This window comes from Schistocerca nitens, chromosome 4 (assembly GCF_023898315.1).
Source record: "Schistocerca nitens isolate TAMUIC-IGC-003100 chromosome 4, iqSchNite1.1, whole genome shotgun sequence".
NCBI lineage: Eukaryota > Metazoa > Arthropoda > Insecta > Orthoptera > Acrididae > Schistocerca > Schistocerca nitens.
In genome coordinates, this window is record NC_064617.1 from 42,752,088 (window position 1) to 42,896,266 (window position 144,179).

Consider the following 144,179-nt stretch of genomic DNA (forward strand, 5'->3'; position numbering starts at 1 on the left):
ATGTGTGGACGTAATTTCTACACAGGTGTATATATAGCGTTTATTTTCTAATCTAGGTGAAGGTGGACTGGAAGGGGCTGCAGAAAGCCTCATTACCAACATGCACCGTCAGTAGATGTAATTTCAGTACAACTGTATACATCCACTTTATTTCCTAATCTAGGGGAAGGAAAACTGGAAGGGGGTGCAGAAAGCATCCTCAGCAACATTCACCATCTGTAGATGGAATTCCTACACAGCCGTATATATTCCCTTTGTTTCCTAACCTATTGTGAAGGAGGACTGCAAGGGGCTGCACAAAGCGTCCTTAGCATCATTCAGCATCTGTAGATGTAATTTCTACACAGCTGTACATATACCCTTTATTTTCTAACATAGGTGAAGGAGGAATGGAAGGATCTGCAGAAAGCCTCCTTCCTAACATTCACCTTCTGTAGCTGTATTTAATGCACATCTGCATATATCACCTTTATTTTCTAACCGAGGTGAAGTAGGATTGGAAGGGGCTGCAGAAAGCCCCCTTACCAACCATCACTATCTGTAGATGTAGTTTCTGCACAGCTGTATATATCTCCTATATATTCTAACCTAGCCGTACAACGACTGGAGTATCTGCAAGAAGCCTCCTTACCAACAATAACTATTTGCAGATGTAAATCCCTCACCGCTGTATGTATCACCTTTATAATCTAACCTAGGAGAAGGGGGACTGGATGGGGCTGCAGAAAGCCACATTACCAACATTCACCATCTGTGGATGTAATTTATACACAGCTGTATATATACCCTTTATTTTCTAATCTAGGTGAAGGTGGACTGGAAGGGGCTGCAGAAAGCCTCATTACCAACATTCACAATCTGTGGATGTAATTTCTACACAGCTGTATATATACCCTTTATTTTCTAATTTAGGTGAAGGTGGACTGGAAGGGGCTGCAGAAAGCCTCATTACCAACATTCACCTTCTTTGGATGTAATTTCTACACAGCTGTATATATACCCTCTATTTTCCAACCTATGTGTACGTGGACTGGAAGTGGCTGCAGAAAGCCTCATTACCAACATTCACCATCTGTGGGTGTAATTTCTACACAGCTGTGTATATAATCTTTAGTTTCTAACCTAAGTGAACGTGGACTGGAAGGGGCTGCTGAAAGCTTCCTTACCAACACTCTCCGTCTGTAAATGTAATTTCTATACAGCTGTATATATATCCATTATTTTCTAATTTAGGTGAAGGTGGACTGGAAGGGGCTGCAGAAATCCTCATTACCAACATTCGCCATCTGTGGATGTAATTTCTAGACAGCTGTGTAAATACCCTTCATTTTCTACTCCAGGTGAAGGTGGACTGGAAGGGGCCTGCAGAAAGCCTCATTACCAACATTCACCTTTTATGGATGTAATTTCTACACAGCTGTATATATACACTTTATTTTCTAACGTAAGTGAACGTAGACTGGAAGGGGCTACAGAAAGCCTCCTTACCAACATTCACCATCTGTGGATGTAATTTCTACACAGCTGTGTATATACCCTTTATTTTCTAACCTATGTGAACGTGGAATGGAAGGGGCTGCAGAAAGCCTCCTTAACAACATTCACCATCTGTGTATGTAATTTCTATACTGCTATATATATATACCTTATATTTTCTAATCAAGGTGAAGGTGGACTGGAAGGTGCTGCAGAAAGCCTCCTTACCAACATTCACCTTCTGTAGATTGAATTCCTACACAGCTGTATACATTCCCTTTATTTCCTAACCTATGTGAAGGAGGACAGAAAGGGGCTGCATCAAGCCTCCCTACCAAGAATCGTGATCGGCAGATGTATATCCTGCAAAGCTGTGTATTTCTTCATTATCTTCTAACCTATGTGAAGGTAGACTGGAAGGGACTGCAGAAAGCCTACTTATTGATAATCACCATCTGTAGATGTAGTTTCCGCACAGCTGTATATGTCTCCTTTATTTTCTAATCTAGGTGAAGGTGGACTGGAAATGGCTGCAGAAAGCCTCATTACCAACATTCACCATCTGAGGATGTAATTTCTACACAGCTGTATATATATCTTTTATTTTCTAACCTATGTGAACGTGGACTTGATGGTGCTGCAGAAAGCCTCCTAACCAACAATCACCATCTGTGTATGTAAATTCTACACAGCAGTATATATACCCTTTATTTTCTAATCAAGCTGAAGGTGGACTGGAAGGGGCAGCAGAAAGATTCATTACCAACATTCATCATCTGTGGATGTAATTTCTACACAGCTGTATATATACCCGTTATTGTCAAACCTATGTGAACGTGGTCTGGCAGGGGCTGCAGAAAGCCTCCTTACCAACATTCACCATCTGTGGATATTTATTTCTACACACCTGTTAATATAACCTTCCTTTTTTAATCTGGGTGAAAGTGGACTGGAAGGGGCTGCAGAGAACCTCATTACCAGCATTCACCATCTGTGGATGTAATTTCTACACAGCTGTATAGATATCGTATACTTTCTAACCTATGTGAACGTGGGCTGGATGGGGCTGCAGAAAGCCTCCTTACCAACATTCACCATCTTAGGATGTAATTTCTACACAGCTGTATATATATACTCGGTATTTTCTAACCTATATGAACGTGGACTGGATGCGGCTGCAGAAAACCTCATTACCAACATTCACCATCTCTGGATGTAATTTCTACACAGCTGTATATATACACTTCATTTTCTAACCTATGTGAACCTGGACTGGAAGGGGCTGCAGAAAGCCTCGTTACAAACAATCACTATCTGTTGATGTAATTTCGTCACAGCTGTATATATATCCTTTATTTTCTAATCTAGGTGAATGTGGACTGGAAGGGGCTGCAGAAAGCCTCATTACCAACATTCACCATCTGTGAATGTAATATCTACACAGCTGCATATATAGCCTTTCTTTTTTAATCTAGGTGGAGGAGGACTGGAAGGGGCAGCAGGAAACCTCATTACCAACATTCACCATCTGTGGATGTAATTTTTACACAGCTGTATATATACCCATTATTTTCTAATCTAGGTGAAGGTAGACTGAAGGGGCTGCAGAAAGCCCCCTTACCAACATTCAATATCTGTGGGTGTAATTTCTACACAGCTGGATATATAACCTTTATTTTCTAATCTAGGTGAAGGTGGGCTGGAAGGGGCTGCAGAAAGCCTCCTTGTTAACATTCACCATCTGTAGATGTAGTTTCCGCACAGCTGTATATGTCTCCTTTATTTTCTAATCAAGGTGAAGGTGGACTGGAAGGGGCTGCAGAAAGCCTCCTTACCAACATTCACCATCTGTAGATGTAGTTTCTATACAGCTGTATATATACGAATTATTTTCTAATCTAGGTGAAGGTGGACTGGAAAGGGCTGCAGAAAGCCTCCTTACCAACATCCACCATCTGTGGATGAAATTTCTACAAAAGTGTATATATACTCATTATTTTCTAATCTAGGGGAAGGAGAACTGGAAGGGGCTGCAGAAAGCCTCCTTAGCTTCATTCATCATCTGTAGATGGAATTCCTTTACATCTGTATATATTCACTTTATTTCTTAACCTACGTGGAGGCGGACTGGAGGGGGCTGCAGTAATCCTCCCTACCAACAATCGTGATCGGCACATGTATTTCCTGCACAGCTGTATATTTCTCCTTTATCTTCTAACCTAGGTGACGGTGGACTGGAAGGGGCAGCAGAAAGCCTCTTTGCCAACATTCACCAACTGTGGATGTAATTTCTACACAGCTGTATATATACCGTTTATTTTGTAATCTAGGTGAAGGTGGACTGGTAGTGGCTGCAGAATGCCTCCTTACAAACACTCACCATCTTTGGATGTAATTTCTACACAGCTGTATATACACCCTGTATTTTCTAACCTATGTGAACGTGGACTGGAAGTGGCTGCAGAAAGCCTCCATACCAACAATCGCGATCGGCAGATGTATTTCCTGCACAGCTGTGTATTTCTTCATTATCTTCTAACCTAGGTTAAGGTGGACTTGAAGGGGCTGAAGAAAGCCTCCATATTAACAATCACCATCTGTAGATGTAGTTTCCCCACAGCTGTATATGTCTCCTTTATTTTCTAATCTTGGTGAAGGTGGACTGGAAGCGGCTGCAGAAAGCCTCATTACCAACTTTCACCATGTGTGGACGTAATTTCTACACAGGTGTATATATAGCGTTTATTTTCTAATCTAGGTGAAGGTGGACTGGAAGGGGCTGCAGAAAGCCTCATTACCAACATGCACCATCAGTAGATGTAATTTCAGTATAGCTGTATACATCCACTTTATTTCCTAATCTAGGGGAAGGAAAACTGGAAGGGGGTGCAGAAAGCCTCCTCAGCAACATTCACAATCTGTAGATGGAATTCCTACACAGCCGTATATATTCCCTTTGTTTCCTAACCTATTGTGAAGGAGGACTGCAAGGGGCTGCACAAAGCGTCCTTAGCATCATTCAGCATCTGTAGATGTAATTTCTACACAGCTATACATATACCCTTTATTTTCTAACATAGGTGAAGGAGGAATGGAAGGATCTGCAGAAAGCCTCCTTCCTAACATTCACCTTCTGTAGCTGTATTTAATGCACATCTGCATATATCACCTTTATTTTCTAACCATGGTGAAGGAGGACTGTAAGGGGCTGAAAGCCTCCTTCCAAACTTTCACCATCTGTAGATGTAATTCCTGCACACCTGTAGATTTCATTTTCATTTTCTATCCTTGGTGAAGGGGGACTGGAAGGAGCTGAAAGTCTTCTTCCCAACATTCACCATTTGTAGATGTCATTCCTGCACAGCTGTATTTATGTCCTTTATTTTCTAACCGAGGTGAAGTAGGATTGGAAGGGGCTGCAGAAAGCCTCCTTACCAACCATCACTATCTGTAGATGTAGTTTCTGCACAGCTGTATATATCTCCTATATATTCTAACCTAGCCGTACGACGACTGGAGTATCTGCAAGAAGCCTCCTTACCAACAATAATTATTTGTAGATGTAAATCCCTCACCGCTGTATGTATCACCTTTATAATCTAACCTAGGTGAAGGGGGACTGGATGGGGCTGCAGAAAGCCTCATTACCAACATTCACCATCTGTGGGTGTAATTTCTACACAGCTGTGTATATAATCTTTAGTTTCTAACCAAAGTGAACGTGGACTGGAAGGGGCTGCTGAAAGCTTCCTTACCAACACTCTCCGTCCTTGGATGTAATTTCTATACAGCTGTATATATATCCATTATTTTCTAATTTAGGTGAAGGTGGACAGGAAGGGGCTGCAGAAATCCTCATTACCAACATTCGGCATCTGTGGAAGTAATTTCTACACAGCTGTGTAAATACCCTTCATTTTCTACTCCAGGTGAAGGTGGACTGGAAGGGGCTGCAGAAAGCCTCATTACCAACATTCACCATTTATGGATGTAATTTCTACACAGCTGTATATATACCCTTTATTTTCTAACATAAGTGAACGTGGACTAGAAGGGGCTACAGAAAGCCTCCTTAATGACATTCACATTCTGTGGATGTAATTTCTTCACAGCTGTATATATACACTTTATTTTCTAATCTAGGTGAAGGTGGACTGGAAGGGGCTGCAGAAAGCCTCGTTACCAACATTCACCGTCTGTGGATGTAATTTCTACACAGCTGTGTATATACCCTTTATTTTCTAACCTATGTGAACGTGGAATGGAAGGGGCTGCAGAAAGCCTCCTTAACAACATCCACCATCTGTGTATGTAATTTCTATACTGCTGTATATATACCTTTTATTTTCTAATCAAGGTGAAGGTGGACTGGAAGGGGCTGCAGAAAGCCTCCTTACCAACATTCACCATCTGTGTATGTAATTTCTATACTGCTATATATATATACCTTATATTTTCTAATCTAGGTGAAGGTGGACTGGAAGGGGCTGCAGAAAGCCTCATTACCAACATTCACCATCTGAGGATGTAATTTCTACACAGCTGTATATATACCTTTTATTTTCTAACCTATGTGAACGTGGACTTGATGGTGCTGCAGAAAGCCTCCTAACCAACAATCACCATCTGTGTATGTAAATTCTACACAGCAGTATATATACCCTTTATTTTCTAATCAAGCTGAAGGTGGACTGGAAGGGGCCGCAGAAAGATTCATTACCAACATTCATCATCTGTGGATGTAATTTCTACACAGCTGTATATATACCCGTTATTTTCAAACTTATGTGAACGTGGTCTGGCAGGGGCTGCAGAAAGCCTCATTACCAACATTCACCATCTCTGGATACTTATTTCTACACACCTGTTAATATAACCTTCCTTTTTTAATCTGGGTGAAGGTGGACTGGAAGGGGCTGCAGAGAACCTCATTACCAGCATTCACCATCTGTGGATGTAATTTCTACACAGCTGTATATATATCGTATACTTTCTAACCTATGTGAACGTGTGCTTGAAGGGGCTGCGGAAAGCCTCATTACCAACATTCACCATGTGTGGATGTAATTTCTACACAGCTGTATATATACCCTTCATTTTCTAATCTAAGTGAAAGTGGACTGGAAGGGGCTGCAGAAAGCCTCATTATCAACATTCACCATCTGTGGTAGTAATTTCTACACAGCTGTGTATATACCCTTTATTTTCTAACCTATGTGAACGTGGACTAGAAGTAACTGCAGAAAGCCTTCTTACCAACATTCACCATCTGTGGGTGTTATTTCTACACAGCTGTATATAGACCCTTTATTTCCTAACCTATGTGAAAGTGGACTGGAAGGGGCTGCAGAAAGCCTCCTTACCAACATTCAACTTCTGTAGATTGAATCCCTACACAGCTGTATACATTCCCTTTATTTCCTAACCTATGTGAAGGAGGACAGAAAGGGGCTGCATAAAGCCTCCTTTATCTTCTAACCTATGTGAAGGTAGACTGGAACGGGCTGCAGAAAGCCTCCTTACCAACATTCACCATCTGTGGATATAAATTCTACACCGCTGTTTATGTACCTTTTATTTTCTATCCTATGTGAACGTGGACTGGATGGGGCTGCAAAAAGCCTCCTTACCAGCAATCACCATCTGTAGATGTAATTTCTACACACACACACACACACACACACACACACACACACACACACACACACACACACACACACACACACATATATATATATATAGTTGAAGGTGGACTGGAAGGGGCTGCAGAAAGCCTCCTTACCAACAGTCGCCATCTGTGGATATAAATTCTACACCGCTGTTTATATACCCTTTGTGATCTATTCTAGGTGAAGGTGGACTGGAAGTGGCTGCAGAAAGCCTCATTACCAACATTCACCATCTGTGGCTGTAATTTCTACGCAGCTGTGTATATACCCTTTAATTTCTAATCTAGGTTAAGGTGGTCTGGCAGGGGCTGCAGAAAGCCTCCTTACCAACATTCACCATCTGTGGATATTTATTTCTACACACCTGTATATATACACTTCCTTTTCTAATCTGGGTGAAGGTAGCCTGGATGGGGTGCAGAAAGCCTCCTTATTAACAATCACTCTCTGTAGATGTAGTTTCAGCACAGCTGTATATGTCTCGTTTATATTCTAATCTAGGTGAAGACGGTCTGGCAGGGGCTGCAGAAAGCCTCCTTACCAACATTCACCATCTGTGGATATTTATTTCTACACACCTGTATATATACCCTTCCTTTTCTAATCTGGGTGAAGGTGGACTGGAAGGGGCTGCAGAAAGCCTCATTACCAACATTCAACATCTGTGGATGTAATTTCAAAACAGCTGTATATATACCCTTTATGCTTTAATCTAGGTGAAGGTGGACTGGAAGGGGCTACAGAAAGCCTCATTACCAACATTCACCATCTGTGGATGTAATTTATACACAGCTGTGTATATACCCTTTAATTTCTAATCTAGGTGAAGGTGGACTGGAAGGGGCTGCAGAAAGCCTCATTACCAACATTCACCATCTGTGGATGTAATTTCTACACAGCTTTATATATACCCTTCATTTTCTAATCTAGGTGAAGGTGGACTGGAAGGGGCTGCAGAAAGCCTCATTACCAACATTCACCATCTGTGGATGTAATTTCTACACAGCTGTGTATATACCCTTTATTTTCTAATCTAGGTGAAGGTGCACTGGAAGGGGCTGCAGAAAGCCTCATTACCAACATTCACCATCTGTGGATGTAATTTATACACAGCTGTGTATATACCCTTTATTTTCTTATCTAGGTGAAGGTGGACTGGAAGGGGCTGCAGAAAGCCTCATTACCAACATTCACCATCTGTGGATGTAATTTCTACACAGCTGTATGTATACCGTTTATTTTCTAATCTAAGTGAAGGTGGACTGGAAGGGGCTGCAGAAAGTCTCATCACCAACATGCGCGATCTGTAGATGTAATTTCAGTACTGCTGTATACATCAACCTTATTTCCTAATCTAGGGGAAGGAGAATTGTAAGGGGCTGCAGAAAGCCTCCTTAGCATCATTCATCATCTGTAGATGGAATTCGTACACAGCTGTATATATTCCCTTTATTTCGTACCCTATGTTAAGGAGGAACGTAAGGGGCTGCATAATGCCTCTCTACCAATAATCGCGATCGGCAGATGTATTTTCCTGCACAGATGTATGTTTCTCCTTTATCTTCTAACCCAGGTGAAGGTGGACTGGAAGGGGCTGCAGAAAGCCTCCTTACCAACATTCACCATCTGTGTATGTAATTTCTACACAGCTGTATATATATCCTTTATTTTCTAATCTAGGTGAAGGTGAACTGCAAGGGGCTGCAGAAAGCCTCCTTATTTGTAGTGTCGGCAGACTTACCAACACTACGCACACTAATTGACAGAGGTGGCCAAGATGCACGCGCTAACTCCGAAGGATGGAGTGAGGTCTGAAACAGGAGATGTTATGACTGCTATAAAGAAAATACGTAACTTTGGAGTATACCTAACATTTAATCACTCCTTGTGATACATCTCTCTTGACTATACAAATGAGACTCTTAAGATACATGCAATGATACAATTGGCACCTTGCTAGGTCTTAGCCATGGACTTAGCTGAAGGCTATTCTAACTGTCTCTCGGCAAATGGGAGCAAAGGCTTGGTCAGTGTAGTCGCTAGCAACGTCGTCGTAAAACTGGGGCGAGTGCTAGTACGTCTCTCGAGACCTGCCGTGTGGTGGCGCTCGGTCTGCAATCCTGAGAGTGGCGACACGCGGGTCCGACATGTACTAATGGAACGGCGGCCGATTTAAGCTACCACCTAGCAAATGTGGTGTCTAGCGGTGCCACCACTTTATGAACAATCACCATCTGTAGATGTAGTTTCTGCACAGCTGTATATGTCTCCTTTATTTTCTAATCTAGGTGAAGGTGGACTGGAAGGGGCTGCAGAAAGCCTCATTACCAACATTCACCATCTGTGGATGTAATTTCTACACAACTGTATATATACCCTTTATTTTCTAATCTATGTGAACGTGGACTGGAAGGGGCTGCAGAAAGCCTCATTACCAACATGCAACATCAGTAGATGTAATTTCAGTACTGCTGTATACATCAATTTTATTTCCTAATCTGGGGGAAGGAGAACTGGAAGGGGCAGCAGAAAGCCTCCTTAGCATCATTCACCATCTGTAGATTGTATTCCTACACAGTTGTATATATTCCCTTTATTTCCTAACATATGTGAAGGAGGACAGGAAGCGGCTGCATAAGGCCTCCCTACCAAAAAACGCGATCGGCAGATGTATTTTCTTGCACAGATGTATGTTTCTCCTTTATCTTCTAACCTATGTGAAGGTAGACTGGAAGGGGCTGCAGAAAGCCTCCTTATTAACAATCACCATCTGTAGATGTAATTTCTACACAGCTGTATATATACCATTTATTTTCTAACTTATGTGAACGTGGACTGGAAGGGGCTGCAGGAAGCCTCCTTACCAACAATCTCCATCTGTAAATGTAATTTGGACACTGCTGTATATATATCCTTTATTTTCTAATCTAGGTGAAGGTGGACTGGAAGGGGCTGCAGAAAGCCTCCTTACCAACATTCACCATCTGTGGATGTAGTTTCTATACAGCTGTATATATACGAATTATTTTCTAATCTAGGTGAAGGTGGACTGGAAGGGGCTGCAGAATGCCTCCTTACAAACAATCTCCATTTGTAGATGTAATTTGGACACTGCTGTATATATATCCTTTATTTTCTAATCTAGGCGAAGGTGGACTGGAAGGGGCTGCTGAAAGCTACATTAGCAACATTCACCATCTGTGGATGTAATTTATACACAGCTATGTATATACCCTTTATTTTCTAATCTAGGTGAAGGTGGACTGGAAGGGGCTGCAGAAAGCCTCCTTACCAACATTCAACATCTGTGTATGTAATTTCAACACAGCTGTATATATACCCTTTATTTTCTAATCAAGGTGAAGGTGGACTGGAAGAGGCTGCAGAAAGCCTCATTACCAACATTCACCATCTGTGGATGTAATTTCTGCACAGCTGTGTATATACCCTTTATTTTCTAACCTATGTGAACGTGGACTAGAAGGGGCTGCAGAAAGCCTCCTTACCAACATGCACCTTCTGTAGATGTAATTTCTACACAGCTGTACATATATCCTTTATTTTCTAATCAAGGTGAAGGTGGACTGGAAGGGGGTGCAGAAAGCCTCATTACCAACATGCACCATCAGTAGATGTAATTTCAGTACTGCTGTATACATCAATTTTATTTCCAAATCTATGGGAAGGAGAACTGGAAGGGGCTGCAGAAAGCCTCCTTAGCATCATTTACCATCTGTAGATTGAATTCCTACACAGCTGTATACATTCCCTTTATTTCCTAACCTGTGTGAAGGAGGACTGGAAGGGACTGCATAAAGCCTCATTACCAACATTTTACATGTGTGGTAGTAATTTCTACACAGTGGTATATATACCCTTTATTTTCTAACATATGTGAACGTGGACTGGAAGGGGCTGCAGGAAGCGTCATTACCAACATTCACCATATGTGAATGTCATTTCTACACAGCTGTATATATACCCATTATTTTCTAATATAGGTGAAGGTGGACTGGAAGGGGCTGCAAAAAGCCTCCTTACCAACATTCACCATCTTAGGATGTAATTTCTACACAGCTGTATATATATACTCTGTATTTTCTAACCTATATGAACGTGGACTGGATGCGGCTGCAGAAAACCTCATTACCAACATTCATCATCTGTGGATGTAATTTCTACACAGCTGTATATATACACTTCATTTTCTAACCTATGTGAACGTGGACTGGATGCGGCTGCACAAAACCTCATTACCAACATTCGCCATCTGTGGAAGTAATTTCTACACAGCTGTATATATACCCATTACTTTCAAGTCTAGGTGAAACTGGACTGTAAGGGGCTGCAGAAAGCCTCCCAACAAACGTTCACCATCTGTGGATGTAATTTCTAAACAGCTGTATATATACCACTTATTTTCTAACCTATGTGAACCTGGACTGGAAGGGGCTGCAGAAAGCCTCGTTACCAACAATCACTATCTGTTGATGTAATTTCGACACAGCTGTATATATATCTTTTATTTTTTAATCTAGGTGGAGGAGGACTGGAAGGGGCTGCAGGAAGCCTCATTACCAACATTCACCATCTGTGAATGTAATATCTACACAGCTGCATATATAGCCTTTCTTTTTTAATCTAGGTGAAGGAGGACTGGAAGGGGCTGCAGGAATCCTCATTACCAACATTCACCATCTGTGGATGTAATTTTTACACAGCTGTGTATATACCCATTATTTTCTAATCTAGGTGAAGGTAGACTGAAGGGGCTGCAGAAAGCCCCCTTACCAACATTCAATATCTGTGGGTGTAATTTCTACACAGCTGGATATATAACCTTTATTTTCTAATCTAGATGAAGGTGGACTGGAAGGGGCTGCAGAAAGCCTCCTTGTTAACATTCACCATCTGTAGATGTAGTTTCCGCACAGCTGTATATGTCTCCTTTATTTTCTAATCAAGGTGAAGGTGGACTGGAAGGGGCTGCAGAAAGCCTCCTTACCAACATTCACCATCTGTAGATGTAGTTTCTATACAGCTGTATATATACGAATTATTTTCTAATCTAGGTGAAGGTGGACTGGAAGGGGCTGCAGAAAGCCTCCTTACCAACATCCACCATCTGTGGATGAAATTTCCACAAAAGTGTGTATATACTCATTATTTTCTAATCTAGGGGAAGGAGAACTGGAAGGGGCTGCAGAATGCCTCCTTACAAACACTCACCATCTTTGGATGTAATTTCTACACTGCTGTATATATACCCTGTATTTTCTAACCTATCTGAACGTGGACTGGAAGAGGCTGCAGAAAACCTCATTACCAACATTCACCGTCTGTGGATGTAATTTCTACACAGCTGTATATATATCCTGTATTTTCTAACCTATGTGGACGTGGACTGGAAGTGGCTGCAGAAAACCTCATTACCAACATTCACCATCTGTAGATGTAATTTAAGTACTGCTGTATACATCAACTTTATTTCCTATTCTAGGGGAAGGAGAACTGGAAGGGGTGCAGAAAGCCTCCTCAGCAACATTCACCATCTGTAGATGGAATTCCTACACAGCTGTATGTATTTCCTTTATTTCCTAACCTATGTGAAGGAGGACTGGAAGGGGCTGCAGAAAGCCTTCCTACCAACAATCGCGATCGGCAGATGTATTTCCTGCTCAGCTGTATATTTCTCCTTTATCTTCTAACCTAGGAGAAGGTGGACTGGAAGGGGCTGCACAAAGCCTCATTATTAACAGTCACCATCTGTAGATGTAGTTTCCGCCCAGCTGTATATGTCTCCTTTATTTTCTAATCTTGGCGAAGGTGGACTGGAAGCGGCTGCAGAAAGCCTCATTACAAACATTCACCATGTGTCGATGTAATTTCTACACAGCTGTATATATACCCTTTATTTCCGAACCTATTGTGAAGGAGGACTGCAAGGGGCTGGACAAAGCGTCCTTAGCATCATTCACCATCAGTAGATGTAATTTCTACACAGCTTTATACATACCCTTTACTTAATAACCTGGGTGAACGAGGACTGGAAGGGACTGATGAACTCCCCCTTACCTACAGTCACCATCTGTAAATGTAATTCCTGCACAGCTGTATATATCACCTTTATTGCCTAACATTGGTGAAGGGGGACTGGTAGCTGCTGAAAGCCTACTTCCCAACATTCACTATCTGAAGATGTAATTTTTGGACAGCTGTATGTATCTCCTTTATTTTCTAACTTAGGTGAAGGAGGACTGGAGTGGGCTACAGAAAGCCTCCTCACCAACTATCACCATCTGTAGATGTAGTTGCTGCACATCTTGATATATCTCCTATATTTTCTAACCTAGCCGTACGACCCGTGGAAATGGCTGCAGGAAGCCTCATTACCAACATTTACCATTTGTAGATGAAATTTGCGCACAGCTGTATACATTACATTTATTTTCTAACCTTGGTGAAGGGGGAGTGGAAGGGGCTAAAAGCCTCATTCCCAACATTCACCATCTGTAGATGGAAATCCTACACAGCTGTATATATTCCCTTTATTCCTTAACCTATGTGAAGGAGGACTGGAAGGGGCTGCAGAAAGCCTCCATACCAACAATCGCGATCGGCAGATGTATTTCCTGCACAGCTGTGTATTTCTTCATTATCTTCTAACCTAGGTTAAGGTGGACTGGAAGGGGCTGAAGAAAGGATCCATATTAACAATCACCATCTGTAGATGTAGTTTCCCCACAGCTGTATATGTCTCCTTTATTTTCTAATCTTGGTGAAGGTGGACTGGAAGCGGCTGCAGAAAGCCTCATTACAAACATTCACCATGTGTGGATGTAATTTCTACACAGCTGTATATATACCCTTTATTTTCTCATCTAGGTAAACGTGGACTGAAAGGGGCTGCAGAAAGCCTCATTACCAACTTTCACCATGTGTGGACGTAATTTCTACACAGCTGTATATATACCCTCTATTTTCTAACCTATGTGAACGTGGACTGGAAGGGGCTGCAGAAAGCCTCCTTACCAACATCCACCATCTGTATGTAATTTCAACACAGCTGTATATATATCCATTATTTTCTAATTTAGGTGAAGGTGGACTGGAAGGGGCTGCCGAATGCCTCATTACCCACATTCACCATCTGTGGATATAATTTCTACACAGGTGTATATATAGCGTTTATTTTCTAATCTAGGTGAAGGTGGACTGGAAGGGGCTGCAGAAAGCCTCATTACCAACATGCACCGTCAGTAGATGTAATTTCAGTACAGCTGTATACATCCACTTTATTTCCTAATCTAGGGGAAGGAAAACTGGAAGGGGGTGCAGAAAGCCTCCTCAGCAACATTCACCATCTGTAGATGGAATTCCTACACAGCCGTATATATTCCCTTTGTTTCGTAACATATTGTGAAGGAGGACTGCAAGGGGCTGCACAAAGCGTCCTTAGCATTATTCAGCATCTGTAGACGTAATTTCTACACAGCTGTACATATACCCTTTATTTTCTAACATAGGTGAAGGAGGATTGGAAGGATCTGCAGAAAGCCTCCTTCCTAACATTCACCTTCTGTAGCTGTATTTAATGCACATCTGCATATATCACCTTTATTTTCTAACCATGGTGAAGGAGGACTGTAAGGGGCTGAAAGCCTCCTTCCAAACTTTCACCATCTGTAGATGTAATTCCTGCACACCTGTAGATTTCATTTTCATTTTCTATAATTGGTGAAGGGGGACTGGAAGGAGCTGAAAGTCTTCTTCCCAACATTCACCATTTGTAGATGTCATTCCTGCACAGCTGTATTTATGACCTTTATTTTCTAACCGAGGTGAAGTAGGATTGGAAGGGGCTGCAGAAAGCCTCCTTACCAACCATCACTATCTGTAGATGTAGTTTCTGCACAGCTGTATATATCTCCTATATATTCTAACCTAGCCGTACGACGACTGGAGTATCTGCAAGAAGCCTCCTTACCAACAATAACTATTTGTAGATGTAAATCCCTCACCACTGTATGTATCACCTTTATAATCTAACCTAGGTGAAGGGGGACTGGATGGGGCTGCAGAAAGCCTCATTACCAACATTCACCATCTGTGGATGTAATTAATACACAGCTGTATATATACCCTTTATTTTCTAATCTAGGTGAAGGTGGACTGGAAGGGGCTGCAGAAAGCCTCATTACCAACATTCACCATCTGTGGATGTAATTTCTACACAGCTGTATATATACCGTTTATTTTCTAATTTAGGTGAAGGTGGACTGGAAGGGGCTGCAGAAAGCCTCCTTACCAACATTCACCATCTGTGTATGTAATTTCTATACTGCTATATATATATACCTTATATTTTCTAATCAAGGTGAAGGTGGACTGGAAGGTGCTGCAGAAAGCCTCCTTACCAACATTCACCTTCTGTAGATTGAATTCCTACACAGCTGTATACATTCCCTTTATTTCCTAACCTATGTGAAGGAGGACAGAAAGGGGCTGCATCAAGCCTCCCTACCAAGAATCGTGATCGGCAGATGTATATCCTGCAAGCTGTGTATTTCTTCATTATCTTCTAACCTATGTGAAGGTAGACTGGAAGGGACTGCAGAAAGCCTACTTATTGATAATCGCCATCTGTAGATGTAGTTTCCGCACAGCTGTATATGTCTCCTTTATTTTCTAATCTAGGTGAAGGTGGACTGGAAGTGGCTGCAGAAAGCCTCCTTACCAACATTCACCATCTGTGGATGTAAATTCTACACAGCAGTATATATACCCTTTATTTTCTAATCAAGCTGAAGGTGGACTGGAAGGGGCCGCAGAAAGATTCATTACCAACATTCATCATCTGTGGATGTAATTTCTACACAGCTGTATATATATACTCGGTATTTTCTAACCTATATGAACGTGGACTGGATGCGGCTGCAGAAAACCTCATTACCAACATTCACCATCTGTGGATGTAATTTCTACACAGCTGTATATATACACTTCATTTTCTAACCTATGTGAACGTGGACTGGATGCGGCTGCAGAAAAACTCATTACCAACATTCGCCATCTGTGCAAGTAATTTCTACACAGCTGTATATATACCCATTACTTTCTAGTCTAGGTGAAGCTGGACTGTAAGGGGCTGCAGAAAGCCTCCCAACAAACATTCACCATCTGTGGTTGTAATTTCTAAACAGCTCTATATATACCACTTATTTTCTAACCTATGTGAACCTGGACTGGAAGGGGCTGCAGAAAGCCTAGTTACCAACAATCACTATCTGTTGATGTAATTTCGACACAGCTGTATATATATCTTTTATTTTTTAATCTAGGTGGAGGAGGACTGGAAGGGGCTGCAGGAAGCCTCATTACCAACATTCACCATCTGTGGATGTAATTTTTACACAGCTGTATATATACCCATTATATTCTAATCTAGGTGAAGGTAGACTGAAGGGGCTGCAGAAAGCCCCCTTACCAACATTCAATATCTGTGGGTGTAATTTCTACACAGCTGGATATATAACCTTTATTTTCTAATCTAGGTGAAGGTGGGCTGGAAGGGGCTGCAGAAAGCCTCCTTGTTAACATTCACCATCTGTAGATGTAGTTTCCGCACAGCTGTATATGTCTCCTTTATTTTCTAATCAAGGTGAAGGTGGACTGGAAGGGGCTGCAGAAAGCCTCCTTAGCTTCATTCACCATCTGTAGATGGAATTCCTACACATCTGTATATATTCACTTTATTTCTTAACCTACGTGGAGACGGACTGGAGGGGGCTGCAGAAATCCTCCCTACCAACAATCGTGATCGGCACATGTATTTCCTGCACAGCTGTATATTTCTCCTTTATCTTCTAACCTAGGTGACGGTGGACTGGAAGGGGCAGCAGAGAGCCTCTTTGCCAACATTCACCAACTGTGTATGTAATTTCTATACTGCTATATATATATACCTTATATTTTCTAATCTACGTGAAGGTGGACTGGAAGGGGCTGCAGAAAGCCTCATTACCAACATTCACCATCTGAGGATGTAATTTCTACACAGCTGTATATATACCTTTTATTTTCTAACCTATGTGAACGTGGACTTGATGGTGCTGCAGAAAGCCTCCTAACCAACAATCACCATCTGTGTATGTAAATTCTACACAGCAGTATATATACCCTTTATTTTCTAATCAAGCTGAAGGTGGACTGGAAGGGGCCGCAGAAAGATTCATTACCAACATTCATCATCTGTGGATGTAATTTCTACACAGCTGTATATATACCCGTTATTTTCAAACCTATGTGAACGTGGTCTGGCAGGGGCTGCAGAAAGCCTCCTTACCAACATTCACCATCTGTGGATACTTATTTCTACACACCTGTTAATATAACCTTACTTTTTTAATCTGGGTGAAGGTGGACTGGAAGGGGCTGCAGAGAACCTCATTACCAGCATTCACCATCTGTGGATGTAATTTCTACACAGCTGTATATATATATCGTATACTTTCTAACCTATGTGAACGTGGGCTGGAAGGGGCTGCGGAAAGCCTCATTACCAACATTCACCATCTGTGGATGTAATTTCTACACAGCTGTACATATACCCTTTATTTTCTAATCTAACTGAAGGTGGACTGGAAGGGGCTGCAGAAAACCTCATTACCAACATTCACCATCTGTAGATGGAATTCCTACACAGCTGTATATATTCCCTTTTTTCCTTAAGCTATGTGAAGGAGGACTGGAGGGGGCTGCAGAAAGCCTCCCTACCAACAATCGCGATAAGCAGATGTATTTCCTGCACAGCTGTGGATTTCTCCATTACCTTCTAACCCAGTTGAAGGTGGACTGGAAAGGCTGCAGAAAGCCTCCTTATCAACATTGACCATCTGTGCATGTAATTTCTACACAGCTGTATATATACCCTTTATTTTCTAATCTAGTTGAAGGTGGACTGGAAGGGGCTGCAGAAAGCCTCCTTACCAACATTCACCATCTGTGGATATAAATTCTACACCACTGTTTATATACCTTTTATTTTCTATCCTATGTGAACGTGGACTGGATGGGGCTGCAAAAAGCCTCCTTACCAGCAATCACCATCTGTAGATGTAATTACTACACAGCTGTATATATATATCCTTTATTATCTAATCTAGTTGAAGGTGGACTGGAAGGGGCTGCAGATAGCCTCCTTACCAACATTCGCCATCTGTGGATATAAATTCTACACCGCTGTTTATATACCCTTTGTGATCTTCTAGCTGAAGGTGGACTGGAAGTGGCTGCAGAAAGCCTCATTACAAACATTCACCATCTGTGGCTGTAATTTCTACGCAGCTGTGTATATACCCTTTATTTTCTAATCTAGGTTAAGGTGGTCTGGCAGGGGCTGCAGAAAGCCTCCTTACCAACATTCACCATCTGTGGATATTTATTTCTACACACCTGTATATATACACTTCCTTTTCTAATCTGGGTGAAGGTAGCCTGGATGGGGTGCAGAAAGCCTCCTTATTAACAATCACTCTCTGTAGATGTAGTTTCAGCACAGCTGTATATGTCTCCTTTATTTTCTAATCTAGGTGAAGGTGGTCTGGCAGGGGCTGCAGAAAGCCTCCTTAACAACATTCACCATCTGTGGATATTTATTTCTACACACCTGTATATATACCCTTCCTTTTCTAATCTGGGTGAAGGTGGACTGGAAGGGACTGCAGAAAGCCTCCTTTTTAACAATCACCATCTGTAGATGTAGTTTCCGCAAAGCTATATATGTCTCCTTTATTTTCTATTCTACATGAAGGTGGACTGGAAGGGGCTGCAGAAAACCTCCCTACCAACAATCGGTATCAGCAGATGTATATCCTGCACAGCTGTATATTTCTCCTTTATCATCTAACCTAGGAGAAGGTGGACTGGAAGGGGCTGCAGGACGCCTCCCTATTAATCACAATCTGATTATGTAATTTCTACACAGCTGTATATATTCGCTTTATTTTCTAACCTATGTGAATGTGGAGTGGAAGGGCCTGCAGAAAGCCTCCTTACCAACATTCACCATCTGTAGATGTAATTTCTACACAGCTTTATATACACCCTTTATTTTCTAATCTAGGTGAAGGTGGACTGGAAGGGTCTGCAGAAAGCCTCCTTACCAACATTCACCATCTGTGGATGTAATTTCTACACAGCTGTATATATACACTTTATTTTCTAAACTAGGTGAAGGTGGGCTGGAAGGGACTGCAGAAAGCCTCATTACCAACATTCACCATCTGTCGATTTAATTTCTTCACGGCAGTATATATACCATTTATTTTATAACCTATGTGAACGTGGACTGGAAAGGGCTGCAGAAAGCCTCCCTACCAACAATCGCGATTGGCAGATGTATTTCCTGCACAGCTGTGTATTTCTCCATTATCTTCTAACCTAGGTGAAGGTGGACTGGAAGGGGCTGCAGAGAACCTCATTACCAGCATTCACCATCTGTGGATGTAAATTCTACACAGCTGTATATATATCCGATACTTTTTAACCTATGTGGACGTGGACTGGAAGGGGCTGTGGAAGGCCTCATTACCAACATTCACCATCTGTGGATGTAATTTTTACACAGCTGTATATATACCCTTTATTTTCTAACCTATGTGAATGTGGACTGGAAGGTGCTGCAGAAAGCTTCATTATCAACATTCACCATTTGTGGATGTTATTTCTACACAGCTGTATATATATCCAATACTTTCTAACCTATGTGGACGTGGACCGGAAGGGGCTGCAGAAAGCCTCATTACCAACATTCACCATCTGTAGATGGAATTCCTACACAGCTGTATATATTCCCTTTATTCCTTAAGCTATGTGAAGGAGGACTGGAGGGGGCTGCAGAAAGCCTCCCTACCAACTATCGCGATAAGCAGATGTATTTCCTGCACAGCTGTGGATTTCTCCATTATCTTCTAACCCAGGTGAAGGTGGACCAGAAGGGGCTGCAGAAAGCCTCCTTACCAACATTGACCATCTGTGCATGTAATTTCTACACAGCTGTATATATATATATATATATATATATATATATATATATATATATATATATACCCATTATTTTTTAATCCAGGTTAAGGTGGACTGGAATAGGCTGCAGAAAGCCTCCATATTAACAATCACCATCTGTAGATGTAGTTTCCGCACCATTGTATATGTCTCCTTTATTTTCTAATATAGGTGAAGGTGGACTGGAAGGGGCTGCAGAAAGCCTTTTTACCAACATTCGCCATCTATGGATGTAATTACTGCACAGCTGTATGCATCACCTTTATTTCCTAAGCTTGGTGAAGGTGGAGTGGAAGGGGCTGCAGAAAGCCTCCTTATTAACAACCACCATCTGTAGATTTGGTTTCCGCACAGCTGTATATATCTCCTTTATTTTCTAACCTAGGTGAACGTGGACTGGGAGGGGCTGCAGAAAGCCTCATTACCAACTTTCACAATCTGTAGATGTAATTTCTGTACTGCTGTAGACATCAAATTTATTTTCTAATCTAGGGGAAGGAGAACTGTTAGGGGCTGCAGAAAGCCTCCTTAGCCACATTCACCATCTGTAGATGTAATTTCTACACAGGTGTATATATACCATTTATTTTCTAACCTAGGTGAAGGAGGACTGGAAGAGTCTGCAGAAAGCCTCCGTAGCAACAATCACCATCTGTAGATGTAATTCCTACACAGCTATATATTTCTCCTTTATTTTCTAACCTAGGTGAACGTGGACTGGAAGGGTTTGCAGAAAGCCTCATTACCAACATCCACCATCTGTAGATGTAATTTCAATACTGCTGTATACACCAACTTTATTTTCTAATCTATGGCAAGCAGATTTGTAAGGGGCTGCAGAAAGCCTCCTTAGCATCATTCACCATCTGTAGATGGAATTTCTACACAGCTGTATATATACCCTTTATTTCCTAACCTAGGTGAAAGAGGACTGGAAGGGGCTGCAGAAAGCCTCCCTACCAGTAATGATGATCTGTAGATGTATTTCCTGCACAGCTGTATATTTCTCCTTCATCTTCTAACTTAGGAGAAGGAGAACTGGAAGGGGCCGCAGAAAGCCTCCTTACTAACAATCACCATCTGTAGGTGTGGTTTCTGCACAGCTGTATATTTCTCATTTATTTTGTATCCTAGGTGAAGGTGGACTGGAAGGGTCTGCAGAAAGCTTCCGTACCATCATTCACCATCTGTAGATGTAATTCCTGCACAGCTGTATATTTCTCCTTTATTTTCCAACCTAGGTGAAGTTGAACTGGAAGGGGCTGCAGAAAGCCTCCTTACCAACCTTCACCATCTGTACATGTAAATTCTGCACAGTTGTACAAATTTACTTTATTTTCTAATCCAAGTGAAAGAGCACCAAAAGGGCTGGAGAAATTCTCCTTACCATCATTCGTCACCTGTAGATGTAATTTCTGCACAGATGTATGTGTCTCCTTTATGTTGTAACCTAGGTGAAGTAGAGGGGGAAGGCTCTTCTGATGAGCCCTTATGATCATTCACTGTCTATAGATATAGTTACTGCAGAACTATATATATGTACTTAAATGTCTACCCTAAGAGAGAAAATACTGGAAGGAGCTGTAGAAAGCTTCCTTACCAACATTCACAATCTAGATATAGTTATTGCACAGCTGTATGTAAGACCTAGATTATCTATCTCGTTTAACAAGTTATGGAAGAAGCTGCAGAAAGCTTCCATACCAACATTCACCACATGCAGAATCAATTACTTCACCACTGTACATTCCGTGATGATTTTCTACCCCGTGTGATGTTGTTTTGGAAGAAGCTGGAAATAGTTTCTTTACCGACATCCACCGTATGTAGATATAGTTACTGCACAGCTGTACATACCAGATTCACTTTCCACCCCAGGTCAAGAAGTTTTGGTAGAAGCTGCAGAAAGCCTTCTTACCAACATTCACAATATCCAGACACAGTAACAGCACAGCTGCACGTATTGTCCGATACTCTTCCCTACGCCCAAAGCCTATAGGAGGAGCGAGAGGAAGCTTTCTAGCAACATTCACAATGCGTAGATATAGTTATTGCCGAGCTGTAGATATCACAGTGAGTTTCTACCCTACGTGAACGAGTTATGGAAGAAGCCGTTGAAAGCTTCCTTACTATCGGACTCCCTCTGTAACCGTAGTTACTGCGTAGCTGCAACTTTGAAACTAGTTCGTAACTTTACGTGAAAATTTGTGGGAGTTTCTTAAGTATCTTCTTACACATTTGCGACTGTCTGTAGATGTAGTTACTGCACAGCTGTACACATCACCTATTACTCTTATCCTTATTCAAAAAGTTTATTGAAGATGCTACAGAAAACTTCTCTACCTGCATGGTCTCTCTGTAGGCTTAATTACTGTTGGGTTGTATTGTTGGCATTGAATCTCAACATATGGTGAAAAATCATGAATGAAGCTCCAGAAAGCTTCTCACCCTTTAGTGACACCTTGTAGATGGAGTTGCAGCACAGAGTTTTTTCCTAAACCTAGGTGACAAATTCTTAAAGGAAGCTGCAGAAAGCTTCTCAGCTGCGAGTCAACTTCTGTAGATGTAACCGTGGCAAAGCTAGACATATCACCCTTGTTTGTTGTCCCTAGGTGAAAAATGTATCAAAGGAGCCGTAGAAAGCTTCTCAACCTGTAGTGACATCTTGTAGACAGAGTTGCTGCACAGAGTTGGTTCCTAACCCGTGGTGACAAATTTCTGAAAGAAGCTGCAGAAAGCTTCTCACCCACTAGTGACTTTGTAGATTTAGTATCTACAAATCCATACTCAATGTACTAAATTATTACCTCTTTCTTAGTAACACGTAGGCCCCTATGCATTGCAGCAGGATATTTGCAAATCTCTAATTTGACAGGTCCTAAGTAATTTTGTAAATGAATGTTGCATCAGATGTCTGCAGACAGGTCAGACAATTCCATAAATTAAAGTTCTGTCATTCATAGGTGTAGATCTGATACCTGAAAGCACCAGAGAGATATTCAATCCGTTTCCGATAGTGCAAATTTGATGGCCAATATGTCAGTGTCAATCCACCACCCTGCTCCAAAATTTCACACTGCAGCCCAAGCCTGGTCTCTCTACATAGGCAAAACTCCTGCTGACAATGTTCCTAAAAGCACAGTCACTCCCTGACGGCAACAAGAGGTGTATGTCTCGAGAAGAATCTCACCCAAAGATGGCATAACCCAACACGGCTATCCACCCCCTGTAGTGAGAGATTGGGTTTTTCTGACCAGGCAACTAGTATACGTCAATCCAGGGTCACATCTCAACACTCCTGTATCCACTCGAGATCGTTATCCAAATGTTTTCAGTTCAACATGGGAACTTTTAGAGCTGAGGACATGTCACATCTCGCATCTTACTTTAGGTTTCAGTCTCTCTCTCTCTCTCACTCACACACACACACACACACTCACTCAGCCACACACACACACACTCACTCAGCCACACACACACACACTCACTCAGACACACACACACACACACACACACACACACACACGCACACACACACACACACACGCACTCAGCCACACACAGCCACACACACACACTCACTCAGCCACACACAGCCACACACACACACTCACTCAGCCACACACAGCCACACACACACACTCACTCAGCCACACACACTCACACACACACACACACACACACACACACACACACACACACACACACACACACATTCACTCAGCCACACACACACACACACACACACACACACACACACACACACACACACACACACAGCCACACACACACACACACACACACACACACACTCAGCCCCCCCCCCCCACACACACACACACACACTCTCAGCCCCCCCCCCCCACACACACACACTCACTCAGCCCCCCCCCCACACACACACACACGCACACACACACAGCCCCCCCCCACACACACACACACACTCAGCCCCCCGCCCCCCCCACACCCACCCACACACACACACACACACACACACACACACACACACACACACACACACACACACACACACACACACACACACACTCCCCATTCAGCTCTGCTCTGCTCATACACTTCCCTCACCACAATACTACTAGGTGACATTCAGTCTAATTTTGCACAATAATAGTTTCATTTAGGCTAATGTGTGTAGAGATACAGGTTTACTGACAACTCTTGTGAAACTTAATTTTCACTGAAACAATAAACAGTGCAAGCATGTAAATGTTAGCTAGCAGATGCCACTGTACTCTGTATGTCTACATACTCTTCAATGAAACTCTAACATTAGTTCTAATTACTGGGCAGCTACTCACCATCTGTGTTAGCTATTTCTAGATTAGTTTGATTTGGTCAGTCCTCTACCAGATCAGTTCTCTCTCCTCAGGATGCACAGCTGACTGTCTTTGCCTCCTGCTGCGTGGAGGCCAGCTCAGCCAAATAGTGACCAGATTGTGCTCTGTGCCAGCAGCCAGTGCTGTAACTAAACACGTGTCACTCTGTAATCTTATGGCATGTACTGAATAAAAAAGGCACTGTTTTAACTTCTCTTATTGAATCCTCAATGTACCAAAATTTCAACATAGTATGCTACACGCTAAAATATGTGTAATACCAGATTAATAATGAACTTGGAAATAGCAGCCCAATCTAAAGTGATACAGCTGTATACAGGCAAGGAGAGAAATAACATTCTCCACACACCAAAATTACATCGAGGAACTGAAAAATTATAAGATGACACTGTTTATGATCATTCAGTGAAAGCAACATGTGGTTCTGGTGAACATTATACTTTTTTTGGCTACACAATTGCTCAACAATTCAGACACATTAATTAATCACTCTAAGAACATAACACAGCAGGCAACAAAGGATGCTGTTTGAATACAAGTGAAATAATGTAGGCCTCTACTCACAAATTTGTGAGCACAGACAAACATGTAAATGTTAGCTAGCAGATGACACTGTACTCTGTATGTCTACATACTCTTCAATGAAACTCTAACATTAGTTCTAATTACTGGGCACTGAGTGTCCTCTGCACACAATTAGAGCCACAGGAAATGTTAACAGAGAAACAATATGGTACAACAATGTCAGTGTACTATCACATACCACAGTAACAATATTATGAAAAGCATAGTTGTCACTCACCATATATCAGAGATGCTGCATCACAGATAAGAACAACAAAAAGGTGGTCACAAAATAAGCTTCCTGTCAACACTACCTCTATAAAGCATCTCCACTATTTAGTGAGTAATAAGTATCCTTTGCATAATATTGTTACATTCCATCCTAGATTTTCCATTTATTGACTTTCTATATTAAGCTACCATTGGTAGGAACCAGAAACAAACGAGTATCATTCTGACATCACATACGTCCTGTTCACCATAAACCACTGTGTCAAGAGCGTTCTCAGAGACTGTTATTACCAAGTACTTGGCAGAAGCTGCTAGGTGACACTTTCAGTCAATATGTCTATCCTACACACTCTAAAACCCGCATCATTTAGAGAAGCTGTTATTCCTAATTCTCTTGTGATGTTCACAGATCCATATGTGTTGCAACAAATTACAGGTTGTCCCACTCAAATCACTCTGATTTCAAGGACCCAGGAGAGAAAAACCACAGTAAATATGACTATGAGAAATACACCACACTTTAGAGCATCTCAAAGAATTTATATTCCTTCTCAGAAGTGCTAAGTATCAATGCCAGAGTGCAGCATGGTCACAGTCACATGAAGTGAAAATGGCAACTACACAGCAATGCGCAAGCAGTAGTATGGCTTTCAGAAACAAAATCGCCTATTAGTGTGCACAGAAATTACTGTGGAGTGTATGAATGTTATCCACCTGATGTGAAAACAATTGGGAAACGGTATAGGAAGTTTCTGGCAACAGGATAGTGTTTTGAAACATACCGGTGGTGCATGTTATGGATTTTCAGAAGAGACAGTGCAGGACAACTGACAAATGTTTCTCAGAATCCCACGTAAGTCAATTCCTCAATCATCTAGGCAACTTGATATATTTCAGTCAACATTGCACCATGTAGTTCGCCAGCATCTACATATGTATGATTACAAAGTGCAAACTCTGCAACATCTGACAACGAATGCCAAACCACACTAACGACAATTTGCTGCAGATATGCTACAGCATATTGATATGGATACCAGTTTTATAGGAACATGATTATAATCAGATGGGGCAATCATTCCTCTGTCAGGATGTGTTAACAGCCATAATGTTGGGATTTGAGGTTATCTTAATCTGCACACTGTCGTTCAACATGTTTGTGACAGCGCTAAACTAAACATCTGGTGTGGGCTAATGCATGAGAGGATTGTTGAGTCATTTGTCTTTGTTGAACAAAAAGTGAATGGGTCAGTGTTTCTGGACATTTTGGAGCAGTTTGTTTAGTTTCAGATACTAGACTTGTAACCAAACATCATTTTTCAACAAGACGGAGCTCCACCTCATTTGTCAATGGCTGTTCACAAGTTCCTAGGAAGGAAATATCCCAGTCATTGGATCGGACATAGAACTCATTGTCTGGCCACCACTTTCACCTGACATTATGCTGCTTGATTTCTTCATGTGGGGATTTGTGAAAGAGCACATGTGTGTGACTGAAGTTGTCACATTTCTACATTGCGACATCATATCACTAATTCAATTGAAACAGTAACAGAGGAAACGTTACAAAGAACTTAGTACAAAAATGCATATTGACTCTATATTCTTCAGGCTGCAAATGGTTCACATGTAGAGGTGTGCTAATGATAAATAAATAAATCTTCCAAGATGCTCTACAATCTGGTGCATTTTTCATTGTAGTATCTACTGTAGTTTTTTCCCCTGGGCCTTTGAAATCAGGGAGGTGTGAGTGGGACACCCTGTAATTGGCTGTTCAGAGGATAAACTGGCTGTTTGAAATTTTGTGAAATGATTTTTACCACAGTGACAATTTTCTTTTTTCAATGATTCCCATCTGAAATTGCTAATCTTAACTGTGACACTTTCTCAACTGATTCCAGGTAATGCATAATGAGCTACCCTTCTTTGAACTCTGTGTGTCATTTGTCAGTGCTCTCTGGTAATGAACCAAAACCACTCAAGAATGCTCTAGAACAGCATGAACTAGTACAGTGGGACTAGTTTTACTAGTGGATTTGTTATGCTCACTGAATCTTCTGTCAGTAGAACACCATCTTTAGCACTCTTTCCATACAACCATTTTTATATCATTATTCTAAAGTAACCTTCTGTTTACTCTAAACACAATATATTTAGTTGAATCAACAAACCTGAACTTTTTGCCATTTATCATATTGTATTACAAAGAGATCTAGAAACATCAAATAAGAAGAAAAATTCTGAGGAGGAAACCTATATTGCTAGAAGCAGAGAGAGAGAGAGAGAGAGAGAGAGAGAGAGAGAGAGAGAGAGAGAGAGAGAGAGAGATATTGTACTTTCACCTGTAGTATCATAATGCCAATGAGCTGCATTCCCAAACTTCCATTCAACTGGACATTGCACATATTGTACTCTATCTAGGGCTTGGTCTCCCAACTCCATTTGATACTGCTGCATTTCATGGTCAGATTTCAGTTCCTCTCTATTTGCCTCCACTTTGTCTCACAGTTGCAAAAATTCGTGATGCAACTGTATAAAAATATACACGTTCAGTTAGTACAGATTACTGTTATTTTTGACTCAGATGACAAGCATACAACAGAATCGCATTCACTTCCAACAAATCATACAAGTCAGAAAACTAACATAATGTCAATGATCTGCTAACAGTAAATTCTTTACTGGTTTTCACTGTAAATATTAGGATGTAAACTATAAACTGCAGTAATGTGAAAAATGTTATTACAGTTTTGACAGAGAACTGAAAACCAAATAAAAAAAGTGTTTTAAGTAAAGTAAAGTGTACATGAGAAGTGTCCTTGTTCAAGACAGACTCTTTGCTTAGTACAAAAATGTGTCATATATAAAATGAAATTAATCATTTTTGGAAGACTAAACATAGTTATATCTAAATCTTTATTGGCAGCACATAAATCATTAGAGCTATTTCTCAACATAATTGCCACTAGAACTGACACACTTATTACATCACAGGACCAAATTTTGTATTCTTGTGTTGTACAATGCTGAACACTGTGAATGGAACCAGAATATAAGACTTGTTCAGCTCTTTTTCAATGTGAAAATGCTGACCGAAGGACAGGAACTTCTTGAGATGCAAGAAGACGAAAAGTGCTGGGAGTAACATCAAGACTGCGTGTAGGACGGTAAACCAACTACCTGTCTAACTACTCCAGAACAGCTGTTGATCTGCAACAGTGCTCAGTGATGTACAATGTGGCACACAACATCATACTAGCACTGAGCGTCTTCCCTCTCAGTTTTCAAGGCTCATTAAAATATACATTGTTTCACAATAATGGCCAGCATTACCTGTTTCACTTCTGGGCATCAAGTCAGTGTGCACAATGCTCTTCTTAGCCCAGAACACTGAGCACACCTACACCAACTGCTAGAACTTTGTCCTGACCAAAATTTGACTGATGGCTATTAACTCACTGTAATGAGAGATGTGATTTTTCTGATATGGCAACAAGTTTACATCAATCCATGGTCCCATCTCATCAATCCTGTACCCATTGGAAATCGTTATCCAAATATTATCAGTTTGAAACAGGAACTTTTTGAGGTGGTTTGCTACAAATCACCACTTTTGACAATGTATGCCAAAATGAGTGCTCTGAAAAACTTGTCCCTGTGCCAGTGAGGTACTATCTGACAGATCACCTTCAGACCTCCACCTCCTCTTCTCTATATGGTGGGAAAGTCCTGACCCCACATTCTATGCCGATGTGAGGACTTGCGACACCTCGCAACCTACTTGAGGTTTCACAGTCCTTCCCCCACTTTTCACAGACACACAAAAAAGGTAACACTCACAGCAGATGAGGTTTACCATTTCTGAGAACTCATCGCAAGAGCCAGACAGAATAATTTCTATCAAAGTCACTTTCATCAGACAGTTTCCTCATTTGTGACCTGTATCATTGCTTCAAATATTACCCATTCATCTCTGCTCTGCTCATATACTTACTTCACCACACAAAGTGCCAGTAACACTACCAGGTGACATTCAGTCTTATTTTGCACAATGATTGTTACATTTTGGCTAATCTGTGTAGAGATACAGGTGTACTGGTAACTCTTGAGAAACTTAATTTTGACAAACAATATACAGTGCACGACAGAGATTGCTGCAGCTACTCACCATCTGTGTCAGCTATTTCTAAATGAGTTTGATCTGGTCAGTCCTCTACCAGATCAGTTCTTTCTCCTCGGGATGCACAGCTCTGACTGTCTCGGCCTCCAGCTGCATGGAGTCCAGCTCAGCCCAAATAGTGACCAGCTCGTGCTCTGTGCCAGCAGCCAATGCTGCAATGAGACACGTGTCACTCTGTAATCTTATGGCATGTACTGAATAAAAGAGTCACTGTTTTAACTTCTCTTATTGAATCCTCAATGTACCAAAATTTAACATAGTATGCTCCACACTAAAATATGTTGAATATCAAAATTTATAATAAACTTGGAAATAGGAGCCCAATCTAAAGTGATACAGCTGTATAATGGCAAGGAGAGAAATAGAAATCTCAGCACACCAAAATTACATCGAGGATCTTTAAAAATTAAAAGATGACACTGTTTATGATCATCCAGTGAAAGCAAGATGTGGTTCTGGTGAACATTATACTTTTTATGGCTAAACAATTGCTCTACAATTCAGACACTATAATTAATCACTATAAGAACACAGCACAGTGGATGACAAAAGAAGCTGTTTGAATACAAGGCAAATAATGTAGGCCTCTGTACACATATTTGTGAGTGCAGACAAATGGGTACATGTTAGCTAGCAGATGACACTGTACTATGTATGTCTACATACTCCTAAATGAAACTGTAACTTTAGTTCTAATTACGGGGCACTGGGTGCCCTCTGCAAACAATTAGATTCGCAGGACAATGTTAACACAGAAGCAATATGGTACAACAGTGTCAGTGTACTATCACATACCACGGTAACAATATTACGAAAATGATAGTTTTCACTCACCATATAGCAGATATGCTTCATCACATATAGGAACAACAAGAAAGTGGTCACAAAATAATCTTCCCGTCAAGACCATCTTTGTTAATGCATCTCCACTATGTAGTGAGTAGCAGCTATCCTCTTCATAATATTGTTACATTCTATCCTAGATTTTATATTTATTGACATACTATGTTAAGCTACCATTGGTAGGAACCAGAAACAAATGAGTATCATTCTGACATCACATATGTCTACAGATATCTGATCCTGTCCATCATAAGCCACAGTGTCAAGAGTGTTCTCAGAGAGTGTAATTACTGAGTACTTGGCAGAGGCTGCTAGGTTACACTGTCAGTCAATACTTCTATCCTACACACTCTAAGACCCAAATCATTTAGACAAACTGTTATTCCTTATTCTCTTGTGATGTTCACAGATACATATGTGATGCAACAAAATACAGTTTGTCCCACTCAAACTTCCCCGATTTCGAGGACCCAGGAGAGAAAAACCACAGTAGATATGACTATGAAAAATGCACCACATTGTAGAGCATCTCAAAGAATTTATATTCCCTTTTCAGAAGTGCCAAGTATCATTGCCTGAGTGCAGCATTATCACAGTCACATGAAGTGAAAATGGCAATTCCACAGAAACGCACAAGTAGGAGAATGGGTTTCAGAAACAAAATCGCCTATTACTGTGAAAACAAAATAACCGTGGTGTGTATGAATGTGACTCACTTGATGTTAAAACAATTGGGAAATGGTATAGGAAGTTTCTGGCAATGGGATAGTGTTCTGAAACATACTGGTGGTGTACGTTATGGATTTTCAGTAGAGACAGTGCTGGACAACAGACAAACGTTTCTCAGAAACCCATGTAAGTCAATTCCTCAAGCATCTAGGCAACTTGATGTATGTCAGTCAACATTGCATCGTGTAGTTCACCAGCATCTACATACGTGTGCTTACGAAGTGCTAATTCTGTAACATCTGACACTGAGTGACAAACCACACAGACAACAATTTGCTGCAGGTATAGTTCAGCATATTGATATAGTTGCCAGTTTCCTGGAAACATGTTTATAAACAGATGAGGCAATCTTTCATCTGTCACGAAGGGTTAACAGTCATAATGTTCAGATTTGGGGTTCGCAAGATGCGCACATTGTCATTGAACATCTGGTGTGGGCTAATGCATGACAGGATTGTTGGACCATTCTTATTTGTGGAACAAGAAGTGAATGGATCAGTGTATCCGGACATTTTGGAGCAGTGTGTTTAGCCTCAGATACAAGACTTTTAACCCAACATCATTTTAAATTACATCATTAATTGAATTAACAAAACTGAATTTTTTGCCATTTATCCTATTGTACGACAAAAAGACCTAGAAACTTCAAATAAGAAGAAAATTTCCATGCAGGAAAACCTATATATATATATATATATTTTACTTTCACCTGTAGCATCATAATGCCAATGAGCTCCATCCCCAAACTGCCATTCGACTGGACACTGCATGTATTGTATTCAATCTAGGGCATGGTCTCCCATCATCATTTGATACTGCTGCATTTCATGGTCAGATTTCAGTTCCTCTCTATTTGCCTCCACTTTGTCTCACAGTTCCAAAAATTCGTGATGCAACTGTACAAAAATATACACGTTCAGTTAGTACAGATTACTGTTATTTTTGACTGAGATGACAAGCATACAATAGAATCACATTCATTTCCAACAAACCATCCAAGTCAGAAACTCACAATGTCAATGATTTGCTAACAGTAAATTCTTTACAGCTTTTCACTGTAAATATTAGGATGTGAACTATAAACTGCAGTAATGTGAAAAATGTTATTACAGTTTTGACAGAGAACTGAAAACCAAATAAAAAAAGTGTTGTAAGTAAAGTAAAGTGTTCATGAGAAGTGTCCTTGTTCAAGACAGACTCGTTGCTTAGTACAAAAGTGTGTCATATAAAAAATGAAATTAATCATTTTTGGAAGACTAAACATAGCTATATCTAAATCTTTATTGGCAGCACATAAATCATTAGAGCTATTTCTCAACATAATTGCCACTAGAACTGACACACTTATTACATCACAGGACCAAATTTTGTATTCTTGTGTTGTACAATGCTGAACACTGTGAATGGAACCAGATTATCAGACTTGTTCAGCTCTTTTTCAATGTGAAAATGCTGACCGAAGGACAGGAACTTCTTGAGATGCTAGAAAAGACGAAAAGTGCTGGGAGTAACATCAAGACTGCGTGTAGGACGGTAAACCAACTACCTGTCTAACTACTCCAGAACAGCTGTTGATCTGCAACAATGCTCAGTGATGTACAATGTGGCACACAACATCATACTAGCACTGAGCGTCTTCCCTCTCAGTTTTCAAGGCTCATTGAAATATACATTGTTTCACAATAATGGCCAGCATTACCTGTTTCACTTCTGGGCATCAAATCAGTGTGCACAATGCCCTTCTTAGCCCAGAACACTGAGCACACCTACACCAACTGCTAGAACTTTGTCCTGATCGTAGATCAACTGTGACACCAACACATTGATTGCTTCCCAGTTTCTCGGATGCAGTGAGCAACTCACATTATATCTCCTGTTAAGATCTTATTGAGAAACTTATTGCCACCATCACAGTACATCTTTCAAAGTGTCGGTGGTGATCCAATGTCATTATGATGTATTTTGGTACCTGCCTGATGCACACTTCTTTCAAGAGCAATTGCTCAGTACCAATTTCATACAAGAAGGATCGCATTATCAGGGGAGGATAGCTGCCAAGCTCCGTAGTTGTCGAGTGATGGTTCTCCATAATGCATCATCCCACCGCCTCCACAAGACCGTCACAATGGACAGTCACTCGCAACCTCCCTCAATGTGGAGACTATGGTGAATGTATGCTATTTACACAGCATATTTTTACATTTTTTGTGAAATTATATGGTTACTTCGTATCAGTACTACAGTGTTTTGCAACATGTGCCCCTTAGGCACTTCCAATGTTTAAATTGCATCTATTTAGTCATCGTCATATCATTAGTTTTTGGTTTATACAGTGATGTCCAACTCTGAGTATGGAAACTTTTATCTGAATGTTAACCACCTGAAGACGAGCAGAAGCTGGAGGCCAGTCTTGTGTTAAATAATATCACCTTTTATAGTGACTGCTAACAGTTATTATTCTGTTCCCTACTTCTGTTGCCAGTGTGATGGTATGGCACTATACCATCATTTCTGGAGGGTCCCAAAAAACCGTAATAAACACAGACATTATTCTCAGAGCATATATTATACTCAATAGCCACTGATGACCACCTTCCTCAACCCATGCACATCCTACTTGACATACTGTACACAGCAGTAAGATACACGTTGATGTTAGTCATAACAATTGAGATGATTTTTTTTATCATACATAAGCATCAACAAAAGTTTCTCTCATCATTTTACGTACTGTGTATCTCCTCTTCTTCCCTACACGCAAAATCTAATCATTTAACTTATAACTGTATCAATACTAAATGTAAGCTTTCCACTTGCTTCAGTAGGCATATGTCACTCACCTTCTCAGTTATCCATAGGCCTACACTGTCAGACTCACTAAGCAGTTTGTGGAGGGACAGTGCTTGAACATGTGCTGCTTCCTCAGTTTAGTAAACTTGAAGAGTTCTTAATAGTAGTTGTAGTAGTAGTAGTAGTAGTAGTAGTAGTCTGTAATGGCCAGCCATTTGACAACCTGTGGAAAATTTTCAAGCTACTATGAGGGTGAGATCACAGTCTAATTTAGTCATTTAGGTTAATCAACATTTTATACAAATAACTGTTAAAAGATGTTGCAAAATGATGCTTGCCTGTGGAGTTTGACAGTCCTCCTCTCCCAGCTGGGTCATCTGCGATTGCAGGGCTTCTGTAGCTCCCACACAGTTCTTCAGCATGTCTGTCACATCTTCGTGCTTCTTCTGCAGCTACAGCTTGTCGGCTTCTATGTGGCCAACACCTTCACTCAAAATGAGCCTCAGTCCATCTGACATTCAAATGGAGACATTGTCTGCATCTGCAAAGAATTGGAAAAAGATACATACACACACTAAATTTCTGTGGGGTTTCCAAAAATCATAAACATTATCAACACAATGAAATTACATGTGTCAAACAAAAGTTAATTTTACAGACCATCTTTCATTCTCCACAAGCTACAGATAGCATAATTGAACAAAAGGAAGGTCTCTCCACAGGAATTAATAGTGCAAGCTCTAAATGTTGGTCTAAGTTCCTGTGGTAGCTGAGAAGGGGAAGTGACACTGGTAGTGACAAGAGAAGACACACAACAAGGGAGCTGCTCAACTTGTAGACTTGCCTCGTCGAACATACATCATACATCTGAAGACCATACTCCCAATTTCATATGCTTGAGTACTGAGCACTCTCCACAAGCCAACTGGGACAGCAACACCACTCTACATAGGGTTGACTTAGCAGTCTGATGATCTAAGTTCATTGATCAACTACCTGCCCACAGGAAACCTAAGGGGAAGGGGGCGGGGGTACCTTGGATCAGAGAGGTAAGCATACCCATTGTGAAGAACTAAAATGCAAATGCTTTGTGTTGGCCACCTAATCTGGCTCCGGCTTGTCATGAGATTGGTTAATGACACTCTTTCATTATTTAAGAATGTGATATACTGCGTTCATGAACCATTTAATTCTGTAATATTTCACAAATAGCATGTTCTACATCTGTATTTACAACTGTGATATTATTTTCATTACATTCACGTATGTGTTAGTGCAGAAGCACTATAAAAACCATTTGTTCACAGATGTTGATATTTCAAAGTTGCCATGTAGGATTTGTGTGGTTACTTCTGTAACTGGCAAAACTGGAATTTAATTACAATTGTTTTAGCAGTATTAATATTGATGATTAAAGATTTTGGAAAAAGTAAATTGAAAATAGGTTTTAATTGGGAACTGTTCCTGTTAAAATGTTAATATTGAAACCACTGGAGTGGCTTTATAATGTAATACCTTTTAACAGATTTTGTTCATGTTCAGGAACATTATTATGTTTAACCTCTTGATGGTTTGTATGGAAAATGTTGATAAAATTTGGAAAGGGCCATATCATTGCACACAGTAGTTCATTTAAATGACATGGATCAATAGTCATAAAACCTGGAAAAAACTTTTCGGCCAGGAATATCACATATCTAAGATGCAAACTGTAGCGATTCGAGAATTTCCACGTAAATTGTAGAACCACTTGTCCCACCACTGTGAACACACGATATTTTAAAAATAAGTGAGAGAGAATGTACATACTGTGTGACACGTTTTTGTGTGCAGGCTAGAAAAGAGTCACGAGTACGAGGTTGACGTGACGGTGGAATGGTATCGACAAGTGTTTGCCGCTCACACCACGGAAGCTTTATTGGAAGAACAAGGAATGTTTATGTATCTCATGGTGTTTTATATCATTGACTATTGTAGCAAGAAAAAAAGAAGAACAGTTGAAACATTTTTAATTAAACTTCACGTATTGGACTAGCTAGAGGCAAGACAGGTACATATTTTATGTGGTTGTAGAACCAAATATGTTGCAGATGTTTTTAATCAAGTCTAATGCAGGACGAGTCAGTTGACTTGCAAGTATTCTAATACTTTGTTACTTGTGGAAGTTAAAATATATCAAGACTGAAGTAAAAGTATTCTGTGACTATCCACTTATTTCATGAGCGGCAGGGGGGGGGGGGGGGGAGGGAGGGAGAGGAGAGGAGAGGAGAGGAGAGAGAGAGAGAGAGAGAGAGAGAGAGAGAGAGAGAGAGAGAAATTCTGTTAACCAGCAGTGCTCTTCAGAGAAAAAGGTTTTGAGATTGACAGAGCCAGCTATCCAGAGAAGAAGATTGGCTGTGCAGATCAAGAAAGTCAACTAAAGTGAGAGAGTTGTATAAATTGCATGCAATTCAATTTCACACCACACTCCAGGTTGTCTAAAGCATTAAAATGTGGCGACCAGTGAAAAGGACTTGAAAAAACAGGAATGTTGAGATGAAAACCAAGCAGAAGATATGATGTGTTACCATAGCGACCAGGTATGGCAAGACAAAATAACTGTTTCAAGGAATCGGATTCTGCCTAAAAGATTCAAAATGCAGAAATTAATAAACACAATAAAAGAGACAACATAAGGAAGATACAACATTAAAAGAAGAGAGAGAAGTTTCCCACATATTAGACTAAGAAGAAATACGATGTGAATAATTCATCGAAGAAGATCCGGTGTGTGGAGTAAGCAGCTCTTGCTCACATCGCAGGGACGCAGACATGGCAACTGGCTTAAGCCCAACTACACCGGCACCAGTCGCTGATCACCAGTGCTGTTTCCACATACACCAATGCTGAAAACAACATTCGACACTGCTGGTGTCAGTGCTGTTCACTGGCGCTGATTACACGTCCGCTCACCAATGCAGCTAGAACGTGAGCGCAAAACAATTACTGGCTGAGTGTAAAGTTAAAGAAACTGTTGAATAATAGTGTGTTAGTATAGTCATTATACTCAGTGTAGAATTTTTTGATGATTACTAGATCTAAAGGTAAGAAGAATATAGATAATATACAGAGAACTAGGGAAACTTCAGAACGAGCCATGACAATGAAAATGAGTAAGGAAGTGACAGACTGGTCTCAGGTAGTAAAATTAATCAATGCCCAAAGTGCAGATTCAGCAGCTTTAAGAAAGGAACTAACAAGGGGAAGGTCTCAGACATGGCCAACCGACTCTGCTCAAATTTGGCAGGTCGCTTGTGTACAACGTAAAACGAAGGACTGTAAGATATTTTGGGTCAAAACCTCCGCAATTTTGAGGAAAATCACCCCCAAAGTTTATGATGAGCAATCGACTCAAAATTGGAGGGATCAATAGATAATTGTAAATAGAGCATTTTTAATCATCATGTATGGGGTCCGCAAACACAAACATTTCCAGAAATCGAGGAAAGAAACTTTTACAACTGTCACTTCTGTACCCACATTTGGGAAACGCTTTTCGCCGACAGCGCAATGGCCAAGATAAGTGGCTGGGGATTGGAAAACCCGGGTTTGAATCTCGAAGAAACTTAGCGGATGTTATTCTTTTCATTTGCATTTTTCCATATCGCAATTGATAGGGATAGGATGGTTAATAATGAATTCCTCATGAGGGATTGCAGATAGCCAAACGCGCGATGCTTGTTTACAGTGAGGCATGGGACAGAATGCACGCGGGTGATGTTATGTTGTCTCAATTGCTTCTTCGTCATATCATAGTTGTGAAGCTGGAAGAGTGAAGGCATCCAGCACGAGCCTTATAGAAGTCAATCAGAAAGAGTTGTTATCTGTCATTAGGCTGCCGCGAAGCTCACAGATACATATATTGATTTTTCCATCGTTAATGCGCCGAATGATATACGTTCTGTGAATGAATAGAGTGTTCTTCCACAAGTGACATATGATGAGTACTGTATGTAGTTTGTAGTAATTAGCTCATCTGTTTATGCCGTAGTAACTAGTTATTGTTTGTTGTGTCATATCCTTCAGGTGCATCATTTGAATAATGGAGGATGTACACCCTTCGACTAGTGCTGTAATATATAGTTGGGAGCCTGTCACAGACGATGGCAAGTGGGAAGTTACCACCTCTGTTTGGGTTTGTAAAAGTGTTGCAAGACAGATGCATTATCAATGCACTACTTGAAGCAGGCAGTTCTGTTTTTCGGCGTTCCAGATTGATAGGATCGGCTATCGTCGAGCGATATTTGGAGCTGATGAATGAAATGACTTTTGTTGATACTGAAGTACTATATCATGAAGATGAAGCAGAAGGTGGTTCAGTGAAAGATATCCCGACTAATGAATCACAAAATGGTCATAACACTTTGGAAATCTCTATGTCACTGGAAATATGTGCTTCATCTGTTCCTGATGAGTACAACGAACCGGTTACTAAACGATTTAACTACGGCGCTATACAACTTGAAGTAAAAATAAAGGAGGTAGCGCTAGCCAGAATCATCCAAATTGTGATTTACAAACATTGCAAAAGAATGGAGCAACAACAGCTCTGAAAAGGAAGGACGACTTGAAATTGTGGGAAAGTGATATCGTTAAAGGAAGGACAAAATACGACAACTACCAGGCGATAAATAAGTGGACATATGACTGTTTTGTTGAATCTCATTGTCATAACAAGAATGTAACAAGAAGAATACTTCAGGAGTGGGCTGCAGGTTTAGCACTTCAATATACAGCCAACAGGGATTTTATGTTTGCTGCATCATTATCTTGGGCAAGAATTTTCAAACCGGAGTATAAAATTCGTCAATAGCATGTCACTAAATATGTCTCTCATAAGGAGGTACAAAATATAGAAGATATACAGAAAGTGGCGGCTCTTTTCAGCACGCAAACGGCATCACTTATGACTGGTTTTAATCATGATTACCTGATCAACACCGATCAGACAGGATGTGAGTACCGGGCGAACATTCGACGCATGTTATCGCATAAGGGAGAAAAATGAACCCTTGTCGCAGTTGGTAGTAAAAACAAACTAACACATTCATACATGGCGCAATATGCCATCACAGCCTCTGGAAAAGTGTTGCCTAAGGTTTTCCTGTGTTTACAAGAAACGAATGTCGCTTTTGGTCCTCAGGTTATAGATGAGGTCAATCATTTAACCGACTCATTGAAAAATGTTTACATTACCTGCTCCAAATCCGGGAAACTGATGAATGCGATTTGCAGAACATTTCTTTTGATAACAAGTTTTGTCTAATATTGGGTTCCTGGAGTGGACAAGTTAATACTACAATATATGACACAATGTTTATAGATGGCGAGGGTCAGTCGACGTGTGCAGTAAGAGTAATACCACCAAACTGCACACCTGTATGCCAGCCATGTGATGTTTATTTCTATCGCCAGGTTAAAAACTTTATTTCCAGGCTTCAGAATTGCAGTGTGTTTCTGGAAACCCAGTGGGAATTGCACAACCACACGGATGTAATAACTATTCACAGCATAATTCATAACCAACTTTCAGCACCGATTTTTCAGGCAATAACATCGTGTGTGTGGTTCACATCAAAATTAATTCCCAAAAAATACATTTTTAAATGTAAACCAATTTGGCTTTACGCTGACTCTTTGGAAGGAACAGTGTAGCTGTCAAAAGATTGCATTCATTAGATGTTCTTGGTGCTGTGAGTGTATTTGTTTTGAATGTTTATATGACAAGTACCATCCATCTAACTGTTAAAAGAAAAGTGAAAACAGTGACTGGAAGAGCCATTGTGAAGTGACCTGGAGTAACATTTTAGCTGTTTACTACCCCAAGAGGTTTGAGAAATTTATTTGCGTACGTTATTATGATCATTCCTTATTGATTTACTTACATTATTAACCCTCCTATCCCTATCAACCTTACCCCCATGAACCGTGGACCTTGCCGTCGGTGGGGAGGCATGTGTGCCTCAGCGATACAGATGGCCGTACTGTAGGTGCAACCACAACGGTGGGGTACCTGTTGAGAGGCCAGACGAATGTGTGGCTCCTGAAGAGGGGCAGCAGCCTTTTCAGTAGTTGCAGGGACAACAGTCTGGATGATTGACTGATCTGGCCTTGCAACACTAACCAAAACAGCCTTGCTGTGCTGGTACTGTGAACGGCTGAAAGCAAGGGGAAACTACAGCCGTAATTTTTCCCCGAGGTTCAAAAATGGCTCGGAGCACTATGGGACTCAACTGCTGAGGTCATTAGTCCCCTAGAACTTAGAACTACTTAAACCTAACTAACCTAAGGACATCACAAACATCCATGCCCGAGGCAGGATTCGAACCTGCGACCGTAGCGGTCTTGCGGTTCCAGACTGCAGCGCCTTTAACCGCACGGCCACTTCGGCCGGCTTTCCCCGAGGGCATGCAGCTTTACTGTATGGTTAAATGATGATGGCATCCTCTTGGATAAAATATTCCGGAGGTAAAATAGTCCCTCATTCGGATCTCCGGGCGGGGACTACTCAAGAGGACGTCGTTATCAGGAGAAAGAAAACTGGCGTTCTAAGGATCAGAGTGTGGAATGTCAGATCCCTTAATTGGGCAGGTAGGTTAGAAAATTTAAAAAGGGAAATGGATAGGTTGAAGTTAGATATAGTGGGAATTAGTGAAGTTCGGTGGCAGGAGGAACAAGACTTCTGGTCAGGTGAATACAGGATTATAAATACAAAATCAAATAGGGGTAAAGCAGGAGTAGCTTTAATAATAAATAGGAAAATAGGAGTGCGGGTAAGCTACTACAAACAGCATAGTGAACGCATTATTGTGGCCAAGATAGACAGGAAGCCCACGCCTACTACAGTAGTACAAGTTTATATGCAACTAGCTCTGCAGATGATGAAGAAATTGATGAAATGTATGATGAGAGAAAAGAAATTATTCAGGTAGTGAAGGGAGATGAAAATTTAATAGTAATGGATGGCTGGAATTCAAGAGTAGGAAAAGGGAAAGAAGGAAACATAGTGGGGGAATATGGATTGGGGGAGAGAAATGAAAGAGGAAGCTGTCTGGTAGAATTTTGCACAGAGCATAACTTAATCACAGCTAACACTTGGTTCAAGAATCATGAAAGAAGGTTGTGTACATGGAAGAATCCTGTAGAAACCGACAGGTTTCAGATAGATAATATAATGGTAAGACAGCAATTTAGGAACCAGGTTTTAAATTGTAAGACATTTCCGGGGGCAGATGTGGACTCTGACCACAATCTATTGGTTATGAACTGTATATTAAAACTGAAGAAACTGCAAAAAGGTGGGAATTTAAGGAGATGGGACCTGGATAAACTGACTAAACTAGATTTTGTACAGAGTTTCAGGGAGAGCATAAGGGAACAATTGACAGGAATGGGGGAAAGAAATACAGTAGAAGAAGAATGGGTAGCTCTGAGGGATGAAATAGTGAAGGCAGCAGACGATCAAGTAGGTAAAATGACAAGGGCTACTAGAAATCCTTGGGTAACAGAAGAAATATTGAATTTAATTGATGAAAGGAGAAAGTATAAAAACGCAGTAAATGAAGCAGGCAAAAGGGAATACATACGTCTCAAAAATGAGATTGACTGGAAGTGCAAAATTGCTAAGCAGGGATGGCTAGAGGACAAATGTAAGGATGTAGAGGCTTATTTCACTAGGGGTAAGATAGATATTGCCTACAGGAAAATTAAAGAGTCCTTTGCAGAAAAGAGAAGCACTTGTATGAATATCAAGAGCTCAGATGGAAACCCAGTTCTAAGCAAAGAAGGGAAAGCAGAAAGGTGGAAGGAGTATATAGAGGGTCTATACAAGGGCGACGTACTTGAGGACAATATTATGGAAATGGAAAAGAATGTAGATGAAGATGAAATGGAAGATACGATTCTGCGTGAAGAGTTTGACAGAGCACTGAAAGATCTGAGTCGAAACAAGGCCCTGGGAGTAGATAACATTCCATTAGAACTACTGATGGCCTTGGGAGAGCCAGTCCTGACAAAACTCTATCATCTGATGAGCAAGACGTATGAGACAGGTGAAATACCCTCAGACTTAAAGAAGAATATAATAATTCCAATCCCAAAGAAACCAGGTGTTGACAGATGTGAAAATTACCGAACTATCAGTTTAATAAGTCACAGCTGCAAAAAACTAACGTGAATTCTTTACAGACGAATGGAAAAACTAGTAGAAGCCGACCTCGGCGAAGATCAGTTTGGATTCTGCAGAAATGTTGGAACACGTGAGGCAATAATGACCCTACGACTTATCCTATAAAATAGATTAAGGGAAGGCAAACCTACATTTCTAGCATTTGTAGACTTAGAGAAAGCTTTTGACAATGTTGACTGGAATACTCCCTTTCAAATTCTAAAAGTGGCAGGGATAAAATACAGGGAGCGAAAGGCTATTTACAATTTGTACAGAAATCAGATGGCAGTTATAACAGTCGAGGGGCATGAAAGGGAAGCAGCGGTTGGGAAGGGAGTGAGACAGGGTTGTAGCCTATCCCTGATGTTATTTAATCTGTATATTAATCAAGCAATAAAGGAAACAAAAGAAAAGCTTGGAGTAGATATTAAAATTCATGGAGAAGAAATAAAAACGTTGAGGTTCGCCGATGACATTGTAATTCTGTCAGAGACAGCAAAGGACTTGGAAGAGCAGTTGAATGGAATGGACAGTGTCATGAAAGGAGGGTATAAGATGAACATCAACAAAAGCAAAACGAGGATAATAGAATGTAGCCAAATTAAGTCAGGTGATGCTGAGGGAATTAGATTAGGAAATGAGACACTTAAAGTAGTAAAGGAGTTTTGTTGTTTGGGGAGCAAAATAACTGATGATGGTCAAAGTAGAGAGGATATAAAATGTAGACTGGCAATGGCAAGGAAAGCGTTTCTGAAGAAGAGAAAGTTGTTAACATCGAGTAAAGATTTAAGTGTCAGGAAGTCGTTTCTGAAAGTATTTGTATGGAGTGTAGCCATGTATGGAAGTGAAATGTGGTGCTACAGAAGAATGTTGAGGATCACATAACTAATGAGGAGGTATTGAATAGAATTGGGGAGAACAGGAGTTTGTGGCACAATTGACAAGAAGAAGGGTCCGGTTGGTAGGACATGTTCTGAGGCATCAAGGGATCATAAATTTAGCATTGGAGGGCAGCGTGGAGTGTAAAAATCATAGAGGGAGACCAAGAGATGAATACACTAAGCAGATTCAGAAGGATGTAGGTTGCAGTAAGTACTGGGAGATGAAGAAACTTGCACAGGATAGAGTAGCATGGAGAGCTGCATCAAACCAGTCTCAGGACTGAAGACAACAACAACAACAAAAACAACAACAACAACAACAACAACAACCCAATCGAGATATGGAAAAATACAAATGAAAAGGAAAAGATCCGCTAGGTTTCTTCGAGATTAGAATCCGGATTCTCCTATTCCCTGCCAGTTACCTTGGCTATTGCACTATCGGTGCTGCCGGTGAAGAGCATTTCCCAAATGTGGGTACAGAAGCGGCAGTTGTAAAAATTTCTTACCCCGATTCCTGAAAAAGTATTTGTTTTCGGACCCCATACCTGATGATTAAAAATGCTCTATTTACAATTATCTAACAATCCTGCCAATTTTGAGTCGACTGCTGCTCATAAACATTAGGAGTGATTTTCTAAAAATGCGGGGGTGTTTACCCAAAATATCTTAGATTCCTTCATTTTAGGTTGTACACAAGCGACCTGCCTAATTTCAGCCGAATCGATTTGCCTTGTCTGAGGCCTTCCCATTGTAAGTCTTAAATTAGACTCAATGAATACTCAAATGATAAAATAGATGAAGGGTGTTTCCTTGAGAAATGAAATAAGTGCAACTTTAAGAGGAAAACTCGATGCACAGAGTTCTAATTTAGGTAGAGAAATAGACACAGTGAATACTCAAATAATAAATTGGCTGTTCATAATAGAACTTTAGGATTGTTAAATGCTAAGGTAGATTCACGAAGTAAAGACTTCGGTAATTTATGTGAAGCTATGGTAAATCTGAAGACTGAATGTGACACTTTAACTACTAACATAGAGAATTTTAAAATATACTTGAAAGAGGAATTAACTAGTTTGTTAAGCAGTCATGTAAAGACACAGAGTAACCAATTTCAGGACTTAGCTGAAAAGTTAGAATGTGATATTAAATATAAATGTGATAATGCAGAATCTGAATTTAGTGAGAAGTTAGGATCATATCAGAATGTATGTAATGTTACATTTGATGCTGCAAAGCAAAGACTCCACAATTTGAGAGATAATGTTGAAAAACAGGGTAAGTTAATACCAATAGCAAAATCGCAAATTGTAGGCATTAACACTGCAGTAGATAATGTGGACAAAAACTTCAAAGAGAAATTAACAACCTCAGACATAATAAATATAAGTAGCCTGAAAGAACAGGTAGAGGAAATAATTGACCAAAAAGTTGCCGCAAGAGTAATCTCTGAGAACCTATCTCCTGTCTAATTTTCTGAACTAAATGATACCAAGAAATGTATGGATGAATTACGGAAAGAATTCAAACTTATTCAGGACAAGGTAGATGAGAGGATAACTTCTCCTAACGTGGTATTAACTAGTGAGGTAATGACAGATTTACAATGGGGAGCCAATTCAGGGTTATCTAGGCAATTCCCTAAGTTTAAGCCAGATGGGGAAGTACATCTTACCCATTTTTTGAAAAGAGTCAACCAAGCATTACCCAAGAACTGGGACGATTTGAAAACGATGGAGTTTGCTGTTGAGTATCTATTAGGGGAAGCCTCAGAGTGGGGAATGGTAGACAATGCAAACTTTTCGTCTTTGGAAGATTTTCAACAGAAGTTTAAAGAGAAGTATTGGTCAGCAAGTTGCACAGGAAACACCATTATCGGACTTGTGGGACCCGAAGTATTACAGTAATATGTGGGGAATAATGAGAAAGTATGTCAACTGGCATTTAACATGAGTGAAGTAAGCCAATGGAGGAAGGAGGGTTAGTTTGAATTTTAATATGACGATTGCCCAATTACGGGAGGAAGGATAGATTAAGTAGTGGGTGGAGAACGCTTTAAGAATTATTATACTTTGTGGACGTACTTGATGCCAGTAACTTCGCAGGAATTTGTGGCAAGTAATAATAGAGCACAAAGTGGTAATGTAGTACGCTGATTTGGGAACCAACCAGTGAATACGCGTAATGAGGAAAACATAGTGCGATCTGGATCCAGGGCTGGGGCCCAAGTCCTAAAGATACACTAGGAATCCTGGTTTATAATAAACATGTTAATTTCACACACAAAACACTGACAAAAGAATGGTTGTTACTGGAAGAACTAAACTTGACTATCAATAATACACAACCAATAATAGTTGGAAACATGGTGACTTTTGATGTTAACATATTTACAGATTCAGGGAGTGAGGTGTTACTCATTTCATTTTACTTAATACAAACTAAACATCAATTACCTCAGTTACCTTTAACAGGTGTTTACATAGTTGGTATAACAGGAATGAAGAATAAAGTTGTGAAACGCGAAACACAGGTGAATTGCCCCATTGGAAATAATCTGTTTCGACAGACATTGTTAATAGTAGAAAATGTCAATAGAGATATATTATTTGGGTTAAATTGGCTCTTAGAATTTAAAGTCATTTTAATTTTTGACGAAAATAATCTATGATTTGGGAAAGGAAACAGTAGGTATTGGGTACCGTTTGTGACAAACAGCTACATTGGTCAACAAACAACTGCGTGTCGATGGTTGGTTGGTTGGTTGGTTGGTTTCTTTAAAAGGTTGGAGAAGGGACCAAACTGCTAGGTCATTTGTCCCTTGTTCCTAATAAAACAATGTCACAAGTGTGAGAATAAAATAGACACAACATATAACACAACATATAACACAAAACAGAAAGAAAGGATAAGCCACTAGAATGAAGGGAAGGCAACAAACACTAAATGGAGCAAAAGAGGACATGAAAACGAAGAGAGAAAAACATGAGAGTAGATTACAGTAACTATAAAGGGAAAGCCAGCCACTCTACAGCACATTAAAACTTCGACCCTAAAACCACTAGGGTGGATGTCACAGAGGGACAGAGGACATGCGCTAAAGCCTACATAGAAGTATAAAACCCACTCTCACGGATAAAACGTAAAAGTAAAACTGCTTTGGAGGCATTGTTGCCCAACACTGAAGGCAGGGTGCTGGGGAAGTTAAAAGTCTACCACAGAGTGGCTAAAAGTGGGCAGTCCAGTAAGAGGGGGACAACTGTCATTTGGGAGCCACAGTGACACTGAGGTGGGTCCTTGCAATGGAGTAGGTAACCATGCATTAGCCACGTTTGGCCAATGCAGAGCTGGCAGAGGACAACTAATTCCCTGTGAGAGGCTTGCATGGAAGACTTCCACACATTCATATTCTCCTTAATAACACACAATTTGTTGTGCATGCTGTTATGCCATTCCATCTCCCAAAGCCAGAAAACCCTGTGGTGTAAGACAGAACACAGGTCAGTTTCGGAGATGCCTACCTCCTGAAGCGGTTTCTGTGTTGCCTGTCAGCAAGATCATTGCTGGGGATTCCGACATGTCCTGGGGTCCCCACACATACACAACACAACAGCGGGACTCTTCCAGGGCATAGAAGGACTCGAATGGACGCTACCAGAGGGTGGTGAGGGTGGCACTGCTCAATAGCTAGAAGGCTGCTCAATGAGTCAGTACAGAGGAGAAATGACTCGCCAGGGCACGAGTGGATGTACTGAAGAACACAAGATATAATTAAGATACTGAGGGGAACTATGAATGTGTGCTGTGTAACTGGTGGGCAGTTGAACATGTCTGATCTGCAGTGGAGGGACACCAGCCTCCACGAGTATGCTGGTCACTGGACTCTTCCTAAAAGCTCCTGTCATTAATCAAACACCACAGTGGTGCACTACGGTGCTGCTGAACTGTAAATCACACTCGCATATCAATTCAGGATTGCACAAGGGCTCTGTAGAGCTGCAGCAGCGTACAGTGATCTGAACCCCAATTGGTGTTGCTCAGGCAACAGAGGGCATTGAGCATTGAGATGCTGCCGGCACTTCTGCTTAAGGTGATGAAGATGAGGGACCCATGTAAATTGAGCATCAAAAACCAGTCCTAGGAATTGGTAAGTCTCCATTACAGTGAGTGGATCAGCATTAAGGTAAACTGTGGGTTCCGGATGAACAGTACGATGCTGACAGAAATGCACGACACACGACTTTGTGGCTGGATGGCTCCTTGGAGGTGCCGCTCAGCAAAAACAGTACTGGAGCAGCAGTATGAAATGCAGAAGTCGCCTGCATACAGAGAAGGTGAGACGGAGGGGCCGACAGCTGCTGCTAGGCTGTTAATAGCCACTAAAAATAGAGACACAATCAATACAGAGCCCTGCAGAACTCCATTCTCCTGGATATGGATGGAACTATGGGAGTCACCAACTTGGACATGGAAAGTACGGAGTGACAGGAAGTTTTGGATACAAATCAAGAGTGGTCCCCAGAGACCCCATTCATACAATGTGGCAACAATATGATGTCGCGAAGTCGTGTCATATGCTTTATGTAAGTCAAATAAGATGGCAATCAGGTGTTGCCATCTAAAACAAGGCTGTTTGACTGGCAGAATCGATGGATACAAGTTTATCAGTGGTAGAGGGACCCTGGTGGAAGCTGCCCTGAGATGGAGGCAGAAAGCCACATGACTCCAGAACCCAACCTAACCCAACCGCTGACATACCATATGTTCCAGCAGCTTAGAAAGAACGTTGGTGAGGCCTATGGGCTGACAGCTATCCAAATCAAGTGGGTTTTTACTAGGTTTGGCACTGGAATAATGTTGCTCTCCCACCATTGCGATGGAATGATGCCATTGTACCAGATCTGGTATAAGATGACGAGAAGATGTTGCTTGTAGTCAGATGAGAAATATTTAATCATCTGGCTGTGGATGCCGTCAGGCCCAGCAGTTGTGATGGGGCAATGTGTAAGGGCACTGAGGAGCTCCCACTCTGTAAATGGGGCATTATAGGATTCACTGCAGTGTTTAGTGAATTTGAGTGTGCGAAATGCTGGGGGGTAATTCTCTGATGCAGAGGCTCCAGCAAAGTGCTCAGCAAAGTGATCAGAAATTGCATTTACACCGGTACATAACTCGCCATTTATGGTAACCCTAGGGACAGCTGTTGGGGCCTGGTACCCGAAAAGACATTTGATCTTTGCCCAGACTTGGGAAGGTGATGTTTGGCGCCCAATGGTGGAGACATATCTCTCCCAACACTCCTCCTTCAATTGTTTGATAAGGTGGCGAACACGGGTATGGAGCCATATAAGGCTATGAGGTGCTTCAGGGAATGGTGCCACTTATGCCATTGTAGAGCATGCCAATGATTCTTAATTGCTTCTGCGACTTCCGTCGACCACCAAGGGACTGCCTTACTCATCGTGCACCCTAAGAGCAAGGGATTGTGTCTTCTGCCGCAGAAACAATTATGCTAGTCACCTGCTCAACCATCACATTGATGTTACCATGTGGGGGAGATTAAGCAGTGACAGCAGAGGTGAAAGATCCCCAGTCCACCTTGTTCAAACGCCATCTGGGTAGGCATCCATGCACCTGACGCTGGGGCGTTAATAGGTAGATGGGGAAGTGGTCACTATCACACAGGTCATCATGCGCTCTCCCGTGGATAGATGAGAGAGGTCCTGGGCTACAAATTCATAAATCAATGGCCGAGTAACTACCATGAACCAGACTGAAATGTGTGGCAGCCCCAGTATTTAAGAGGCAGAGGTCTAATTGCGACAGTAAAGTTTCAACATCTCTGCCTCGGCCAGTAAGCATGGTACTACCCCACATGGTGTTATGGGCATTAAAATCTCCCAGATGTAGGAAAGGTTTAGGAAGTTGATCAATCATTGCAACTAATACATTCAGGCTTACTGCACCATCTGGAGGAAGATATACACTGCAGACAGTTATTTCCTGTTTTGTCCTTATTCTGACAGCCACAGCTTCAAGAGGGGTTTGAAAGGGCACTATGAGACTTAACTTCTGAGGTCATCAGTCCTCTTTAACTTAAAACTACTTAAACCTAACTTACCTAAGGACATCACACACATCCATGCCCAGAACCAGGTTTCCTGGAGGGCAATGCAGATAGCAGGTGTATAGTTTAACAGTTGCCATAGCTCAACCAGGCTGTGGAAAAAACTGCCGCAATTCCACTGGAGGATGACACAGACTGGGAAGGCAGGGAACACACAATGACTCAGTTTAAGCCTGCTGGCAGCGATTTATTGTCTGAGCACTCTCTATCCATTGTGTCTGAGTGTCTGGCAAGATCTAGGTCCTCAGCATACGCCAAAATCTCCACCCCTTCCTCTGCCACAGAGCTTGTAGGTAGCAGAGGTGTGGAAGCCACCGCAATTTCCTTGGTCTTAGGGGTTTTCTTTTCGGATTTCTCTCGCTGCTCTTTGGGTTTCCCCGGCTGGGAGGACTTCACTGGCTCAGTCTCAGGGACTGACGATGAGCGTGAAGCCCTACGACCAGCTGCTTTTGGGCTCTTCAGCCACTGGTGGGTGTCATCTTTCTCACTAGAAGAAACCTGGGAAAGGAGTGACCCAAGGGAACCACTCCTATTGAGAGAAGCCGAAGAAGACTTATGCTTCTCTGGCTTAGAAGACCCACCATCAAGGGTGCAAGTGTAGTCTTCCGGCTGTGAGAGATACCTGGGTTTGCGGAGCTGATGGTGGCAGAACTGTTGTAGCGGCATTGTAAGATGATGTCATATGCACAGGATGTAGGTGTTCAAATCTTCTCTTAGCCTCAGTGTAGGTCAGTCTGTCCAGGATCTTGTACTCCATGATGTTCCTTTCTTTCTGTAGAATCGTGCAGTCAGGCAAGCAAGGCGAATGGTGCTCTCTGCAGTTGACACAGATGGGAGGCGGGTCACATTCAGTATTGGGATGTGTTGGGCACCCGCAATCTCTGCTTGTGACACCGAAGTACAGTGGGAAGACATATGGCTGAACTTCCAGCACTTAAAGCACCACATCAGGGAAGGGATATAGGACCCTGCATCACACTGGTAGACCATCACCTTGACCTTCTCGGGCAATTTATCACCCTCAAAGGCCAAGATGAAGGCACCAGTGGCAACCTGATTATCCTTCGGACCCCGGTGGAAACACTGGACAAAATATACACCTCACTGCTCTAAATTGGTGCACAGCTCATCATCAGACTGCAAAAGAAGGCCTCTGTGATTTATGATTCCCTGGACCATATTTAAGCTCTTATTGGGCGTGATGGTTACAGAAACATCCCCCACTTGTCACAAGCGAGTAACTCTCATAACTGGGCAGAGGAAGCTGTTTTCATCAAGACTGACCCAAATCTCATTTTGGACAAGCCCTCTACCTCCCAGAACTAGCCCTCATCAGCAGAGCTATCCCTGTGTGGTCAGGGGGCTACAACCAACAAAGAACTATTAGCATTAGTATGGAGTATCTAAAAATTCCAAACACTAGTATGTGGGTCAGAAATCCATATCTACACAGATTATAAGCTATATCATTTTTGATGAATAGTCATTTGTTACATAGTAGATTAATGTGATGGATGTTGTTCCTACAAGAATATGCCATTAGAACACAGTATGTAAAAGGTTCTGAGAATATCTTACCAGACTCTTTGTCTAGGTTACCTATAGACATGGAAAAGATGAAACGGATGGAAGGACCCAGTGTAATTTTTGCAATTAATTTTCTGACAGTAGAGTATCCACACACCAGGATACAAGAGATGGCACAAGGAGCAACAGAGAACACAGATCATGATCCCTATTTTTGCCAAAATGTTTGCTATGTGTATTAGGAATTCCTTGCCTCCCAAGCAAGCAGAAAAGTAGAAAATTATGGGTCATAATTTATTTTGGATGGATAGTATATCATTGCAGCAGTGGATTCTATGCATTCCAAAGTTAATGGAAGACGAAATTGTGTGGTATGTTCATACAGGGAATGGACACTTTGGAATAAAGAAAAGTATAGCTTGTATGAATAAGTTCTGTTACTTTAAAAGGCTAGGATATAAAGTAGCATCATTAATTAGGCCTTGTGAAACCTTTCAGAAGGTGAAGGAGAGTAACACTCATGTGCATCCAATCATTCCTAAGGCTATACATGATCTTACAGCAGCAGATTTCTTAGGACCAATTCTGAAAGGATAGGGAGGAATGTCATACATTTTAGTCCTCAGAGTGTCGGTCAACCAACGGTTATACACTGTTTGCAACAATACTTTCTGGAGGTGGGAAAACCCTACGGTTTCTCTCCAATAATGGACCACAGTTTGTTAGTAATGATTTTAAAGACTTTTTAGCATGGGAAGGTATTTTTCAAGTGTTAATATCCAACTATAGCCCATCCCCAAATCCGTGTGAACAGCTAATGAAAGAGATTGGGAAATTATGCCGCACCTACTGCCATGAAAACATACTTTATGGGCAACAAAGATCAAAGACTTTGAACTTATTTTAAATATACCACCACATTTATGAACGAGATTAACACCGTTACAAGTAATAGGCAAACTCTTTACAGGAGAACCTTGTATTAAATGTTTCATTTGGCCTGAACAGCCTACTGAAAATGACGAACTTAAAATAGTTTCTAAAAATTTAGTTGAAAAGTCACAACAACAAGAGATTAGACATAATGAGAAGGCTATTGAACCTCAGTACAAGGTCAATGAAATAGTTCTTGTAAAACTACATCTTCAGAGCTCTGCCATGAGGAAAAAGCAAACAAGTTTTTCTAAAAATATGAGGCACCATACCGAGTTCATACAGTAGTACATCCCGAAACATTATTTTTAGTGGATCCTATAATTGAATAAGAGACAGGAAAGTACAACATAAAGGACATAAAGTAGTATATCCCCCAGCAACATTAACGTTTTGTGTTAACAGGCAGAGTGATGACAATCAGATACCGAGATGTTTTCGGTGTTTCTTCTGTAATAAAATTTTCCTTCACTGCATTCCCCCAACTTCTTACACTATGCCCTTACTTCTTGCACTATCTTATCATCCCCCACTTACAGTTTAATTGAGAAACATACCAGCAAGGAATTGTGAGTATGTCACCCAAAACTACTCCTGGTATGTGGCTGCATCATCCTCGATTGTTAGAGAGTTGTGCCCACTAGGAGTTTACCTGCGTCATCCTTGGTTGTTAGAGACTTGTGCCCGCTAGGAATTTTGACTGCATTGTCCTCAGTTATTCCACAGGGTGCCCGACCTGTCCTCATGGCTCGCCCCGTCTTATGCTGACTTATCCCTGACTTGCTAGGCGGTGACATGAGACGGGAATTGGTGCACACATTACCCCTGATGTAAGATAGACTAAATCTGCCTAGCCAGCCAGTCTCTCCCACCATCCATGTATAGTTATGTTTTATTTTTGCCTGAATTAGTCTTTGTAAGTAATCGCTTCAACAGTGTTCTGTGCTAATCTGTGGACAGAAGTCTGGGTGAAGTCAGTGTCATGAAATCTATTAATATGAATGATTCCAAAAAAAAGAAAAAAAAAAGAAGAAAATAGTTTTTAGGAAAGCTGCCTGGTAATACTCATTATAAGTAAATACAGAGAACCATTCTTGGCACATAACTTTTGAGATAATTTCCGAATTTGTGAGACTACTGTTCTCACACTGAATGTAAGATAATCGAGTTAAAGTCATTGAAGAAGAACTCACCTAATAAACTGAAAAGAATATATAATTTTATACTTGATACAGAATATTTTATACCTTTTATGAGATGTAACGTACATGGGAGGGTTTATATTGATTTTGAAAGGGGATGGGGAGTGTAGGTAGAAACATGATTTACACTAACGGATAAATCGTAACTAACACAAAACACACATCACACCTTTCAAACGACCCTCGCTAACAAGTGTGCCTGATTCTACACCATTTGCCATTTCCATAAGGGTTGCTAAGATTTCTTTTGGGGACCTCAAGGGTGAACATGAGAATGTCCGTTCTGTAGGAGATGATTTAACACCATACCTTCTCCAGCATCTCACTCAAGTACTGGCGAGGTAGGGGTCCTGGGGAAGGGGGGGGGGGGTGGAAGGGTTTCCTTGTCTTTGGGGCTGTCTTCTTTTTCTTCTTTGATCTTAGCAACCATTTCTATTTTTTCCTTTCTTACTTCTCTTTTGAGGACTTATCATTTTCTTTCCTCTTTCCATATTCGTATACTTCTATCGCAGAAGTCCTCCTAGTCTCCCTGGTTTACAATAACCTACAACTTATTTTCACATAACAAGGCCAAAGAATCAGAACACAAGAACACATCATCTTACATACAAAAATACATGAATAAGTGAACAATGAAGCTACTAAATAGAAATCTGTCGAGATTTAACAACCGTCAAGTGATGTAGGGGGAAGGTATGTGTACATCGGGAAATATGCACACATTGTTGTTTATTGTGACAGTTCTACATCTCACGCGTGCACGCACAAACACATGCACCACACATCACGTATGTACATAATTATAGAAAAACTATGATGATTTTACAATGAGTACACTTAAGGAGGAGGCACGAGTAATGAAGGAGAACACAAGCCAGATTGGCATTAATTATGATGCTAAATTAACTAAAATCAGTCTAGCAAATACTCTGATGGAGTGGTGAGTCATTGAGTAGTGTGACTTGATCATTAGGTGTAGACATAGTATCTACTATGAGTTGAATAATATGGGTAGACACAGTATCTGATAAAGATTACATAAGTTGCAAACTAGAGGAGGACTCTAGTGTATTAAATGAAGTATTAAGAAGTGAGAGTGAAATAGATTTTTATTTTTTCCAGGAAATATTTAACTTTAGTGTACATAAAATGTATACTAGGGCAATGATCCATGAGGCCTACTTTTAAAGGATAAGTGGGGCATACCCAGACTTTGCTAACGATATGGGGCAGGTGTACCTACATAAAGATAGGACGACCTATGGCCTGAAGAATAGGGATTTGTTATCAAGGGGCATACCTACCAGAATGGATGGAGGAAGTGTACTCACAGGGTCAATCCACATGTAAGGTATCGGAACTGATCCTAGGGGAAAAGGACAGTATCATGACAGAAGTCACACTTTTTGTAGGAATTGTTCTGGTGAGTTTGAATTCTATATTCCACTAGCATTATTATATTTTATGTGAGTTTACAAGTGCTGAAAAGAAGACTTTCTTTGGCTCAGAGTTTCTCCAGACTATGAACAGTGTGGTGTCACTGCCAGACACCACACTTGCTAGGTGGTAGCCTTTAAATCGGCCGCGGTCCGTTAGTATATGTCGGACCCGCGTGTCGCCACTATCAGTGATGCAGACCGAGTGCCGCCACACGGCAGGTCTAGAGAGACTTCCTAGCACTCGCCCCAGTGGTACAGCCGACTTTGCTAGTGATGGTTCACTGACAAATTACGCTCTCATTTGCCGAGACGATAGTTAGCATAGCCTTCAGCTACGTCATTTGCTACGACCTAGCAAGGCGCCATTATCATTTGCTATTTATCTTGTGATGCATGTACCATCAGACCGATGTTCACCAATTATGGAGTAAAGATAAGTATTCCATCAGCTACGTACTTTATTTGCCAGTCTCAATCCCCTTAAATGTTCCAGACCTCACGCCAGCCTGCGTGAGCTGAACGCGTGCCTTTCGGCTACCAATCATAGTGGCTTGGCTGTCTTGCCAAGTCACAACAAACAGTCTATAATTAATGAGATTATTACATAAGAGAAGAATGGTTTGGAGATCAACAGAGCCATCTATCCAGAATTGTGCAGATCAACAAGTAATTCAACTGGTGTGAGAGAGGTGTGAAAATTGCATGCAATCCAATTTCACACCACACTCCAGGTCATCTAAAGTGTTACAAAACATCAAGCTGTAATGTAGGACAAACAGAAGTTAATTACATTTTTAATGTTATCAATTTGTAATTCCGAGAAATTCTGATCATTTTTTCTGTTGTAAATTTTGACAAACTATGTGGCAAATAAAATCACAGGAAATACTTGTGAGGTTTGCCATCTAAAATAATGTTGCTACCCTATAATTTTTGACTTGTTAAAATAAGTCATTGGTTAGAAGCTTCAAGTATATTTTACTTAACTCTAGTTTGTGCACACTACCTATTAATTGATCAAAATCCTAAATTTTAAAAAAGTGTTGTAATGCACTAAACAAATATAGTTTGCATAGAATGATTAAGTCACTGCCTGTCTGTTATTGGAATCAGTCACTGCAGTCAAGGACATTTCAGAATCTGGAATAATTTAAGTTGAAAGAACCACATACATAGCTGCGAGGTGAACAGATGCCGGACAAATTTATCAAAAGAATCCCACGTTAATTCAATCATGTTAGATGCTTTTTACAAAATCCTTACTGAATCAACTCTTTTTGCACTGTTCATCAGCACAGAATTCTTTCCATGTTGGATTAATGAAAAAATATTCAGGGAAGAGCTGCCATGTTCCATCATGATCTTATTCAGTCACAGAAAAAGCATGACAGGCATGTTCAGCAAACTCAGTTTTCCTGCTGTCAACAGTCTTCTTTCAAAGTTTAAAATAAAATTTGATATATTACTCCATACCTTTTCATAGTTTCTAATTTAAACATTAGGCTGTCTGCTTTAGGACCATTACACCAGAAAACAAATTTAATAGCTGGGCATTTCTAAGATTCAATGGAATTCTGCACCACATTACACAAACTGCCTTAGCTGTTGCATTTATAGGTAGTAAACAGTATGAACAGTTTATAAATGAAAGTGCCATAAGGAAAACATTTTAACAGTGAATCACATAATCTTTTATATACACTAACTGAAGTTCCTAATACCAAATAGAAGATTTCAATATTTTTGTGATCCGGTCTAAAATTCAGGTTTGCACACACCAGTTTTCCCTCCTCTTGCTGGGAATAACATTTTCTTCCAACACACTGAAGTTGAAATTATTATGCCATATGACTAATATTCATAACTGGAGATTGAGGATACCATGTGAACACTAAACATTATTTTTGCATAGTGGTCAGGTCAACAACATAATCAAAGGGGAGTAGCAGCAGCAGCAGCAGATACATAGAATGGATAAATGATTTCTAGGTGAGCTGTTTACACTGAAGACAGTTATTAAATGATCAACATCTGACATGAAATATTATGGGAAAATAGGTGTTCTTTGAACTTAAAGCTACAATAAAGAATAATTTTCAGTACCTTAAAGCCTGGGAAATATGTAAATCTAACAACACTTAAGTTTAATTATCAAAAATTAGCAATGGTAATTATATAGGGCACCTTTCTGCTTTTATTTGCACAACAGGGCACCTGTGTGCTGGCACATTGACCTTCATTCTTTACAGTACATTAAAAAATTTGTGGACACACAGATTTCATCATGACATAATACAAAGGAATCATGGAGCACTTAAACCATGGAGGCTGGACCACATTTTGACAAATTACAAGCCTGAGCATTCTTTTCACTGTCATGCCACATTCTGCAAAGAACACTGCTCCGCATTTCCTTCACTATTAATAAATTTTCAGTGCACAGATATAGTCTGGACAACTTACTTAGAACAGAAAAAAAAAAATAAAAAAAAAAAATTGATAACTTGGGTCAACATTATACCTGGTGGAAGTCAACTGCTTCCTGAAGCCTCTTGCACCTGTAGGCAGACAGTTCAAGCAGGTGATTTCAAGCAGTCAAGAATCTTGTCATGCAGCCCCTGCACAGAAGCAGTGCCAAAGTGTTCCAATGGGCCATGTATCAGCCTATATCCGAGACCGAAATATGTTGTAGATCATGGCTGTCGATCTCTTTCTCCTGTGACAAGAAACCGACAGTTAGTAAGAACAGTCAGCATCATTGGCACATGATTAATGGTATTGTAATTTAATGTACAGTCTGTGATGGAGTACAGCCCACAATTAACAATTTAGTATTTTTAGATTTGGGCATCAGAAGTGTACTTAACTTTTATCTCTAGCTATATTCATCAATCCCACATTCATTGCAGACTGTATACAAATACTAGGGAAAGTTACCAACTGAATAATAATAATAATAATAATAACAACAAGAAGAAAATAATAACAAGAAGATAATAATAACAAGAAGATACAAGAAGATGATAATAACAAGAAGATACAAGAAGATGATAATAACAAGAAGATACAAGAAGATGATAATAACAAGAAGATACAAGAAGATGATAATAACAAGAAGATACAAGAAGATGATAATAACAAGAAGATACAAGAAGATGATAATAACAAGAAGATACAAGAAGATAATAATAACAGGAAGATGATAATAACAGGAAGATTACATATTGGATAACCACAGTGAATGCATAGAAGCGATGGAAAAAACAGATGCCTATAAATATCTAGGATACAGACACAAAATAGGAATAGATAATACAAATATTAAAGAAGAACTAAAAGAAAAATATAGACAAAGACTAACAAAAATACTGAAAACAGAATTGACAGTAAGAAACAAGACAAAAGCTATAAATACTTATGCTATACCAATATTGACCTACTCATTTGGAGTAGTGAAATGGAGTAACACAGACCTAGAAGCACTCAATACACTTACACGATCACAATGCCACAAATATAGAATACATCACATACATTCAGCAACAGAAAGATTCACATTAAGCAGAAAGGAAGGAGGAAGGGGATTTATCGACATAAAAAACCTACATTATGGACAGGTAGACAATATAAGAAAATTCTTTATAGAACGAGCAGAAAATAGCAAAATACACAAAGCAATCACTCATATAAGTACATCGGCTACGCCATTGCAATTTCATAACCACTTCTACAACCCTTTAGATCACACAACATCAACAGATACGAAGAAAGTAAATTGGAAAAAGGAAACACTTCATGGCAAGCACCCGTATCTTCTAACACAGCCACCCATCAATCAAGACGTATCCAACACGTGTCTAAGAAAACGCAATATATACAGTGAGACGGAAGGATTCATGATTGCAATACAGGATCAAACAATAAACACCAGGTATTACAGCAAGCATATTATTAAAGATCTCAATACCACAACAGATAAATGCAGACTTTGCAAACAACAAATAGAAACAGTAGATCACATCACAAACGGATGTACAATACTAGCAAATACAGAATACCCCAGAAGACATGACAATGTAGCAAAAATAGTACATCAACAACTTGCCATACAACATAAACTAATAAAACAACATGTTCCCACATACAAGTATGCACCACAAAATGTACTGGAGAATGATGAATACAAATTATACTGGAACATATCCATTATAACAGATAAAACAACACCTCATAACAAACCTGACATCATACTCACCAATAAAAAGAAGAAATTAACACAACTAATTGAAATATCCATAACCAATACAACAAATATACAAAAGAAAACAGGAGAAAAAATTGAAAAATACATCCAACTGGCTGAGGAAGTCAAGGACATGTGGCATCAGGATAAAGTTGACATTATACCAATTATACTATCAAATACAGCAGTCATACCACACAATATCCACCAGTACATCAACGCAATACAGCTACATCCAAACTTATATATACAACTACAGAAATCCGTAATTATTGATACATGTTCAATTACCGGAAAGTTCCTAAATGCAATGTAACATATACCGTACAGTTAAAAGGAAGTCGCGCTTGATCAAGGTCCACATCACTTTCCATTTTTGACCAGACATAACGTCTGAGAAAAGAAAATAATAATAATAATAATAATAATAATAATAATAATAATAATAATAAACCCCGTGGAGGCCCGGGAAAAGAATAGGCCTCCGGTATGTTCTGCCAGTCGTAAAAGGCGACGAAAAGAACAAACCACTAATAGGGCTAACCCCCCTTTTAGTGTGATTACTTGGTTCAGGACAGAACTAAAGAAGCCTCGGTCAAGCGCCGTCATGGTCGGGGACGGCGCTTGAACCCCATGCCCGCCCACAATGGTAATGACACTGCTAGCCAACTGGAAAATGATTTAAATCCAAATAGAGGTGTTTTGCAGGATATGCTTCCTGCAACCACCCTAGAAGGAAAACAAAGACAGAGGATGAGATGGTCAGATGAAGTTAATCGACACCTCATGTTCTGTTATTACCAAGCAACAAACCTAGGAACCAACACAACTGGATACAGATCACAAGTATACACAACATTTATTACCAGATACCCAGAATTAAAATTTTTAACAGAACAACGTCTAGCTGATCAGATTCGTGTAATAATAAAAAATAACAGGATACCCCAGTCAGAATTAGAAAACATCAAACAACAAGTACAACAAATACTGGAACAAAATAATGTGCAATTAGAAGAAGAAAATACAGTAATGGACTCAAACATCCCAGAGCAAACAAACACAGAACAACACGCATCAATTAAACAATCAGAGGAAAATGAAATTTTAAGACAGCCACCAGCACAAGCACAAATAGAACACGAAGTGACACACATGTTAGATATAGAAGAAAAATTTCAGTTGACATATATAGAATACAAAGACACAAATACAGACATTAGACCACTCTTGCATAGATCACCAAATAGCCCACAAGTCGAAACAACAATAAAAACTATCAACACAATCATACACAACAAAATAAATGAATACACAACTATGGAAGAGTTACAACTACTGGTTTATGTAGGAGCACTCACTACACTAAATATACACACTAGGCAGATATCAGAACCAACCAACACACAGAAGAAACCCACAAAACCAGCATGGCAACACAGGCTACAGATCAGAATAGAAAAACTGAGAAAAGACATCGGACAGTTAACACAATTTATAAGAAATGAAATATCAGACAAAAAACGAAAAAGGTTAGGTAAAATCTCACAACAAGAAGCAATAGAGCAATTAGATGAAAAGAAGCAAAAATTACAAGCTTTGGCGAAACGACTTAGAAGATACAAAAAAAGTGAAAATAGAAGGAAACAAAACCAAACATTCAACACAAACCAAAAGAAATTTTACCAAACAATAGATAACACACACATAAAAATAGACAATCCACCAAACATAAGAGACATGGAACACTTCTGGAGCAGCATATGGTCAAACCCGGTACAACATAACAGGCATGCACGGTGGATACAAGCAGAAACAGATACATACAAGATGATACCACAAATGCCTGAAGTGATAATTTTGCAACATGAAGTCACCCGAGCAATTAATTCTACGCACAATTGGAAAGCCCCTGGAAATGATAAAATAGCAAATTTCTGGCTAAAGAAGTTCACCTCAACACATTCACATCTAACTAAATTATTTAACAGTTACATTGCAGACCCATACATATTCCCTGATACACTTACACATGGAATAACTTATCTGAAACCTAAAGATCAAGCAGACACAGCAAACCCAGCTAAATATCGCCCCATAACATGCCTACCAACAATCTACAAAATATTAACTTCAGTCATTACACAGAAATTAATGACACATACAACACAGAACAAAATTATAAATGAAGAACAAAAAGGCTGCTGCAAAGGAGCGCGAGGATGTAAAGAGCAACTGATAATAGATGCAGAGGTGACATATCAAGCTAAAACTAAACAAAGGTTGCTACACTACGCATACATTGATTACCGAAAAGCTTTTGATAGTGTACCCCACTCATGGTTACTACAAATATTGGAAATATACAAAGTAGATCCTAAATTGATACAGTTCCTAAACATAGTAATGAAAAACTGGAAAGCCACACTTAATATCCAAACAAATTCAGATAATATCACATCACAGCCAATACAGATTAAGCGTGGAATATACCAAGGAGACTCATTAAGTCCTTTCTGGTTCTGCCTTGCTCTGAACCCACTATCCAACATGCTAAATAATACAAATTATGGATACAATATTACTGGAACATACCCACACAAAATCACACATTTGCTATACATGGATGATCTAAAACTACTTGCAGCAACAAATCAACAACTCAACCAATTACTAAAGATAACAGAAGTATTCAGCAATGATATAAATATGGCTTTTGGAACAGACAAATGTAAGAAAAATAGCATAGTCAAGGGAAAACACACTAAACAAGAAGATTACATATTGGATAACCACAGCGACCGCATAGAAGCGATGGAAAAAATGGATGCCTATAAATATCTAGGATACAGACAAAAAATAGGAATAGATAATACAAATATTAAAGAAGAACTAAAAGAAAAATATAGACAAAGACTAACAAAAATACTGAAAACAGAATTGACAGCAAGAAACAAGACCAAAGCTATAAATACTTATGCCATACCAATATTGACCTACTCATTTGGAGTAGTGAAATGGAGTAACACAGACCTAGAAGCACTCAATACACTTACACGATCACAATGCCATAAATATAGAATACATCACATACATTCAGCAACAGAAAGATTCACATTAAGCAGAAAGGAAGGAGGAAAGGGATTTATCGATATAAAAAACCTACATTATGGACAGGTAGACAATTTAAGAAAATTCTTTATAGAACGAGCAGAAACTAGCAAAATACACAAAGCAATCACTCATATAAATACATCGGCTACACCACTACAATTTCATAACCACCTCTACAACCCGTTAGACCACATAACATCAACAGATACGAAGAAAGTAAATTGGAAAAAGGAAACACTTCATGGCAAGCACCCGTATCATCTAACACAGCCACACATCGATCAAGACGCATCCAACACATGGCTAAGAAAAGGCAATATATACAGTGAGACAGAAGGATTCATGATTGCAATACAGGATCAAACAATAAACACCAGGTATTACAGCAAGCATATTATTAAAGATCCCAACACCACAACAGATAAATGCAGACTTTGTAAACAACAAATAGAAACAGTAGATCACATCACAAGCGGATGTACAATACTAGCAAATACAGAATACCCCAGAAGACATGACAATGTCGCAAAAATAATACATCAACAGCTTGCCTTACAACATAAACTTTTAAAACAACAAGTTCCTACATACAAGTATGCACCACAAAATGTACTGGAGAATGATGACTACAAATTATACTGGAACAGAACCATTATAACAGATAAAACAACGCCACATAACAAACCTGACATCATACTCACCAATAAAAAGAAGAAATTAACACAACTAATCGAAATATCCATACCCAATACAACAAATATACAAAAGAAAACAGGAGAAAAAATTGAAAAATACATCCAACTGGCTGAGGAAGTCAAAGACATGTGGCATCAGGATAAAGTTGACATTATACCAATTATACTATCAAATACAGCAGTCATACCACACAATATCCACCAGTACATCAATGCAATACAGCTGCATCCAAACATATATATATACAACTACAGAAATCCGTAATTATTGATACATGTTCAATTACCGGAAAGTTCCTAAATGCAATATAACACATACCGTACAGTTAATAGGAAGTGACGCTTGATCAAGGTCCACGTCACTTTCCATTCTTAACCAGACTTAACGTCTGAGAAAGTAAAGAAAGAAATAATAATAATAATAATAATAAACCCCGTGGAGGCCTGGGAAAAGAATAGGCCTCCGGTATGTTCTGTCAGTCGTAAAAGGTGACGAAAAGAACAAACCACTAATAGGGCTATCCCCCCTTTTAGTGTTATTAGTTGGCTCAGGACAGCATGGCAACACAGGCTACAGATCAGAATAGAAAAACTGAGAAAAGACATTGGACAGCTAACACAAGTTATAAGTAATGAAATGTCAGACAAAAAACGAAAAAGGTTAGGTAAAATCTCACAACAAGAAGCGATAAAGCAATTAGATGAAAAGAAGCAGAAATTACAAGCATTGGCCAAATGACTTGGAAGATACAAAAAAGTGAAATAGATGGAAACAAAACCAAACATTCAACATAAACCAAAAGAAATTTTACCAGACAATAGATAACACACACATTAAAATAGACAATCCACCAAACATAACAGACATGGAACACTTCTGGAGCAACATATGGTCAAACCCGGTACAACATAACAGGCATGCATGGTGGATACAAGCAGAAACAGACACATACAAAATGCACCACAAATGCCTGAAGTTGTAATTTTGCAACAAAGTCACCCGAGCAATTAATTCTACACACAATGGGAAAGCCCCTGGAAAAGATAAAATAGCAAATTTATGGCTAAAGAAGTTCACCTCAACACATTCACATCCAACTAAATTATTTAACATATCTAAAAACAAAGAAGCTGTAACTTACCAAACAAAAGCATTGGTATGTTGATAGAGATAATAAAAAACAATAAAAAACACACACACACACACACACACACACACACACACACACACACACACACAACCATCCGCACGTATACATATACATACACAGACATGTGTTTGCACATATGTGCAGACATATGTTTGCTTGTGTATGTGTGTGTGTGGCCGCGCGCCCGCGAGTGTATACCTGTCCCTTTTTCCCCAAGGTAAGTCTTTCCGCTCCTGGGATTGGAATGGCTCCTTACCCTCTCCCTTTGTATATATATATATATATGTGTGTGTGTGTGTGTGTGTGTGTGTGTGTGTGTGTGTGTGTGTGGGCACGCTTGCGCGTGCGCGAGTGTATACCTGTCCCTGTGACATACTAGCATGCTTTAACAAACCACAGAGAATTCAGGTGGCCATGTGTGCAGAAGCAATATTAATCAATCACTCAAACAGAGAGGCAGAATCCAAAGCCAAGTAAGTCTGATAATTGACCAATGCAAGTTATGGAACTAAATGCCAAGGTCATCAGTTCCATAATTCAAAAGTTACTTGCGTAAGACAGAGGGGACATTCCATCAATATATGGGATACTGTCATTCTGGCTCCATAAGCACATTGTGGGGTGGCTGATAATGCAATAGAAACAGTGGATGAGCCCAATATGACCAATGTGCAGATGGCATAAGACAGTGGACTCCTTCCAAGGAACAGTACAAAACTGCAGTAATCTCCTCTGTTGTGTGTAGTTTATTACTGAGAGTGTAGAGCACCATATGTCATTTCACTTTTGGGACAAGGTATTTGATGTTTACCTAGATTACCATAGCTGCACCTCAAATCATGAAAGGGGATGGCACTAAGTATCTGTGTCTCCAGCCAAATGGTCGGCCTGTTCGTTCCTGGGGGTGCCCACATGATTTGGGGCCCAGTGAAAGACAACAGAGCAGGAGCACAGGTAAGGGCACAGAGGTGGTCATAGATGACAGAGACCAAAGGGTGATGAGAGCAGCATCAGTCTATAGGATGCAAGCTGCTCTGAGCCAGATATATTACATTATGGAGGGAGGCCTGAGAAACAAAATGGAGGGCCCTGAAAATTGCAAGCAACCCCGATGTGAACACACTACATAATACCAGCAGTAAATGGTATTCTGTGCAGTAGGAGAAATAAAAGCATCTCTCTCCTCCCCTCCCCCCCTCCTCCCACCCTTCATTTACCATTTTAGAACCATCATTGTTGAAGATGGTAGCACCCGGGAACTCTACAAGGACAGAATGTACAAGACGCCAGAATATCATACGGCCAACAGAGATCCTAGAACTGTCTAATAGGTCAGTCCGAATCTGTGGTCGAGGCTCCATTGCCAGCTGGTGTGGCTGAATGGTTCCAGGCACTTCACACTCGAACTGTGTGACCGCTATGGTCAGAGGTTCAAATCCTGCCTCAGGCATGGATGTGTGTGATGTCCTTAGGTTAGATACGTTTAAGTTCTAGTGGACTGATGACCTCAGATGTTATGTCCCATAGTGGTCAGAGCCATTTGAACCATTCGAGGCTCCATCGAATGGGGCTGGGTGGGAAAGGTTGGTTTTTTTGGGGAAGGAGACCAGACAGCGTGGTCATCGGTCTCATCGGATTAGGGAAGGATGGGGAAGGAAGTCGGCCGTGCCCTTTCAGAGGAACCATCCCGGCATTTGCCTGGAGTGATTTAGGGAAATCACGGGTGGGAAAGGGGAGGAGGAAATACACAAGGTCATTTCCAGTGAGTAGAGATGAAAATCCGGACAGAAGGAAGCGAGATGCACTCCAACCAGCAATCCCACCCAACGGCAGGTAGCAGGAGGGAGACATCCCTCATTTGCAAAGATGATGGGGTACAAGGGATTGTCAGGGTATCACCAAATGGCTGTTGCATAAGAAACCAGCAGTTGGCTCTGTCATACATATAAAGTGGGAATCCCTGCTTCTGAAAGGTGATTGTTTACAGGACTAGCACAGAACACACACCAAAAGCCACATGCACCCCATAAGAATTAAGAGGGTCAAGTAGTTTCACAGTGGAAGGAGCCACTGAGCCATAAACCTGGCAACCATAGTCTAGTCTGGACAAAACCTGAGCATAGTAAAGATGGAGAAGATAAGCATTATCTGCATCCCAAGATGTGTGACCAGGGGCAAAGAGTATTAAGCTTCCACATGCAGGGTGTCTTCAGGTAGAGAATATGGGGTAGTCATGCCAGTTTTTTTATCAAAAGTAAGACCAAAGAAATGGGACTGCACTACAACATTGAGGCTTTGGTTGCCTAAATAAAGTCCTGGATCAGTCTGTGCCGAGGGTAAGCAGCAAAAATTTGTAACGAGTATTTTGTAGGGAGAAAACTGGAAGCTGTGGGGGAGAGTCCATCAAGAGGCAAGGTGGATGGCAAATTGTGAAGAGATGGCACCCACAAGCCAAATACAGTATAAGACCCTGAGTAGATGATGCCTATGGGTAATATCCAAGTGTTTGACAATCTGGTTGTGGTTGGAATTTGGGCATGGTGCTGTGTCATGTGAAGAGGTAAAAGCTTGCAGGAATTCCCATTCAGTGAAAGGTTCATTATAGTATTCTGCTTGGTGGGTTGTTGAACAGAAGGAGGGTTCTTCAGCTCAGTGTTTCTGGCAGAGGAAGGTAGCAAGATAGGAAGAGGACGCTGAAGCTGCCGCAAAATGTGTTACGAGGTGTTCTGCAAGGACCAGTGGATCAGTATAAGGAGCACCCTACAGGATATGGCCAGGGAGGTTTAACAACACCCGGTGGGATGGGTGTGGCAACTGCAAGGGAAGGAGAAAGGAGAAGTGGATGGGAATGGAGTAAAGACACTGTTGGAGGGGGAAAGGATGCAATAGATGAAAGAAAAAGAAACTGACAGTGGGTTGGGTTAGGTAATATTTTTGGTGAAAATCAATGTAAGATAGACAATCTATGGACTTGCTCTATCTTCTTTTCTTTTTTATAAACTGAGCAATCTGGCAAGAGTGGAGAGTGACAGTCATGACAGTTTGCTCACGTAGGTAGTGGAATACAGGGGCTTCCCACATGGAGTGTGTGGCCACAGTCCTCACACACAGGGACCACCACACAGCAGGAAGCCTTATGACCAAAACGTAAGTGCCACAAGCACCTTACTGGTGGTGGGATGCATGGCTTTACATCACATCAGTAAAACACAATCTTGACCATCTTTGGCAGCATATCCCCCTAAAAATCCAGAATAAAGGCACTAGAATTGTTGTGGTTGTCTTTATGACCCTCCTGGTAATGTTGAACAAAATGAATGTGGTGTCACTCCAGATCAGCCTGGAGTTCCTCATCATTTTGTAGGATGAGGTCTATGAAACATCACTCCCTGGACCATATTCAGAGACTGGCGAGGGGTAATAGACACTGGGATGTCACCAGGGTGATCACAATCATGGAGGGCTGTAGACTGAGCAGCAGGAGAAGTTTTGATGAACAGCGTGCCCAACTGCATCTCACTGACAGAGTACACCTCAAACTTGTCCTCGATATTCTCCACAAAACACAATGGCTTTGTGGCCATGAATGCATTCCTATCCCTCCTAGTACAATCAGGCAGAGGGGGCAAAGGGTTCCATCCCAAGATGGCAAGTCTGGCCCTCTTCCCAGGGTGTAGCCAGGGAAGGGAAGGCTGCAGGGTCATACAAATCAGCACTAATCAGAGATGGCTATTAGAGAATGGCCATATGCCAAGCATCTTCCTCGATACCACCTGCTCCTATCAGGGGTTCTGCCCATTGGCATTAGCCAGCCACAGCAACTGCTCTCTGGCACAGCAGTCATTTCTGAGACTTCCAATGCTCCAGGACGACAAGCAACCACTCCTTGGTACACACATGGGGGGAACAGCTCAGGTACCAATTGTGTGTTACCTGTGTTGTCCGGGGGCTCAGCCAGATGGGTACATAACAGCCCCACCATATGGACAGCCTGCACCTGCTTGTTACCTTACGTGATGGAGGGGGTTATGGCAGGGAAGGAAGGGGGGAGGGGAATCCATGCCATAGATGGTAGGGAGGGAGTTCTTCCCCAAATGACACACAGTTAAGATAGAAAATTTAGAAGTGGAGGCCAAATCCCAAGGGGGGACCAAAAAGGACGAAAGGGAACAAGTGAGAGGTACAAAATCTCAAGCAGCACAGATAATGTGGTGGATAGCCAGGTGAACATTTATAAAAAAACACTGAGAGGAAGGAGGGGGGGGCAGTGGAGAAAAAGTCAGGATGTGGGGGTAGGGGCTCAGTGAACGAAATGCAGCCCAGGAAAGAAGAATGGGCTGTGATAGTTCAGAGCCTCACATGCACCACACACGAGCTCACAAAAGAATCGTGAGTTCCTGGAGTGGGGGGCTCCCTCTCTGCCCCGCTGCCACAGAGGCTGGTGAGTTATAACACACACCACATTCCCAGTCTTTGACTATTTTCTGCACCTGTGACTCACAAGGCTGTGGTTTGTTCATTAACATCCCTATTTGTGGACAATGCTTACACTGAAAATCTGTTTGCTTTTGACACATTCAAACTGTATTGCTTCTCTACCAATGATGAACTGCATTTAGTTCCAGATCAAATTTCATTCCAATAGTTAGATGCTCTGTGGCGAATTTTGTGACCTGTTTTCTCCTTAACTGGGTTGTGGAACAGAATTTCAAGATCATATTACGTTAATACAATTTGTCCATCCCCATTTTTTCTGGGTCCACCTGGTATTGGTAACTTTATGGAGTTAATAAAAAGCAGAATTAGATCATCTTCAGTCCCTCAGTAGTATTTGTTCTCCTCGTTCGAGTGAATGATCAGCACCACTAGTGATAGCAAAAAAGTTTGCTGGTAAATTACACCTCTGCAATGACTTAAAAACATATATTAATGCAAAGTCAATAATTGACACCTTCCCCCTGGCAAGCTGTTAGCAAAATTACTGGCGGTCTTATTATTCAAAAACAGAGATTCATCTACAGCTGCTGCTTGACAAATAATCTGAACACCTTCTAGTTATCTATAATCCATTTATCCCTTATCAATACCAGTCTGTGCCTTTTGGCAGAGCAAGCTCACCAGCTAGTTTCCAATGGATTTTACAGCCACTTATTGCATCAGTTCCAGACTGTCAACTATTTAGATGGCGTAGTAGTATCTGGTGCCTCTTCAGAAGAACATTTGCAAAGATTTCACACTGTATTTTCTGTTTTGCAGTCTGGAAGATAAAAGTGCAATTTGGACAAGACACAGGTTTTTCAACCATTAATTATTTATTTGGATTTTGAAATGTCATGAGTTGGAATTCAACCATGACAGCAGCATATGGATGCTATTGTCACACTGCCACAGCCCACATCTCTTAAGGAATTACAGGAATTTTTATTCAGAATTGTGTACTACACCATATCAGTAAAAGACACTGATACTGTGGCACAACCATTCCGTGCATTATTACATAAAGATGTTCCTTTCCACTAGTGCCCAACTTACGACCACGCATTAAAATTGTTAAAATTTAAGCTGCAGTTAGCAACTTGTTTGGTAACTTTCCAGCAGAACCAGCCACTTTTGTTTGTGATTGACACATCTCAGTTTTTAATCAGCACCATTCTCACTCAGAAGTATACAAACACATCCAAACGCCCTATTGCATATGCCTCTATCTCCTTAAATTCAGCACAACAAGCATGACAGTTTTATTCTCAGACAGAGAAAGAGGCTTCAGAAATCGTGTATGCTCTAAATTATTTCATGTTTTTCTATACATTTCATGAGCTAGTTATAGATCACAAACCACTGTTGTCTCTTTTTAACCCTTTGGCCTGATCCCAGGTTGTAGAGCCCTCCATCCTTCACTGTGACATTGTATGTTTATTGCATGGGTACCACTAGGGTGTGTCATGTACCAGAGCATTAGCATGTAGAAATATTTCCTGGCCAGGCATTGATGGGCAAATGGTGAAGGTTGTAATGGCACACCAACAGTGTGACACCCATCTGCAGGCTCTGCACACTTCCTCGTCACCGTGGCCAGATCCATAGCAGCCTTGGGAACAAATTTGTGAACATTTTGCAGGTCCTTTTCTAAATTTCTGTGTTTCCATAAGTGGTGCATTGTCCAGCTACTTCTCCAGTGCAGTAATTTCAGCATTATCAAATATTTCTGCAATGGAAGGTCTTCCATATGTTAGTTACAGACAATGTCCCCCAGTTCATATCTCATAAACTTTAAAATTTTTGTAAAGAAGTGGTGTTTAACACATGTCTCCTCCTTTCCACCCTAAATCAAATGGGGAAGCAGAACAATTAGTATGAACATTTAAGATTCAGATGAAAAAGTATGTTTTGTACATGCCAGCAGAAGCACCTCTCAACCAGTTCGTCAGTTATTATAAGCTCACCCACGTCTGTGATAACAGTCCAGCAGAAGTATACCATAGTTGTCAGTCTAAGACACTGTTACATTTGCTTTGACTAATGCCAGGCCATCAACCAGTACTGGTGCCACATCAATTCTAGCTTGGCAAGGATGTTTGGGTTCACACGTTTGGCATCTGGCCAAAATGGATGCCAGCAATAATCAAGAGTGTCTGTAGCTGATACGTCGACCAGCTACAACTTCATCTGGCAGTTGTGCATCTCCACCACCCCAACGTCCTCCATCTGCATGGTTGTCTGCTACATCGTTGCTGGTGCCCTCACTTTCTCTGTCACTATTGCCAACATCATCAACAACACTGTCTCCTCTGCTGTGGGTGCCCCTTAACCTATTGGAAGTAGTCACAGCTGACACCTATGCCACTGCCACCTCCATCACAGCTGGAGCTGCCTGTCACATCACCTTCACTGCCATCTTCTTCCCTGGGGCTGCACTCTGATGTGCAGACAGAAGCTGTGCCAGGACCACCTGTCTTACAACGGCCTCTCACATGGGTGTTGGTGCTCCACTCTTTTGTGCTCACACCACTTCTGATATTGCACACTGATGGCAGTGCATCACAATTTGAAGACTTACATTGAACATAAAAAAATAAATAAATAAATAAATAAAACCTGACAGGAGAACAGTGCTCACTTCATTGTAAAGGAAGATGTGTGCCGTAACTACCAATTTTGTATGTGCATGTGAAGTTTGTGTTTGATTCGGCCATTAGAGACCACCTGGCCTGCTAAAATGACTCCAGTTGCATATGCAGCCTGGCATCTGTGTCCCCCGTACGAACTAGTGAATACATAGGCCAGAGCACCAGTCTCCAGTGGCCACTTGTGCATCGCTAATTGTACGGTACTTTGTCTTCCTAGTGTGTGTACTGTTTCAGCAATAAATTAGTGTTTTCCGATAACAACAACAACTATGTCTCATCACTTGTCGTAATTTTTTGGAGAAATGAAATGTCCTAATTCTGCGTTTCAATCAACTCGCAAAAGCATCCCAGCATCATTGTTTTTGTTTGGGAGACAAGGTGTGTCAGACAGTTTTTGCACACACCTTTCTCTTCTTCAAAAGATTCTGGAGAACACAGTACACACATGTTTTGGGGATGTTGCTCAAATATGATTTGTGATGACAACAGTGCTGACATGATGGGACCACCCATCCACTATTTAACTGCCTACTCACAAATGACTGGTCAGATGCACATCTATTGTTCAGTGTTGTCAGTTCAAGCTGCCACCATAATACTACACTGTTGCTACTGATTCACTGGCAATAAAATCAGTCTCTGTAATTCTTGTATGAATGGTGTATTTCACTATTTCAAGTGCAAGTGCAAATACAGATATTTTTATGGATGCACAAGCTAAAACTATAGTGGCCAAATATGTAAATAAATAAAAACCAAACTGCTCCTCTTACAAAAATTACTATATGAAACACATTATTGTAAAAAGTATTTCATCAATAATCTGGTTTCTTTCTACGTAACAGTATTAAAATTTTAGATATATGGCAAACTCAATATCCCCCATTGTGACATGTAGGAAACACACAAATCTTTAAACACAAGTTATGTGGAAGTGTTCACATGTGATGACAGCTGAATCTAATCTCATTTTATTCATTCATTTATTTATTTGCAAACAAACTAAATAAATCCAGATTGTCACACACAGTACATTGTCACAGGGTGTAAATATAGAAATGTTAATTAAAACAAAACTTCTTGTGTACATATTTCCGCGTAGTCAGCGCATACACAACTTTCCCAATAGAGTGCGACACGCTAAGCACAACAGTGCAGGCGCAGTGCTCGTCTGCCACCGCACTACGAGATGGCGCTGTCTTAGAGACGGACCAAATTCTGCTTCCGCTGATCCACGTATTAATATGTAATGCATCCAATGAGATTGCTGCTAATGTAGAATCTTTTCTCCTCGCGGATCACACTCACGCAGTGATACCTGAACGCGTGAGGTATTATAACGAGTGTACAGACCCTGATTAGTCAGTCTGCATCAGTCTGCATTAGTCTGCATTAGTCAAGTTCAGTCTGCACCTAAGAAGATTATCATATTCCTGTACAAAGCCATCAAGATAAATGAATAGACACTTTGTCGAGTATCAGAGATATGTGAGAATAAGATTAACGTACCAGGACCAAAGGAACTTCAGATTGTCAATTGTAAACAGCATCCAGAATCAAGTTACGTAATGTCAATTATTTTTATTATTTTAAAAATGTGTGTGAAAATTAATCAAGTTCTGCTTGAAGTTGGTCCCCGTCAATCTGCTACTCTAAGTGTGCAAGTGGCATTTCTATCATCTGACCTAATGGCAGAAGTTAAACACGCCACAATAAGACCACGAGACATATTTCTGACACTCGCCTACTTCATTAGAGCGACAAGTCAAATAATCTGATGGTGTGTGTACCGAAGGTCTTACAGTACGCACCCCACATTGGCGACGAGGTACTAAGGAAACAGATGATTTCAGCACAATTACGGATGACCACGTGTGAGGCTGAAATAAAATAGAATTACAGTGGACTTTGGGACACTACATACTTGACTGTTAACCCGCTCTCTTGCAGCTAAAATATCATTATTGCAGTAATCTAGTCACACTCGGAAATTTCAGATAACCATGGACCTCACGGTGCAGATCGTAAATCTCATGGCACAAATACAACAGACACAACAGGCATTGCTTACAAGAGTGGAATGTTTGGAGTCACAGCCTGCCGTAGCGTTTACGCTACAAATTAAACTTCTGCCACCATCTTTCGCAGTTTACAACAGCAAGGACGAAGCATGGCCGGACTACGCAGCACACCTGGAACAGCACTTCCTCACACACCAGATATCAGGTGATGTAGAAAAAAGATCTTATTTTTTGGCAAATTGCGGTGCAGCTATTTACAACCGTATCTTAAAAGTGAGTCCGATTTGTGAACCGACAAATTTGTCATTCCCAGCTATTAAAGGCTTGCTCGAAAAATAATTCGACAACCAAACGCATGTCACTGCTGCAAGGCATAAATTTTACTTATGCAAGAAAAAGGCACAGCAGACATACACGGAATGGATTACACAGTTGCAATGATTAACTAGGAACAGCAAATTTATTTGTGAAAACGATAAGTGTAAAGAGTCCTATGCAAATTCTTTAATATGTGATATGCTCATAATGCATTCACCAGACGAGAAATTAAGGAAAGAGCTCCTTAGTTTACTCAATGCATCCTTGCAAGATTGTTTATCAATCATTAGAGCACACGAACAAAGCCAAGCTTCTGTTAGTGTGGCACAAGATGACGGCTGTGGCGTGTTCGCGACACGGAGCAACATGGCCCGCGTACCCAAGGCCGCAAGGTTAGGCGCATGCAATCTAAGAATGGATCACACACAAAAATTAAAAGATTAAAGTTGAAATCATGTCGTACATGTGAAATCAATTGTCACAGAGACAATTGTTACTATCGTAACACACATTGTTATTTTTGCAAACGGAAAGGGCACAAATCAGAAGTGTGTAATAAGAAAAGTGTACAGTCCAGAAATAAGTTTAGCAATAAGCAAGTGCTTAATTTTAAGGAGTATACCTCCAATGTGTGTGACTATATGAATAGGCAAGACTATATTCAGGTTTCAAAAGTTAAACATAAAGTTAATGCTATTGTACAAAACAGGAACAAATCTTTGGATGTCACATTACTGGTGAACAAAATACCTATCAAATTCCAGATTGACACAGGATCGTCGATGTCTATCATAAATCTGCACGTGCATAAATGGCTAGCTTCTCCTAAATTGAGCATTTTGACAGCTCACTGTACAGCTACAGTAATGAACAAATTCCAGTCAAAGGTGCACTGACGACAGAAGTAACTTACAAACAGTTTACCAAGACAGCTACTTTAGCAGTAGTTAACACCCATAAGGCATCAAACTTGCTGGGTCTGGATCTCTTTAACGAATTAGGCTTCACAATCCATGAAGTGAAACATGTCACACATGAAGTTCTGAAAGGAAAATTACAAACAGTGTTGCAGAAGTACGAAGATATTTTTTCTTCCGCGACAGGCAGTGTAACAGATTACCAGGCACACATTACGCTGACACCAAATGCAGTGCCGATGTTTTGCAATGCTAGAACTGTCCCTTACTCAATGAAAGAACGCGTAAAACAAGAAATTGACCGTTTAGAAGGCGATGGTATTATCGAACCAGTCACATGTAGCGCCTGGGCAACACCAATCGTTGTCATAGAAAAGACAAATGGATCATTATGTATCTGTGGAGATTTCAAGATTACTGTCAATTCACAGTGCATTATAGATACATACCAGATTCCAAAACTGGAAGAACTGATGTATAAATTAGCAGGGGGTGTGTATTTCGCCAAATTGGATTTAAAGGAAGCATATCTGCAGATCCCTTTAGACAAAGATACACAAAAGTTTATGGTCATAAATACTCCATTTGGATTGTACAGATACAAGCGCTTACCATTTAGTATCGCAAGTGCACCAAGCATCTTTCAACGTTACATGGAACAATTAATTAGAAACTGTCCTAACGCAGTTAACTATCTCGATGACATAATCGTCTCGGGAAAAACTCCACAAGATTTACTATATAACCTGGAAGCACTGTTCAAGGTTCTCAGAAAGGCCAATCTCAGGTGCAACAAGGACAAATGTATATTTTTTGTCAAGAAAATTCAGTATTTAGGACATATATTGCCAAATCACGGAATCAGTCTGACACCACAGCATATAGAAGCAATATAGAATTTGCCAGCTTCGAAAGACTTAAAGCAACTAAGAGCTTTATTAGGCCGAATTAATTATTAGCGGAAATTCATTCCGAAAGCAGCTGAAATTTCCGAACCGTTGCACAGATTGCTTCGCAAAGGAGTCGTGTGGAATTGGTCCAACGAAAGCCGGCACGCATTCAACAAACTGAAACAAAGTTTAGTAGACACAAAATGTGTTACGACATATGACCCGCAAAAGTTGATCACTATTGCAGCGGACTCGTCAGATTATGGGATTGGTACAGTCATGTCCCATAAACATCAAGGAATTGAATGAACGAGTGCACATGCGTTGAAAACTTTAAACTCAAGTCAATGAAACTATAGCCAAGTAGAAAAAGAGACACTAGCAATTATCTTTGCCATGAAGAAGTTTCATGACTACATATATGGACGAAAATTTATTCTGCTCACAGACCATAAGCCATTGGTGACAATATTCGAACCACATAATAGTGTATCCCCTAAGACAGCACAGCATTTACGATGTTGGGCATTGCTACTGTCTAATTACACCTACGAGATCTTATGTAGATTGACGGCAAAACATGCCAACGCCGATGTACTTTCACGTCTACCGGTGGGTCAAGATGGATATTTTGACAAATCAGAGGATGTATGTTTTCAGATAGACGTAATCAGTGAGGATGTAGTGGAAAATTTCCCCATCAATGCCACCTTAATAGCTACGTTAGTGCCCAAAGATCCAATGTTATCAAAGATAAAGCAATATATTCTTACGGAACGGCCAACCGATAAGAACATATTAGTTCTGCCAGAAGTGAAATCTTATTGGAACATGAGACATGCTCTCACAGTGCACAAAGGTGTCATATTAGTTCACAGTGAAATGGGAAAAACGAGAGTAGTTATACTAAAGTGCTAACAATGTTACACCAATGTCATTGGGGCATAGTACGCACGAAACGCATGGCCAGAGAACATTGCTACTGGAAGAACATTGATAAAGATACTGAAACAATGCTTTCTAACTGTAAATTCTGTCAGATGCATCAACCAGCTCCGCCAAGACAATATTTTCCATGGCCACAAGCAACAGAACCTTGGTCAAGATTGCATATTGACTATGCAGGTCCTTTTCTTGAATATTCTTCGTTAATTTCATTTATGCATTTTAAAAATTCCCTTTTGTACTAAATGCGTACAGCTTCTTCAGCGACAACAACTCAAGCATTGTCAAAGATCTTTTCCATTGAAGGATTGCCTCAAACCATTGTGATCGATAACGGCACACAATTTACGTAGCAAGAATTCCAGTCATTCTGTCAGATGAACCGAATTGCACATTACAGGACGGCACCATTTCACCCTGAGGCTAATGGACTCACCGAAGGATTCGTACGAACGTTCAAGGCACACATGACAAAGTTGGTGCAACAGTACAACAAAGAGATTTCCTTATTAATTTTTCTGTCACAATACAGGGCTACTCCACACGAGGCACAGTCACCAGCAGAAAAACTGCATGGGCGACAACACAGGACTTTCATGTCCATCCTAAAACCCACAATGCATCCAGAAAATGATCAGTGAACATCGAAAGGACGATGATGCAACGTAAATGACAAAGTCCTCGTAACTGTCTACAGTCAAGGAAAACGTACTTTGACACAAGGAATCATTGTAGAATGCATTGGAAATGTCATGTATAGAATCATAACACAAAGTGGCATAGTTATTCACCATACTAATCAATTATGGCAGCAAAGACAGCAGTCACATATAGGTGCAACACCTAGGCTGTTTCATTTTGCAGACTCAGAAGCAGATGTCAACTGCGAGCAGCTCGCAGGATGCCAGACTCTGTCACCGGCAGCCGACACCGCCGACGCCACCGTCGACAACGCAGACACCACCACCAACGCCGATGAAGCACCTTCAGGGGCAGCAGACTACACCAGCCGTCCACAGCCGACATCCCCAGAGCAGATGAACATTGAAGAAGAATTATATTTAAGCTATGGCCACTGTACCGATGTTGAAATGCAATTATGTAACAAAATTTTTGCTTCTGGAGTTCCCTGTTCCGTAGGTTTGGAGTGGGTTTTCCTAGCGGGCCGTGGGTGAATGCCATGGCCAAAGGAACTTCAGATTGTCAATTGTAAAGAGCATCCAGGATCAAGTTACATAATGTCAATGCTTTTTATTATTTTAATAAATGTGTGTGAAAATTAATCAAGTTCTGTTTAAAGTTGGTCACCATCAATCTGCTACTCTAAGCATGCAAGTGGCATTTCTATCATCTGACCAAACGGCAGAAGATAAACACGCCACAATAGGACCATGAGACATGTTGCTGACACTCGCCTACTTCATTAGAGCGACAAGTCAAATAATCTGATGGCGTGTGTACTGAAGGTCTTACAGTACGCACACCACACTTGTATTCTAGGATATTGTGTCTGTTGTATTCAAACCTAAAAACATGGCAGAACCACCTATTACCAATCTTTAACATGCCAGTTACTTTCTACTAGAAACCCACACTCAGGACTCACCTCCAGCTGTTGCACTTTTTTGTCAATGCTGGCAGGGTCACACAGACAGTAGCCTTCAGCAGGTTGCTGGTCGAGGAAGCACTGTGACAGCTGCATCGCCACCTTGACTCTGGCCAAATGTGTTGGTGTCCAGTTCTACCAGAGAATGCTTGTGTAAGAGGTCCTTGACACCCATAAAATCTTTCTGCAGTCATCTGACAGCAGGAGTAGCTGTAAAATAAGCGATACAGTTAAAATATCTTAGTACTGAAGTCGCTCTCATAATATAAGGAAAGGATGTTAGGGAGGGTATAGTTTTATACAATTTGCCACAGCTGACTTTAAAAAAGTGTTGGCATAATTCAAACAATTAAAACATTAGTTGGGTCCTTTTTTAAATTGTTAGGTTGCAAGTGGTCACATTTTAAATAAGAAAAAATATAGATGATGATTACTAGAAATAGAAAATAGAGCAGTTTTGCTTATAAGGGACTTGCTTCTTTGGTCAATGCCACATCCCCCACCCTTCATAGAGCAGCATTGTTTTCATTCAGCATACCCATTTCCTCCCATTTCACTCAAGTTCGATGTGTGAATAAGGAGTGCTTAAGTGCCTGTGTGATTGTCATACTTTCTAAATTCATTCTCCCATTCCATATATAATATATACATAAATAATTGAACAATATTTGTAAATACTTCCCAGATAACAGTATCCCAACTTTCATACGTTGACTGTTGCAAGAGAAATTTAGCACATTGATTTTTCAATTACTAACCCACCATTAAGAAACTGGATAAGAAATCTGTAACGTCCTATCTTAATGAGGAACTTTAAACTTTCAGCGCAGGGCAGGAACGTGTAGACAAACTATTACCCAAGTTTAAAAGAGTAGCTGATGACATGCTGAATAGGTATGTACCCTGTACAACAGTTCATAATGAGAGAGAATTCCATCGTATATAATTATTGTACAGAAACTTCTACAGAAACAGAGATTACTGCAAAATAATTGTAAAACACAGCTAGGGCTATAGGCAAAGAACGGTCAGATGAAATGCATTTAAGAGACCAATGCATGATGCATGATGCGCGCGCACACACACACACACACACACACACACACACACACACACACACACACACACACACACAAAAACCATTTTCTTCACATTGCAACTATGTTTCCAAATTTAGACCAAATCAGATACCCAAACCAACACAAATGACTGTCAGTGGGAGGAAATATAATCAACGCCATAATTAAACCAATTTTAAAACATAACAGAAAAATGCCATGTGTCTGTAAAATAATTTCTCTACAATTTTTGTATTTATACAGAATAGGTATAACTTCATTTAAATGTTTATTAGTGCATGCAAAACCCAAGACATTTTTACATAACTGCATTTATAGTTCTAAATGACCTCTATTACACCACAATTCAAAGATTGATCAATTGAATTTGACTAAATTAATTAATGTCATAAAAATGGCAATTCTTATGTCTTCAGTTATCTTCTTTATTATAAAAGCTAAATACAACTAATGGAAAAATCATATAATTCCAAGAATTAAAGTTATTAAAACAAAACGGGGAAAGTGTCTAGTAAATGTGGTATTACCAGCATATTGTAAAGTGTCCATTTTTGTGTGCAAAGGAAAGGGAAATGCATTGTCAGTTGGTTAGAGAGGGACATCAGTGGTGGAAGCTAGTAGCTTATTATGCTTTGATGCTTGGCTATGCTGCACAACAAACTGTGTTTTTATAAACTGGAATTGATATAGAGCGGTAATGAAAGGATGACATGTCTTTTGGATATAAAAAAATGAAAAACAACTTGTGTCCAGTTTAATAATTGAACAACCCACTGCCCAACTTTTGAAAACAGCTGGAGAAATTAAAAGCAGGTTGAGGCACCAACCAAATAAGTAGGAAAAATCTGAATTCTTAAATTTAATGTATTGCTCTCATCACACAACTACAAGCACTAACACCTAAATATATGTACTATCATCATTGTCAGAAGAGCTAGCCAGTGATCTAATACTTTAGATATATGAGAGGGGTTGACACTAGGAAACAGAATCAGTTTTCAACCTCATGAGCAGTGTCTTGAGGCTCTTATCACATTAGAAACTTAAATCCTCCTTAAAATAGAATCATTTCGTAATTCACTGCTTCTCAAAATTAGAGACCTTCCCTTCATCTTATTTCAGATTTCGTTTTCCCTTTTGTTAATTATCTTTCTTTTCTAGTGTGAAATATGTAACAGATTGTATTGGCATAAGTTTAAGGGATAGTTGTGAATAGATGGTTCCTCCGTTTTTTCTGGAGAAAGTCACTCCCTTCTGTCACTAGTAGAGCCACTTTTTTACATACTGTAATAGTAGATGCACATGGCCCATGTTCTGGTATTTTGAGCCATCACTACTTATTACAATACAACTTCCATGGTTATAGTTTAGATCAAAATTAAAGTATTGCACAATTTCAAGACAAGATGTGGACCCATAGCATACGACATGACACCAAATATTTGGCCACTTTAGTAAGAGGTACCTTTCTGCAGTTTCTACATGGACTGTGATAGCAGCTGCCCATATGCAGTATGGTTTGGAACTGACCATTACGTGTTTTTTCAGACAGAGCTATAAGCATGTCAGTATGAAGCCCAATAACATGAGATTAATGCATCAACTTAGAAATTATAATGACTTTAAACAAACTGCAGTAATTAAAACAGTTCACAAAATTCTAACTGCTATACAGCTACAATTATTGACCTCTTGTTCTATGAAATTATGTTCTGGCACATGAATGTGCATACTTTAAATAAAAACTATCAGTAATTAAATAGATAATAACAAAGTACCTGTTTACTAAACAGCGGGAACACCAGCAGTGAAAATAAAAAAAATCTTGCTAGTTTTCAGAACCATGGGCTCCTTCAACTGGTAGGTGGCATAAAAGGGTTGGAGCAAATGAGAATTAGCAAAGCAACAAAAGACTCTGGTGTAAGGGTGGAGTCTAGAACATAGAGACAAAGAAGAACAGAATTTCTGGAAAATGGGAAGCAACAACAGTTAGCATTAGTCAATTTCATTCTGCAAGAAGCTTTAACACAGAGCCCTGGGTTATTTTCTGTATAAATTCTTGTTTAATTCAATCCTTACTACTCTTACATTGGATGAAATAAAACCACGTTCTAAAAGCTAACAAGTTCTCATCTTGCACTGCTGCTGGCCAGCTACATAGAAAGATGTTTCTGTTGCTGCTGAATTGAAGTTTCAGTTTCCTGTACATCACTGCTAAGGATATTTGACCCTTTCCCTGTATTAAGCACACAGCAGCAAAAGAACTGCCAACTCCTTTCCATCCACAGGACACAAATTGCTGTATTTTCTATGCTCTATTATTCACCTAGAATTCTTCTGTAGAGTCCATTATATCCAGCACCACTTGGAAGTTTTACTGCAACTAGAGAGAAAGCTCCAACTGAAGATAGCAAGCTGCAAGAAGCTCCAGCAGGTAATTTCACAGGTGACGGACATTGTCTTTCCTGTTAACAAGTTCAAGCTCTCATTTAGTAACTACTAGCAACAGTGCAATCCTTGAATATTATTTCTGCAATCAAAAATTTCCTGTAAAATCCATAACACAATTTGAAGAAAGAATAAATATAGGAAATCTGTCTTCTTAATATCACCACATAGACATTATTTCTTAATTAACATTAAGTCTGAGAAAAACAGAAACAGAGAAACACTGTAGTGTTAATAATAATTTATTAAATGAAAATTGTGACAAAGAAACCAGCAAGTCGTGAACATATTATATCAAAACACTGGTTAATAATTGATGTTCATACCAAATATACTGACAATACTATAAACATACTTCTCTGCTCAAGAAGAGAAGAAAAACTTAAGAAGAGAGCCAGATATTTGGAAACAGCCAATGTGGTAACAAGAACTCTAATTTGAAGGCAACAGGATTGGGAAACGATAGTCCTGACTTAAGGATATTATGTAATAAGGAAAACCGTATACGTGAAAGTGATCATAATATCCCTTACATAAATGCAATTCATACTATATATACTAGTTGAAAAAGATACAACTTAACAATACTGAGGAAGAAGAGTATGATGTCATATATGGCTACCAGTCATAGCAGGTGGTTGACAAAGTGTCAGAAAGAAACTACTGTTCTGCTATGTAACTAAAACTGAGCAGCTACTGGTAACTGTAATTCACTTATGAACTGTTGGCTGTCTTCCTCATTAATACCTGAAAGAAGTCAGTTGGAATGGAGTGGCTACACCTTTCTTCAGCAAAATATTAATAAACACACTCCCAATACAACCCAAATATCCCTATGCCTCAGATTTGTCATGATTCAGTGAAACATGTACTGTGCAGCATATATTTATTCAAATAAAGTCCACCTCTATCCTTATTTTGTCAAATCAGAGGGATTACAGTATTTCATTGCTCTATACCTGGCATTGATGTAGTCAAAGTCATAGTACTTTCCAGCTTTAAGTCACTGCATTACAAACACAATGGCCTGGATACATTCTTGATATGCGAATGTGCAATATTTTGATACCATCGTGCTTCTTGGTAGCCTCTCCACGGTGGCCAAGCTGAATCTGAAGCTGTCCAAGAGACATGTGCTGGTTTCCCAACACCATTTCTCACATGCTTGCCATGAGACTGAATCTGTTAACACAGAAACATGTTTTGAAACCATCAGAAAGTCTCAAAAGATGTGCATAATAAACATATTTCCAAAAATCAGCATATATTGCAATTCAACAGTAAATTATACTATACCATACAGATCGTAATAAAATTACCTGCAGCATGGAGAAGTCATTATTATTACTGATTGTATTAGCAAATCAATTCGATTCTAATATATAAGATAGAAATACATATTATTCAAAATAACAATGTGACAAAGAAATTAACTCAATGTTGAAAAGAATATGAGGAAAACTGGAGAGTTGCCTACAACTTTGCTGTAAGTGGAACCCATTTCAATGTTCACTTTTATCGTAGATCCCCCGGTGCATTTCTATAATACATTTTTAATGCAACATTTTTTAAATGGATTATTTGCAACAAAAATGCCAATAATTATTTTTAAGTATATTTATCTGCATCAAGAACTAATTTCAAATTTAACCCAAAAGTTTTTTAATTATTTAAATTTTAATGAGGTGAGGTACTATTCCTCATTCCACAGATATACTTAATATTGGTTGGTTGGATGCTTAAAGGGACCAATCTACTAGGTCATCAGTCCCTCTGCCTCAGACAGACAAGGCTATATGACTGTAGATCAGAGATAGCCTACAACACAAAAACCAGGTGAAGAAAACCCCAAGATCTACCTATGTCGAAGCATCTAAATAAGAGACAAAAACGAGGAAGGGAGACAGAGCAAAACAGGCAGGCAAGCAAGGCGCCCCATGTAGGAAGCAACCAGGAGCCTCCAAAAGCAGAGTGCAGTGAGAAGATATACATCACCTGGCTCCTGTCACATACCAGAGGTACTCCACTCCAAGACTGCCTTGGAAAGACTAGCCACATGGACAGGCCAAGTGTGCTGGTGGAAGCTGTCACCAGCACTCTCGTTGGCAAAGATATAGCACAAAGATCGACAGTAGGTGGTGGATCATGCATGCCTATCACAAGAGGCCAGAGATGAACTTGCAAGCAACACACCACCAAGGCCCTCTCGACAGAAAGTATTTAGAACACCGCAGTTGGCTGGAGTGCCTCAGTAATTAACTCACAATCCTGTTTGGTTTCTGTCATTCATTCGCAGAGTGGGCTTGGGCTAGGATCAGATATAGTGACCAGAGTAGTGTTTATAGTGGGACTTTTACTTCAACTTCAGTGAGGCTAACGTGGAATACATTTTGAGAGCTTGTACCACAACACGTGGACTTTGTTCAATTTAAGTAGTGGCTATCTGTTCCAGAAAATAAAGGACTGAGTTAATCCATGTATGCATTTGTGATGTAGAAAGAGGATACTAGCCACACATAGCCACTTCCTCTCCGTTGCTTCTTTGGTATGAGGTTCTACAGTAGCGACAAGGACACAACAGTGATGAGGATAATTCAGTAACAAATGAAGCTAGTCGGCTTGTCCAAAGAGTTTGCTTTCTTCTCTTGTGTTTTACCTTGCATGGGTGATTGTGTTCCTCATTGCTAATTTTTTCTTGTGTTCTTGCATGTATTGTAGGAGGGGAACTGCAGAACTAATCAAATTTCTCTTTTCAGAGGCTTTGCTTGCTTTTTGCTGTATCGGTGAACTATCCATCCCCTGCCACCACACCTCAACCACAGACAGCTAATGTAATGGATCTAATACAAGCTTTTCAGTTTCAGAACCAACAAATTGATACCCTACTGATGATGGTACAATTACTTCTGGCTGCACAAGCTGCATCAGCTGCACTACCGAACAACCGACCAGCTCGACATGTGCTGCCGAGCAGCATACCGATGATCTGGCAATTTAATGACACAGAAGAGGAGTGGCTTGAATACCTCACTCAGTTCCAAGCACACTGTCAAGTTCACCATGTTCAAAGTACTGTAAAATTACAATACTTTGAAATTACAATACTTTGTTTTAATTGCAGTGTCCCCAATGTTGAGGTTAATACAAAAACTATTCCCCACCATGTCTCCTGGCAAACTCAGCTATGACAAAGTAATTGCTGCATTAACTCAACATTATGATCACCAAGACAAAGTAGCTGCAGCTAGATATCAGTTCTTTCACTTGCAAAAAAAAAAAGCCAGAACAGACCTACTGCCATTGGTACACATAATTAATTGGCGTAACTGGGAGAAGTAAATTTAAGTGCAGTTGTGACAACTTTTACATTGATTTAATGATCCACAATGCCTTGACATTCAGTGTCCCAGACAGCAGAATATGGGAACAGATCCTAAAGTACTTAGAGGTACATTTGGGTGCCATAGCAGCCAGTAAGTTTGACCAGGCCCCGATTTGTCAGGTTGAGTCGTACCTTGCGCGCAACCACCCCAAGCCGCCACAACAACGAGCGTGTACGTAGCCATGTGGACAGCCATGTAGACATTTAAACAGGCCTGTGGATTTAGTACAGTCTTGCCCTAGATGTTTCACTTGCCATAAAAAACAGGAATGACCATCATGTAACAAAACATGTTACACATGTGGAAGAAAAGACCTTGTCCCAGCAGTTTGTTTGCAATGGCACAAAAGCTCCAATTTTGCCTGCTCCCAGAAAATACAGGCTCATGAACATGCAGTGAATGCTCCGATTTCTAAACCTACAACACGTTCTAACAAAAGTAAAACTAAAGTTACACTTCCTCCTCACCCTAGTGCTGCACAATGATGTTCTAACGAAATATTTGTCTCATTACAAATTGCTGGCCATTGTGTGAACTTTCAGTTGGACACAGGTGCCTAAGTAACTTTGCTTTATCATGCCACATACGAACAGATAGGCTCACCCTGCCCTTCTAAATCTAGCAAGCACCTCACTACCTACAATGGACAGGAAATTCCACTGCTTGGACAGTGTAGTTTGCCTGCCACATCAGGATGGTGAAATTTAATGTGATAAAATCAAGAAACAGTGAGAATGCCTTTGATTTGTTTGGACTTAGCATCCCAGACCATGTACTTTCAGTACCGGCTTTTGCACTAAAAGACAGTGTCTGTAGCTTGCAAAAGGATTTCCTAAACTATTTTTAGAAGGAATGGAAAAATCTAATTACTTTTTAGCGCATGTTACAGTGAAAGACAATGAACAGCCTAAGTTTTTCCAGACCCACCACATTCCAACTGCTTTAAGAGACAAAGCAGCTGGTGAAATGAAAGAATTGCAAGATAATGGTGTAATTGCTACCAGTCAAGCTAGTCATGGGGCAAGTCCTCTCATTTTGTTGCCTAAGTCTTCTGGTTGCATTCATATTTATGTTTACTTCAAGTCTACAGTCAACTCACAGACAGTAGTTGACACTTATCCATTGCGTTACCCTGTGGAACACATGGACAGGCTTGGTGCAGAATATTACTTTTCTAAGATAGATTTACATGACGTCTACTCACAGATTCCATTGGATGCAGAATAACAAAAAGTGTTTGTTGCAAATACACACTTAGGACTCTTCAAATATTTGAATTTGGACTTTGGCAGTGCTTCCACAAGCGCAATTTTTAATATTACTTGGAAGAGCTGACTGCAAAGGTGCCATTTTGTTTGAGCTAAATAGATGATATTGTTATCTCAGGTCATACACCAGAGGAACACATTGCCAATTTGCATACTCTCTTTCGAGTGTTGTCAGAAGCAGAATCAAAGTTTCATCTCGAAAAGTGTAGCTTTCGGCCATTAAGGCCTTTGTCAGCAGTATACACACACACGCGCACACACACTCACTCACTCAAGCGCAACTTGCACACACATCTGCAGTCTCAGAGAGCTGAAACTACACTGTGAGCAGCAGCACCAGCGCATGATGGGAGTGGCGACTGGGTGGGGCTAAGGAGGAGGCTGGGGTGGGGAGGGGCATGGATAGTACGATGGGACTGGCAGACAGTGAAGTATTGCAGTTTAAACGGAGGGCAGGAAAGAAGGTGCAGAGGGTGGAGGAGATAAGTTGGGGATAGGAAAGGAATAAAAATAAAAATTAATTAAAAGACTGGGTGTGGTGATGAAATGACGGCTACGTAGTGCTGGAATGAGAACAGGAAGGGGGCTGGTTGGGTGAGGACAGTGACTAATGAAGGTTGAGGCCAGGAGAGTTATGGGAACGTAGGATGTACTGCACGGAAAGTTCCTACCTGCACAATTCAGAAAATCTGGTGTTGGTGGGAAGGATCCATATGTCACAGACTGTGAAGCAGTCATTGAGATGAGGGATATCATGTTTGGCAGCGTGTTCAGCTGCAGGGTGGTCCACTTGTTCTTTGACCACAGTTTGTCGGTGGCCGTTCATGTGGACAGACAGCTCATTGGTTATCATCCCTACATAGAATGCAGCACAGTGGTTGCAGCTTAGCTTCTAAATCACATGACTGGTTTTCAAGGTAGGCCTGCCTTGATGGACAGCCACGGACAAACTGTGGGCAAAAACAAGTGGACCACCCTGTAGCTGAACACGCTGCCAAACATCATACCCCTCATCTCAATGACTGCTTCACAGCCTGTGCCATATGGATCCTTCCCACCCAGCTTTTCTGAATTGTGCAGGTGGGAACTTTCCCTGCAATACATCATACGTTCCCGTAACCCTCCTGGCCTCAACCTTTATTAGTCACTGTCCACACCCAACCAGTTCCCTCCCTGTTCCCATTCTGGCACTACACAGCCATCATTTCACTGCCATACCCAGTCTTTTAATTTATTTTTATTTTTATTTCTCTCCTTTCCACTACTTAACCCCTCCCCCCTCCACACCTTCTCTCTTGCCCTCTGTAATACTGCAACACTCCACTGTCCACCACTCCCAGCATACTATCCCTCCCTCTCCCCACCCCAGTCTCGTCCTTACCTCCACCAAGTCACCACTCCCATCACGCACTGGTGCTGCTGCTCGCAGTGTAGTTTCAGCTTTTTGAGACTGCAGTTGTGCTTGCATGAGTGTGTGTGTGCGTATGCGTATGTGTATGTGTATGTGTGTGTGTGTGTGTGTGTGTGTGTGTGTGTGTGTGTACTGCTGACAAAGGCCTTAATGGCCAAAAGCTACGATTGTGTGAATCTTTATATTGTGCCTATTGTGACTCAGCATCTCAGCTATATGGTGAGTACCAACTTTCCTTCTCTTGTATTGTTACATTCCATCCTGGATTTTCCATTGTTTGAAAGTGCGACTTTTTCACACTGAACTACAATACTTAGGGTGTGCATCCCCTCCAGTGTCATTTGCTTGCAATCTGTTACCTGTCTGTTCCTCGCAATGTGTCTGAACTGCAGTCAGTACTAGACAAGATGAGTTCATACCGAATGCCACACAAATCATAGCTTCATTGCATTGCTTGCATCATGAAAGTGTATCTTTTTTATTGGGCTAAAGACTGTCAAAATGGATTTTGGAAACTCAAAAATGCCTTGCTTAGTGACAGATGTTTAGTGCATTTTGCCCTGCAAAACCATTAGTTTTGCAAGTCGATGCTTTCTCCTAAGGAATTAGTGCTGTGATTTCACACAGAATTGGTTAACAAGGGGGACCCATTGCTTTTGCCTAAAACTTGCTCATTCAAACTCAGTGCATTTATTATCAAATAGAAAAAGATGCTGTCACTATTGTTTACAATGTGAAAGTTCCTTCACTACTACAGCTAGAAAAGCACAGACAAACAAAAGATGAACAAGTCTTACAGACTACGTGAGAATGGGGGAAAGGACAATAACAGAGACAGAGTGGGTAGGGTCGAGACTGCACTGGATCGCCAAGCCCAGATAGCTGCAGCTCTGTCTGGGCAGGGAAGACTACAGAATTTTCTGCCAACCCCCAAACAGGACAGTGAAGTTAAATGACCCTTCCTTAAAGAGAGTGGTAAAAGCCTGCTTCACGAATAAAACACGAAACTAATTCAGATTCTGGGTCATGGTCTCCTAACAGCAGTGGTTGTGAGTCACGGATGCTATGAGTCTGCCACAGGGTGGCTAGTTTGGCATAGTCCAGCAAAATGTGGGCCCCTGTCATACGGATGCCAAAACAACAGTGGGATGGGCCTCTCTATGGAGGGAATAACCAGGAGTCAGACAAGTGTGGCCAATGGGGAGCCAGTAAAGGTAGAGCCCTGGTTAGAGGCCTGCATGGAGGACCTCCACAGATTCATAGTCCCCTTTATCAATGGTAGTTAGTTTGGTGAAGTCAGAATGAGCCATACCATATTCCGGGCACCTAAACTTGATGGTGTAATACCAACTGGAGGTCAGTTTCTGGAAAACTGATCTCTGGAGTCAGTTTACTGGTAGCCTGTTTCGTCAGGCTTTCAGCAAGCTCATTCCCTGGGATCTCTATGAGGCGCAGGTTCCAGATAGAGGTCACCTAGTTTCCACACTGTTCGAGGTCATACAGGGAATCACGGATAACAATAACCAAGAGATGGTGAGGGTAGCACTAGCTGAGTTTGCAAAGTGCTCGGGGAATGCAGAAACGGATATGCCTGAGAGCATGAGAGATGGATACCAACTCTGAAGTTAAAGCACTACAGCCATCTGGCAAGGAGAGCAGTTCAGAATGTTTTGCCCAAGTATAAGCAAAGCCTAGATGACCAGTACTCACTGAGCCATCAGTGTAGAAAACTTCTGAATCCTGGGATGCACCAAGGACGGAGAAAAATTTGCAGTAGGGGGCCTCAGGATGGACTATGTGTTTTGCACATTGTGATAGGTCAAGATGAAGCCGAAGCCAGGGGATGCTCTGTGGAGGTGTATGTAAGTGGATCCAGAGGAGATGTGGAAGAGGGAAGAACTGAGTTCAGAGGATAGACCAGATGCAGATCACAATGGTAATTCCTCATTGGGGCTGCGGTTGCAGGAGATAGATTACCGTGTTTGGATGGTAGTCAGATGCTTAGGGGCACTGCCAATGGGGGAAGTGTAATTGACAAGCTGTTGATGGTGTCTGATCCACAATGGAGAAATCCCAGCATCCACGAAAAAGCTGTTCACAGGGCAAGTCTGACAAAATCCTGTTGCAAGTCGAACTCCACAGTGGTTTACTGTATCCAGTATCCACGATGCTGACAGCGATGCCAAACATGTGCCAGATTCCCATAATGAAGGTGGGACTGTGCCAGGGCTTTGTGAAGTTACAGAAAGGGACTGTGATCTGGAACCCAGCTGGTGCTACTCAGGCAGCGAAGGGTATTAAGGTCAGTCAACACTTTTGCTTAAGCTAGCATTGATGGGGAACCCATGATGGCCAGGAATCAAAGACCAGCCCTAGAAAGCAATAACTCTCCATCACATTATGTAGCTGATCATCAAGGTAAAGTTCTGGTTGTGGTTGACTGCTACAACATTGACAGAAGTGCACGATGTCAGTCTCAGTGGCAGAAAATCGCAAGCCATGGGTGAGGGCTCATGTCTGCACCTTTCCTAAGGCATCTTACGGTCGGTGCTCAGCAATATCGACACTAGAGGAGGAATAGTAGAGGCAAAAGTCATCGGCATACTTTGATAGTGATGCTGAGGACCTCACAGCAACTGCTAGACCATTGATGGCATCTAGAAAGAGAGGGAGACTCAGTACACAGTCCTGAATGATCCCATTCTCTTGGATATAGGGGATACTGTGGGAAGTACAAACACAAACCCAAAACATAAGGTAAGAAAGGAAGTTCTGGATGAAAATTGGGAGTGAAGCCTGGAGACCCTAATCATCTTAGGTAGCAAGGATGTGGTGTCATAAGCCTTTGCAGGTTGAAGAAGACAGCTTTAACATGTTGAAATCGGGCAAAAGCTGTTCAGATGACAGACTCCAGGTAAACAAGATTATCAATAGTGAAATGGCCTTGGCAAAAGCCACCCTGGAAAAGAGGTGAAAGATTGTAAAACACATGGAGCGAACACAGCTGCCAGCTCACCATGCATTCTAGCAACTTACAGAGAAAATTGGTGAGACTTATTGGGTAATAACTGTCAGTCTCTAGAGGCTGCTTAAACAGTTTCAGCACTGGGAAAAGGATGCTCTCTCGCCATTTTGATGGGTACATGCCCACACTCAAGATGAGATTAAAGCTGGCAAGGATGCATGGTTGACCATTTGGTAGGTTCCTGATCATCTAATTACCGTATTTACTCGAATCTAAGCCGCACCTGAAAAATGAGACTCGAAATGAAGGAAAAAAATTTTTCCCGAATCTAAGCCGCACCTGAAATTTGAGACTCAAAATTCAAGGGGAGAGAAAAGTTTTAGGCCGCCCCCCCCCCCCCCAAATCGAAATAAATATGGTCCATTGTAATAAGAGACAATTTAGGTCGAATGAATAACAATACAGCTACAGTAGTTTGGTTTGAGTCATAATCTTCGTCTGGTTTGAATTGATTGCTTATTTTTCTTTGATCTGATAAGTGCAGTTCTCTTTGTTGTACGTGTTTATGTCACTCTAAGCTGAAAATGCATTACTTTACTGAGTCATGCATTGTATTCTCATAATGAGTGTTTAAGACCTGTTGCCGCTCGCGGCACGACTTGCTTTTGTGCACGCTACAGCTGCTTACAATTTTTTTAAAAAAAGAGAGAGGAATCGTCTCATTAGCAAAACAATGACAAGAGACTGATATTTGTTGTCACTTACACTGCTGCTTTCTTTGATAATGATCAACAAGAACCAAATAATATACAGCATATGATAGAAGATGTTTTGAACAAGAGTGTGGTGAAAATTTTTCTCTGTTTGAAAATCTTTGCAGACACCTCCTTAGTACATTACATTCTGCACTGAAATTAGAATCATCTTAGGTTTAAGAATCTAGTCAATTGCCGTGCTTTATTTCTGACTATCACTATTAGGCATAAGAATAATACGAATGTAAACATGACACGATATGTATATTCTTCCGCGTTTGCTGTTGTCTCACTCTAGTTTCGTAGTTTATTAGGCAGACAGGATTTAAATAAGTTAGCAGCAAACACGAAAAAATACATGGCAAATTGTTTATATTCATATTATTCTTATGGTGATGAGAATACTGTATGTGATTCACAATTCATAGAAGTTCCTATAAGGAACCATCTCTTCTCACAGATAGGAAAAAATTCAGAATGTAGAGTTGGCCATATTGTCAAACATCCCAAACAGTCTTTTGGTTGTGGTGGCACCTACCAAGATTTTTCAGAACTTCAGCTTACTTTGCACTCAATTCTAAGCCGCAGGCGTTTTTTTGGATTACAAAAACCAGAAAAAAAGTGCAGCTTATATTCGAGTAAATATGGTATGTATGCGATCCAGGCCTGGGCTGTATCTGAGGAGTGGTAGAGGACACAGATGAATTACCACTCTCAATGGAGCATTACATAGCTCTGGGTGTAGTAAAAGGTGATTGGTTTTGCTCCAACACAAAAGACAGGTTGGTAATTCTCAGACTCTGATGCTTGAGCACAGTGCACAGCAAAATGTTTGGTGATGGTATCTAGGTTGGTACAGTATTCAGAATCATTCAAGGTAATTCCAAGTGTACCTGCATGTGTCTTATATCCAGAGATGTCTGATCTTAGCCCAAACCTGCAGAGGAGAGATACATGGTCCAATAGTAGAAACATAGCATTCCCAGCATTCTCACTTTTGTCTTTTCATTAGATGGTGGACCCAGGTATGGAGACACTTAGAGGCAATGCACTGTTCCATTGATGGGTGCTACTTATGGTTTCAGAGTACCTGCCTACAGAGTAATGGCCTCTGTGATTCCTGAGGACCACCCAAGTACTGTGTTCAGTTGGGGCAGGACTGAGGAACAGTGGATGGCTAAATCAGCTGTTGAAAGAATGACTGTAGTTGTATGCTGGACTCCCTCACCAACATCTCCATGCAGCAGGGAGCCAATGTCAACAGCAGAGGTGAAAACATCCCAGCCAGCACTGTTGAGAGCCCGTCTGGGCATGCGTACAGGGGAGTGACACTGAGAAAGGGACAGGAAGATTTGAAAGTGGTCACTAGGTCACTATGCAGCCTCCAGTGGATGGATGGGTGAATACAAGGGATGCAAATGGGAAGGTCTGTGGCTGGGAAGGTTTGTGTGCCACACTGAAGTGTGTTAGGCTACCATTACTCAAGAGGTAATGGTCAAGTTGTACTAGTAAGTTTTAGAAGTCTTCACCATGGCCAGTTACCAATGTTCCACCCCACAAAATGTTGTGGGCATTGAAATCACCCAAGACCCGCATAGGTGGGGGAGCCAAGATACCAATGCAAACAGTGTGTTCTGAAGCACTTCACCACTGGGAGGGAGGTAAACATTGCAGACGGCAATATTCTGAAATGACCGTAACCAGAAAGCAACAGCCTCCAAAGAGGTGTTTTAAGAGACAGAAGTTTGATACACAGATTGCCTAGGACATAGTTGCAGTCCCGGCCTCAAACCCTGTCGTAGGCAGCATTATTTTAATATCCCTGGTATTTGAGAAGGGCTGGGGTCCGTATTACTGAAAACAAGTGCTTCTTTGCCAAGATGGAATCACTACGAGTCCTTGTACAGACCAAATGTTGCAGTGAGAATTCCTCTGCTTGCTCTTAGCCCTGTACTCCTCCCACAGTGTAGCCAGGGAAGGGAAGATTTTAGGGTTGCACCTCTGCATTGAAAGGGGACTGTTCTTTCACAGAGACTGTTGGGGCCCTAAGACACCAGTGGGAGATAACTTCACCCACTTCATTTGTGGCTGATCTGTCATGATGCCACCAACTCTGAATGGGGCCTATCCCAATTCATGCCACCCAGACACGGCAATGGCTGTCACGTCAGTAATCCTTTTCTTGGAGTCCGATGCCCCAGTCACGCATAGCACACACTCCTTGGCAAGCATGGGGAGTTTCGAGCTCAGGCACCAACAGTGTGATCCCTGCATTCACTGTGCAGGTACTTTCTGACCCCCCACCTCCACAATGGGATGGCTACAGTGCTGGGTTTAAAGGTGTATGACTGCATGAAAGGGAAGAAGGCACAGATGGAAGGCGTAAGGTACAGAACACTATGGATTGGGTGGCTGCACAATCCAAATTTCTGGAAATTTTGAAAACTGGTGGCAGGTGAAACCCAGCAATGGAGCCACATATTTATTTATTTGATGATATGTTGTAGAATATGCCAGAAGTTATAATTCAAAGCTATATCATACACCGGGTCCAAGCAGGCTCGGCACCAAGAAAACCATCCAATGTAGTCGCAGAGGGAGAAACAGGTAGTGGAAGTAAAAGCATGAAGCACAGAAATGAAGTAATGCTGCAAAGGTTGACGACAATTTGTATACAAGGACATGCTCACTAAAGAGCTGTGAGCCCCTGGGTTGATACTTGATATTAGTACTGATGGTTTGATGTTGAGCTATCATGACAGGTTTCATCTGAATTCTGCTGAGTATGCATTTCTTGTTTGTGGGATCCTGCCCACTCTTCTACTATAGGGTTACTAGGTTGACAATACTTAACTTTCCCTTTTCACAATGAAATGCCACAATCAATTGGTGACATGCAAATAATCAGTGTCCTTAAATATATACTAAATCACAGCTGTATCTTTGGATCACAGCTCATCTTCTTGTGCAGCTCTTCTAGTGCGGCCAAAGCTAGCTGGAGCAGCACTATATTCTCTTTGTATAGGTGCCACTCCTGTGTCACAACCTTCTCTGTTGTTACATTCCAGACCAATGTGCTGGCACTTGATGTTACACCTCCCCCCCCCCCCCCCCCGCCCCCCCACCGTCACCCACAAAAGCGAAGAACCATCGTCATGTGAGGGGGTGCGACAATGGTGGGGGAGGATGCAGTACTGGACCAGAAGCTGTGACTGCAGGGGATGTCAAGCTTCCAGTCGTACCCTGCCATCCGGCCTTCACTCAGGCAGAAATCTCCACCGGAGGAGTACTCATCCAACTCTGTAGGACAAGAACTGGAGAGGGAGGACATTGACTTCTGCAGTGTGGATGGGGCCAGCTCTGTTGCTGTTGTTGTTGTTGTTGTTGTTGTTGTTGTCTTCAGTCCTGAGACTGGTTTGATGCACTTCTCCATGCTACTCTATCCTGTTCAAGCTTCTTCATCTCCCAGTACCTACTGCAGTGCACATCCTTTTGAATATGCTTAGTGTATGCATCTCTTGGTCTCCCTCTACGATTTTTACCCTCCACACTGCTCTCCAGTACTAAAATGATGATCCCTTGATGCCTCAGAACATGTCCTACCAACCAATCCCACCTTCTAGTCAAGTTGAGCCACAAACTCCTCTTCTCCCCAATTCTATTCAACACCTCCTCATTAGTTATGGGATCTACCCATCTAATCTTCAGCTCTATAGTAAACACAAAAAGTGGCAGAGGAGGTGAAGGCTTTGCCTCCATGGGGTTTTCCTGCAGTGTCGTGATGACACCCTCTGGTGGCCATTGTGTGAACCTGGGAGAAGAGAGACAGAAATATCATCGTGCACATGATAGTGGCAAAGTTGATTCTGATGTTGGCACTGCAAACCGTTTGGACACGGAAGGAAACACATGCAAGCACCAAGTCGATGGACGACCTCGCCTCACTCCCACAGTCTGCTGCCACTAAAAACTGTGAAACAGAGTATGTGGTGTAAAGTGATTCTTGCAATTTTTGGGCAGTTCATACAGGAGCTGTTTTTGTCAGATGAAACAAGGACTGCAAAGGCTAGAGATAAATTACCAAGAAGAATTTTCTGCATGCCAATAATGGTGGAATTTGGTTGACACCATACCCAATACTCAAAGCCTCTTTCTCGATTTGTGAATAGTTACACTGAGCTTTGGACAACACCTTTGATGTGAAAGCACTGCACCTATTCCATAAGAGGAAGCATCAACTTGCAATACAACTGGTTTGTCAGGATCAAAGTGAGATAAGCATCGATCACTGAGCAAGGCATCCAAGTTTTTGAAAAGTTACATGGTACTGATCTGTACAAACAAAGGGGACATTCTTGCAATGCAATGGAGTTGCGATATGTGCAGCAGTCTGTATGATCCAAATAAAATAGTTCATTTTCCCAAAGACTGATTGCAATTCTGTGACATTGGGAGGAACTGGCAAATCTTGTAGGGCTAACAAATGCGGCTCAAGAGGATATACATCTTCACTGTTTCTGACATGACCAAGATATTGTAACTCAGGACAAAAAAATCACACTTGTCCAGTCTACACTTTAGTCTTGCATCAGATAACACATGAAACATACCACGCAAATTTGCAATGTTTTCTTCAGGTGTGCTACAACAATGCTGTCCAAATTAGTTTGAACAGTTTGGCACTTGTGCAGTCAGCTTTTCTAAATACCATTTGAAATGGTGGGTGCAGAAGCACTGCCAAAAGGCAAATGCATGTATTTAAATAGACCCAAATGAGTATTCACTACACACACATATTGAGATTCTTCATCAAGCAGTATTTGAAGTACGTATCATGCAGATCAGTTTTTGAAAAGTAGCGACCAGTGCCAAATCTGTCCATGAGATCCTCTGGTTGTGGCAATGGATAAATATCAGTCACAGTTTGTTGGTTGATGGTAGACTTAAAGTCAACAAATAGGCAAATGTGACCTGAAGGTTTGGGGATCAAAACCAGTGGACTTGCCCACTGACTAGCATGTATGGGCGCCATACCTCAGCAATCTTTTAATTCTTCAAGTTCAGCAGCCATATAGTCGTGTAATGCAATGGGAACAGATCTGTCCTGGAAAACTTTCAGCTGAGCATTGTCTTTTATAGTTATATGTCCAACAAAATTGTTAGCCTTGCCTAATCCTTCAGAATAGAGTTCAGGGAATTCTTTCAACAAGTTAGCTACACTGTCTTTTGCATTGAATACAGCCAGTGACAACAAATTCTCCTGAATTTTAAAGCCAAGCAAATAAAACAAATCAAGGACAAATATGTTCTCACATTCACGCAATTGTAGAACAGTGAAAGTCGCAGTTCCCATATGTGGGCAAAGTACATTTTCCAAGAATGGGAAGGTCTTGTCCATTATAAGCTGTTAGATGCATGCTAGTTTCAGATAGGCATGGACAGCCTAACAGTTCATGTTACAATTCAGCAATGTAACACAAGCACCCATGTCCAACTGAAATTTCACACGTTTATCAATAAGATGTAAATGAACAAAAAGTTTTTTGGTCTGGTGTAGCACTGAAGTAACTGTTTGCTTGATAGTTTTGCTGATGCCTGCAGCAGGTTTTGAATACACTGCATTGATTACTTGTGACACTAGATTTTTGTGAATGGGTCAAATTTTTATATTTGTTCCATTGCAAATATAGAGATTGCCCATGTCCTTTCTTGCCACAAGCATAACACTGAGCTTTTCGGGAGGGGCAGTCTTGGCATTTGTGCTGTGAATAACACTGAGGGCAAGACTTAGTTCTGTTTGCCTGTTTAGCCACCTATAGCAAGCTGCTTACGCAGTGTGGAGCATTGTTTGCTGGGTGTGATGAGCACCTTAAGGAATATGGAGAACAGCTAGGCACACATTGCTCATTACTTTCATGTGAAATATGCCAACCAATAAGCAGAAGAAAATGACAGCACAGATAATGAGAAGAAAGTTATCACAACAGCCCCTACTCTGACTACTATTGAAACTATATGTCAAATGTTTATTTGTTTAGTGTACCATTTTGGAGCTCTACCTGCATGTGCTTTCATTTTATTATGTATTTTATGTGACAGTCTACCTCCTCTCTCTGAGCTTGCATCCCCACTTTGAAGTATATTTTATTTTTAAGCTATTGTATCATGTATAGAAATGCTCAATTCAATTAGAGGGTCCTCAAACTGAGCTACTGAGAAGTAGCAAATATAGGTAATTAATATTATTGTAACTTTGCTCATTTGAAAACAGCACTTGGGGAAAACATTCCACATCTGAGGACATGCCTCCTCATCTAAATATTGTAAATAATTATTTGCAATGTGCACATATGCTTTTTGTGCCAAACCCAAACACACCATATGCAGGATAGGTACAGTAGCAATTACTGTAAAAGGGAGACAGGAAAAGATTAGCCGATGAGAACTGGTAGTAGTTACCTGCACTAAAATATTTTCAGAACCACTGTCTCAGTGATGTCACAAGCCCTATTGTGTATGCTAAAATAAGGCACACCGACTTGAGAAAAACTCAGTTAATGGGCATGCTACTGCACCCTTAGGTGAATGGAAATGCCAAAACAAATTATCAATTGATGAATGCGAGACTGAACATCTATTGATGTCTATGGTGGACGGGGTGTGCATGGATTGATACTGATGATATTGTTATTTATACTACTGATGGGGCATGGTGCATGTGCGTCCATTCTGTTCGAATTGCCAGTGGACTCCCATGGCCACATGCTGCTGCAGATAATTTTTTGACCCTCCCACTTTCATAACTTACTCTATTACTGTGTTGTCAGCCCTATTCTGCATTTCTTTCTTCTGTGAGAAGCTGGCCAAATTCCTCAAGACTAAGCTCTCTGGCAGTACCAGAACGATCACATTCTTTTCCAGCCACGTTATACTGAGGTATCACTCCTCTCTTGTTGCAGTGATCCATCTCTCTTACTCAGGTCTTGCCGTAGGACATCAACAGTAGTAGTAGTAGTAGTAGTAGTAGTAGTAGTAGTCGTTATAGTATGGTATGGTGTTCTGCCTTATGGCAGGTCTTGTCATGGGTTAAGCCTCTTCCACTTTTGTCTGTTCATAGCCAGTCTTTCCATTCCTGAATATTTGTCTCCTCAGATATTGATATCTTCCTTTTCCTCTTCCCTTTTTTCCAACCACCATTCCTACTATTCCTTCCATCAACAAACAGTCACTTCTCAATCAATGTCCAATCCAGTTCTGTTTTCTCTTTCTAATAACTTTCAGCATGTTTCTTTCTTTTCCAGCTCCTCTTAATACTTCTTCATTCCTTACTTGGTCTTCCCATTTCACTTTTTCCATTCTGCTCCATATCCGCATCTCTAGTGCCTCCAATCTTCTTTCATCTTCCTTCCACAATGTCCAAGTCTCCGCACTATACAGTGCAACGCTCCAGATGTAACACTTGGCAAGTCTTTTCCTCAGATCTTTGTTTAGTGGTCCACAAAGTAATTTCTGTTTCCTCTTGAATCCTCCTTTTGCCACTGCAGTTCTTATCCTAATTTCTGTTGAGCAATACATATAATCCATTATTACACTTTCCAAGTAATTGAAATTATTCAATTGCTCTATTTCCTCTCCCCTTATTTTCATATGGCATTTTCTCCCCTTTCCTCCAGTTACCATGCTTTTCATTTTCTTCTTGTTAATCTTCATTCCATATTATTCTAATTTTGTTTTCAGATCATCTGCAAATCTTACACACTCCAGTCTCTGACCCTACAAAAAATCCTCTACTTCCATCAAAACTTTCATTGATAATTTCCTCCAGACAGATTTGGAACAGCGTTGGTGATAAACAACAACCTTGTCTTACACCTCTTTACAGTTCATTTTCTTCACTCATCACACCACCTATTCTTACTCTTTCTCCCTGGTTTAAATATTAATTTTCTAATTAGCTGTCTATCCCTTCAGTCAATTCCATGTTTCCTTAGGATTCCCATCAGTTTGTCCCATCTGACACAGTCAAAAGCCTTCTTAAGATCAATGAACACAACATACACCTTCCTTTTATTCTCAGTGTACCTCTCCCCTACCACTGTCAGTAGCCAATCGGCATCTTTAGTTCCCACTCCTCACCTGAAACCAAATTGTTCATCTCCTATTACGCAATTCAACTTTCCATACAGCCTTCTGTTGAGCATCCTCAGCAAGACTTTGGCTGCATGCGATATCAGGCTCACAGTTCCATGCTCCTCACACTTTTTGCTGTTCTTTTCCTTTTCTATAGGTATTAAGATACTTTTTGTAAAGTCCTTTGGCCATTTTCCTATCATGTATATTTGATTACACAATTCAGTCAACTCCCTTTTCCCTTCTTCTTCCAATGACTAACAGTTCTGCAGGAATCTCATCAGTTCCCATTGAATTTCCATTTTTCATCCCCTTCATAAATGCTTCAATCTCACTAGTTAGTATTGCATTTCCTTTCTCATCATCTGCATCTTTATTCTCTTCTTCTATCCCAAGCTCTTGTTCATTTGTGTGGTGTCACCGCTAGACACCACACTTGCTAGGTGGTAACTTAAATCGGCCGCGGTCCTGTAGTACATGTCGGACCCGCGTGTCGCCACTGTGTACTCGCAATCCTAGCGCCACCACATGGCAGGTCACAAGACACGGACATGACCTCGCCCCAGTTGTACGGACGACATAGCTTGCGACAAGACGTATCACGTCTTCCTCTCATTTGCCGAGAGACAGATTAAATAGCCTTCAGCTAGTCCATCGCTACTACCTAGCAAGGCGCCATTTGTATTAGTGCTAATTGCTTACTACTATGCAAGAGATGTATTTCAACAAGAACAAGACTACATTAAAGTTAAGTATATTAAAATCTCTCTTCTTTTCTTTATAGTTTTCATCCAGTCTCCTGTTTCAGAATTTACGCCCGTCTGCGTTAGTTTCGCGTGCACCTAGCCACTCATTGTGTCGAGACCTTAGGGAATCGACACAACAATTTGGTCGGCTGTCTACAACATATATCCATTCGATATAGTCTTCCCATCTTTTCATTATTTCTTGGTTTCACTCACCATTTTAATGTATGTTGCCTCCAATTCCTTTAGTCCATTGTTGTTTCTCTTTTCCCTTAATGTCAAATCCATCACTTCTTCGTACATCAAATCATATTTCCTTCGTTATCTTGTCACACTTTTCTGTCAGCCATTTCTCCTTTGCCTTTTGTGTCCCCCTTCTTAATCCACTATTTAACCTCCTGTAGTTGCACTTCCCTTCTTCTGTGTTACAGTTTTCCATATCCTGCAGTCACCCGTGTTGGGTATCATAGCTGTTGTTACCCATGTTTACTTTACTTTATTCCTCACCTTGACTCTAAACTGCCTTTTTGATTCCATTTTTAAAATGATCCTGCCTTCCTTCTGTGCATTCTGTTTCCTGTCCTTGCAACATAATTTCACAATATCCACACACTAGTATTTCATGATTGCCTTTGTCTTTCAGTTTCTCAAAGCTAATGTGCTCTCTCTCCTGTCCTTTCCAGATTCATTTCAATTTAACTAGTACCTCAGTTACTACTAATATATGATCTGAATGAATATATGCCCCTGGATAACTTTTGACATTCTTTAGGCAATTTTGGTATCTTTGGTGTATCATTATTTAATCAATCTGATATCTTTTGTTGTCAAATAGAGATATCCTAGTATACCATCATCTTTTCTCATTATCAAATAGAGTATTTCCAACTACCATGAAATTTTCATTGCAATATTCCTACAACCTTTGCCCCCTCTCATTACTTTCTCCCAGTCCAAATTTTCCCAGAGCTTTTCCTTCTGCTCCTTCACCAACTACTGCATTACAATCACCCATTACACCAATACATGCATTTCTCTCTCTCTCTCTCTCTCTCTCTCTCTCTCTCTCTCTCTCTCTCTCTCTGCTAAGTTTTCTATCTTCTCATAACTTTCTTCTACTTCTTCATCTGAATGATTACTTGGTGGCATATAGACCTGGATGATAACTAAGTCTTTCTTCATTTTTAATGGAAAGTGATAGTAAAAACTTTTATTGTATTCTACTTCCATCATTTTAAATTAGCCTCAGGCAGGAGGGGTGAGCTGTTACGTAAACTACTACACCGTACTTGTAGCTGGTTCCCATGCTATTACGCTGATCTAGGGCTGCCTCCATGATATTGCTGAGCGAGAGATGCAAACATTCTGCCTGAAACCTGCCAATGGGAGGAACAGGTGCCAACACTTGGGGTATGCGAGATGGTTGGCATGGTAGAGCCACAACAGTGGGTCACTCTCTTGTGTGCCAGGTTCTTCATTTTCTGGACATGTCAGCCAGTCCTTCCTATTGAGGGTCAAATGCTCTTTCAGTACCACATGCAGTTCACTCCACTGCCATAGCCAGTTTTCATGAACATTGTATCCCTTCGTGATAGTTTTTGGGAATAAAGCCCACAATTTCCGCAAATCCTTGCATTTGTCAATTTTTGTGTAGGAAGAACATGCACGATGTCCACCTGCTACCATCCTGACATGAACAGAGACCCTCGCCCAAGTGGATGGCCACTTTGCTTGGTTTTGGGTGTATTACTGTATCAAAGAGAAGGATGCATAGATGGAAGGCACAAAGCTACGTAGTACTCTATGCAAGGTCAGCACCAAGAAAACCATTCATTGGAGTAGCAGAGGGAGAAAGAGAGAAATAGATAGTGGAAGTAAAATCATGCAGAACAGAATGAAGTAATGCTGGAAAGGCTGGGGCTGCACGATATCCAAAGACATGCTCACAAAAGAGTTGTGAGCTCCTGGGGTGATATTTAATATCAGGATAGATGGATTTATGTTGTGTTATTATGATAGTTTTGGTGACAGCTGCAATTGGTAAAAATATCAATGATCAACACAGTGTGAGTTAATAGTTTCCAACCAGCACTTCCTTCAAAGGATGAAGCATATGTTACTTCATCCAAATTTCATATCTCCAGCCTATGATAAATACAGCCTTTTTCACTGTTGGTGGCACATTCATATTGTCTATCTAAATTAGTAAGTGGAAGTGAGGATTAATATTTCTTTTAGACGAGGTAAACTTACTACGAACTTTCTTGAATGATATGAAGAAAAAATGGTAACATTTTTTTGTCCAATACTTCAGTGATCTCCACAGGACCTCAGCATTTATATGAGTAAACATGACAATTATTTTTAGGATGCTTCTTTCTCCTACACTGAATTAGAACACACTGAGGGAAAGTTTTCCCTTCAACATTTTAACATTTCTCACTTTCCTTTGTCCCTAAATATACAGCAGTTAAACTGGCTACAGTGACACACTACTGGAGTAATGTTAATCCTATTACCAAATTCTATGTATTAGGATTCTCATGTATACAAGTACCAAGCTCTAATTTTCAGCAGAAAATAATTATCACATATACATATATCCAATAATGGAAACTCAAGGTAGGAGATGCAAAATGATACATTTTCACTCACTGTGAAGATGACTCGCTGCATTGTAGAGAAGCACAAGGTAAAATTTGTTACGATTATTCTTTCGACCAAAACATTCTTCAGAAAAAAAAAAAAACACACTTTCATTCATAACTACAAGCACACCTCCTGTACACGACTGCAATCTCTGGCACCTCGAACTGGAATGCAACTGTCAGATTGAACATAGGCAGAAATATGCAGGTGGCACAGGAAGAAAAACAATAACAAGGTACGCGCTGAGGGAGAGACGAACTCTGCCTGATGGAGCATGTAGGGACTAGAGCGAGGCACGAAGACTGCCAGGTGCAGCTTTCTAGGGCTGGGTGGGGGGACGGGGCACGGAAAAAGACAGAAGGAGGGAAGGGGAAAGGTGAGTGGTGTGTCGGCTGGTACACTGAGGGTACAAACACGGAGGAGACGGTAAGTTCACTGCTGTTCTCACAGGTTTCAACCGACACCAACCACACCATCTTCAACCACACTCTCCACATTTACATACCCTCACCTTCACCGTGTGCCGACACAACTGTCGGCCTTTTCCCTTCCTCGCTTCTCTCTTTTCATGCTCCTTGCCCCCTACACACCTCCCTGTCCCAAAGCTGGGCAATCCTGCAAATGGCAGTCTTCACCGTTCATCTGATCCCTGCACACTCCATCAGACAGCACTCATTTCTTCCACAATATGTATTATGCTACCATTTTCCCTTCTCTGCTCTCACCAAACTGCTGCTTTCATTTAACACGACAGATGCAGTCTGGAACAAACTGCCAGAGGTCACAGTTATGTGTGTGTTATGTCTATCTTTAGCTATTTCTGAAGCCTGTTCATTAACTAATTTTCCTATAATTTTTGCTCACTGCATATTTATTGGGAGGAGTTAGAATTCGGTCACCATTCATTTTACATGTGTTATTTTCTATACTGTTTTTCCTCACATTGTATGGCCCTGTGCCAGTATTCTGTACAGCAACTATTTTCTATTTGTAAATGCTAATGTGCTCTGCTCATTGCGTTCACCACCAACAACAATCAGTGATATGAAGACCTACCTACTGGCCTCTAACTGCTCCTACAGTACAGATAAAATGGCTGTTCTTTGAATTTTGTCACCTGTCGTGAACATTTATGGAATTTATCTTTGGCACAGCTTTGAATGTAGAAGGGTATTGATCACCGCACACACACTTCCAATGCCCACCAATAGCTGTAGAATCAATTGTCAAGTAGTGATGCAACAACCTGCATTAGTAATGGCATCGATACTATCTGCTGTGTCAGGATCGTGGCTGTGACAGGACGTCCTCAATGTGTCTGGTTACACAGTCCAGTTTCTCCACTTCTTGATGCTTTGTGAGAACGTAACAAGCATCCAAGTATACTACCTCCTGTATCATTATTATGCAGTGCAAATAAAAATTTAAGGATGTTATTACTCTTTATTTCTCCATGACCAAAGGATAAAATATCTAATGTTTGAAAGAAGATAGTGATGCGAGATGCCAAGTTCTGTTGAGCAAAATATATTATTACTCAGATTGTAACAATATTGACTGAATCAAAGGGGAAATGCAGTCATCAAAAGAACAAAATTACAAGGAGACAGAAAGGCTGTCAGCTGTCACTATTTACCTATAGGTGGTGATTGAAAGTGAAATTATTATTCCTCTCTTTAGGAGCTATTAGTAACATCCATAAGAAAGACAGAAAGGTAAGTCGAAGTTTAGAAAGGGAGGAATACCCTCAGAGCCCACGATGAGAGGGGCTCACCTCTCGTGCGGATATAGGAGGTCACACACGAATGGGGAGGTCACACAGAGAGGTGGTCGAAGACTGCAATAGAAAAAGTGTTTTGTGCAATCTCTAGTTGCGATTTTTTATAAATATATGATTTTCGTGGCCCAATAAGGTGCGACCCCAAGTGAGGTGCCACAAATGTGGTGAAACATTTTTGGCACAAACTGGTGAGTTTTCCTTTAGTTCCTATAAACAGACAAAATCCAATTCATGCAGATTTTTTCCTGTAAATAATGCAATTGTTCAAGGTTCATAAATAAATAAAAAAAGAAGGATGAATGATGCCACAAAGGAAAAAATGTTAAATATATTTTGGCATATGTGGTAATTTGACACGATTGGGCCTAGTGTCTATGAAATGTACTAAGTAGAAAATTATGTCCACAAAAATTAATATTTTAATGTGATGAACACATGACAGTTTACACGGTAATCTACAGATGTCCATACTTCCACGGGCTGTTTCTCCACGATGCAGAAAGTATTGAACTGTGCCAGTTGCTGCTGTACTCCACCAATCCAGTTAAGGAAGTTAGTATCTCAAATCATCACTTCAATCTGGCACTGTTAACCTGAAGTTAACTACTCATATTCCTGTGTGAACCTGTCAGTCTCCATGACTGCATGCACCACTTTGCAAATTTGCTTGTGCTACACCATTCCCTGCATTAGCTTGCAAAGGCAGTGGTAAGAAGGGATGATGTCAAAGACAAACTTGTTGTTGGGCTTTTCCATGAAGACATCTGCCAAAACCAAAGTGGTCACAATTTTTAACTCTGTGTTACAATTGATGAACAGAGGCAAAAGTGCTACAGCACAAGCTGATAGCCCACCATCAGTACACATTATTTTACACTTTTGCACCCTCAATTTGCTGAAACAATCAACATACATTGATACGGAAAAGTGAGGGAAATAGTAAAATTATTATTGTAAGAAATGAACTGCTCAAAATTATTTTGCACCACACATGCACCTGTGAATTAAAGTAAATATCAACATTTACAGTAACCTGTGTATGGTGATCAAAGTGAATCCACAGTCTTAGTGCAGTTCCAGAGTGAACCGTGTCTCCAACCGTGAACAGGACAACACACCTTGTGTACACAATTCAGCCTGTCAACATGGCTTAGAACATCACTTCGAGTTCAGATGAGTTGCCCATGTTCCTTTACTGGAAGACAAATTTGAAGCACAGGGAAACATGTGTGCACCACAGCTACTGCATTGGAACATTCAACCACCTTCTTGACACAAAAACAGTGATGTTCTGACACTTGGTAGTTGTCACATAATGGACAACCCAACTGGTAACCACAGCTTGGGTACAGAGGCTCTCAAATACTTCGATGGAAATGTGAGAAACAGCTGTGGCATTTGCATTGTCTTGTTAACAATATTGCATTTATAATTCTTCAGTTTGAACAAAATAAAATTGGCATGGGTTGTACTTACAGTAAGAGAGCCACAGGATTGATCTGATGCTAATAAAATGCTGTGCTAAAATTATCTGATTCTGAGTCACTTACAGTAGCCCTTCCTGAGGAATAGCAGCATTCCACATTTAGAATAAAATATTTCTAGACACGCCTGTTGCTATTAACAGTTGTGTGAAAGAAGTGTCTTACAATGCACAAGCCAGATATTGTGTATTGGCCTTCAGATTACACCACAGCTCATCAAAGCACTGGTTGCCATTTTCTGATGCACAATAGGGCACATTCTCTGTGCTTGTTCATACACACTTCCTGATTGACGTAGGATTCATCTAAAGAAATGAAAAACTGATCATCCAAAAATCTCCAACGAGTCAACTGCTACATACTGATGCAACAATCTGCACGAGTAATGGTACCCTACTATTCACAGTGTCAAGAGCAGTGGCTGTGGCGGGACATACTTAATGTGGATGATTATACAGCTGCATTTCTCCACTTTCTTATTCTTTGAAAGACTATACCAATCACCTAGGAGTACTATCAACTGTATCATTACTATGCAGATCCCACAAACAATTATAGATATTATTTCTCCTTTCTCAATGACCTAGATATAGTAATGGAAAGTTGTTTGTAGTGAGAGTTTTCTGTATGCCTCCTTTTTCGTTTTTTCACTTCTGCCATCTGTCCGAGTTAAATAAGTGCAGAAGAAACTTAAAATTACAAGAAACAATTGTCAATGGTGGCAGCAGGGGTGGGGGATATGGGCACCACTTTGGGCGGAGGAATTTTTTAATCTTTTAATAACCCTCATACAATTGTGGTAGAAGTGCATGCCTCACTACTATTGCTGTAACACTTCATTTTATCAGTTAGAGGTATATTGGAACAGTGCAGCCACACCTGGGTGCTAACTGTTCCAGTATCTCCTGGTGGGTGAACTACTCCAGAAGGAAAACTCTCACTTGTGGCCACATTTCTCCAGCAGCTCCCCCTCTTTGTTTACACTAGATATCAGGCAACCGTCTTGAGGCATCTATTTCTCACTTCACACTGTTTTATTTATGTAAGAAGCAAGAGTGCATGAAAATAATAATAACTTTAAGGTGAATATACAAGATACCCTTTCCTGACACACCAGCATGTTCTTTTAACCTAGTGTAGTAGCTCTGAAAGAACTGGCACCCATAGTATTGAGAATATGAAGCTAAATATAACAATATTATATGTAGCAATCCACATGTCATTCTTTGACAAGCAGAGCTGCAGTTCTTTCACCACTTAATGCATATTGTTCAGATTGTCTGTGCAAGAACCATATCATCCACACCTGTAATCTCTCCTCTGTGAAAATTTATGGCAGTGAATCATTTCTGACCCCATACACAAAAATAAATTTGGAAGAGGTCTTTTTCTGACTAACACCTACAAATGGGAAACACTCTGAAAGTCCGAAATTAAAACCTTACCAATTGTGTCAAGATTTAATGTTGTACACACAGAAATAACAACACAGTTGTTGTTTATAAAAAGACCCTTGTAAAGAGTGTCCAGCATACAAATTTGCAGCTTGTACAGCTTCCACAGTATGAGAACATTCCTAATAAAGCCCTTTGTACAGAGTGTCCCCACACAAATGTACAACCTGGATATTATTGAGGCACAAGAAATCTTGCCACAAAGTTGTGAAACTGGAAACATACATGAACTTGTTGCACTGAGAGAAAAACAGAGGAGATGGTTCTACAAGATACTGGAAAGAAAGGACTACTGAATGTTGTAAACCTACACAAAGTAAAGCTCACTGCACACTTAATTAGATGTGACACTGGTTTACAAAACATTTGCAAAGATCAGATCATAGACAGGGAAATGTGGAGATAACTAAAAAATCCTAACTAAAAATATGATCTGTGAGAGGAGTGCTGAAGAGAGTGATCTCTTGCTGCAGAGGCAACACTTAGCCACTGGAAATTAGCAGAAGAAGTGGAAGAGGAAGCTAGTGGTGGTGATGGTGGTAGTGGTTGTGAAGAAGAAGAAGAAGAAGAAGAAGAAGAAGAACATCTTACCATTAAATATAAACATCTGAAGGAAGCTAGTGATGTCACGTAGTCTTCTCTGTTGAGTAAAATGTAATATTGCTGAAATTATAACAATAACAACTGTATCAAAAGGAAGATTCATTCAACAGAACAACAGAATTACAAGGAGACAGAATGGTTGTGACGAATTACTTACAGGTGACATTCAGGTACTGTCTGGGCATTAAAAGTGAAAGAACTATTCCTAGCTTTAGGATCTATTAGTAACATTCAAAAGGAAGAGAATGTGTAGGACGGGGAAGTTTAGAAAGGGAGGAATGACACTCAGAGCCCAGGAGGAAAGTGCCTCATTTGTCGTGAGGGTGTAGGGTGACATATGTTTGGGGAGGTGGCACAGAGATGTGCTCGAAGACTACAATAGTAAAAGTTTTTTGTCCAATTTGTAGTTAAATTTTTTTTTAAGTATTGGATTATAATGCCTCAATAAGGTATGAGCCCAGGTGTGGTGTCACAAATGAGTTGAAACATGTTTGGCACAGATCGGTAAGTATTCCTTTTGTTACCATAAACAGACAAAATCCAATTCATGCAGTATTCTCTGAATTGTGCTACTATCTGAAATTAAAATAAATAAATAAAAAATAAAAAAAATAAGAGAGAGGGATGGGGGACAATACAAAAATATAAATGTTAAATGTATCTTCACATGTGGTAATTTGACATTAGTGAGAATAGTGTGCGACATATACCAAGTAGGAAAATGTGTCACCTCACTGAAAATTTTAATAAGATGCAAACATGACAGCAGACTCAGTAATCTACAGAACACTACACACTTACATGCTCCGCTTCTCCACAATGCAGGAAGTATTTAACTGTGCCAGTTGCTGCTGTACCCCAGGAAACCAGTTAGTGAAGCTACTGTCACTGGTCACTACTTCAATGTGGTACAGTAAAGGTGAATTCAGCTACTCAAATTCATGTGCAAAACTGTCATTCTCTATGACTGTACACACCACTTTGCAAATTATCTTCTGCTGCACCTATTCCTGCATTATCTTCCAAAAACAGTGATGATAAATGTTGATGTACAAGATGTAAACTTCTTGTTGGACTGATCCACGAGACATCTGGAAAACCAGAGTGGTCACAGCATCTAAGTTAGCATTATAATTAATGAACAGAGGCAAAATTGCTAGAGCACAAGCTGTCAACCCACCACCAGTACACATTGTTTTGCACTGCTAGCATCCACAATTTGCTGAAACAATCAACATGCTTTTATACAAAAAAGTGAAGGAAGTAGTAAAAATATTTACATTAGAAATAAAGTGCTCAAAATGGTTTTGCACCACACTTGCACCTGCAAATTAAAGTAGATCAACATGTACAGTAACCTGTGTAATGGAGATCAACATGAATCCACTCCCTTAGTGCAGTTCCAGAGTGAACTGTGTCTCCTATTGTGACCAGGATAACACAGCTCGTGTGCACCATTCAATGTGTCAACACACCTTAGAAAATCGCTTCAAGCTCAGATAAGTTGCACATGGTCCTATATGGGAAGATGAGTTATTAAAATGTGTAACAAGAAAACAGATTTGTGTTCACAATAGCTATGGCATTGGAACATTCAACCACCTTATGGCATAAAAACAGTGATGAAATGTCACTAGTACTTTCCCCACGATTGACAATCCAACTGGTAACCACTGCTTACAAATTGAGGCTCTCAAATACTTGGACAAGAATTTGAGCAGCATCTGTGACATCTGCAATGACCTAGACAGTATGCAGCACACTGTCTCGGGAACAATACTGCATCTAAAAATCTACAGATCAAGCAAAATAAAACTGCCCGGGGGAACTTACAGAGCACGCATGCACATACGTGTGTGTGTGTGTGTGTGTGTGTGTGTGTGTGTGTGTGTGTGTGTGTGTGTGTTGGGGGGGGGGGTCACACACACCTGCATGCATCTATCTTATGTGTACTCATGAAATTAAACCTATATGCAAATAAACTCTAAAGTTGTTGCACACTTGTGAACTTTAAATTAACACACAGTCACTCTATATCACAAGCTCTAAAACACATTAGAAAGAAGGAAACTAGCTACACACAAAACTAAAACATATGGGAAAAGAAAATATGTAGAAGCTGAACAAAACGCAGATGGGAAGGTGAAGGAAGTAGTAAAAATATTTATATTAGAAATAAAGTGCTCAAAAATACTTGTTCCAAAGCAGAGAATAAAATGCACAGAATTTGCAAGCACTCTGGACAGTTCTGTGGCTCCCCAGCAATAAAAGCCTTTTTCAAAGAGAACTGGTTTAAACTTACAAAAAACTTTGGTGAGGCAGCCACCTGTTAACACATTAAAGCCACCTTCCTATAATCTCAGGGAAAATGTTGGACAATTCACAAAACTTTAAATCTTGAGCCACATTCATTTGGAAATTACTAGAAAGAGAAGGCAGATCCTTCTTCAAATTGGCTCCAGCCTGCTGGTAGGAAAACTCAGTCCAATAAAGTGTGGTTCACAGTGATCTGCACACCACAAGTGCCCTGGTACCCAGTAGAGTGAACCCTCCTTCCCAGTAGTTTGAGTTGAGGCTGGAATCCTGGATATTCTGAATTACCTTATATGGTGTGTACAAACACTGGAGACAGCGAAAGGCACTCAGAGAATTGGAACAAGCAAAAAAATCAACTATGAAAGAACTTCTCACCTGCTCCAAAGACCACAAGATTGGCATATAATTTCACATCAAAGACAGTAAAGTCATGAGGCAGTTGGATCTATGTAAATAACAGAGTTAACAACAGAGTGCCCCTGCTTGGATCCACCTCCAAAGACAGCTACATACTAGTGGTCCTCATATAAAATACCACATTAAAAGCAAAGCAAAAGTGTAAATTATCCTGCTATGCACTAAATCTAAAATGTTGTTGGATGTCAGCAGTATCCAGAGTGGTAGATGGTTAGAACCCTGGATTCAAGGTTCAACATGCTCCACACAAAGTCTCTACAGTACACATTCCACACAGATCCCCAACAGCATTGTAGGTCATGGACAGTTGCAGGAAAGCAGTCCAGGGTGACTAGAAACAGTATGGTATGCCGATGAAGTTGGAGGTGTGAGGAACTATGTGCTTGTTGCACCACGAGGGGCTGCCACTGGATCAGCACAGAGATCTGGTATCGGACTGGTCCTATAACATCAATAGCTAGACAAATCCCCTCATTGTGGACTTTGTCAATGATTTTCAAAGGAAGAGGCCTACTCTGTGTACCCATAGTCCAGCCACGAACGCAAGATACCCAATAAATCTGGAAGAGTTGTGCCTCATCCACTCTCCAAGAAGTTTGGCTAAGGCACTTGATGATGTTCAGTATCTTGATGGTTCAGTCTTACAGACCTCTGAGGTGTGGCAACCATGACAATTTGTTGAAGTTGAAAATGAGGCCCAGGAAAATCAAAGTGTCTCTAAAATATAGGATGTAGTCCCTCATATGCAAGTAATGTAAATTAAACATACAATGAAAAGGATTAAAATGACCCCCCCCCCCCCACCACTAGCTCTTCCTTCAAGCAATGAAGGAGATATCAGTGAAACAAAAGTTTCCCATTCTTCTGGCAACATTGTAACAGGTCATGCAGTTCCCATAATGGGTTCTTAATCCAAAATTAAATATGATATGTAATCTTCTGTTCATTTCAGAAATATTAATTGAATGAATCATACAAATATTTCAAGTGCTGAATAATTTTTTCAATAAATATTGCTCCAATTCAAACCAGTTCTCTTTGAAAAAGGCTTTTATTGCTGGGTAGCCACAGAACTGTCCAAGTGCTTGCAAATTCTGTACATTTTATTCTCTGGTTTGGAACAAGTGTTTTTTATTAGCTGTTACAACATTTATCTATTTTTCTTGAAGTACTCAATTAAGATCTTTGCAGAGATGTTGCTCAAATTATCAATGTGAAATGTCACAATTGTAAATAGCCGAGTGGTACAGACCACTGTTGTTGCAGGAGCACTAGCTAGCAGATGATGGTGCAGTTTGAGTGCGCAGCTACAGTTACATCTTGTGCCATTGTTACCTCATTGCTGAGTTTTCCACCTGCAAATCTGCCATTTATCCTATGATAAACACAACTTTTTTCACAGTTATTGGCACATTCATGCTGGTTGTCTAAATTAGTAAGGAGAAGTCAGGGTTAACATTTCTTTTAGATGTGTTAATCTTGCTAAGATACTTTCTTCAATGATGTAAAGAAAAAATGGAATCTTTCATTTTGTGGAACTTAAGCAAGTGATCTTCAAAGAACACCAGGGTTTTTATCAATATATATTATTGTTTAAAATTTTCTTTCTCCTACACTGAATTAAAACAGATGGAGGGAAAGCTTTCCTTTCGACATTGTAACATTTCTCACCTTTCATTATCCTTAAATACACAGCAGTAAAATTGGCTATAGTGGCACACTAATGGAGTAATGCTAATCTTATACCTATGCATCACGTATTAAGATTTTTATGTATACAAGTACAAAGCTGCAATATTCAGCAGAAAATGATCATGACATCTACATCTACCAAATAATGGAAACCTGAGTTTGATGAAGCGAAAGGATACATTTCCACTGATCATAAAGATGACTCATTGAATCGCAGATAAGCACAACAAAAATATTGTTATACTTCTACTTTTGACCAAGACATTTTCCATGAACAAAAACACACTTTTATTCACACCAGCAAGCACACCACATGCACATGACTGCAATCTCTGACAGCTTGAATTGCAATGCAACTATCCTGTTGATCAGAGGCAGCAAATTGGAGGGGGTCGGTAAAGGAAAGGATAGCAAGGTATCGGTGGAGAGAGAGATGAGCTCTGTCTGATAAAGCCTGCAGGGGCTAGAGGGAGTCACAAAGACTGCCAGGTGCAGCATCAGAAGACTATAGGGCAGAGTGGCTGGGTGGGGATACGAAATAAGTGAGAAGCTAGGGATGGTGAAAGAAGAGTCCTGGTAGAGTATGACACACAAATAAGGTAAGACAGAACGAACAAGGAGGACCCATTAGGACAAAGGATGTGGAAATATTAGTGTAGGTTGGTGGGGGGGGGGGTGAGGGGGGGATGGGGTAGTTAGTGCCAGGACAGTAAATAGCCTACTGTCCTCACAGGCACCACCAAACAGTTTCCATGCCCTCTTCTACTACTACATCCTCCCTATTTACATCCCCTCATCTCCACTGTTTGAAAACACTACTGTCTGCCTCCTCCCTCCATTTCTTCTCTCCTTTCCCACTTCTCCTCCTCCTCCCCCCCCCCCCCCCCCCCTCCACACCAACCATTGTCCACAGCCTCCCTATGCTGCACCTGGCAGCTTTCATGCCTCCATCTGATCCCTGCACACTCCATCAGACAGCACTCATCTCTTCCAGAATTTGCACTGTGCTACCACTTCACCTTCTCTGCCCTCTCTCAACTGCTGCTTTCATTCAACATGATAATTGCATTCCATATGCGTTATTTTTTACATACATTTACATTATGTTGTATGGTCCCATGATGGTATTCTGTAAGAGCAAGTATTTCCAAATGGTAAAAGGTATTGTGCTTTGCTTGTAGTATTCATCACTATCAACAATCCATGACAGAAAAGCCTCTCCATTTGTGTGAAACTGTTGTGACAGCTCAGATGAAATGGCTATTCATTGAAATTTGTCTTCTATAGTGAAAATTTATGGAATCTATCTTCAGCACAGCTGTGAATATCCAAGGGTCTAAATCTTACAATGCAGACCAATAGCTGTCGAGACAATTGTCACACAGTGATGAAATAATCTGCACGAGTAATGGCATCCCTAGCATTCACAGTGGCACTAGCTGTGGCAGCAGCAGGATATTGAAAGTGTGGAAGAATACAGAGCTCCATTTCTACACTTCTTTATACTTTGAGAGCCAATACCAAAGACCCATGGATCATTACAGTTCAGCACATACAAACATTTACAGATGTCATTATACTTTTTTTCTCCATGACCAAAGATACATAACAGAATTCTGTTTGTGGTGAGTGTCCTCTGTATACACCATTTTCACAGTTTTCTGTGGATTTGTCATTTATGTAAATTTTTCAAAATTTTAAATAAAATGAAAGAAAACTACAGGAAGTTACAAATCAACAATAGTAAAGCCCATTGGACAGTTAACTGGACATGATATTCACTTACACAGCATCTGCAAAGATCAGATCATAGAGAGCAAAAGTGGAGAAGACTAAAAAACGCTGCCTATATATATATATATATATATATATATATATATATATATATATATATATATATATATATATATATATATATATGATCTGTGACAGGAGTGCAAAGTGAGGGAGCTCTGGCTGCATCGGCAAAACTTAGCCACTAGAAAATAGCATAGTAAGTACAACAGGAAGAAGAAGAAGCATACCTTACCTTTGAATTAAATGTTTGAAGGAAGCTAGTGATCTGAGGTACTAAGCTCTGGTCAGCAAAATGTTTTATTACTCTAATTATAACAGTATTAACTGTATCAACAAGAAAACTCTCATCAAAACAACAAAATTACATGGAGACAAAATGAATGTCACTATTTACCTACAGGTGACATTCAAGTACTGCTACAGCATTAAAAGTGAAAAATTATTCCTAGTTTTAGGATCTAGAAGTTCCATTCTCATGGAAGAGAGAAGGTTAGATTGGAAGTGCTTAGAAAGAGAGGAATGACACTCAGATCCCAGGATTATAGTGGCTCAACTGCTGTCAGGATGTAGGATGGCAGATATGAACGGGGAGATGACACAGAGAGGTTGTCAAAGACGGCAGTGGAGAAAGAGTTTTGTCCAATCTTTATTTGCAGTTTTTTTTATAAATACTGTATTTCCATGCTTCAATGAAGTATGCCCCAACAGTGGTGGACTAAAATGTGTTGAAATACCCTTGGCACTAGCTGATGAGTTGGCATTTTTTTTGTTTCCATAAACAGATGGAATCCTTTTTATGTGGTTTTTTTTCTATACACAATGCTGCTGTTCAATATTTAAAAAAAAAAAAAAAAAAAAAAAAGGATGGATGATACAAGGAAATAAGGGTTTAACATATTTTCACATGGGGTAATTTTACATGAGTGGTAATAGTGTCTATGAAATGTAGCTAGTAGAAAAATGTGTCCCACACACGTTATTCCAAGCATGAAATTTTAAAGTGATGAGCACATGAGAGCTGACACAGAAATCTACAGAAATCAATACTTACATGGGCTGTTTCTTCACAGTGTAGAAAGTACTGAATTGTGCCAGTCGCTGCTGCACTCTGGCAAACCAGTTGGTGAAGTAACAATCAAAGAGCACCAATTCAATCTTGCACAGTAAGGCTGAAGTCAGCGACACACATTCTTGTGTAAACCTGTCATTCTCTGCGACTGTGCACATCACTTTGCCACTTTGCTTGTGCTGCACCATTTCCTGCATTAGCTTCCATAAGCAGCGGTAGTAAGGGACCAAGTACAAGCCATTAACTTCTTGTCAGGCTGTCCCATGAAGACATCTGCAAAAACAAATTGGTCACAATTTTTAATTTAGTATTACAATTATTGAACAGGGGCAAAAGTGCTACACCACAGGTTGACAGACCACCATTAGTACACATTGTTTAGCACTGCTAGCACCCTCAATTTTCTGAAACAGTCAACATACATTGATATGAAAAAGTGAGTAAAGTAATAAAAATGTTTATATTAGTAACAAACCAGTCCAATTGGTTTTGCACTACACTGGTAATCACTGCTTACAATTTGTGAATCTCAAATATTTTGATGAGGATGTGAGAAGCAGCTGTGACATCTGCAAAGACCCAGACAGTATCAGCACACTGTCACGGGAACAGTATTGCATCTAGAAATCTACAGGTTGAGCAAAATACAACTTGCCAGGGTGAACTAATAGTAAGAGAACCATAGGGTTGACCTGATGGTAATACAATGCTGTGCACAAATTATCAAACTGCCAGTCACTTACAGTAGGTCTGCCTGAGGAATAACAGCTACTATATATCTGGCATTGTATTGCAGATGTCAGTCACTTATAGTAGGTCTGCTTGACGAATACCAGCTACACACATCTGGTTTTTTGTTTTTTCTTGTTTTAGGGCACAAAACTGCTATGGTCATTAGCGCCCGGTCCGTGACTTAGGAAACAATAGAAACCGAAAATTGAAAACAGCAGAAATGGGAACGAAACTCAAAAAAAGGAGAAACTAAAAGCAGAAAGAAGGCTTAAAAATCCACTACAGAAAGGTGTAGGTGGTCCCCAAAAAACCTTCAAATGACTGACGTCATTTCACTGGCACTAATGAACTAGAGAACGCGATCGGCCGAGCACGTGTCATCTGCTGAAACTGACGATATATCAGGCGACAGCTGGAGACGGGCGCGTAACAGAGTAAAATAGGGGCACTCAATTAAAAGGTGTCCTACCGTCCACAGCTGAGAGCAGTAGGGACAGAGTGGGGGAGGATCGCCGCTTAAAAGTTGTCGATGGCTAAAAAGACAGTGCCCTACCCGGAGTCTAGTTAAAATTACCTCCTCCCGACGACGCGTTCGGGAGGAAGAGGTCCAAGCACAAGAAAGAACTTTCACGTCCCGCAATTTATTATGGGGAAGTGTCGACCAATTAGCATACCATAAAAGAACAACTCGACGACATAAAACGAACCGTACATCGGTGAAGGGAATCGACTGAATAGCTGGCCGAAGAAGAGGGACTGCAGCCTTGGTCGCTGTATCGGCCGCCTCATTCCCACAGATACCAGTGTGTCCCGGGAGCCAGAGGAACGCCACCAAAATGCCCCCCATGTAGAGCAAGCGCAGAGAGTCCTGAATCCGGTGGACCAGAGGGTGGACAGGGTAAAGAGCTTGGAGACTGAGGAGAGAGCTGAGAGAATCTGAGCAAATAACATACTGTATCCGCTGATGGCGGCGGATGTAGTGGACAGCCTGGAGAACAGGGTAAAGCTCCGCAGTATAAACCGAACACTGGTCGGGAAGCTGAAATTGATTTGGGGTGTCGCCAACAATATAGGCACTCCCTACACCTAACGATGTTTTCGAGCCGTTGGTGTAAATAAATGTAGCGTCCGTCAGTTGTGCTTATAGAGCAGCAAATGCCCGACAATAAACAAGTGAAGGGGTACCGTCCTTGGGAAATCGACAAAGGTCACGGAGCAGGCAGATCCGGGGACGGAGCCAAGGCGGTGCTGTACTCCAAGTTGTCAAGAAGGTTTTAGGAAAGCGGAAGGAAAGAGAATGGAGCAGTTGACGGAAGCGGATTCCCATTGGTAGTAGGGAGGAAGGGCGGCCTGCATACCCTACATCCAAGGAGGCTGTAACACCGGAAATGCATATCCTCCTATTTCCATCTATTGTACTGTAAGTTTTTTTCCTTATTTTGTTACCTGAATATATGACATTTCTGTGCCTTTATATATTGTAATTGTTTTACTATATGCATTTATGTCGATGTGTAATTGGTTTGTTTCGTAAATATTATTTGTATTTTTACGCTGGGTCTTTCCTAGGGAAAACTGCTATCGAACGATTACATCGATAGGTCGTGTGAAGAATCAAAGTGTGTAGGATCTCTGGTAGTGTTAACTCTGCCGCGTGGAGCGCGGGCAGTGCAGTTGGAGTCTGGCTGGAGTAGCGAGTGGAGCAGGTGTGTGGTGTGACGCTCCCGCGAGTTGCCGCGCTTTCGGGGTTTAGCAGCATGTAATTGAGCTCGACTTGCGATAATAGTTTCTGACATGGTGTCGCGGACGGGAAGCCTTAGCTGGCGCACATCAAGAGCCCGTTTCGTCTGGTGACCGTGCTGAGAAGAAGGCGCGCCAACATCCAGCTTCTGCAACAGCGACGGCCGACAATGAGTGACTGTCGCCACCTCCTCGGTCGACGGCTTCAAACCTTCAATCAACTAACAAGGAAGACTAAAAGCACGTAAAGTTTCAGAACTGTATGGCAGACCTCAGCTTTTCAAATTGTTCCATTTGCCTCGCAAAATTACAGCAACTTAGCATGAACCTTTGTTGCTCATTGTCCCAATTGCATTACCAAGCAGGGTCCCTTCCTTTTCCGAAATGAACCCGAGTGTCGTTGAAATTCAGACGCCAGCATTCAAGTACTATCATTGCATTTCATTACTTTAGTTTCAAAGTGCAGTTAAAGCATTCATAGCTGGCTACAATAGTTAGATTACACAAGCACACATTAAGAGTGCGAGTTTTGTTAGCATATTTTAGCTTACCTGTGACTGCAGCTCAGCTTGGTACGTACTAAATTTTACTATTGTTAATTATTCAGAATCATTTAATTCAAGTTCAAAGTTAAATCTCTTGTTTCTAAATTGCGTAGAGTCAAGTTGCTTTTGAAATGATTGTTGAGGTAGTCCAAGACTAACCATATTCTGCTGGATTTCGATGTGCTTCAGAAAGAAAGCTCACTATTAACTTCAGTCACTAAATTAACTTTCGATTTTCCGGTTTTATTAATTCTTTTGCTAAATTAAGTCAGAGTGTAGCGAAATTTATTACTTCTGACAAACTTTCAGTTTTCACACTACATGTGTCAACCTTCAGTTGCCACGCTTCTAGTGCTAATTATATGTGTAATAACCTTTCTTTTTCAGTTACTATAGTGATTGTCCTTAGGACTGGCGACCGTGATTTCCCCCAAATCTCAAATATCTAATTACCGCTAGTTAATTGTTAACGTAACGGCCGCACATTTATTTTCTTTATTAACTTTACCCCTTTTCAAAATTAATTTCCACCAGTTTCATTTGCAATTTTCCTTTCATTTAGATGTAACCCTTTCCTCCCTCTTTACCAACAGATTAACTTCGGTGACGATTGCTTTCCCAAATTTCCCATTAGGTACACGCGGTTTAATTTTTCACTGTCATTAAGGTCGATAAGTGAGGGGGAGGTTACACGTGGCGACCTGGTGACAGGACAATCTTCAAATTTGAGGTTGTTCTGGACACGAATTTTGCATTGTGCAAATCTCGTAAAAAAGTACTGGTTACGAAATGGTTGATACGTCAGCGAGAATATTAGTCTGAGGAATCCTAATTAGTTTTGAGATTTGTTATTTATATTGAAAATTATTAAAATGAGTGAAGGCAACAATTACCAAAATTTGGTAGACTTGGGTACGGAACAATCGGTCGAACAGTGGGAAACGCGCACCGCGGTACCCATTGTTCAGGGGCAGGCGGCTAGCATGAAAGACACGACCGCCGAGACGCAACAAAGAGCAGAAATGGAATTCCAAACATTAGAAAATGTTTCGGAATCGGAAGTGAAAATCAAATCGGAATCCCTTGAAGACGAATACGGGGGGACAATTAAAGAGGAAGCCGCTACGGAAGTAAAACCGGTAGTTTCCGGGAATTTAACTGATTTATTGAATGTTTTGATTAACGAAATCAAGGCTCAGTCTAGCAAGATAGAAACTCAATCGGCAGAAATTAAAGCTCAGGCTGCCAACCAAGAAGCTCAGTCTGAAAAAATTGACAGGAAGCTAGACAATCAGAACAAAGCTATTAATGTTGTTAACAACAATGTTGGAGTTGTTAACACAAAAGTTGATAAAATCAAAGAAGATATTGTTGTGATTAATACTGGAATCGGTAATCTTAAACAGGAAATGATAGGCGTTCAGGCGGAAATTGCGAGCATAAATACGCGTTTTAATTCCGAAATTAGCAGAATCGAGAAAAGTGTAGGAGACGCAGTTGCTCCGATCATCGAGAATAAGGTGATGGAACAAATTCAATTAGTGAGAAAAGACGATCAACAGAAGGTGGAAACTTTAAAGGTTTTAGTATCCGAAGTAGATACCAAAGTGAGGAAGCAGGCTAATACCTGCTAAGAGAAAAAGAGGGAAGTGGAAACGCTTGCGACAACCACTTGCCAAGTGATTACGAGAGTGTCGGAATTAGAAAAGAAACTTGAAGAAAAACAGAGCTATGTGCCAATCTGTGCACATAGTTCGGAATTGTTGACGAAAGAGGAGCAGTTTGACCCCTTGAAAAAAGGCGGTATACACGCGACGGATTTCATTAAAAACTGTGAAAGAGTTTTACCCAGATCATGGACTAATGAGAAAAAAATTAATGCGGTTATTGATGTGTTGGCTGGTGATGCCAAGCGTTGGGGCTTAAACCTCAACATTACGAACCTGACCTTTGACGAGTTTAAAAATTTATTTCTGGCTGAATACTGGTCAGAGCAAAAACAGCAAAGTGTCTTGCGCGAATTTGTCGTATCGAGGCCTTTCGATGCGAATTCGCGCGGCTCGATGAAGGAGTTTTGTGAGGGCTGGATCCGCAAGTTGGAATATTTGCGTGATCGCCGCACGGAAACCGAAATAGTTTGGGAACTCTACAAGAAGCTTCCAGATGATACAAAACGCTACGTAGGAAGCAATTACAGGACAATCAATGATTTCCTGGAAAGAGTTGAGGACGAGGACAATTGGCGCAATTATCACGATACTGGTAGAGGTCGTGGTAACAACAACGGGTACCACAGCAACCACAACAATCATAACTATGGGAATAATGCATACCGCAATCTTGGCAGCAGTAACAATAGTGGTTCTGGCCGTAATGACAATCGATACAATGCAAATAATAACAGGAATGACGGAAACCAGTATCATACTAGCGTGATACGGGCTTCGCAGAATAGTAATAACGCCAGAGGGTGTGATCAGCCGCTTCAGCAGCATCCGGGGACCGTATCTGCTGGGACGAGACAGGGAAACCATTAGCCGTGCCGGTGAGGGGCCGACCGGGCGTGGAGAAATTTAGGCGGCCCAATAACAGGAGGAAACCCAGGTGTCGTCGTTATGAAAATTCCGTGTGGAATAATCAACGGCGGGAGAGAGTGCCAGTGTTAAGAGAAAGGAGTGCGCCCACAAGTAGTAGATCAGCTGTATACATGGCAGTAGAAAATACATTCACTGTCAGTGAGAACAATTTAAGTAGTGTTCCGGAAATCGATTATAAAGTGGCAGCTGTAATACCCACAGCGAACCTGGAGATTGAGTTTAAGAATGATTCGCAAGTGTTGAGAGAAGATCAGATGTCGGATAAAACGTCCGTCATCGAGCGAGGGGATGCAGAGAGGGATGAGGTCTGGTTAAGGCAGTTCGGTCGCTTATACGACGAACTAAGAGATTATAGGGGTCTGTATGGGAGAAGCGTTTATGGGGAGCGCGGGCAGGATTTGCCGCGTCTCGTCCCGCAGGAAGATAGTGTTTGTGAAATGATAGAAAGTTCTGGCCCTAACCGGCAGACTTTACTAGAAATAGTTGATGTTAATGGGTAGCACGAGCAAGATTCGTCGTGTTTCGTCCCGCAAGAGTTGGATGTTGAAGTAGTAACGGAAAGTTCTGGCCCTAACCGGCAGACCTTACCGAAAGTTTCAGTGGTAGACGTAGCCGACCCATCCGACGCAAACCTCCAGTTTAAACATTGCGAAAGTATTAAGGAGAAAGATTATGAGGATTTTAGTGATAGCCGGACACGATTGGTAGAAAAGCACATAGATTACAGCGTGTATGAGGTTAGAGCTGACATTATACGGTCAGACGGTAGCAGTGTGGGTTGCGCAGATCCAGAGGAAGTAATTGCAGATACTACTGGGCACATTCCTCCAGGTAGATTGGCAGATGAGATCAATCTGACCAAAGTGGAATCAACGAAGGTGGCAATTAGTGAATTGATAGCAAAGCAACACTCACTAGTTGACGAGTTACAGGAAAAGGTTTCGGTATTGGAGGCGAAGCTACAGACTAAGCCTCAGGACAAACGTGTTGAAATTAAAACTGTATGTGAACAGAGGCTGAAAAAGCCGCCAGATAAGCCGGTTTTAGGATCAAAGCCGGATGGTTTTTTCTGGAATGACCTGGATATAGACGAGGATTTACTGTGGGAAAATAAAGAAACAGTCGAGGACAAGTGTAGACAGATAGTAGTGTCTGTTAATATGCACGACCTACAACTAAACGTGTTGATTGACACCGGTGCAGAATTGAGTGCTGTATCTGCGAAAATATTTGAGTTACTGAAAGACAGACCTGGCATCGTAGTTATGCCAGTAACAGGAGTGAAAATTATCGGTGCTACTGGGAAGGCCAGTAAACCGGCCACAAAACAGATTTTTGTCAACTTAGAGATATGTGAGGCACGATTTGAACAAGAGTTTGTCGTCATGCCAGACTTAACTACGGAAGTAATTATTGGGTTAGATTGGCTATTAAAGTACCCTGCAGTGATTAACTGCGAAAGCAAAACTTTGACATGTACGTCACAAGATAAAACAATAGTAGTTAGTTTTGACGAGGCAGGAGACGGTGTGCATAGGCAATACCAGCCTATACACATTGTTAACTGGCCGGATGACATTGACGTAGGAATGAATTTGAACTGCTGTAACGTGAGGAATCTCAGCATTGACAAAAGTGTAGAAAGTGAATTGGAAGAGATAATCAAATTCCCTCCACGGATTGACATTAGTATTGGTGTGAAAAAAGATCGGTTGCGGGAAGTAATGAAGCTAAAAGCTGATGCTCGCATACGTCGTCATGACGCTAAAGCGCGTTTTGCTAAGTTTGCAATCGGAGACTTAGTACTTGTAAAAGCTCATGAGAAATCGAGCGAGATAGACAATGAAATCTCTAAATTTAAGTTTGTTTATAATGGACCATATAAAGTCATTGGTATACCTCACACAAATGCTTATTGCTTAGATTATCCAAGCTCTGGAAAACGATTAGGTATATGGAATATTGTAGATTTGAAATTGTACCAACCTAGGATTGATTAATACCACAGAATGGGTAATTTGCACAGTATGTAAATATAGAGTGTAAGATTTAAGGATTTGCTAGGTTGCCATGCTTTTGCCTGACCTTGAGGTCATTAAAGAACTTGTAATTAACAAGTAATTAATTTTTGATTAGACGTTTTAACCAATTGAAAAATCCAAGCTGCTAGTTTAAGTTTTCAACTGAGTCGCAGTAGATTAAGGAATGTAAATATGCTTTTGCAACTAGCTGTCAGATTTCATGAATGCATGAATGTGTGTTTTACTAGTCATTGCTGATGTACTTAGACGCTGTTTTAAGTTTCAGGCCAGTACATGCGTGTGATGATGGACAGTGTTGAGTTATCCACTGTGATAGTATTAAGGGACTCCTTGAGATTACTCGGGAGTGAGTTTTCCTAAAGAATTCAGTGAAACGGACGTTCTGGAAATGCCGCTACACAGGCGAGTGAGATCAAGCGTGCCGCACAGGCGGGCGCAACAATACTGGCAAGGTGGAGCCGCTGTCGGCTCTTGGGTCGCTGTCGGCTCTTGTGCCGCTGTCGGCATTCTTTGTACTTGCGAGTACGGAAGGCGGAGTTGTTTTTCTTCCCGGACAGCTGATGTGAAAGAATTCTGCTGTCAATATTTATGTTTTTGTCGATCTACTGTATATTATTTTCTTGTTTAGCGTTAAGTGGACTCTCATGACGAGATAATAATTATGAAAAGGTTATATAAAATGTGTATTCTATGTAATTAATAATTAATTTGCGTATTTTGATCTACCTGTTTTTATGACCATGTACTCTAATTAATTTTGCAAATAGTATTCCATTTCTTATAGTATTACGAATTTTAATGATTTTGGAATAGCTAAACCATTTTCTATGCTTTCTATGAATCTTAATATGTTGTCAACCTGTTTTATTTTGTGCAAGATGACAGAGTGGAATAAGATTAGGACTGTCTCCACTCAATTTTTATGGTCTAAAAAATTGATTTATGCTTAATTAGACGAATGCTAAATTTTGATGATGTTTTGAGCATATGCATTTCCGCTGTTTATTTTTTGGGACATTTTCTGAGTCTGTTTATGTTACACGAACATCCTCAGACAATGTGGGGCACGTGTAACGCCGGAAATGCATATCCTCCTATTTCCATCTATTGTACTGTAAATTTCTTTCCTTATTTTGTTACCTGAATATATGACATTTCTGTGCCTTTATATATTGTAATTGTTTTACTATATATATATATATATATATATATATATGCATTTATGTCGATGTATAATTGGTTTGTTTCGTAAATATTATTTGTATTTTTACGCTGGGTCTTTCCTAGGGAAAACTGTTATCGAACGATTACATCGATAGGTCGTGTGAAGAATCAAAGTGTGTAGGATCTCTGGTAGTGTTAACTCTGCCGCGTGGAGCGCGGGCAGGGCAGTTGGAGTCTGGCTGGAGTAGCGAGTGGAGCAGGTGTGTGGTGTGACGCTCCCGCGAGTTGCCGCGCTTTCGGGGTTTAGCAGCATGTAATTGCGCTCGACTTGCGATGATAGTTTCTGACATGGTGTCGCGGACGGGAAGCCTTAGCTGGCGCACATCAAGAGCCCGTTTCGTCTGGTGACCGTGTTGAGAAGAAGGCGCGCCAACATCCAGCTTCTGCAACAGCGACGGCCGACAATGAGTGACTGTCGCCACCTCCTCGGTCGACGGCTTCAAACCTTCAATCAACTAACAAGGAAGACTAAAAGCACGTAAAGTTTCAGAACTGTATGGCAGACCTCAACTTTTCAAATTGTTCCATTTGCCTCGCAAAATTACAGCAACTTAGCATGAACCTTTGTTGCTCATTATCCCAATTGCATTACCAAGCAGGGTCCCTTCCTTTTCCGAAATGAACCCGAGTGTCGTTGAAATTCAGACGCCAGCATTCAAGTACTATCATTGCATTTCATTACTTTAGTTTCAAAGTGCAGTTAAAGCATTCATAGCTGGCTACAATAGTTAGATTACACAAGCACACATTAAGAGTGCGAGTTTTGTTAGCATATTTTAGCTTACCTGTGACTGCAGCTCAGCTTGGTACGTACTAAATTTTACTAATATTGTTAATTATTCAGAATCATTTAATTCAAGTTCAAAGTTAAATCTCTTGTTTCTAAATTGCGTAGAGTCAAGTTGCTTTTGAAATGATTGTTGAGGTAGTCCAAGACTAACCGTATTCTGCTGGATTTCGATGTGCTTCAGAAAGAAAGCTCACTATTAACTTCAGTCACTAAATTAACTTTCGATTTTCCGGTTTTATTAATTCTTTTGCTAAATTAAGTCAGAGTGTAGCGAAATTTATTACTTCTGACAAACTTTCAGTTTTCACACTACATGTGTCAACCTTCAGTTGCCACGCTTCTAGTGCTAATTATATGTGTAATAACCTTTCTTTTTCAGTTACTATAGTGATTGTCCTTAGGACTGGCGACCGTGATTTCCCCCAAATCTCAAATATCTAATTACCGCTAGTTAATTGTTAACGTAACGGCCGCACATTTACTTTCTTTATTAACTTTACCCCTTTTCAAAATTAATTTCCACCAGTTTCATTTGCAATTTTCCTTTCATTTAGATGTAACCCTTTCCTCCCTCTTTACCAACAGATTAACTTCGGTGACGATTGTTTTCCCAAATTTCCCATTAGGTACACGCGGTTTTATTTTTCACTGTCATTAAGGTCGATAAGTGAGGGGGAGGTTACAAGGCGTCGAAAAACATGTCATGGGCTGGATTAGCAGGCATGGAAGACAGATGGCTAGCATAACGACTCAGAAGGACTGCTCGCCGATTGGACAGCGGAGGTTCAGCAGTCTCAGCATAAAGGCTTTCCACAGGGCTGGTGTAAAAAGCTCCAGACACTAAACGTAATCCACGGTGGTGGATAGAGTCGAGACGCCGAAGAGTAGACGGCCGAGCAGAGGAGTAGACTATGCTTCCATAGTCCAATTTAGAGAGCACTAAGGCGCGATAGATGCGGAGAAGGACCACTCGGTCCGCTCCCCAGGAGGTACCATTCGGGACACGGAGGGTGTTGAGGGATCGCAGACAGCGAGCCGAAAGATAGGAAACGTGGGAGGACCAGCACAGTTTTCTGTCAAACATAAGACCCAAGAATTTAGCGACGTCTGAAAACGGAAGGTTGACAGGTCCTAGATGTAAGGAGGGTGGAAGAAACTCCTTACGTCGCCAAAAATTAACACAAACGGTCTTACTGGGAGAAAAACGGAAGCTGGTTTCGATGCTCCAAGAGTGAAGGCGATCGAGACATCCCTGAAGACGTCGTTCAAGAAGGCTGGTCCGTTGAGAGCTGTAGTAGATCGCAAAATCGTCCACAAAGAGGGAGCCCGAGACATCAGGAAGGAGACAATCCATTATTGGATTGATGGCAATGGCAAACAGTACAACACTCAGCACGGAGCCCTGGGGTACCCCGTTTTCTTGGGAGAAAGTACGGGAGAGAGTAGTGTTCACCCGCACCCTAAATGTGCGCTCTGCCATAAATTCGCGAAGAAAAAGGGGCAGCTGACCTCGAAAGCCCCAAGAGAACAGTGTGCGGAGGATGCCTGTCCTCCAACAAGTATCGTATGCTCTCTCCAGATCAAAAACTATTGCTATTGTTTGGCGTTTCCGGAGAAAATTGTTAATGATATAAGTGGAGAGAGCAACAAGATGGTCAACTGCAGAACGATGCTTTCGGAATCCGAATTGGGCAGGTGTTAAAAGACTGCGGGATTCCAGCCACCAAGACAAACGGTAATTCACCATATGCTCCAAAACATTACAGACACTACTCGTGAGAGAAATGGGGCGATAGCTAGAGGGGAGATGTTTGTCCTTTCCAGGTTTCGAAACAGGAACGACGATAGCTTCCCGCCATCGTCTGGGAAAAGTACTGTCGGTCCAAAATCGATTATAAAGGCGAAGGAGGTAACGCAGACTATGGGTTGATAAATGCAGCAACATTTGGACGTGGATACCATCCGGTCCTGGGGCAGAGAAGCGAGAAGAAGAGAGTGCATGTTGGAGTTCCCGCATGGAGAAAACAGTATTGTAGCTTTCGCGATTTTGAGAGGAGAAAGCAAGATGTCGCACTTCCGCTGCACGTTTCTTCGGGAGAAACGCTGGTGGGTAATTTGGAGAGCTCGAAATCTCAGCAAAGTGCTGACCCAATGAGTTAGAAATTGCGATGGGGTCCACTAATGTATCATGCACGACAGTGAGCCCAGAGACTGGGGAGAAACTAGGCGCGCCTGAGAACCGTCGAATCCGACTCCAAACTTCCGAGGAGGGAGTGAAGGTGTCAAATGAGCTAATAAAGAATTTCCAGCTTGCCTTCTTGCTATCGCAGATGATACGACGGCATCGCGCACGGAACTGCTTATAGCGGATACAGCTGGCCAAAGTGGGATGGTGGCGGAAAAAGCGAAGAGCACGTCGCCGCTCACGTATTGCGTCACGGCATGCCTCGTTCCACCATGGAACTGGGGGGCGCCGGGGCAATTCAGAGGTGCGTGGTATTGAACGTTCCGCAGCTGTAAGAATAACGTCTGTAATATGTGTGACCTCATCGTCGACGCTAGGAAAGTGACGGTTAGCTAATGTCGCTAGAGACGAAAAAAGTGTCCAATTGGCTAGGTCAAACTTCCAGCGTCGCGGGCGCATATATGGCAGTTGAGGCTGCAGTCTAAGGACACATGGAAAGTGGTCACTCGAGTGGGTATCATCAAGGGCGAACCATTCGAAGCGCCGAGCTAGCGGAACAGTACCGACCGAAAGGTCCAAATGAGAAATTTGTCGTGGAGGCAGACAAAAATGTGGGGACCCCAGTGTTGAGGCAAACTAGATCCGCTTGGTGGAAGACGTCTAGCAATAGTGAGCCACGTGGACAAGGATGTTGAGATCCCCAAAGCGGGTATTGGGCATTGAAGTCCCCAACCAGCAAGTAGGGGGGGGGTGGTAGCTGACCAAGAAGATGAAGGAGATCAGCTCGTGCCATTGGTGTGGACGATGGAATGTATACAGTACAAAGAGATAATGTGTATCCAGAAAGGGAAAGACGGACGGCGACAGCTTGGAAGGAAGTGTTTAAGTGGATAGGGCAATAATGGAGAGTATCATGGAGAAGAATCATGAGTCCTCCATGGGCTGGAGTGCCTTCAACAGAGGGGAGATCACATTGGACGGACTGAAAATGAGGGAGAACAAAGCGGTCATGGAGATGCAGCTTTGTTTCCTGAAGACAAAAGATGACCGGCGAGTAGGATCATAAGAGGATCGACAATTCATCCCGATTGGCTCGAATGCCGTGGATATTCCAGTGGATAATGGACATAGGGTGAACAGAAAATGGAGGAATGTGACCAAGGTCGCTGTCAACTCAACGACTGCTCAGAGCTTGCGACCGACAGCATGGAATGGCATTCAGCCGAAGGCAGAAGATCCTGATCCATAGGTTGTTCAGGAGCAGCTCCTGCCACCAGCAATCGGCCGGTTGATTGGCCGCCAGCAGTGCGCCTCGCCGACACAGAAGACGGCAGAGGGCGATTTCCGCCAGGGGGTGCTGTAGATGGAGCACGCCTTGGCGGACAAGGAGATGAACTGGGTTTCTTTGTAGCCTTCTTGGAATTATGATGTTTACAAGAAGGAGGAACCGATGGTTGTGAAGTTGGGTTACGTAAAAAATCTTCACGAGTGTGCTCTTTTTTCGAAGTCTTGGTGTCTGACTTTTGGGCTCGAGATTTAGCAGAACCCGATGAAGGGTGAGCCATAGAGTGGGCAGGCGAAAGTGGTGAGGTTGAACGGGCGATCTTTGCGCTGGCCGATCTGACGACCGTGGCACTAAAGGTGAGGTCGCAAGTCTGCATGGCCGCCTCCTTTGTTGGCCGAGGAGAGGCAAGGACAGTGCTGTATTTGCCTGTCTGAGGCACGGTGGGCTGTCGACTGGCGAATAATTTTCGAGCAGCAAAGGTCGACACCTTTTCCTTTCACTCTTATTTCCTGGATGAGCTTTTCGTCCTTAAAAATGGGGCAATCTCGAGAGGAAGCAGCGTGGTCACCCATACAGTTGATGCAGCGAGGGGATGGAGGTGGACAAGCACCCTCATGGGCATCCTTGCCACACGTAACAGATTTGGCCAGATTGGAACAGGACTGGCTAGTGTGATTGAACCGCTGACACCGATAGCAACACATAGGGTTCGAGACATAAGGGCGAACGGAAATTATCTCATAGCCTGCTTTGATTTTCGATGGTAGTTGAACTTTGTCAAATGTCAAGAAGACAGTGTGGGTTGGAATGAGGTTCATGTCAACCCTTTTCATAACTCTATGAACAGCCGTTACGCCCTGGTCAGACAGGTAGTGCTGAATTTCTTCATCAGACAATCCGTCGAGGGAGCGTGTATAAATGACTCCACGTGAGGAATTTAAAGTGCAGTGCGCATCAACCCGGACAGGGAAGGTGTGGTGCAGTGAAGTACGCAGCAATTTTTGTGCCTGGAGGGCACTGACTGTTTCTAACAACAAGGTGCCATTCCGTAATCTGGAACAAGACTTTACAGGACCTGCAATTGCGTCGACACCTTTCTGAATAATGAAAGGGTTGACCGTGGAGAAGTCGTGACCTTCGTCAGACCGAGAAACAACAAGGAACTGTGGCAACGATGGAAGAACTGACTGTGGCTGAGACTCACTGAACTTATGTTTGTGAGCAGACATAGTGGAAGGTGAGGAAACCATTGCGAAAGAATCCCCCATGATTACTGGCGTCCCCGATGGCGCGCTCCTCCCTTGTGGGGGCCCTCACTGAGGGCACTCCCGCCTTAGGTGATTGTTCATACCTCAGGTCACACATCCCGACAAACGGCCAGAGGGACCAATCGGCACTTTCGGAAGGTATCAGCCCCGGGTAATCACCCCTCCCTGGGCCTGGCCGTTACCAGGGGGTCCTTACATGTACTACCTGTCTACCCGGGGCGTGGAATTACGCATTACCCCGTCACCGGCTACGCACAAAAAGGCGTGGGTCGGCCTTCAGACACGCACAGGGAGGAAGAAAGAGAAAGGGAAAGGAAAGAAGAGAGGTCTCAAACGCCGCAGCGGAGATAAGGGTAAAGAGAAGAGGTAAGGAAAAGAGAAGGACAAAGGAAGGATGAAGACATACAAGCAAGGAAGGCGAAGAATGCAGTACATTTACGATCGTCCGTCTCCGGACGTAGGCACAAACCATACTGCCAGAGTGGGAGAAAGGGAAGGAAAGAGCCACTGGTAAGGGGGGGGCGGGGGGGAGGGGGCGGTGGGAGCGAAGGTGGGGGATGGGGAAGGATGCGGAAAGGGAAGGTATGCAGCCCGGAAAGGAAGGAAGGCCACATTAGCTCGGGGTCCCGTGCTCGCTACACATGTATCCACAAAAGAGTTGTGGACACCCTGGGGGGACACACATCTGTTATCATTTATAGTGATGTAAAAGAAGTGTATTACAATGCACATGACAGATATTGTGCACTGACCTTCAGATTACACCATGGCTCTTCAAAGTACTTGTTGCCATTTTCTGTTGCACATGCTCAATGGTGGGGTCATCAGAGATCTTACACTCATTAAAACAAACACCGGAGATAAATTCTAAATTTTTGCACACTTGTGCCCTTGAAATGGCCACACAGTCACTCCTAACACCCACTAAAATAACTTAGACAGAAGTAAAGTCTTGAGGAAGTTGTATCTGCGAAAACGACAGAGTTAGCATCAGTTACCCCCTGCATGGATCCACCCCTTAAGACAGCTACATACTTGTGGTCCTCATATAAGATGTCAGAAAATACCACATTAAAACCAGAAGCAGAAGTCTAATGTCAGTTGTAATGCACTAAGTCTAAAATGGCATTGGACGTCAGCAGTATCCAGAGGGGTAAATGGTTAGAACCCTGGATTTGGAGCTCTACCTGCTCCACACATGGTGACTCCAGCACACACTCCACATGGATTCCTAGTAACACTGTGGTTCATGGCTAGTTTGAGAAAGGCATTCCAGAGATCGATGAGCAACAGTACGGTATGCAGATAAAGTTGGAAGTGTGAGGAACTATGTGCTTGTTCCACCATGAGAAGGTGCAGCTGGATGGTGAGTGGTGGTTCCTTGGCCTCAGCACAGAGATTTGGTATGGAACTGGTTTTACAACATCTGTGCCAAGCCTTATCCCCTCTCGGTTGATATTGTCAATGATGTTCAAAGGAGGTGGCCTCAAAAATCCCTACTCTGTTCACCCATAGTCCGGCCAGGAACGCATGCGCCTGACACATCAGGAGGAGATGTGCCCTGTCAACTCTCCAAGAACTCTGGCTAAGGCACTTGATGATGTTCAGTACCTCGGGGATTCTGGCTGTTAGACCTCTGAGGTGTGGCAACCATGACAATTTGGAGTAAAAAATGAGGCTCAGAAAAATCACCGAGTTTCTAGAATGTAGAATGGTGTCCATTTGCAAGTCAGGTAAATTAAAAATATGACAAAATAGTAGCAACACAGGAATGACTGATTGTACCAGTGTCTAATTTGCACAGTCCTTGGCATGTCATAAGGCCCTCCAAAAGCTGACCGTGAAAGCAAGTAGGGGTCTAGCCCCACAAGGGGTGATGAGCATAGAAGTCTCCAAAGATGAGAGAGGGTGGAGGAGTTGTTCCCTAAAATCTGTGACAGTGTCCAGAATCTACTGGATCAGACAGAGGTAAATAAAAGAGCAAACTGTGATCCTCCAACATGTATCAACAGGAACTGCCTGCAGGTCAATATCCAGAGGGAGGGTAAAGAGTTGTGTGCATTATTTACAAACACAACAATGCCTCCCTTGACCCATTCCCCAATCAGATCATCCTCACTATATACTGTTTAGCACATAGGATGGGAGCATAGGAGACTTGAAAACCAAGTCTTTCCACATCCAGTCTTTCCACTCAGGAGTGGAGCCTACAGTACGAGGACGCTCAGCTTCGAAGTGAGACAATTGCCTCGGTCTGACATTGAATTCCATTAACTCTGATGGAAAGTCACAAGATACGTCGAGAGTACAAGTTTGGCACTGTCAGCACTAGCACTGGACGGTGTACCAGGTAAAACCTGTGGAGGGGCAGGGAGCTCCACAACAATGGCAACCACAGCCTTGCCTGAAGTCACGGGTGGGGGTGTGGGCTTCGAAGTAACTGCAGCAGACCAACTGCAATACCGGATGCAGGTATTAGAGCTGACACTAGCCACCTTTGTTTGTGCTAAGCACGCTCCACAGAACATGAAAATGGGGCAGCCTTCCCATCTTTGCCACAAGTGGCTTTACACCCAACGGCAGTACACACATAGCTCTGCCATTTGAAATGGTGCACTGGATCAGGGACATAAGGCTGCACACTGAGATGAAAGAAACCTGCCTAGACATGCTCAGGATGTTTCATGCTACTGAATGTCAGGATAAAGTAGCCAGATTTGTAAGATCAACATCCACCCTCTTTATGACAATTTGCACATCAATAATATCTTCTAGAGACTACTCACATTGCAGTTTCTCCTTGGGAATGGCAACTAGATCCCTGCATGTCACAACATCTTTGCTGTAATTCGAGGTGCTGTGCAGTTCAGTGGTTATTGCATACTCCCCAAGGCATCTAGCTCTTTGTAGCTTAGTGACTTGCTGGGAATTTGAAGTTTTAAGCGTCGGTGTCACATTGAGGAAATGGTTTACTGAATGTAAGGAGCCACAGTTTCCCTCTAAATAGTTTTGTATACAGAGGGGCAAAAACTTCTCAAATCTACCCTCTTTCCTTACCACAGCTAGAGAAACATTCTGTTGATCTGCAACCATTCTGTTACCAAGTACTGTACTGTTGTAATGAACTCCTGAGTCAGGCACACTGGCTGCACGAGCCCTCTTGTGAGATCGGGTGTTCGTACCTTCCAGGGGCCCACCCTTTCCATTGGGGAGGAGGAAATGAAAATGTCAGGTAATCCATTTCTGTCCCATGAGGAACAAGGGAAATAAGGGTGAACTCTCAGACAGGGCCCTGAATGCCTAAGTAAACCTAATACAGATGAAGTGCGGCAGGTTCCCCTGAGGTTGCCTGTTAATGACTGTTCCAGCTCAACGGCCACGCATATCGTCAGTTTGCAGTCCAGTAAACTTTAAAATTAAAGAATATTTTTCCTCTTTTCAGTAAAAACTTAATTATCTTCACAGATATTCATGATTTAAAGTTTAGCTTGATCCAGATTTGTAGTGCCAGTTATAAACAAATTGCTATGAATTTCCACAATCTGTTGACATACTTTTGATCATTTGATTTTTCTGATTCAATTGATGCCAATATTAATGGGAGCAAGAGTTCCTAATTAAAAATTACAGAACTTTCAATAAAAAAAAAATTAAATATCCAAGATGGGCCCCATAATCATAAAACCATGATTTGCAATGCATAGGCATACATTACAACTGCACATTTTAATAGGTGCTGCTTGTGAGAAATAATAAGATGGTATCAATAGCCAATAAAAGATTAGTGTGTAATAATGTTTGCATTTTGTTGTTACAGGATTTAAACTTGCTTGAGCCATCACTCTGATGATGGGCATCTCAGTAGTTCAGTGTGATCTGAATTTACAACAATAAACAGTAAAAGACTATGAATATGACAGTGAGAACTCCTCTTTGGTGCTATCTGAAAGATCATGCACAAAAATCCTTGCAGGATAATGTTGCTGACAACTTATATTTTGTTTTAATGTACTGCAGTGCTAGAAGACCTATTACTGCTCAGTATATATTATGACTGAAGAGAAGTAAAATTTGGCAGACGGTGGCATTTGATCACAGACGAAAGGAAATAGAATTAATATTATATAAACATTATTCATTATTACCATTATATACAGAGAGGGAGAACAGAAATTTGATGGAGATCTACAGTGTTTTAAATGCTTCTAAGCCAGAAGCAACATCAAGCACATGCCCAACTGCGCAGATTTTCTTTGAATCACATTCCTTAGTAGCTAATGTTGGTAAATTGCGTATTGGCTGTGTATTAATAATCATGAGTGATGCTATATCTACAGTTCACTCATAGTTTCTACCATGACCAACTGATTGTAGAGTTTGACAATATCATGAAAAGGAGCATTGCTACTCACTGCAGCAGTGTATGATGATAGAAGCAAAATGTGTGATGTGTGTAAGGGGGAGGCTGGGGCTGGCATGGAGAGCAGGGTAGTGGTGATGGGAGGGAAGGGTAGAAGTGTAAAGACTATGGGTGCATTAGTGGAATAGAGGGCTGCGTAGTGCTGGAATTGGAAATGGGATAGATGTGTAAAGGACAATGACTAATGAAGGTTGAAGCCAGGAGGGTTACAGGAACATAGGGTGTATTGTAGGGAGAATTCCAACTGATGCAGTTCAGAAAGGCTGGTGATTGTGGAAAGGATCCAGATGAAACAGGATGTGAAGCAGTCAATGAAATGAAGAACATGGTTTTGGACAGCATGCTCAGCAACTAGTTGGCCCAGATGATCCCTGGTCACAGATTTTTGGAGGCCCCTTGTGTGAACAGACAACTTATTGGTTGTCATGTCCACATAGACTGCAGGTAGCAGCTGCTATTGACCTTGTAGATCACATGACTGGTTTCACATGTAGCCCTGCCTTTGATGGGATATGTGATGCTTGTGACTACATTTGAGTAGGTGGAGGTGGAGGGAGGATGTATAGGACAGGTCTTGCATCTAGGGATACTACAATGATGTGAGCCATGAGGCAAGGGGTTGAGGGCAGGGGTTGTTTAGGGATGGACAAGTATATCATGTAGTTTCAGTGGGTGCCAGAGTACCACTATGGAAGGTGTGGGAAGGATGGTGGGTAGGACATTACTCATTTCAGGGCATGACGATAGATAGTCAAAACCCTGGCCAAGAATGTGATTCAGTTGGTTCTGTCGTGGGTGTTACTACATCATGCTTTTCTGTGGCTGGACAGTTTGACTTTGGGTGGATAACTGGAGAGAAGGCATGGGAGATCTGTTTTTGTACAAGACTGGGAGGGTAATTATAGTCTGTGAAACTCTTTGTGTATTTGAAGAGGGACTGCTCATCACTATAGAGGCGATGGGCATAGGTAGCTAGACTGTATGGAAGGGTCTTCTTGGTGTGGAATGGAAGACAGCTGTCAAAGTGTTCTAGAAACATAAACTATTACATAGAAATTTTTATAAATTAGACTGAGGTACTGTTGAGTGTCTTACATGATAAGAAAACGTCAATAATTATATGTGGGGACTTTAATGTCAATATGTCGATACAAAGTCCAATTAAAATTCAATTCCTCAATATTACACACATTTCAGACTTATATTCCAATATAATGGCCCAACTAGAAAAGCAAACACTTCAGAAGTCTCACAGACAATATATTGTCAAATATAGAAACCTCAGATACAGAAGTAATTAACGTTGACCTAGGATTATCTGACCGCAATGCACTCATTAAAGTTCTTACAGTTCCAATAAATACAAAAATAGTACATCAGATGTATAAAAGAATTTTCTCCCCTGAAAACTGCAACCAGTATCCTATCACACTAACTAAGACTGGGCAGAAGTATTGACACGACCAAGTACAGATGCTGAATACAATGTTTTCTCTTCTCTTTTGATGACAAATTTTGAAATGTGCTTACCAAAAAAGTAGTCAAGATCTCATCTAGGCACAGACACACAAATTCATTTATCACCTCTGGTACAAAAAATTGTTGCAAGAATATGAAAAGACTCAACCCTGAAATGAGATCTTGTACTGATCCCAATTTTAAAAAATATGTAAGTAACTACAAAAAGTGTATACAAGGGTAATTAATTTAACGAAAGTACTAAATAATGGTATGCTAGTAAGCTAGTCAGGCAATAAATCAATAAGTACATGGGAAATTGTTAAGAGAGAACTAGAAAACGGGCTGCAAGGAACAGGATACTGTGCTTAAATCTAATGATAATATTAAAATGAAGATAGAATCCTTGCCCAGTTACATTAATAACTGCCTTCTAATTGTACCTGAGAAACTAAGCAAGAACTTTACCAAACAAGAGAAAATAACAGCACCAAAAGTAGTCAAGAGTATGAGAATATGTCCTAGAAATGAACATAAAATAACAAAATTAATTAATATTGTAAGACCAAAAATGTCTGCAGAAATGGATGATGTGCCAGTGTCACTAATAAACAATTCTGAATTCACTGGTACACCCTGCCAATTTATCAGTCAGTGAAGATGTGTTCCCACAGAGGAAGAAAATTTCTAAGGTTTAGATCTGTATTGAAAAACGGAGATTCATGAAAGGTAGAAAACTACAGACTTATATCCCTCCATTAACCTTTTTCAAACATCTTTGAAAAACTGATGCAAATCATTCATAAGCTACCTTGACACCTACAATCTTCTGAATTGAAACCAGCACAGCTTTCATACAGGTTATAATGCAGAAACAGCTTTCCAAGCCTGTACTGAGGAGATTTCAAGGAATTTAGACAGTAAGAAAAGAGTGGTAGGAATCAACCTAGTTCTTTCCAGGACTTTTGATACAGTAAACCAGCAAATTCTCACTGATGAACTGGAGGCAGTAGGCATCAGAGGAATTGGGAGAAAATTGTTTGATCCCATCTTGAAGATAGAACTCAGGTTGTGGAACTCATTTCATCTCAAATAGGCAAAAAATAAAGTGTGTATCAAATGCTAAGAGGGTGTAAACAGGTGTCCCACAGGGTAGTGATCATGGCCTACTATTATTTTTTATCTACATAAATTATATTAAAAGCTCCAATAGTTTGTCCAAAATTATGTTATTTGCAGATGATGTAAACATAATTACAGTGATGGCAGAAGTTCTCTATCTACTACAGCTGAAAAAGCTGTGAAGTGTGTGTTGCAGTGCTTTCATGCTAATAAGTTAACACTGGATTTAAATAAAACAAATTACCTGCAGTACAGATGACCTCCACTTATTACTGAGTGACCATGAAATAGAGGAAGTACAGCCTACAAAATAACTGGGCATGTACATTGCCCGTGACATCAACTGGGAAGACCATGCCATATACAGATCTAAAAAATACATTACTACATGTTTTGCACTGACAATAACTTCTAGAGTTTGTAGCACAGAATGTGCAATATTAGTGTATTTTGCTTCTTTTCATTCTTTTGTATGTTACGGAATAATACTCTGGCATTTAACAAAATATCACTTGGCATACATGTTCAAATTACACTGAAGAGCCATTGGAATTTTTGCATACAGCTCTCCACAATCACAGTGTAAGCTCTCATTCATGCAGTTAATGATACTTACAGTATTATCTTTGTATCTGTTCAGAAGTGTACTGTATACAAGAATACACTTCAGTAGTTTCCAAATGGATGCAGATTTCAAGAATCACAATACACGTATCATCAAGAATCTGCATGTAGGAAGGGCTATAAAAACAAGAATTCAAAAACACGTGAGCCATTATGCACTACAGCTGTGTGTAGTGATCCTGCAGTAATAACCTGTACTTCTGTGCATACCTATGTATATATCTTTGCTACATTTACAATCTTTGGAGCTGCTTCGCCTAGTGAGTTGGAGGGAGTCAAATGTTTACTCTAGCGCTGTGATGTTAACCTGTGAACGTTATCCGAATAAATCGTTATTGTTCTGTAAGAAGTTGGTTTATGGGACTCAATACCTACCAAAACTCTACATTGGTGACCCCAGACAAGTTAATTCTGCGTAACACGAGTTATTGCCGCTCAGTTACAGAATTTTCGAACGAACTATATTACCAACAATGCATCTGAACAATGAAACCGTGCTAACCGCCAGATTATTGGTTCCACCTTCTATGGACGTTTTAATTGACTTAGAATCAGTTTTTCATCTACAGTGCTTCCACATAATAGTGCTCCAAATGTGTGTTTACCCACATGGAATTCTTCAACACCTGGTGTGTCCATTAACTGTTACAGTGTTAACAGTGTTGTTAACAGTGTTACAGACAGTGCTTTAGACTCAGGCATGTCACAATCACTGTTCTGCAGTTTTCCTGACTCCATGACACAATACTTTTCGCTGTTCGAACCGAATTGTGATGTATCCCTAAATGTTGCACAACGTGCTCAACGGACCAATTTGTGTGTACTGCCGATTGTGGACAGTGCACTACCTTCACTGGACTCAATGCCAAACCAGTTCTGTATGACTCAGAAGGCTATTCAAAACCAAACTTTCCCGCTGCTACCGCCAACGACGGTTTCTGCTGTGCCGTGTGTTTGGGGAACGATTCCGCCCGCTAACATGACAACCGCAACGGTTGCAACCACGCCGCACTTTGAAAGCAACATTTCAGTGTATTTTGTGCCTGACTCTGGTACTTTTCATGCATCCCCAACCGCCACCTGCAATTCCGGTGCAATCGGTCACTGCTGCCGTGTTGGAATACAACCGGGCTACGTGTTACAACATCGCCTCAATGGCTCTTCCTGCACCGCAGCAAAGTCTCAAGTGGCTCTACAACCAACCTGTATTGCACATCTCTGCACTGTTGAGTACAGGTCAGTCACTGCCCACCACTAACGTGGGTTCTGCCCCCGTTTCCTCGGCCCAGTTTATGGTACCACCATCCTGTGGCCCACCCTCGTCTGCTGCCGCACTGCACCAGCTCAAAAGCCTGACTTACCGCCATTTAGTCAGGCTAACCCATGCATCTGGTTCACCATTGTGGACAGCATTTTTCATTTTCTCCGAATTCACAAGAATGACAGAAAATTTGCTCTCTTCCTCAGTTACCTCCATAACTCCGCGGAGTTATTTTCTAATATTATACTTGACCCACCTGCACATGACAAATATAGAGCACTTAAAGAAGGTATTATCAAGCATGCTTAACGCTCAGAAACTGAATTGTTATGCCAAGCAATTTTTCACGAACCACCCGAAGACCAGTCTCCGTCCCAGTACTGGCAATACTTACGAGCTACGGTTCCTAAGGAGGCCCTGCCAGACGACTCCCTTTGGACTATTTGGTTGAATAAATTCCCTTTAACCTTGCAGTTAATGCTATTGCCACAGAGACACCTTCCCCTAGATGCTAAGCTGCGCCTAGCAGATGAGGCTTATACTCTATTCAAACCCCATCAACAAGTTGCTGGTTCCAACAGAGTTTCATCGTACAATCATTACACTGTCCTACACCCCCCGGCGACCACACAGGATGTGATGCACTCTTCGCCAACCGAGGTTGGCAACACCACATGCGTAGCCACAGAACTGGCTACGCACGACAGCATTAAACCGCACACCAAACTGACCACGCCCGGTACCGGGTCATCCGCCTGGCGGACAGATGACTCCGCGGCTTCTACCAACAGCAACAGGGCTCTGTCATCAATCTGCTGGTACCATACAACATTTGGTGACACCTCGCTGACCCAGCATGACGCCACAGTGCCAAGGGTTATTGAGTGGCGCCCGGTTGACACCCAGACCCCACCACACCGCCACAACACTGGGCATGCCTTACACGTGCCCTCGTCGCATGTAGCTGTCACCACGACGCCTCCACCACTGACCTACGAGACGCCGGTTGCAGTAATGATGCCCGTTCCAAGCTCTGCCGCCACACATGCCACTGTGGTACCTTCCGCCATGGAAGTCGAACACGTGCCACAACAAATGGATGTGATCAGCCCATAGAGGGCTCCGCCTCCGTGGAGGCTATTCCGTCCAGCGGCTCTCGCGCACTGAGGGCGCCACCGCTACGCCACGTGCAGACAGTGGCCAATAGCCGCTCCCTCCGGTTTTGTATATAGGGACCCGCTCTGCCCGAGTCCAGTCAGTCTGGTACTCGCTCTGGATTTTGTTTCTATCTCGGCGGTACTGCGTTCTGGTCGTTGCTCATTGTTGACATTTACCTGGCTTTGCTACCGAGTGGATTTAAGTTTGGTGTTTGGTGTTGTGGTTTCCACAAGCCTCCGTTGTTTATCTCTTCCTTGTTGTGTCGGTCATGGTCAGTTGTTGTTGGTCTGTCGTCCGACTCCTCCTGTGTTTACCCGGTGGTGCATGCTCCACTGCCGGCGGCTTCCTCGCCTGGTGGCTCCGATCTGCAGCCCAAGGCGTTTCCACAGTTGGTTTCGGTTACTACAGCTGCCGCCACCACCGCTGCCACCGACGCCTCCACCACCACCACATCCACACCGACACCCTCGAGGCGCCACATACAGGTCAGTCCAGTGTCTCACTATGTTGCCCCGCTAGGACAGTCAGGTCGACGACTCGACATGTCAGTGTGGGCAGTAACAATGGGTAGTGTACATCATATTCTCATGACACAAGGACCGCCAATCAGACACAAAGCCCGCAGGCTTAATCCGGAAAAACTTCCGAGTGCACGTGCCATCATATCCGAACTCTTAGACGGCAACATCATCAGACGTTCTAGTAGCAGTTGGTCATCTATTCATTTAGTAGATAAACCCGATGGCACGTACAGACTTTGTGGTGACTACCAAGCTTTGAAATCCAGAACAATCGTGGATAACTATCCGGTGCCACTTATTCAGGAATTCACACAGTGGTTACATGGCTCTCAGGTTTTCTCAGTGATAGACCAATGGCACCAGATGATATTGAAGAGACTGCAATTATCACACCCATCGGGCTCTTTGAATACTTATACATACCTTTCAGGATAAAAAACGCCATGCAAACCTGCAGAGATTTATTCACGAGGTGTTATGACCTTTCCGTTTTGTGAATGCATATTTAGATGACATTTTAATCTTCTCACCCTCTAGCAAGGATCACCAAGCCCATCTACATGCTGTCACAGATGCTTTGTCAAGTGCAGGTGTTGAACACCAACAAGGACAAATCGCAACTTGCGCTTTCACAATTAACTTTCCTCGGACACGTGATTTCCACTGCAGGTATCGCTCCGCCACCCCCTCGTGTGGAGGTAATTACCAACGTCCCAAGACCGAATGACTTTCAAGGGTTACGACGGTTCCTCGGCATGGTTAATTTTTATTGGAGACACATTCCCCATGCCACGGCATTACAACTTCCGCTTACTGATGCGCTTCGCAGGAAGAATACTTCAGGTATGCACAAAGTTCAATGGTCAGATGAAATGACGACGGCTTTCGACAAACTCAAAACGGCCGTTCAGACAGCAGTGACTCTTTCACATCCTATGCCGGATGCCCAGCTTTCGCTTACAACAGATGCAAGTGACTCGGCAGTCGGTGCCGTGCTCCACCAACATTTAGGTAGTTCTGTCGAATCGATACACTTCTTTTCACAAAAACTGTCACCTGCTCACACTAAACGGTCAGCTTTTGATAGAGAACTTTTTGCAGTATACGCCGCCTTTCGACACTTTCAGGATGACCTCGAGGGATGTGCCTTTGTCATTTACACCGACCACAAACCCCTTGCGGAGGTGATCTGCAATCCGAGCTCCAACACACCCCCTTGCAGACCTTGCCATTTGGAATACATTTCACAGTTTTCAACCGACGCACGACATGTTCTTGGTTCCGATAATGTGGTTGCTGATTTTTCGCCGAGGATTGCAGTGGTCTCAGCTGACATACCCCTCACCGAACTTGCACACCACCAGCAGACTGAACATGAAACTCAGGCTGAGTTTGCTTGCTAAACCTCAACTCTTCGATTTGAAGAGCGTCCGCTCCTGGACTCAGACTTTACATTATGGTGTGACATTTCAACCGGACGACCTCGACCATGGTTCCTGCCATCCATGCGACAACCCATTTTCTATGCACTCCATGATTTAGCACATCCGGGCGTCCGGGCCACAATCCGCCTTGTGACTGAACGTTTTTTGTGGCCTGGTGTATGTCAGGACTGCAAACGGTGGGCACAAGTGTGTGTGGCGTGCCAACTTAATGAGGTTTCGCGTAACACTGACACCCTTTTATGTACGTACCAGACGTTTTCATCACATCCACATTGACATCGTGCGACCCCTACCCCTGCGGGCCCATTTAACTACTTATTCACAAAGATAGACAGAGCGACCCGCTGGGTCAAGGCCACGCCCATCACCGATGCTTCCACCACAACGATAGTCCGCACCTTTATCGAGTCTTGGATCTCACGTTTTGGCTGCTCCTCCTCTATAACAATGGACCAGGGGTGCCAGTTTGAAGCGAACCTCTTCGCACGGCTCTGTCAACTGTGCGGTGTAGACAGATTCCGTACGACATCTTACCACCTTCAGGGCAACGGCCTGGTGGAGAGGTTCCACCGCACCTTAAAAGCAGCAATCATGGCACATGGTGGCCAGTGCACAGATGCCCTCCAGTGGGTTTTACTGGGCTTGCAAACCAAAGTCAAGGAGGATCTAAATGCTTCACTTGCAGAGGTGTTGTACAGGGAACCCCTCATCCTCCCCACCGAATACGTCGATGACTCACCTCCGTTGCCAACTGTTGACTTGCCCCCTTTATTGGAGCGAGTACAATCCATTAGCTCTAAACTCTGTGTGCCAGCTCCTAAGGCACACTCGGCACCATGAGTTTTCGTCCACAGACAGTTGGCAACCTGCACACATGTCATGTTACGTGACGACCCAATTCGTGGAGCTTTACAATCGCCTCATTCAGGCCCACAACGGGTGGTACGACAGGGTGTAAATACCATGGCCATTGATATTAATCAAAAGACAGTTACTGTTTTGACACATTGCGTGAAACCAGGCAGGACGCTCTTCGAACAATCGGATGAACCTTTCCCAGCCGCTGCCGCCCCGCCCACTCCGCCTGTTGTTCACACTGACACGACCTACGATGATGCGTGTGATGAGTATTCAGGTGATGATATTGCATGTGACAATGATGATGCTTGAGGAGGGGGGGGCGCTCTGTAGCAATCTTACAGTAATAACCTGTACTTCTGTGCATACCTATGTATATGTCTCTGCTATATTTATGTTCTTTGGAGCTGCTTCACCTAGAGATTTGGAGGGAGTCGAGTGTTTACTCTTGCACTGTGATGTTAACCTGTGAAATTTACTCGAATAAATCGTTATTGTGCTGTAAGAAGTTTGTTTATGGGACTCAATACGTACCAAAACTCTACATGTGTAATGCTCTACCAATTTGCATCAATGGAATTGAAGATGACAAAATTTAAGACAGAAAGAAAAAATTACATGCTAAATAAGTGTTTCTATAACACAGATGGATATTTTGAATTCATGAATGACTAAGAAATGCTTGAATTTTCTTCATTGTTATTCAATAATGCTGTTCTCATTGTAAATTTTATATTTTCTTTGTATAGTTTTGTATTTGTCAAAGTGTACTGCATGTATGTCAATTATTTTTAAACACACTGTAAAGTGTTAATTTTGTATCTGTTTATTAACCTGTAGGTTTGTGCTGTGCATATGCTATACAGTATATCACAAGACTGATGCAAAGGATGCTAATAAATTGAAATTCACTGTAATGAACTATTCTGTGAAAGAATTTCTGTTACTGTTATGTGTAAAAGGTGGTGGGGAGGAATTACTAACTTAAATCTGTATGCCTTCTTTCTTTTTGTAAGAAAATAAAAGAGAATTTTAAATGTTCAGAAAGCAATCATATTTACAAATTAACTTGTGACATGAGCGTAAAATGACTCATTCCACATTACATCATTAAAATCTCTCATGCCCAATAATCTAAGGAATATCAGACTAAATAACTTTATACCAGGTCACTATTTAAGACTCAGTATTTTTCTTCTTTTATTTCGTTGATTGCTGCAGCAATACACTAATTGCAATACATAAATCAGAAAAACATGAAGCATTTTTCAAAGGTGTCAGTGTTAGATATGTAAAAAATTAAACAATCTGATGTACATATATTTTTTGAGTGTTTCTTTACCAATGAGTAAATGCTCCTATCTAATCACATAAAGGTGAATATGCTCTTGTTTAAATAACCAACTGAAAATTATGGTTCCAGCCACCTCGTCTACCTTCCTCAGTATGTTTCTAAAAATTTCACAAAACGTTTGGTACACAAACATATTCTCACTGTATTTCATGAGCAACTCATCTCTCACTTCCACAAGCTCCCCTAACAGTAACTATCTTTCACCCACTAGTCCAATGGACAAAGTTGCTCTTGTCCATCCACCCCCAATTGCCCATTCTATGACCCATTCAACCCAACGCACTGTCATATCTCTCTCTCTCTCTCTCTCTCTCTCTCTCTCTCTCTGTCTGTCTGTCTGTCTGTCTGTCTGTCTGTGTGTCAATGCCTCCTGTCTTAGAGTCATAGATTCCTTCACTCTGCCTTATTACTACTGTTTCCTCTTGCTGTCACTGCATCCCTCTTGCTCTATCTTACTTCTACTATCTCATTCTTCCTTCCCACTGCTGCTGTATCTTCTCATTTTCGGTATCTCATTCTCCTTTGGTGCCTCTGTTGTAGGGCATGTGATTAATGAAAATAACTTTATGAGGCAGCAAAATTTTGATTATTTACTAATGAGAAACTGAAATAACTCTAATAGTGGAGATGTTGAGTCGCAGATAGACACAAGAAACAGACTTTAAAAAAGCAAGCTTGCAGCGAAAAAGGGTGTGTGCGTTTCCAATGAAGGCCATTTTGGCTGAAAGCTTACTTGTTTGAAAGTCTTTTTGTCATGCTTATCTGCAACTCAGCATCTCCACCACATGGTGAGTAGTTATCTATCCTTTTCATAATATTCTCATTCTTCCATCCCGGATTTTCCATTGTTT